The sequence below is a fragment of the Megascapheus bottae genome, chromosome 27 (genome assembly GCF_031878675.1).
Source record: "Megascapheus bottae isolate mThoBot1 chromosome 27, mThoBot2.hap1, whole genome shotgun sequence".
Lineage (NCBI taxonomy): Eukaryota > Metazoa > Chordata > Mammalia > Rodentia > Geomyidae > Megascapheus > Megascapheus bottae.
In genome coordinates this window covers 14,504,394-14,611,299 of record NC_143535.1, presented here as the reverse complement: position 1 = coordinate 14,611,299, position 106,906 = coordinate 14,504,394, and the positions used below count along the sequence as shown (strand labels likewise).

At 41.1% G+C, this 106,906-nt stretch overlaps 4 protein-coding genes across 7 annotated transcripts; 1 reads left to right on the top strand and 3 right to left on the bottom strand.

Moving 5' to 3' along the window:
- Window positions 1–25,082: 25,082 nt before the first annotated feature.
- Window positions 25,083–31,347, top strand: Acrv1 (acrosomal vesicle protein 1). Of its 2 annotated transcripts, none has more exons than XM_090319668.1 (4): window positions 25,083–25,217; window positions 28,154–28,753; window positions 29,935–30,054; window positions 30,928–31,347. In XM_090319668.1, the coding sequence occupies exons 1-4, from the start codon at window positions 25,166–25,168 to the stop codon at window positions 31,050–31,052; spliced, it is 897 nt and encodes a 298-aa protein (XP_090175794.1). In that variant the 5' UTR covers window positions 25,083–25,165; the 3' UTR covers window positions 31,053–31,347. The 2 variants fall into 2 exon arrangements, with proteins under 2 accessions (XP_090175794.1, XP_090175793.1); XM_090319667.1 differs by having other exon boundaries at window positions 28,154–28,786.
- Chek1 (checkpoint kinase 1) lies at window positions 27,618–48,413 on the bottom strand. The gene is made up of 14 exons (XM_090319665.1): window positions 48,360–48,413; window positions 47,810–47,893; window positions 46,657–46,880; window positions 44,965–45,029; window positions 44,813–44,882; window positions 44,122–44,310; window positions 43,397–43,501; window positions 40,737–40,832; window positions 38,776–38,884; window positions 38,142–38,319; window positions 37,768–37,899; window positions 36,540–36,641; window positions 34,113–34,231; window positions 27,618–28,821 (listed from the first exon to the last, which is right to left on the bottom strand). The coding sequence occupies exons 2-13, from the start codon at window positions 47,872–47,874 to the stop codon at window positions 34,136–34,138; spliced, it is 1,431 nt and encodes a 476-aa protein (XP_090175791.1). The 5' UTR covers window positions 47,875–47,893; window positions 48,360–48,413; the 3' UTR covers window positions 27,618–28,821; window positions 34,113–34,135.
- A 3,573-nt stretch (window positions 48,414–51,986) lies between these two features.
- On the bottom strand, window positions 51,987–74,101 carry Stt3a (STT3 oligosaccharyltransferase complex catalytic subunit A). 2 transcript variants are annotated; one of them, XM_090319663.1, is made up of 19 exons: window positions 74,016–74,101; window positions 73,294–73,489; window positions 71,232–71,358; window positions 70,484–70,544; window positions 67,445–67,566; window positions 66,374–66,519; window positions 64,796–64,886; window positions 64,222–64,328; window positions 63,906–64,070; window positions 62,502–62,682; window positions 61,601–61,756; window positions 60,735–60,826; window positions 58,766–58,921; window positions 58,334–58,522; window positions 56,958–57,074; window positions 56,754–56,856; window positions 54,247–54,435; window positions 53,224–53,339; window positions 51,987–52,558 (listed from the first exon to the last, which is right to left on the bottom strand). In XM_090319663.1, the coding sequence occupies exons 3-19, from the start codon at window positions 71,317–71,319 to the stop codon at window positions 52,520–52,522; spliced, it is 2,118 nt and encodes a 705-aa protein (XP_090175789.1). In that variant the 5' UTR covers window positions 71,320–71,358; window positions 73,294–73,489; window positions 74,016–74,101; the 3' UTR covers window positions 51,987–52,519. The 2 variants fall into 2 exon arrangements, with proteins under 2 accessions (XP_090175789.1, XP_090175790.1); XM_090319664.1 differs by lacking the exon at window positions 73,294–73,489 and having other exon boundaries at window positions 74,016–74,090.
- A 2,259-nt stretch (window positions 74,102–76,360) lies between these two features.
- On the bottom strand, window positions 76,361–93,812 carry Ei24 (EI24 autophagy associated transmembrane protein). 2 transcript variants are annotated; one of them, XM_090319661.1, is made up of 11 exons: window positions 93,672–93,812; window positions 89,206–89,315; window positions 84,393–84,538; window positions 83,873–83,933; window positions 82,608–82,674; window positions 82,017–82,141; window positions 81,607–81,726; window positions 81,002–81,113; window positions 80,215–80,326; window positions 79,443–79,517; window positions 76,361–77,677 (listed from the first exon to the last, which is right to left on the bottom strand). In XM_090319661.1, exons 2-11 carry the CDS (start codon window positions 89,245–89,247, stop codon window positions 77,515–77,517), a joined length of 1,023 nt encoding a protein of 340 aa, XP_090175787.1. In that variant the 5' UTR covers window positions 89,248–89,315; window positions 93,672–93,812; the 3' UTR covers window positions 76,361–77,514. The 2 variants fall into 2 exon arrangements, with proteins under 2 accessions (XP_090175787.1, XP_090175788.1); XM_090319662.1 differs by lacking the exon at window positions 93,672–93,812 and adding an exon at window positions 86,947–87,031 and having other exon boundaries at window positions 89,206–89,290.
- Window positions 93,813–106,906: the final 13,094 nt, after the last annotated feature.

Here is a 106,906-nt window from a genome sequence, read left to right as displayed (position 1 = left end):
GCAGAAAAGTCCCCATGAGACTCTTATCTCCAATTAACCTCTCAAAAACCGGAAGTGGTGCTGTGGTTCAAGGGGTAGAGCATTAGGGACAGCATCCAGGTTGTGAGTTCAAGGCCCCTCAATCAACAACAAGAACAACAACAAAAAAGAACGTATTATAGTGTGTGTGTGTGTGTGTGTGTGTGTGTGTGTGTGTGTGTGTGTGTGATAGCAGCTTTTGGTCCCATACAGGTGGTCCGACTACTTCTTCCTAAGCCACATCTATCAAGATTCCATCACCTGTGAGTTTTTCTAGTGGGGCAAATATACACATAGTAATGAGGCTGACATGCACAAAGAAACTGCTGAAAAGTTGCTGACTACCCAGGCTCTGGGGCCATCACCAGGATAAATAGGGAGCAATATCAGGTCTACTCTCAAGGACCAGGTAAAATGGGATGACAGGAGATTAAAATGCAGTGTGGGGGATGTAACAGGATGGACATGGAAGTGAGACTTGGGAGCACAGAGGGGAATCATGTAGATACAGACATTTCGAGAGTAGCTGAAAGAGGCCAACACAAGTTTGGTTGCCAATGGACAAGTTCAGTAGATATCAGCTGCCCGGAGGATCAGACATGCCATGTTTATAGACCCAAGAGTTCAGAGCTCTGAACAAGGAGTTCAGGAGACCCATGAAGGATCTGTAGGATGGTGGAAAATTGCTAGTAGGCATTCAATTCCATGCTTTATCATAGAATTCCCATAGAATGGGAAGGGTTGGGAGAGACTGAGAACGATGGGAGAGGTGACATTAAGGTGGATTCATAACTTAGGTGTTGAAGCAGTTCCACTTGCCTTCTAAAACTACCTAAACGTATTTCCTGATTTGTTTTATTAAAGAAGAATATTATAGACTCGTGTCTGTAGCCCTAACTCCTCAGTAGGCTAAGAGTTTAGGAGCAAGGTTTGAAGCCAGCCTGAGCAGGAAAGTCTGTGAGACTCCTATTTCCAACTAACTAGCAGAAAAACTGGAAATGACACTGTGGCTCGAGGTGGTAGAATGTTAACTGTGAGCAAAAAATACTCAGGGGACAAAAAACAGGTGCTGAGTTCATGCTCCTCAGCTGACCAAGAAGAGGGAGGGGGGGAGGGAGGGAGGGGGGAGGGGGAGAGAGAGGGAGAGAGGGGGGAGGAAGAAAGGAAGAAAGGAAAAAGAAAAAAAGATGTTTGGGAAAGATGACTCTTACACTTTTGATTATTTGATCTATTAGTACACAAAAGTACTGTGCTAATATCTGGTGGAATTCCTACTCTAGCCTTCAGCTAGATATCAGCTATGAGACCCAATGGTGTAGTAAGTCTTTGGGTCTCACTTCAGCTAAAGTCTCTGGTATCACACAGGACAGCTAAAGCTAACTCAAACTAAGAGATCCTTGGAGGTGGATTGATGCCATGGCAAAAGACATCCCTACAGCAGTGAGTGTGAGCAATTTCAGAAGCAGTGAAGCGTTCATCACCTTCGAAATTGCTCATGCACCTGATCTCCCCGTAGGAAGAATCAGACCCTGTGGAAAAGAAAAGCAGAAACAAGAGGTTACCGTGTGTGTGTGTGTGTGTGTGTGTGTGTGTGTGTGTGTGTGTGTGTCTGTCTGTCTGTCTGTCTGTCTGTCTGTCTGTCTCTGCACTTAAATGGAGATAACAGTGTCACAAAGTTTCCTTCCTGGATTGGCTTTGAACGGCAATCCTCAGAACTCAGACTCTGGCACAGGATGTTATTTCTTATAGCCAAGATATAAAATCCAACTCTAAGCAGACATGAACCAAAAACATATGAAGTGAAAGAATACTTCTAAAGCATAAGCTCTGACTCATATTCCTATGTCATACTTAGCAAAGTTCCTTCTCCCAGGACTCTTTAGACTTAGAAATATTCGTACTTGATGATGAGCAGAAGCTCCAGATAGGAAAACACCCAGATTAGAATGTGGTGGGAGGGGTGTGATGGAAGGGACATGGAAGTGAGCCTTGGGGTCACAGCAGCGAGTCATGTAGATACAGACATTTCCAGAGTAGTTGGAAAAGGCCCACACCAGTTTGATTGCTATAGGACATGTTGAGTCGATGTCAGCTTGAAGGAAGAGGAGAAATACCATGTTGATAGACCCAAGGGCTCAGAGCCTTGGAGCACTGAACAGCAAAGTTGTTGAGTTCAGGAGACCCAAGAAGATTCTGGACCACAGTGGAGAACCGCTAGCATGCATGCATTGCTTTTTGATCATAGAATTCTCCAATGAAGGTGACATTGTCACAAGACTCAAAGCCTCATGCCTTGTCCTGAATGGACTCATTTGCTATCTTACAGGAAGGCCTTAGGGTGAGTCCTGAAAGTGAAGTGGGAAATTCCACAGCTCTCACCAGAGCAATTGATGCACTTACAGGTGGAAGGAAATGCCAGATTCAAGTAGTCATACAAGATTCACCATCCTGCGCCAAGCATTCCTTCAATCCAGACTCACAGATCGAATTTTTGTAGGAATCACAATGATTACACCGGAGAGTGGAGGCTGCAAGAAAAAAAAACTGTGCTGAGAGGAGATAGGACTTAGTCCTGTCACTTCCCAAAGGACAGAGAAATGCCCAAGCTCCCTCCCAGTTTGGTGACACCAGAGCTTTGCCTTAGGGCTAAGCGCCCAGATACAATGACTAGAACAGCATACTGGGCTGGAGGAAGTAAGAAGGTGACCTCATTTTCTCCCAACAGTAGACAAGGGAAAAATTGGCTGGCAAGGCAAGGAGATGGGCCATTGTACACAGCCACGTTATTCTAGCTCACCCCAGAGATTGCATGCTGAATGGAGAGGACAGAACATTTCTTGGGTTATGAGATCTGGGGGTGTGTTCGGGGCGGACAATTCTCAGGCTGCTTAGGAGTCCCTGACTCCTCATTCCACAGAGAAATCGTGGTTTAAGGAGTATAAAAAGCATGCCTGATCCCAAGGGAGGCCAAGATAGGGGAAACACTGAGGAAAGTACCAAAATGGAAGACATCCGGTGACCAGGAATGGAGTCTTTCCATGTACGAAGTTAGATTCCATTCCTCAAAAGCCCAGGTGGAGTTCACAGACCCAAGGAAGTGGGGAAAATGCAACAGGATAAGCCAGTGCTCATACCCTGACCACCATCAACTACTACCCAAGGATTTACCAATTTGGATGTAGAGGAGAAAGACAGTCAGCTTTACCAGACTCTTCATGTCACTTCCGCTCAGTCCTGAAAGCAGGTGGTATCCCAGACCAGGAACAGTTGAGGTAGAAGCTGATGGAACTGGATAGCCACTGCTGGAACCTGCCCTGGTCTTTTAATAATAACACTCTGACCATGACATTTGTCAGTTGGCATGAGAAACCAGATGCAGATCTCAATCTCAGCACTTGCTTAGGTGGCAGTACTCCAGATCTCACTGCCAACGCCTATTTCTTATTTCTTTCTGCCCTCAGATTGCCTTGTTCTAGACAGCTCCAGATATAGACAACACAATGGGTTATCTCAGCATCAGAAAATCTGATATAGAGTACACCAAGTAGGTATTCACTGGTTCATGAGGCCTATGTGCTCCAAGAGAGAAATGCAAATCAATTCTATTCTCAAGGAAACAACGTGAAAGATCATGTGAGCATGGAGCATCGGTATCAGGAGCATCCCTGAGCTCTTTCTTGCTATCCTAGGGACTGCTAAATGAACTGTTAGGTTGGTCAGGTTCAAAAGAAGAAGACAGCTGGGTCAGGTGGCTCATGCCTATAATCTTAGCTACTCAAGAGGCTGAGATCTGAAAATCACAGTTCAAAGCCAGACAGGCCACTAAAGTCCATGAGAGTCTTATTTCCGATTAACCACCAGAAAACTGAAGTGGCCCTATGACTTAAGGAGTAGAGTGGTAGCCTTGAGCTGAAGAGCTCAGGGACAATGCTCAGGCCCAGAGTTCAGGCACCACAACTGAGAAAAAAATAATTGGAGGGGCTAGGAATTTGGCCTAGTGGTAGAGTGCTTGCCTAGCATACGTGAAGACCCGTGTTCAATTCCTCGGTACCACCTAGATAGGAAAAAAAAAGCCGGAAGTGGTTCTGTGGCTCAAGTGACAGAATGCTAGCCCTGAGAAAGCCCAAAGACAGTGCTTAGGCTCTGAGTACTGTCCCCAGGATTGGCAAAAAAAAAAAAATGGAGACAGCAGTGTTTTCAGTGACTTCAGATATCACTGAATACCAAGCAGGAATGGAGTTTATATCAACGGAGACATATATAGACCTGAAACCATAGAATCATTTACCATTTGTGCCTCTTTGCTGTATGAAAAATGGAAAAATGCTACAATGGGATGAGATTATTTTGCACTTGCAATCACCTGAATACACACTCTTGTTCCTGCTCCTTGCCAATCATGCATCCATTCTCAAAGAACTGAGAGCAAGCTCTGCCATTCTTCATCACTTTGCTGAAAGAATCTATGACTAGGTTGAGTGAGAGTCAGGAATGAATGAAGAGGTTCCATCTATCTATGCCCATCCTGGTATCTCGGTGGATTGTCAATAGCTTCAGTAATTGTCACTTACCATTCTTCCCTAGTTCTGTCAAACCCCGAAGTCACTTGTCTTGTCCTCTAGCTGCCCTGTATCTATGATTCTTAGTCATCTGAGAACTATATAGCCTGACACTTATCCCCTGATGACCTTAAAAAAAAGCTCCACATCCCAAATCTAATAAACCACTCGGGACAGTGTTTAGAACTTCCCTGGGTCTGGGTGTTCTTTGTAGTTATAGAACCATAAGAAGTGATGATGAACTTGTCTTTCTGAGGTGAAAGTGCTCCAGAGACATCACTAACACCTTACACCTCTAGGAAAATCAAGGTTAAAGTTAGTGGAAGTGGCAGACACTCAATAGGCCATATGAAAGGTCCAGGGTCCAAATGAAAAGATACCATGAGAATAGAGATATAGGAAGACAGATCCAGGATTGTACAAAGTATGTTTATTGAGGTCTTGGGGGACAGAAATAGATCCTGGATGAAAGCAAGATTGGAGAACCTCCGTACCCAAAGCCTGGGGGTAAGAACTGTTCCTTAGTTGGGTAAATGTGGGCTGTGCTCAACTGCCAAGTAGCTGCCTGCCCCTAAGATCTGTTACAAACAGTCCAGGCCTCAGAGGCCAGCATGCCATGCTCAGATGCTTATCTTAATTGTTTGTTCATGACCAGGTTAACTCGTCCTATGGATCACAAGACCTGGGCTCCACGTAACTCCATATCTCAGACCTATAGCTAAGACCAAGTGAGCGGTAGCCCTGTTCCTTCCCTCTAGAGACTCAGCTAGCCAAGCCTTCATCAGACCCCTGGCAGACCTCAGAAACACACTATTTGTGACTTGCCTGAGGATTTGATTGTTTTGAGTTGTGCCCTGGTGGCATAAGTGTGGTCATCAGGTCTGGAACTTGCTGGAACACCAGGGTCAGGAGTTACACTCCCGCACAGGGAGAGACCTGATTTCCTGAGCTACATTCAACCCACTGACATGGGGTCACTGCGGGTTGGAGATGCCATTGGGTTCATGCACATAGAAGCCCCATAAGCTCTCTTCATGCCAGCACAGCATACAGGATGGGAAGTGGGAATGGCATTGGGAAGTGGGGAGTCAGACAGGAGTCTTTTGATTCAGGAGACTCAGCTGGGTGTGCAGAGGATGATTTTCTGAAGGGAGGATCTGGCTCTGAAAGGAGATTGATCTAACCGGGCTGTGATTCAAGTCTGCACGGAGGTAAATAATCTGATTTCAGGCTGAGAGTTTAACCTAGTGGTAGAGTGCTTGCCTAGCATATATGAAGACTCAGGTTCGAGTCCTCAGTACCACACACATAGAAAAAAGCTGGAAGTGGGGCTGAGGTTCAAGTGGTAGAGCTCTAGCCTTGAGAAAGTCCAAGGACAGTGCTCAGGCCCTGAGCCCAAGCCTAAGACTGGCAAAAAAAAAAAAGTAAGAGATAAATCTCATTTCATTTTTGTCTGGTAAGCTTAAATCATCCACAGGCTGGAAGATTCTTAAACAACTCAGTGTGGCTCCTGGTCATAAATCCTCTCTGAGGGATGGAGTTGAAATTAACACCACAATGTTTTGCAATAAATATTTCCACCAGATAATCTTGTGTGAAAGACTGTCATGAAGATGAAGATGTAATAGACATATGCTTATGCATATGATGTGTATTTATTATGTATGCATGTGTCATTTCCCTGCCCATGGGAACTCGTTTACATATACCTATATATGAGTAATATATATATGTGTGTGTGAGTGGGTATCACACTGTATTTATCTAGGTATATGCCTAGACTAATTATACAATATGCCTATTGTAAATAATGCTACTGTTAGGTTTCAGGCCTGTCCATACTAAGCAATTTTGACACTTAGGAGTGTACACCCTGAAGTGGTACACTGGGTCATATGGTAGGTCTCCTTTCTTTCTTCCTTTCTTTCCTTTTCTTTTCTTTCTTCCCTCCCTCTCTCCCTCCTTCTCTGTCTCTTTCTTTCTCCCTCCCTCCTTCCTTCCTTCCTTCCTTCCTTCCTTCCTTCCTTCCTTCCTTCCTTCCTTCCTTCCTTCGGTCCTGGGGCTGAATTCAAGGCCTAGGTGCTGTCCCTAAGCTTCTCTGTGCTCAAGGCTACCACTCTACCACTTGAGTCACAGCGCCACTTACAGCTTTTTCTGGGTAGTTTATTGGAAATAAGACTCAGAGCCTTTCCTGCACTTGGCTGGCTTTGAACCTCAATCCACAAATCTCAGCCTCCTGAGTACCTAGGATTACCTATGTGAGCCATTAGCACCCAGTAATTTTTTTTGAAGTACCTCCAAAATGTTTTTCTTAGTGGCTGGACAGTATAGAAGAGGTGGGAAAGGGAAAGTCTGGGGACAAGCTGCACAGTTCCACGACATGACTCACTGCCCTATTTCATCCAGGTACACCCCACCTCTTACTACACCAATCACCTATGAACTTATGCATGGATGAATCCATTGATCCATTAACATCTCGTGAGCGAATTTCCTCCCAAAGACACTGCCAGCTAGGGAGCCCAGCTTCGTCCTATCAGCCTTCCTGGAGAACATCTCCCATCAAACACATGGACCCACAACAAGCCTCCCCCCCACCCGTGCTCCTAGATCTTCACAAACCTCTGCAGTGAAGCACACTCGACCACTGTGCTCACAAACCAGAACTTTCTCCTCATACGTTGCTGCCACATGGACTTCTAAAACAACAGGAAGTTTGGACTGAAATAAGTTGGAAATAGTGCATCCTTTCTAAAAACAGGCTTTACTTTCAGTATCATTCCCATCTTCTATGAGGCTGACAATTGTTTATCCCATATGATAAGAATATACTCATCATCTAATATTTTTAACAAATATATTTTATTTTTTGTGCTGGAACTAGGTACTTGAACTCAGGGCACTTGGCACTGTCCTTTAGTTGCTTGTTTTTATTTTTGTTTTTTTTCTTTAAAGATGGGGCTCTATCACTTGAACCAAAGCTCTACTTCTGGCTTTTTGGTGGTTAACTGGAGATAGGAGTTTCGCAGAGTGGATGGGAGTTTGGCCTAGAGGTAGAGTGCTTGCCCACCATGCACGAAGACCTAGGTTCAATTTCTCTGTACCACATACATCAAAAGTGCCAGAAGTGGTGCTGTGGCTCAAGTGGTAGAGCCTTGAAAGAGCCAAGGACAGGCCCTGAGTTCAATCCCCAGGTCTAGCAAAAAAAATTTAAAAAGTCTGACCGACTTTGCTCTCTGGGCTGGCTTCAATCCTGAGTCTTAGCTCTAAACCTCTTGAATAGCTGTGATTTATAGACATGAACTACTGGTGTCTGGCCTTGACCCCAATTCTTTTTTCCCCATCCTTGGGCTTGACCGCAGGGCCTGGGCACTATCTTTGCTCTTTCTCATTGCTAGCCCTCTACCACTTGAGCCACAACACCACTTTCAGCTTTTTCTGCAGTGATGAAAATAAAGAAAAGGAAAAAAGAACAGAAAAGAAAATGTAGTCTCTAAGGAGTCTGTTTGTGAATAGGAAAGGAAATCACTGCTTACAAATAAAGTGTCCAGTTTATCATACAAAAGACAATATGGTGGAATTTCTTTTGATCTAGCAAGAGTAAAATGCTCAGAAAAATAAGTCTTCACACACCAGATTAAACATGTAATAAATTTGTTGTCTATCAGCAATGTTATCATAAACAATTGATGGAAAATTTTCTTTTTTCTCTCAATTGTATTTTATTGTCAGGGTGATGCACAGAAGGGTTACAGTAACATTTGTCAAGTATGGAGGTCTTTCTGATTGCATGGATCTTGAAACACTAAACTAATACTTGTGATTTCTCTATCCTATTTTCATTCATGACAAGAAAGTCTTCCCGATGTCTTATTTTCATTTGTGATAATAAACAGCCACAGGAGTTCCAGGCCCTTAATGTAAAAAAAATTGCTCTTTCCATGGTAGCAGAAGTGGTGCTGTGGCTCAAGTGGTAGAGCACTAGCCTTGAGAAAGCCCAAGGACAGAGCTCAGGCCCTGTGTTTGAGCCCCAGGACTGGTGAAACAGAAAGGAAGAAAGGAAGGAAGGAAGGAAGGAAGGAGGGAGGGAGGGAGGGAGGGAGGGAGGGAGGGAGGGAAAGAGGAGAAGGAAGGAAGGAAGGGGGAGGATTTATATCTCCTTTGGAGTCTGCTTCCAACCTAAGGAGACTCATTTCTACTATCCATCTCACACTTCTCATGATCTTTTCCCAAGCAATGAATCCCTATGGCTTAAGTGCCTATTATGGTTTGGATATAAATTGCTCCTCCAAAAGCTCCTATGTTGAAGGCTTGATCCTCAGCTGGTAAAGCCAATCATTGAAAGGTGATTGGATAATGAGTACTCTGGCCTTACCAATGAATTATTTTATTGATCAACTGAAATTTTGATGATAATAGGAGGAGGTAGTGAAACTTTTCAGAGAAAACGTCAAAGGAAGTTATTGATTAGGGCTGAGTCTTTGGGGCCTATTTCTTGTGTTGGCCTGTGTCTACCTCTTTCTGGTTCCTGGCCATTAAAAGGTGAGTCACTTTGATCTGTCACATATTCTTGTTGCCATGATGTCATATCACATTACAGGCCTACAACAACAGTGCGAGTCACAGAATCCTATGAAATCATGAGCCAAAACAAATCTTTATTTTTCCTTCCCTTAAATTGCTTTTCTAAGTATTTGTCAAACAGTGAAAATTTAACCGGGTACTATAATCCTAGCTACTCAAGAGGCTGAAGATACCAGTTTGAAGCTAGTCTAGGAAGAAAAGTTCAGGAGTGTCTTATCTCCAATTAATGAGCAAAACGCTGTAAGCAGATATAGCTCAAGTGGTAGAGTGCCAGCCTTGAGCATGAAAGACAAACAAGAGTGCAAGGCTTTGCATTCAATCTCTGTACCAGCAACCCCCGCTCCCCGAGAAAAACCCAAAAACCTAACAATGAAACTCTAACAGTTTCTAAGATCATGTTGTGTGTGAATTCTAGTTATCTTGTTCATAACTTAATCTCCTCTTTATAGCGTATGATAATTTTTGTCCATTTCAAATTTTGAAATGGTCCATACTATATCATTTCTTATAAGTAATAAAACCACTGATTGAAACCAAGAATCAGCTCTGTTCATACTGATCATAGAAAAATGATAATCATAAGTGGGTTAGATGACCATATGTCAGGTTCCATGACACATTGATTTCTGATGCCTAGGAAAACCTACAGTTCTGAATAAAAATAAAATTTGAGGGAGATTCAGCTATGAGATGAGAAAGAAAGAAGGGAAGTAATGACGGCATCTGAAGTTAACTCAAAGACATCATCGGTGGTATATTGATGTCATTGCAAAAGTCCATGTCACAGCAGTAAGTGAGTATGAGTCCAGAACCATTGCCGCGCTCACTGTCTTTGCAATCTTTCACGCACTTGGCTTCTCCAACATAAGAATGAATCTCTGTGGAAAAGAAAAGCAGAAACAAGTTAGCGCGTGTGTGTGTGTGTGTGTGTGTGTGTGTGTGTGTGTGTGTGTGTGTATACTAGTCCTAGAACTCAGAGACTGGGTGCTGTCTCTGAACTTTTTGCTCAAGGCTAGTACTCTACCACTTGAAGCATAGTTCCACTTCTAGTGTGTGTGAGTGTGTGTGTGTGTGCGTGTGTATGTGTGTGTGTATGTTTAATTGGTGATAAAAGTCTCATGACCTCGGCTGGGAGTTTGGCCTAGTGGTAGAGTGCTTGCCTAGCATGTACGAAGACCCGGGTTTGATTCCTCGGTACCACGTACATAGAAAAAAGCTGGAAGTTGTGCTATGGTTCAAGTGGTAGAGCACTAGCCTTGAGAAAAGTCCAAGGACAGTCGTCAGGCCCCAAGCTCAAGCCCCAGGACTGGCCAAAAAAAAAAAAAAAAAAGTCTCACGACCTTCCCTTCTTCTTCCCTTCTTGGACTGGCTTTGAACTGCAGTCCTCAGATCTCAGACTCTTGAGCAGGCATTAGTTCTACTACCAGCTCCTGGCACCAGATGTTATGTTTTTACAGCAAAGATATAAGCTCAAATCTAAGTACAGAAATATACTAAGTGAAAGAATACTTGCTTCTAAAGTAGAAGTCTGGACTCATACTCGTAAGTCATACTTAGCAAAGTTCCTTCTCCAGGGAAGCTTTAGACTTAGCAGAAGTGAGCAGAAGTTCCAGATATGGAAACACCCAGCATTTCTTCCCTCTCAGGAAGACAGATACAAAAAATTTGCTGACAACCTGATGGCTTTCCAGGCTCTGGGGTAAGCCCCCAAGGTGGATGGAGAACAATATAAAGTCTGTTCTCAAAGTACTAGGGAATGTCAGATGGTTAAAAGCAATAGGATAGATTTAATGAGCTGGGCATGGGATGGATGCTTGGGGAGTAGAGGGAGGTTGTGTAGATGAAGAATATGATTGCCGGGAAGGTGACTAAGTTGAGACCAAGGTTTGATGAGTATTAGACAAATATAGCAAATTTCCGCTGGACAGAGAGTCAGAAATGATGTAGTTCTAGAAATTCAATAATTTAAAACATGGGGAGCTTGACCAGCAAGGATGCTGGAATTTAGGAGATGGATTAAAGTCATCAGTATAGTGGTGGGGGAATAGACCTAGTCCACTCAAAATACGCCTTAACTTTAGAATTCTCCCATCAGGTTTTAGAATTCTCTGATTTCCAATCCTATCACAGGGTCCAGGGGCTCATACCTGGATACTAACTGACAATTTACATACGGGCACTACATCTTAAGAAAATTTTATGAATAGAGATTTTCTTATGAAATTTTATGAATAGAGATTTCAAGGCACCACGGCAGGTGCCTATTTCTTAGCTATCCAGGAAGCTGAGATCTGGGTGAGGATTATGGTTCAAAACCAGCTGAGGAAGCAGACTCTCATCTCCAATTAATTATGGAAACAAAATTACAAAAAAACAGAAGTAGAGCTGTGGCTCAAATAGCAGAGCACTAGCCTTGAGCTGAAAAGCTCAATGACAGTGCCCTGGCCCTGAGTTCAAGCCGCAGGACCCACATATGTAGTAGGAATTTCCAGACTTCAACAGACCACTGGACATACTTGGAGTACGATGTGGCACGAAGAATCTACGGATCATGCAAAGTTCATCCGTTCCTGCATTGCACGTTTCTATCTTATGGTCACAGACAAGATCCACAAAGTGAGAACACTGTGTACACTGGAGAGCTGAGGCTGCAAGAAAAAAAAAGAAAGAAAGAAAACTCATGAGGAAAGCAGGGAACATTGGTGTCACTGCTCAAAGGGAGCAGACAGAATGCAAATTCCCTCACAACTTGGCCACAAAAAGGTTTTACCTTAGGACTATGCTCCAGTCAATGAAGTTTTACCACTTTATATTGAACAGGAAGAAGAAAGGGGATGGTTTAATTTCTATCCCACAGTAGACAAGGATAATAATTGACTGGAAAAGTAGGAAGACTAAGCCATTCTATGCAACCATATTGTCCATAGTTGATTTTCTAGCTGACTACAATAATAGGACGGAGAGCCCAGGGCATTTTCTAGGTTACCAGGAAATGGGGTGTCATCAAGGATGGGGGTAGTCTTGGGGTTGACTAAGAGCCCCTTGTTTCTTCATTCAGCAGGTAAGCCATTCATAGTAAAAGAAGTATATAAAGCTTAGAGGTCATATCAGACCTTCACCAGAGGACAGGACAGGAGGAGGTCAAGAACCCAGAAAAAAATAGGAAGTCATAAAGCCAGGGATGGAACCTCTCTATGTGTGAGACTGGACCTCATTCCTCAGAAGCCCAGCTGGAGCTCACAGACCTAAGGGAAGAGAGGAAACAAAGAGCTTGCTTGTCCCTATCCCAGGAACAAGTTTACACTTACACCTTTACTATCATCAAATCACTGCCCAGGGACATACCAGTTTCCATGCAGAGGATGAAGAAATGTATCTTCAGTAGATTTCCCATTTTCTTGGTCATATTCTTGCAACAGGTTGTATCAGAGACCAGGGAGTACTTAAACTGGATGACAGTGTAGCACTGACTGCTAAGATCAGCCTGTAATTACTTTAATTCACTCAGACACCACACTGGCCAGAAGCAATCCTAATATAAGCCTTTCTGACAATGGCAATACTCCAGATCTCTCTTTTGAGACACATTTATTCCTCCCACAGACTTCCTGTTCTAGCTTGCCCTAATAATACATTACATAATAGGTAATCTTGCCCTCTGAAAAATTTTAAGTACAACTTGCTGAGTGGCTAGCTCATTGAACCAAGGATGTATATGAGTTTTGGAAAAAATAGTGAATAATAAGAGATCACCTCAAAATCAAAGTCATAACCAAGGACCCTGTATATACAAGGCAAAGCCAGATCATCTTAATATAGCAGAGGTAAACTGGGCAGCTTTAAAGAAGGGAAGATAATATTCCTGAGATTTCAGTGGTAACTCGGCCAGGGGTGGAGATTGTTCCACAGAGCCATGTGATGTCCTTGGAAATCTACAGAATCTGTATAGCCTTTTCATGTAAATGGTGTGACAGTTAATCTCATGTGGTTACTGTATCTGACTGTTATCTGGTATATTGTATATGTGTTTATTTTTTTACTTGAAATAGAGAAGGGAAGGAGGGAAAACAAGATGATTGAGAGGGGTGGAGGAGGTAAAGGAGGACAAAAACATGAGAAGGGGTATCAATGTTCAAGAAGTAATGCACCTGCTACCTGACGAATGTAACTGTTACCCCTCTATACATTTTCCTAACAATAAAATTTTTTAAATAAAGAAAGAAATGGTGTGACACAGGGTGAATAAATACAGCAGTGGTACTCACTAGACACTTAAAAAGTGAAATATCTGTTGGATAGAGAATGGATAAACAATCTACAATATACCCATATACCCGAACACTACTCAAAAATAAAGAGAACTACCAATATAGTTCAACACCAACAAAAAAGTATCTGTAGCCTTTTGTACTTGAAATATACCATTCTGATATCAACTGAAAAAAAAACCTTGTTATTGTTCCTGCCACTTTCACATCTATTTTCAAATTTGAAGACATCTCTACTCCAGTCCAAACTTTGCCAGGAGTACGTGCTAACGAGCACTGGAAGACAGCAATGAGGCAAGAAACGCATACGTGGATACTACCCTGTGTCTCTGGGAGTCTCACAGCTTCTAGTTCCTTTATTCATCTCTCTCTCTGAATGGAATTGGGAATTTAGCTCTCAAGAAAAGATTTTCTAAGAAGATGCCCAAATATCACCCAGGAAGTGATGGCTGTCCCAAAAGATAACCAAATCTCATGGTAGAAACACCAGAAGTTGGGTGCCCATGGCTCGCATCTGTAACACTAGCCACTCATGAGTCTGCAATCTGAGAAAAGTGACTCCAAGAGAGCTGGAGCAGAAAAAAGTTTATGAGACTCTAATCTCTAATTAACCAAAAGTGGAAGCATGGCTCAAGTGGCAGAGTGTCATCCTTGAACAAAAAAAGTCAAGCAAGAGCCTGAGGCCCTGAGTTCTAGCCCCAATACTGCACAAAAACACCCACCAAACAACAACAAAAACAATAAACAAACAAAAAATACCGAAAGGCAATGCTTCTGTCTCAATTTTTAAATAACTGAATCTGAAGAATAAAATGCCAAATTATTCAGAAAATAGATCTACCAAACAATCTAAATATATCATTCCTTGGTATATGCCCAAATGAAAAAAAAAAAGTTGAAGCCAAAAGCCCAAGCCCTCAAGTTGATGCCAGTTTACAAATAAAAACAAGGTTTGGGGCCTTGTGTGTAGCCTAGTGGTAGCGTGCTTGCCTAACATGCATGAAGTCCTGGGTTCAATTCCTAGGTACCACATACACAGAAAAAGCCAAAAGTGGTTGCTGTGGTAGAGGGCTAGCCTTGAGGGAAGCCCAAAGACAGCACCCAGGCCCTGAGTTCAAGCCCCATGACTGGCCAAAAAAAATAAAGGAAGGTTAGGGAAAAGGAAATTTAGGGTTTATTCATTTGGCAGGCAGTCATAACTCAAATGTCAAAAGCTGCCATTCTGCTCCTCAGAAGAAAACGTCTTTTAAGAAGAGATTTTTTTTTTTTAGAGATTTTAAAAAGAGGCTTCAGGACTCTTTCTGAGGTCTGTAACCGAGGGCATGCCTGCAGGACAAAGGGCACAGATAGAGTACAGGTCTGGGTGCCCAGTCTTTGCTCCTAGTTAATTCATAAATCCCCAACACCAAGAAGAGCAGCTTTGAAGTTGCCTCTTACAAAAGCAACTTACATACAAGCGTGAGAATATTATATTGGGTTAAATATAACCATTAACAAAAGTTCAAATTATCAAGCTCCAAATCTCAGCCTCTTGAGTAGCTAGGATTACAGTTGTGAGCCACTGGCACCCAGCTTGTGTTTTGACTTCTAAGAATGGCCTAACAGCCCTTAGAGTGAGGGAGACTGCCCTAGCCGCATGTTCAAGGGCAGTAAGGTAAGTGGCCAAGAAACTGAAGAAAATACCCATAGGCCACGTGAAAGACATACTGTGTATCAAAACTTAAAACAGGGAGGTTCCTGTGGCAGCTGGCTCAGGAGAAGTGCTCCCATCCACTCCACATCACTCTGATTGTGGCCAACACTGAAGGAAGAGTTTTCAAGATGAAACAACAGGAAGTAGAGGCATGGCTCAAGCAGTGAGGGCCCAGCCTTCAGTGAAAAAAGCCAAATGAGATCAGGAGGCCCTAAATTCAAGGCTCACTACAAGCACAAGATGACATGACATAAGCATTGGTGGTGTTAATTGTCTTTCTTCTTATGTGACCAGTGATCCAAGGAATAGCTGCCTTGGTGTACGTGCAGAAAAACAGGTTCTGGGTTTCTTCTTGCAGAAAGCACTTGCCCACACAGTACCCAGTGTATGTGTAGAGAAGTTCATGTTCCTTCTGATCCACCCCCAGGGCAGCCCAGGCCCAGCTCTCTCACGTCCTTCGACTTGGCCAGAGTTGTGGCAACAGAATGCAGGGGCTTCTCAGAGACATGGTATTAAACATTATAAATGTCCCTTCTCCCTTTTAGCTTCTTGCAATCCTGGGGATTGAACCTCCAAGGCTTTGTGTGTAGTTGGCAAGGGCAACACTACTGGCCTACACCACCAGCCACCCCATCACTCCATCATTGATAAGATCCATACACCAACCCTGGTTATTAAGTTATCTCGAAGTATCTAAGTTCATCCAAGTCAAATCACTGGGGCTTTGTCACAGGCCCTAAAAGAACAGTTGACCCTCACTATGCACATTTTGTGTGAGCCTATGTATTCCATTATATATGTATGTTTATATGTCCATGTTTATATACATGCTTGTTGTATATTTATGATGAAAAGATGGAAGGAATATATCAAATTAGAACTGTGTTTCTCTTCAATGATTAGTGGGTTTTGTTTTTGTTTTTTGCCAGTCTTGGGTCCTGAGCACTGTCTTTGGGCTTTCTCAAGGCTAGAGCTCTACCACTTGAGCCACACCACTTCCAGCTTTTCTATGCATGTGGTACCTAGGAATTGATCCCGGGTCTTAGTGCATGTTCTCTACCACTAGGCCAAACTCCTGGCCCTAGTTTTTGCAATATGGTTTAGTTTTATACTTTTGCTTTTTGGTGCTGGTCCTGGGTTTGTACTCAGGCCCTAGCTTTTATGCTCAAAGCTAGCACTACCACTTGGGTCATAGCTCCACTTCTGGCTTTTTGGTGTTAGCTGGAGATAAAGTCCCAGTCTTTTTTGACTGGGCAGGCTTTGAACCATGATCTTCAGATCTTAGCCCCCTGAATAGGTAGGATTACAAGCATAAGCCCCTAGTGTCCAGCTGGGATTACATATGTATCTTTTTAAGACCGAATGGAATTGCACTGTAGGTCCATACTTTCTTATTTTTTTAAATTTATCTGTCAACCAACATTTGGACTGCTGTCATCTTCTAACTATTGTGAATAATGCTACTATGACCACAGAGGTACAAATATCTTTTTGAGATTCTGCTTCCAATCCTTTTTTTTTTTTTTTTTGCCAGTCCAGGGGCCTGAAATCAGGTCCGGAGCACTGTCCTTGGGCTTTCTCAAGGCCAGAGATCTACCACTTGAGCCACAGCACCATTTCTGGCTTTTTCTATGTATATGGTACTGAGGAATTGAACCCAGGTCTTTGTGCATGCTAGGCAAGCACTCTACCACTAAGCCAAACTCCTGGCCCCACTGCTTCCAATTCTTTCAGCTATTGAAGTAGGATTGCTGGGTTATATAGTAACTCAATCTTTTTTTTTTTGGCCAGTCGTGGGCTTGACCTCAGGGCCTGAGCACTGTCCTTGACTTTCTCAAGGCTAGAGCTCTACCACTTGAGCCTCAGCACCACTTCCGGCTTTTTTTTTCTATGTATGTGGTACCGAAGAATTGAACCTGGAACTTCGTGCATGCTAGGCAAGCACTCTACCACCAGGCCAAACTCCTGGCCCCAGTAACTCAATCTTAATGATCTCAGGAACCATACTCTTGTTTTGCAGAGCTGTTGAGTCACTTTCCACTCCCACCAGGAGTACATAGTGTTCCGACTTCTCCACATCCTCACCCACCCTTGTCTTCTTTGTAGTGGTCATTTAATGACTATCAGGTGATAACGGGGGGACTTGACCCAAACTGCCTTTCCTGTTATTTCCTAGCTTATCTCAAATTTAAATTTAAAAAATCTAGAAAAGAAATTTAAAGTTGGCCTTTAGGAAAAAAAATAAATACTAATGAGTTGGGAGAAAATTTGCTAGTATAGATCACAGAAATTAATTTATTTTGCTAGTTTTTTTCAACATAACTACTTTACTCAGTTTCAAATTATAAATGGGTTTTTATGCATTTGTAAAGATACTTTGCCTCAATGTAATCACATATGAAGTCAATGATGCTGTAACTAGCACTATTTACACTGTGTCAACTTCTTTTAAGGGAATTAAAACAAGCCCTGCTTGTTTTAAAAGAATATTAAATGTAAACACAGTACTAAATGGATATATACACTGCATGTTTTCATACATGGTACTTTTATGTATTATATTGGGTTATTGTTCTAGATTGGACTGTTAAATACTATATTTGAGGCTGGGTTGTCATTTTTATAACTGCCTGGGTATTTTATTGCCATTATTTATTACTTTTGATATACAGAATGAGCTGAATGCACTTATAGAGCAATAAGATAATGTATTTAATGTGCTCTGTTTTTAACTGAATAAGAACTGAAAGCATGAATCAAGAAAACTGATTAAAATGGTCAAAAAATGTAAATGGGGACTGGTCAAAAGTGATTCAAAAGAGTAAACCATAATGTACATTTTCCATTGCGGACTACAAAGATAAATATTATGAAATAAATTGGCAAGAAGGGGCTGGGAGTTTGGCCTAATGGTAGAGTGCTTGGCTAGCATGCACAGAGGCCTGGGTTCGATTCTTCAGTACCACATACATAGAAAAAAAAAAAGCCAGAAGTGGTGCTGAGGCTCAAGTGATAGAGCTCTAGCCTTGAGAAAATCCAAGGACAGGGCTCAGGCCCTGAGCTCAAGCCCAGGACTGGCAAAAAAAAAAAAAATATATATATATATATATATATATATATATAATTACTTAAATGAATAAATAAATTGGCAATGATAGACAAGAGAAGTGAGCAGAAGGAGCACACATATAAATATAGAAGAGGAAAAGCTGTCTAAATATACTTTGAGAAGGATAATAGAATGATGACACATTTGAACACACACAGTTCAAAAAAATTTACACTTTTTTTTTCTTTTACCATTCTTAGGTGCTGTCCCTGAGTTTCATTTTGCTCAAGGCTGGCACTCTACCACTTGAGCTACAGGACCACTTCTGGCTTTTTCTGAGTAGTTTATTAGAGATAAGAGTGACTTTCTAGCCTGGTCTGGCTTCAAACCCTGATCCTCAGATTTCAGCTTCCTGAGTAGCTAGGGTTATATGCATGAGTGACTAGCCCCAAACAGAATCTTTAAATTTTAGGTAGAAATGGAAAGAAATATCTCTTGGCCTAAAACAATTAACTCTGTTCTTTAAAATAACAGCAACAACAACAAAAAGACTCCCTTCATTCTTCCCAATTTTCTCAGATTGCCACACAAGTCACCATCTCCCACTGTGACTTCCATTTCAGCTCTCCAATAAAGCTGCTCTTTGATTTCTCCAGTAAAATCCTGGCCAATTTTGCCAGGTGTAATCTGTATCCCTTTAAGAGCTGAGCTACTTCGCCCTAACAGCAATCCAGCCACTCCCGGGGGAAGGGGGCCGAAGACCCCCGTGGGGAGAGCTTGTGTCCCCATCTCTGGGGTCAATACTGAGCAGGTGGAGGAACAGAGGTCCAATCCTGCACTGCCTGGGGTGGCACGGAGGAGGCTGGAGACTGATCTTGGGGGGTTGTTAGAAGATGCACTTGTGGCCGAGAAGAGGGAGGGACTGCCCCATGGTTTTGCGGGGCCAGGGGCTGGCCCCTTCTCCAGTTTCCCGAAAACGGGCGGCCATTGCGATTTGTTGCTGACTTGCAATCTTTAGCCCAGTGCTTCCCTTTACCACAGCGTGGACATGTGCCAGGTGATTTTTCTCTCTTTAACCTGGCCTGGCGTGGGCATTGCGTCATCCAATGTCCTATTTGTCCACAAGAAAAGCAACGCCCTGGGGGTCTAGCATCCCGAGAATGCCGCTGACCTCTGTATTTTAGAAATTCAGTAACAGTCTTTCCTTGAGGAGCGGCGGCTAAAGTAAGGCCTTGTACATGGGAGGGTCCAATATCAGCACACAGTGAAATAAAGTCCGTGATTCCTCCCTTATTCCTATGGGGTCTGATAGCCGCCTGACAGGCGGCGTTGGCATTTTCATAGGCTATGTGTCTAACTATAATCTTCCTTGCGTTCTCATCTTGTACTAGGCAGTCTGCAGTCTCCACTAATCGAGACAAAAATTCTAGATAAGGTTCATTCGGTCCCTGTTTAACTTCTACTAGATTTTTTGTACGATTGGAATTGCGTAACCTTTTCCAAGCCTCTCTCGCTGCAGCATTTATTTGCAAATAGGCCTCCTTTGCATAACCCAATTGATCTTCGGTGTTTTTATAGGTTCCCTCTCCTAACAACTGATCAACAGTGTAAGGCAGGTTCTTAGACCCATTTGTTTCAATTTTAGCCCGACACTGTGCAGTGAACTCTGTCTCCCATAATAAGTACTCTCCCGCACTAAGGCATGCTCTGGCAAGCCGCTTCCAGTCATTTGGGCATGCAATACCAGCACACGCGGCCTCCAATATTACTTGAGTAAAAGGGGCAGTTGGCCCATATTGGGAGCAGGCACTTTTTAAATCCTGTAATAGTTTAACAGGAACAGGTTGATGGTATACTTGTTCATCATGATCAACTAAACTAGGGAAGCATCGAGGCCCTGAAATATCTTCCCTCTCTCTAGCAGCCTGAGTCAGGTTTAATTGCGATGCACTGTGCCTGGTTGTGGTGCCTGTTAAAAGGGACTTGTTGCTAGGGCCTTTAGGCTTGCCTAAAGGTTGAAAAAGGGATTGAGGCCGTAAGGCTGCAGCCGGAGGCGGTGGGTGTGAGGGGTAAGGTTTAGAATCAGACATCATAGTGGCCTGAGGGTCATCTTTCTTTCCTACTTCTGGGGGGGCTCTCTGCTCCATCCCCATTTTCGATAGAAAATGTAGCATTTCTTCTAACTTCTTCTCTATCGTAGCCACCCGGCCCTCCATTGACTCATCATAACTTTCCTCCTTGGTATTCAAACCTGAATTCTGATACTCAGTATCTACTGGTTGTTGTTCCCTTTTCAAGATCTCACTTAGACTCTCTTGGGCTGCTGCATATGGCTCAGCCTCAGGTTTTTCAGAAGGGTCCTTTAACTCATAAAGTTCCCTTAATTCAAGATTAAGTTCAGCATTCTCATGTTGAGGATCTATGCATTCATTTACTAGATTCCATACATCAATAGCCTCTACTGGGGTCTTTTCGGGGCCATATACATTATAATATTCTTGAATTCTTTTTCCTATCTGCCGCCAGGTTTTTTGGAATTTCTCCTCTAAAAACCTCGGGCATGCCTCCTCGACAAACTGTAGGAAGCTCTGAAGCACCCCTTTTTCCACCCACGTTCCGTGGGCTTCAAGTAGGTCTGTTAAGATCGGTACAAATGACCTATGGCTATTAACTTGACCCATAATTTTTACTCCTGACTATACACTCTCTTAAGATCCTCTCTTAATAGTCCTACGATGTGTTACTCACCACAGCGGGGTCCTCCACCGTCGTCCCAGATTTTCAGGGTCCCTGTTCGGGCGCCAGATGCCGGGGCCTACCGGCAGCAAATTGGGGTTCCTGAAATAGGGGGCAGGGACTGGAAAAATTAGAAGAGAGACAAACACATCGGGTCCGGGAGGTCTGCAGCTCAGGCAAAAACTGCAGCCCCCATTTATTCTCAACTCAAAGTTTATATCCCTTCTTGAGACCAGGGCACTGCCAGGTGTTACATCCAGATGGTTAATCAGGGAACTGTTGGGGGTTACATTCATATGGTAAATCTCAGATCAATTGAACAGGAGAAGGCCAAAAAACAATAAGACAATCAAGCAATTATCTGATGCAAATCAAAGTACAGTTTGATTCCACTCTTGCTCCCGACACTTATACTCCTCTATTCCAACTCCTTGCTGGCATTCCCCTCTGAATTTTCCTCTGACTCATTAAATTCATCATTTCTAAAAGAAAACTCATCATACCTCTAAGCAATCTGCTCCCCTTACCACACCCCAGCCTAAATGTTTCTAATGGCCTTAGAGATAGAAATGTAGTTCTGCCTCTTCCATATCCAATCCAATTAACTAAGTGGGAAGATATGCCCTAAATATGGGTAGAATAAAGGGGAAAGGAAGAAACCAGCATTGTCTTTCTTTTTCTGGTCACTATGATGCAAGCTGCTCAGCTTACATCTGGAAAGAGTAAAAATATACGCATTAAGATAACCTTCACCTAGGAACAGAACGTGGTGTCTAAGATAAGATTTTGCAAGAAAACAAATGAGACAATGGGATGTGAACTGGCACTGGTGGTCTCTAACACTCAAAGATGAAAAGGTTGGCCTTCCTGGGTTGAGTGTCAGAAGAATTGCAGGCCTCTTGGCTTTCCCAGGAACTGCATCACTGTAAATATCATGTGCTTCCCAGACAGACTTCTGTGATGAGTTTTAGTATTGGGCTTTAGCTCCCTCCCCACATGAGGGTTCCATGCTAGACACACTACACACAGGTGCGTATAGTGAGGGTGGAATGGCGTTTTTCTCCTGCCATGGACTCTTGGAAATGACAGTGCTCTATTGAGATTCATCTTCTGGTGATCAGAGGGAGCCACTTGATCTTTTCTCCTTACACATCCCTTCCTCTTTCTCAATAAAACTCTTGGGTATCAAATACCATGGCATGTCTTAATTTATCTGTGGTTTCACAATTGTCATTCACAGGCTCATAGCCAGCTGACTGAAGCCTCTTGTTTGCCTCCTATAAAGGAAGCAGTTCTATTTCACATGCAGGACTCCTACCAACATCCAGAGGGATAACAACCTGACCAGAGAAATCAGGGTCTCATCTCCTGTTCACTGTGCCTATTTACCCATTTTGGATCTATGTCTTTTCTCCCTGTATCCCAACAGAGAGGCTTGATCACATTTTACTTTTTGGAGTTGGTGTTATGAAAGTAAATAGCTTTGTTTTTAATTGTCAGTCCTGGGGCTTAAACTCAGGGCCTGGGCACTGTCCCTGAGCTTCTTTTGTTCAAGACTAGGACTACTACTTGAGTCAGGCACCACTTCTGGCCTTTTCTGTTTATGTGGTAATGAGGAATTGAACCCACAGCTTCGTGCATGCTATTAGGCAAGCACTCAACCACTAAGTCACATTCCCAATACCCTTGTTTTATTTTTCAAAAGAATCAGTTCTATAAATTATGTTAAGTGAGATAAACCAGGCTCAGAGAGACAAATGGTGCATGTTCTCTCGGACATGCGGATATTAGATCTAAGATGCACTGGGATATGATAAATTATACAGGATTCTAGATACCTACACACAGTGAGACCAAAAGAGGATACTCGTAGGAGAAAAAGAGGCACAATGCCTAAGTGCCTCTTCTGTTATGTAAAATAATACACATATTGAAACAAATTCCAAGATATAGAAACAAGTTTTTATTTTTCTCTTTCTTTCTTTGCCAGTCCTGGGGCTTGAATTCAGGGCCTGAGCACTGTCCTTGGGCTTTCTCAAAGCTAGAGCTCTACCACTTGAGCCACAGCACCACTTCTGGCTTTTTCTATGTATGACACACTGAGAAATCAAACCCCGGTCTTCATGCATACTAAGCCAGCCACCAAATTGCCAGCCCTCCATTATTTAAAAAAAAAAAAAAGTTTTACTTTTTGATGATTTTTGTCCTCTTTGCCTATGTCTGGTGTATTCAAGTGCACAAGGTGTATTCAAGGGTTGAGGGGAGGGTGAACCATACAGCTCATGGGTGGAGATAGGAGGGAGGAACTGGGAGAAAATGAGGGAACAGAAGGCACTACACAAGAGGAAATATCCAACTCGGGCATGGTGGCTCATGCCTATAATCCTAGCTCCTCAGGAGGCTGAGATCTGAGGATTCCAGTTCAAAGCCAGCCCTGGCACTAAAGTTCGTAAGACTCTTATCTCCAATTAACCACTAGAAAACCGGAAGTGGAGCTGTGGCTCCAGGAGTAGGGCCATAGCCTTGAGCTGAAGAGCTTAGGGGCAGTGCCTAGGCATAGAGGTCAAGCCCCATGACTGACCGAAAAAAAAAAAAAGGAAATATTCTTATTACCTGACTCATCTGATTATAATGCCTCTGTACACAACCTCTATAATAACAATAATTTTAAAAATCCATTCTGATGGTACTTTCACCTTAACTCACACATTTGCACCCATTTTCTCAGCTCTGCTACCGTATTGGTAAAAGTTACAAATCAATCTTGAATACTTGTTTGTTAAACATGTCATTTGAAATATGATGTAAAAATTAATGTTAATAAATTCTTTAATAAAAAAGTTACAAATCAAAGACAGTTTTCAACCAGCCCTTGCTGATCCCTTCATTCTGCCCCTTTTCTTTTTTTTTCCCCCCAGTCCTGGGCCTTGAACTCAGGGCCTGAGCACTGTCCTTGGGATTTCTCAAGGCTAGAGCTCTACCACTTGAGGCACAGCATCATTTCTGGCTTTTTTCTATGTATGTGGTACTGAGGAATCAAATCCAGGTCTTTGTGCATGCTAGGCAAGCAAGCACTCTACCACTAAGCCAGACTACCAGCCCTCTGCCCCTTTCTGTGTCAATTCTTCTGTTACCCATCTGAACTTACCATCTAAATTTTCGCATGACCAATATAGGTCTTCATTTAAAAAAGATTATTCATATAAATGGGAGGGGTGGAGGAAAATTTAAAACGGAATTTGGGGCATCCAAGTTTTATCAACAGCAGAGACAATTCAAAGCTTAACAGGGGGAAGAGAAATTGTTACTATAGCTTAGTTGAATGTCAGAATCACGGGCCAGTTTGGTCTAGTGGTAGAGTGTTTGCCTAGCATGCATGAAGACCCGGGTCCAATTTCTCAGTACCACATACATAGAAAAAGCTGAAAGTGGTGCTGTGGCTCAGTGGTAGAGCTCTAGCCTTGAAAAAGTCCAAGGCACTGAATTCAAGCCCCAGAACTGGTACCAAAAAAAAAAAGAAAAGAAAAAAAAGTCAGAGTTACAGGAGAAAGGACACCTCACAGAAACTTCGTAGGGTAAAATCCCAACCTGTGTGGAAAGAATGAAATAGGAATAGGAGCAATGGGAGAGGGAAAAAGAAGCATGGAAGGGGTGACCTTGACCAAGATCCATTATTTCATAAGCTGACAAACTGAATTGAAAGCCCTTTTGTACAAGTATATACAACCTACTAGTATTTTAACAAATACTCATTTTAAAGTGAATAATCTCCTGCCCCATCACCATATACCTAATCTTGTATTAGCTAAACTCAATCTGCCAACCATTCAGGCGATCAGACTTCCAGGATACAGATTGTGGCAGTGGAAAGCTTGTTTAGAAAGCCAAGCAGAAAATAACCAGTCTATCACTATCAAGAATATTCCATAAAATGATGCCCTCAACTTTGCTACCGAGAACATAGGTTTTGGGGTAATTATCTTAAGATAAATGAAGTAGTCCCAAACACATTCTCCTACATACAGAAAAGTATTCTTAGCCTTCACTAGTGGCATCCACCATGGGTTGTTAAAGGCCAATCTGCCTGAACAGGCCTCATTAGGACCTCAGAGTACAACCCATTGTGAGGAAATATGGGCCCATGTTTCTCAAGTTCTAGAATTCCCAGAGGCTCTGATTCAACACTGGGAGCTTCTGCTCAGTTTCTTCCCAGCTCTTGGGTGCTCCACATTAGAGATCCTTCTTTTCCTAAATCCAGATGAACGAGTTAATCTTACTAATAAGTCTTTATCTGCTTGGATCTGCCAGAGGTGAGTCTTCTTTCTAGACATCTAGACTCTCAGATGATAGCAGAAGGGTTCCTTTAAGATGTTCCTGCACTTGAAGGATGAAGATTATAGTTTTTCTGTGGTAGAGCAAAATAAGCCAAGATGATTCATTACCAAAAACAACCGAACAGTAAGGCAAGCTCAAAGACACAAATAGCATGTTTTCTTTCATATGCAAATGCTAGACCTAAAATATAAATGGATATGATAAATTATACAGGATTTGAGGCATTCACATACAGTGAGACCAAAGACACAATGCCTATATGCATCTGATCCTATTAAATAATACTTATCAAATGAACTCCGGGAAATGTAGACAAGGTTTTTCTTTCTTTGCTGCTGTTTTTGTTTTCTTTTTGTCTTTGAGGGGGTAGGTTTGGGGCACAGAAATGGAGAGACAAAAGATGAACAAATGCAGCAGTGGCACTCACTAGACACTATGTTAAAAATGAACTAAATAAGTTGTGGGTGGGGATGGGACGGAAAACCTAGAAAAGAATGAGGGAAGGGGTGACATTGTCCAAAAAGAAATAGTTCAGGTAACTGAAACCCCCCTGTACATCAACTTTATAATAACTACACACACACACACACACACACACACATATATTAAATAACTGAACAAGACCAATTCAGAGAGCTCCTGAACAAGCTGGTTTCTCCAAGTTATGGCTTCATAGTCAGAGGTCCCTGTGATCTAGCATATTCTAATTTCAGCCACTTAACTCTGAAAGCTTAAGGTAGGAGGATAGGACCAGGGAGTCAGTGTTTATCTCCACCAGCTGAATAAAAGGGATCTTTGGGTAGTTAATGTGACAAGAAAAGATAGAAGCAGATGAGACTCGCCTCACAGTACAAAGACCTGATAAACTTGTCCTTCATGGCTGTGCTCAATCAATTTTCTATATGTTCCCTTTTGGGATTCCCTATTCATGGAGAATTGTGTTCCCTCAGGCCTCCTATAAGAGAGACGTTATGAGCTCTGAGCTACTTGTAAATGGTGAATTGGTGTGTTTGGTAGTGTTGGCTTTCAGGGGTTCTGCTTTTGTTAAAATCTTCAAAATGTTGACTCAGGGGGCCAAGAGATTGGCCTAGTGGTAGATTGCCTGCCTAACATGCACAAAGACCCAGGTTCAATTCCTCAGTACAACATACACAGAAAAAAGCTGGAAGTGGTGCTGGGGGGCTCAAGTGGGCTCTAACCTTGAGAAAACTCAAGGACAGTGCTCAGGCCCGGAGCCCGAGCCCAGAGCTGGCAAAATAAAAATAAAAGTCATAAAGAATGTATGATAGTCTTTAGTGAGATAGATTAAAGGGAGACTACTAGCCAGAGAAGAATACTCATATAATTATGTAAGTTCTAATGGAAGGCAGAGCGGAAAGAAATCAAAAATTAAGTGAGCACCTAGGCCATGACAAGGGATCTCACAATTTGCTTTACTGAAACCATGAAGTGTTGTATAAATAGTATGTCAGAAGAAACCTTAATTCAGAGATACATAACAGCAATTTTTATTTTTTTTTTAAGACCAGAAAGTCAAAGCCTGGGTGCTGTCCCTGAATTATTATTATTCTTCTCCCCTCCCCCCCCAACCCTATCAAGGCTAGTGTTCTACCACTTGCACCACAGCTCCACTTCCAGCCATTTTGGTGCTGAACTGGAGATACAAGTCTCATGAACTTTCTAGCCAACGCTGACTTAAAACTGCAATTCTCTGATCTCAGCAACCTGAGTTGCTAGGATTTCAAGTGAGCCACCATCATGGCTCATATGATTTTTTTTTAACTTACTAATAGCAACTCTATTAAGTCCCCAAACCAATGTTTAGAGTGTAGAAAAGAACATGACCTTACCAAATAAAGGTGACTTAATCCTCTGTAATTTACCCATCGTTTAGTACAAAGATTAAAATTGCCTACCGATTGTCCATTTTTTTTGTGTAAAGCCCTGAATTACACACTTACACACTTACTCTTACACACAGACACACACACACAGACACACACACACAGACACAGAGCCACCCTCAGTTTAACTGAGATTATGTAGCTACTATAAACTGTTTTCTCTCTCTTGTTCTACATTCTTCTTGCCTTCTACCCATAAGGAAACTGGAGGAAAGGTTGATGACAGATTTCTGATGGCATAACTGAGGGTTCATTTATTCTTTTTTTTTTTTTTTTTTTGCCAGTCCTGGGCTTGAGCTCAGGGCCTGAGCACTGTCCTTGGACTTTCTCAAGGCTAGAGCTCTACCACTTGAGCCTCAGCACCACTTCTGGCTTTTTTCTATGTATGTGGTACCGAGGAATCGAACCCGGGTCTTCATGCATGCTAGGCAAGCACTTGTAACCACTAGGCCAAACTCCCAGCCCAAAGTCTTTCATTTTTTTGTTGTTGTTGTTGTTTTTTGCCAGTCCTGGGCTTGGGCTCAGGGCTTGAACACTGTCCTTGGACTTTCTCAAGGCTAGCACTCTACCAGTTGAGCCTCAGCACCACTTCCGGCTTTTTGCTATGTATGTGGTACTGAGGAGTCGAACCCGGGTCTTTGTGCATGCTAGGCAAGCACTCTACCACTAGGCCAAACTCCCGGCTCCTTTATTCTTGATGCTGGCTTTTTCAGAGAGATACATTCATGTCCCTCAGGTGCTTTTGGTGTATAGGTAACTGAATCCCCTTGTGAAGTTTTAATATTCTGTATCTTAAAATTCTTCTCTTCAATCCCAGATGTAATCTCCCATTTTTTATATCTTCCCTGAGCTCTTCGCCTAGCATTTGTGTTATTTTTCAAATGCCTGCTCTAGACCCCCAAGAAACCCAGGAGTCCACATTAACTCACTTCAGGTTGAAAGAATTAAGTGAAAGTAGTCTTCACCTCATTCTTTCTCACCATCACCATCTCTCTCCTTCATCGCAGGAGCATCAGGCAAGCCTGATGAGTCTCTTGGCTCTATGGCTCACCAAGCTTCAATTCAGCAGCTCTCAAGTGAGTACTTCTCACTTGGAAACCCTTCACACATTGATGCTTTATATGAGACTTCTGGCAAGAATGCTTTGAGTGAGCATGGCTCCACTGAGCATGCTACAATCGAGCACGGTTCAACCGAGCACGCTACAATCGAGCACAGTTCAACCGAGCACGCTACAATGGAACACGCATCTACCGAGCATGTTTCAAGTGAGCATGCTTCAGGTGAACAGCCTTCAGGTGATAAGTCTTCAGTCGAACATATTTCAAGTGACCAGTCTTCAGGTGAACATGTTGTAAGTGACCAGTCTTCAGGTGAACACGCTATAAGTGACCAGTCTTCAAGTGACCAATCTTCGGGTGAACATTCTTCAGAACAATCTTTAGGTGAACAATCTTCAGTTGAACAGGTTACAGGAGAAAAGGTTACAGGTGAACAGTCTGCAGGTGAACAGTCTTCGAGTGAACAGTCTTTGAACGACAAGTCTTCGGGTGAACAGCTTTTGAATGAGCAGCCTTCAAGTACACCACTTGCAAGCACTTCTTCAGGTGAGCCGCGGAAGTACCAGTCACTGACTTCAGGTAGGAAGCGGCGAACACACCAGGAACATCTAATTCTAGAAAAGAATTTAATTTTAGAATTATTAACATGTCACACATAACTCTCCAGGTTTCTTCACAATAGTACCATGTTTCAGGGGGCCGTAAAGACTACATAATTTAGAGACGCTATTTTAAGTGACACAGATTCAGAATGCCAGTAGCTCCCTTCAATTCCACTCTCCATAAAAAAAATATCTATATCTATCTATCTATCTATCTATCTATCTATCTATCTGTCTGTCTGTCTGTCTGTCTGTCTGGATATAAATACACAGCTTCCCTAGAAGTAGTGGGTTAATACAAGTGCAGAGTTTTGGAGACAAAAATAAGGCATGAAATACATGCAGACTCTTTTGCCTGCTATATTCAGTTATCAGAACTATTGTGATCCTGTGACTTCCTCAAAAGGGGCTGAGTAAGGGAGGAAAATAAAACCCAGAGTTTGATGTCACAAGCTATTATCGGATGTAAATACTTCCTATTTCACTATTATTCTAAATGTTCAAATGTGAGAGAGAATACTATCACTATGTCTATCACATATTTAGAAAATAGAACACCTTGGATTCAAATTTGGGTCTGTCTAAAGCATGTACTCTTTTTGTCACCACCACCCACCACTACTCTTATGTTTCCTGACAAGGGATTAGCACTACAGATAGTAAAACAGCAATATGAAGAATGCTATCAGTGACTTTCAATAAGGTCAAGTTGAAATTGGAAACTAATTCACATATTCAGCATGTGTTAGATAGAACATAGCATAACATACTTAACCATCAAATTTGACCCCAAGTATTTTTGTCTGATGGGATTGTGAGAATATGATAGGAAATAGGAAAGGGAACCCATTTTAGGACACTTGGCTTCTATGGAGTAATATATGCAGAAGGATATCTACTCTTTAATAGTGTAGGAAGCCAACAGAGACAAGAACTAGAATAAATGTTAATATTAGATAAATTTGGAATTCAGCAACAATGAATTACTAAAGCATAAGAAGTATGGTCTGTCAGACAGACAGCCTTCAGATGCCCCAACAAGAACTATGCAGTCTATTTACTAAGCATCACCACTTCCCAAGAGTTTCCATATGGAATTTCAGCAGTGTTCTCTTGAAATTTCAGGCACAGCATTAAACTGCCATACATGTGCTTATATGAACGATCAAGGAAAATGTCTTCGTGGAGAGGGAGCCTGTACTACTCAGAATTCCCAGCAGTGCATGTTAAAGAAGATCTATGAAGGTATGTAAGAATTTCCTGGGGCAATCTTTGCCAGAGAACACATCAAATAACTTCTAAGTACTTATAAGCAATTGGGGAGGATAAAAGAACTTGGAGATTCGGAACCTCATTCTTTCAAAGATTAATGAACATAATTCGAAGTGGGTGCCAGTAGCTTATACCTGTAATCCTACTCAAGTGCATAAGCTCTGAGGATCACAGTTCAAAACCAGCTTGGGCAGGAAAGACTCTAATCTCCAATTAACCACCAGAGTCAGAAGTAATGCTGTGGCTCAATTGGTAGTGTTAGCCTTGAGTAAAAGCTCAGGGACAGCACCCAGGACTTGAGTCAAGCCCTAGGACTGACATGCATGACTGCATGCACACACACAAGAATACAATCCCAGTTCCTGATGGGAGTGGTAGAGGGCCTTCCAGCAGGCCTTAAGACTTCTATAAAGTAAGGAAACTTGCCTCTGTGAGCTAAGTGATAGTGATTCATGCCTGCAGTCCAAGTAGAAATATCAGGCTGAAATCTGAGGATCAAAGTTTGTGAGACTCTTACTCCAATTAACCACCAAACAGAGCCAGACATAGAGCTGTGGCTCAAGTGGCAGAGCTCCAGACTTAAGAAAAAAAACTAAAGGACATTACCCAGGAACGGAGTTCAAGCCTCAGTACCAGCACACATGCACAATCAATAACAATAAAAATAAATGAAGAGAAGTGGCAAGGGAAAGGGAAAGTTCTTGGAGAGGGCAGACAGAATGAGAATAGAAAATAATACAGACATGGAAATCTTCTCCATCCTTGCCTGGGCTTACTGTGGACCAAAAATAATGGCTGGAGGAAGAAGTTTTCTGCTAACTCTAGGTCTGTCTCTGCTCCTTTCAGGTGGAAAACTCCAATTCATGGTTCAGGGGTGTGAGAACATGTGCCCATCTATGAACCTTTTTTCCCATGGAACAAGGATGCAAATTATATGTTGTCGGAACCAACCTTTCTGCAACAAGATTTAGAAGCCTGTGCCCTGATTCTTGCTCTGACTCAGGCAGCAAAAAGCCTCCATCACTGTAGACAGCTCAACTTATATTGAGCTTCTATAGCCAACTATATCTGGCTCTGTCTGAGCATTAGACAGGATGCTCAAATATTTTCCTTCTCCTATTAGCCATTCTCTACCCCTCCTCCCTACCCTCAGTCTTCCTCCCTTTTCTTCCCTCCCACCCTCTTCTCTCTTCTCACCTTTCTTTTCTCCCTCCCTCTCTCCTCTTAAAGATTCTTTTCATCAATAAATTCCTCATGGTTAATGAACACAAGCTTCAGACAAAGTTCTTTTCTCATCAGTCCGATTGCAGTCAGCCCTGTTTCCTTCTGCTCTCACTACAGTGAACGATTTCTATAACCACTGCATAATCATGAAAATGAAGGATCTTGCTAGGCGTGGTGGCTCACAACTATAATCCTAGCTACTCAGGAGGCTGAGATCTGATGATTGCAGTTCAAAGCTATCAAAACTAGTCTGGGCACTAAAGAACAAGACTCTTTTCTCCAATTAATCACTAGAAAAACGGAAAGTGGGGCTAGGGCTCAAGGGGTAGGGCGGTAGCCTTGACTGAAGAGCTCAGGGACAATGTCCAGGACCAGGAGTAGGGTGGGTAGCCTTGAGCTGAAGAGTTCAGGGACACTTCCCAGGCCCAGAGTTCAAGCCCCATGACATCCCCCCCCCCAAAAAAAAAGAAAGGAAGAAAAAAAGAAAATGACATCTCTTCCAGGACAGACATAATAAAGAGGAATGCAAAGCCGGTATCAGTCTTACATGGTGTCAATCTACATTGTAGTATATTGTACTCAACACTTACAAGAGTTCTGTCTTCAATAGTCTACTAGGATAATAAAAATCATTCCTTTTTATTTGTCATATAAATAAGTGTAAATATGTGTTACTGAACATAATGGGGACCGTAGAATACTGAAATGTGCTGTGGCTCAAGTGGTCGAGTACGAGCCTTGAGTACAAAGAGGCTTAAGGACAGTGCCCAGGCCCTGAGTATAAGCCCCAGGACTGGCTAAATAATTACAAAAAAGTGGGTGCTGGTGGCTCATGCCTTTAATCCTATTTACTCAGGAGGCCAAGATCTGAGGATCAAAGTTCAAATACAGGAAAGTCTGTGACAACTTTATCTCTAAAAAACCAGAAATGAAGCTAAGGCTCAAAATGTAGAGCATGCCCTTTAGCAAATAAAGCTTAGGACAGTATCCGGGCCCTAAGTTCAAACTCCAGAACTGATGTCATAAACAAAAACAAAAAACTTATAACCTGAATTCAACAATGTATTTAAAAAATCATAACCATGATCAAGTTGCTTTCAATCCAGAGATGAAAGAACAGTTCAACACACACAAACTTATTAAAATCAATCTCAATAAATATAGAAAAAGCCCTTGATAAAAGTTCAACATCCTTTCATTTGATCAGTCTTGAATAAACTAGGAATAGAGGGAAAATATCAATCTTAGTATAAGGGCTTACATGACAAATTTTTAGTCATCATCATAAATGAGTAAAGACTGAAGCCATTTCAACAGTTTCCACTCCACTCACTCTTATTCAGTATAGTTAGAAATCTTAGCCAAAGCAAGAATTCAAGAGAAATAAAGGAGATATAAATAGGAAGAAGTCAAATTACCCTCATTTGCAGATGCTACAATCCTAAAGGACCATGAAGACTGTATCAGAAAAAGTATGATAAACACTTTTGACAATTATGTTCTCTATGGTTGGAAGGATACTTACATGTGTGCATGCTTATCTTTTTAGGTATAAGATTCTGAGTGAGGGGCTGGGAGTTTGGCCTAGTGGTTAAAGTGCTTGCCTAGCAGGCATGAAGACCTGGGTTCGATTCTTCGCTACCACATACATAGAAAAGAAGCCGGAAGTGGTGCTGAGGCTCAAGTGGTAGAGCTCTAGCCTTGAGAAAGTCCAAGGACAGGGCTCAGGCCCTGAGCTCAAGCCCAGGACTGGCAAAAAAAAAAAAAGATTCTGAGTGAGAGAAAATCTACCATTATCCATTGACCCTGTTTACTTCCCTTTCATTATGATCTCAATCATATACATATATAATATATATATACTCATATACATATATGTATATGAGTATGTATATATGTATGTATATATATGTATATGTGTGTGTATATATCTATACACACACACACACACACACATTTTCTTTTCTATTTTTTTTAGTGTAAGTCTGGCAGGAATCAGACCTATTCCTATGGTAGCTTCCTTACTCCCCTCTCCCCTTTCATTCCTTAAATACCTAGAAGTTTAATCACCAATAAGATCACAAAGCTAGATATTCATTTTCAAAATAACATTTATTTCTATAGTAAAGAATTAAAATATGGCTGTGAAAGTAGAACATATAGAAAAACAAGATGTGCAACAGTAACTTTTAGAGTAAAGTCAGTCAGTTAAGCCCTAACTCAGCTTCTTGAGGGATCAATCAATAATTTAGTCAAAAAGAAAAATATCTACTTTTAATTTTAATCATTCTAATAGCTTTATATTACTGGTCAGATGCTTAAGTACAGGGCTTGCTTTAGCAGCACATTTACTAAAACAAAATATAGCACAAAGTTTGGGATACATTCTTTTAAGGTTGCCTCACGTCACAAACTGAAACTCCATTATCCAAAAGTCACAGAGACTAAGTCTTTGATAATTTATCCTTATAATTAAATCAGAATGAAAAAAAAAATAGGTACTTTTTGGGTGAAACAAACTATAAAAGTGGGATATTATGCTGTCACAAAAGCTGGTAAAATCAAATAGGTACCTGATGATAGATACCTGAGTTTCAACCAGATGGGTTTCAAATTCAGACACTAAACACAGCTGAAGAAATATCTATTGAATTTGATCTATTATTATAGATATTATTTATATGCAAAATGTACAAATAGTTGAGTTCTGGGCAGCTGGAAGAACTCTTCAGGAACTGTTTGCAGTTCGTATAATAGAATGATCTTCTCTAGGAAGAATAATGTCAACATAGCAGTACTATATTCACCAGGAATCCCCACAGCAAATGGATCACGTGACAGGAAACCAAACCTTCTGGCTGCTCACAACATCACTCAGCTTCCCTTTTATCTTCAGGAAATGTCTCTTGAACTCCAATCCATCACCCTATATTAGGATATTAAAACAGGTGTCAAAAAACAAAGCTCATTTTTTTTTCTTTACTAGTACATAGGAATAAAGTTCCCAGATATGTCCAGCTATAATTCTTTTGGTATTTCTGGCATTTGAACTTCAGGCTATAGGCAGGCACTCTACTACTGGCCAGTCTTGGGGCATATGCACAGGACCTGGGCTCTATCTTGAGCTTCTCTTACTCAAAGGTAGTACTCTACCACTTGAACCATAGGTACCATTTCCAGGTTTTTCTGAGTAATTTATTCAACATAAGAGTCTCATAGACTATCCTCCCTGGACTAGCTTTGAATTGCAATCCTCATATCTTAGTCCCCTCAATAGCTAGGACTATAGGCATGACACACCAGCATCCAGCTAATACTTTGAGACAGTTTTACTATGCAGTTCATCTGGCCTCAAACTTGAAGCCTTGTTGTCTCTACCTCTTTTTTTTTTTTTTTTTTTTGCCAGTCCTGGACTTTCTCAAGGCTAGAGCTCTACCACTTGAGCCTCAGCACCACTTCCGGCTTTTTTCTATGTATGCGGTACCATTGTTTTAAATAAGCGGTGGGGAAAGGGGGTTATAATCAGAAAATAAGCTACAAAACTACATTCAAGTCTTGCCACAATACCATGGCAACAAAGCCAAAAGATTCAGTTATGAGAAATATTTCATTACAGTAGGATCTTTCATAATTTAATCCCATACCAGCACCTGCAAAGCAATACTGTTACAAATACTCAACAATGTAACTAACCCTTCAACATTCTGTAGAGCCACACATACAATTTCTCAGAGAATAGAGAAAACATTGTTTAGTCTTAAATAGCACAAATTTTAAAACTAAAAATAACCAGAAATGTGAAGAAAAATCTATGGGAATATTAACCAGGAAATTACTGTAAACTAAAGGGTCATTATAATGCACAAACATCTTATGAATCTTACTTTTTATTTCAAAAACATACATTTACATGAACCAAGACAGGCACAGTGGCACAGTTATCTAGGAGATGAAAATTGAGAGGATTGTGGTTTCAGGCCAGCATGGACAGAAAGTCAACAAGACCATGCCTAGACAAAAAAGCTGGTACAGTGGTACATGCCTGTCATCTCAGCTGCACAGGAGCAAGAGCCTAAGTAAAAATAAATCCTGATCCAAGGCTACCCAGTCAAAACACAAAAAGCAAAACATGAAATCCTACCATGAAAATAACTACATCAAAAAGGGCTGGAAGTGGCGCTGTGGCTCAAATGGTAGAGCGATAGTCTGAAGCTCAAGACCTCAGGGACAGTGCCTAGGCCCACACCACCACTACCACCACCACCACCGAAAAAGGCTGGGGGCTTAAGCACTGGCTCAAGTACAAGACCCTGAGTTCAAGCCCCAATATTGTATAGTAAAAAATTAAACAATGTCTAATATTAGAACAAAGACCCTGAGTTCAAGCCCCAATATTGTATAGTAAAAAATTAACAATGTCTAATATTAGAACAATAATACACTTTAACAAAATTGCACCCCTTGCACTCTGGGACCACAACTATGTTTTACTTGAACATAACGTATAACAGTCAATCTGAGAACCAAGTCAGCACTAAGTGAGTAGCAGACAAGTACTAATATAATGGAAATCTATGCATAAGATTGTTATGCTGGACAGAGGATAAATCTTGGGTAGATAGAGTACAGGAGTAAGAGTTCATCATGCCACCATAATAAAATTAAAACTAATGAATAGTCAATTTCTGGAACTTTAATATCCTTAGACTATAGATGACCTCATTGAAACTACACAAAATCAAAGTGCAGATGGAGAACTCTATACAAAACATAATGACATTTTTTGGGGCCGGGAGTTTGGCCTAGTGGTTAAAGTGCTTGCCTAGCATGCATGAAGACCCGGGTTCGATTCCTCGGTACCACATACATAGAAAAAAAGCCAGAAGTGGTGCTGAGGCTCAAGTGGTAGAGCTCTAGCCTTGAGAAAGTCCAAGGACAGTGTTCAGGCCCTGAGCTCAAGCACAGGACTGGCAAAAAAACAAACAACAAAAAAAAATAATGACATTTTAAAAACCTAGTTGGAAGCATGGCTCAAGTGCTAAAGCATCGGCTATGCAAGTATGAAGCACAGATACCAAATGGCAATAAGTCCCAGTGATTGTATTTAGAGATTACCTTCTTGAACACTTGTTTGTTAAACTTGTCATTTGAAATATGATGCAAAAATCAATGTTAATAAATTCTTTAATAAAAAAAATCAAAGAGCCTATGTAAAAAGAATATTTTTAAAATACCTTAGAAAGCCGGAAGTCAACCAATATCTTCTCATCCATTTCTACCAAATTTATTTTGAAAATCAGTTTATTGTTTCTTCTATCAGTTGTTGATACAGTAACCTATGGTAATAAAAATAAGGTCAAGCTACATTAGTGAGCAAAAATATTCTAAACAAAATTTGTACCTCAGGTTAATATTTCTTAAATAAGATTTTATAGAATACTTCAATAATTTATTTCAAGTTGACTGAAAATCATATTTAAAGTGCATATGCAGCCCAAATTAATCTGTAAGAATATGAATTCTGTGGAAGAGAACCAATGAGACATGGGATGATAAAGATAACAGTAATGATAAAGGGACATCTCTGATCACAAAGCACTGGGCAATTAGACCAACATGTTAAATTGATATCAAGGATGGAGGCCAGCCATGTGCCAGAAAGTCCATGAGATGCTCATCTCTGATTAACCATCAAAAAAGCAGCAAGTGGAGCTGCTCATCTCCATCAAAAAGCAGCAAGGAATTATTGCTCAAGTGGTAGAATATTATCTTTGAGCACCAAAGCTGAACAAAGCACCCAGGCTCTCAGTTCAAATCCTAGGACCAGCAACAAAAGATCAATCCAATTTACTGAAAGATCAAACGTTGCATGTGGCTATGAGGCTTGTTTAGTTTCTTTCAGTACATTATAATCCCCAGTATTTGTTTTTCAAGACATTAACATTTTTAAAAAGCCTAACGTCAGATTAGAATGTATTTAACTATACTATAGTAATAGAAACAATAAAAATTATTAAGTAGGATCAGGAGGTGAACCCCAGTACTGGTATAAAAGCAAACAAACTGCAGCCAGTTTTTGAAAAAATATTATTTCTTCAGAGCATCTTATTTAGCTGGGTACCAGTGGCTCAAGCCAAGAATTCTAGCTACTCAGAGGCTGAGATCTGAGGCTTGTGTTTCAAAACCAGTCAATTTACAGGGTAGTCTGTAAGACTCTTATCTCCAATTAACTAACCAAAAATCAGAAGTGGAGCTGTGGTTTAAGTGGTAGAGTGCAAAACTTAAGCAAAAAGCTAAGAGACTGTGATCAAGTCAGGAGTTCAAGTCCAAGTATCAGCACAAAAAAAATAAGTACCTCATCTTATTTCTTATTCATTGCTAGTTTTTATTCAAATATTTAAATATTCTTCATAGTAGCATAATTTTCTTCATAAAGACAAAATGAAAATCAATGAAACATACCTGGTTCGTACAACTCTTCTTCCAATGATAGCCCAATTTCTCACAAGTCTCTTTCAAGCACTGATAAGATTTGTCTGCATCCAATTTGGTAAAGAATCGTGTCATTCTTTTCACCAAGCGCTGCCAGGGGTTCTAAAGTCAAACAAGAAAGCTAAATGAATCCACTGTGACTAAAACCAGTCATGTTATCACTATTTACTCTAGAATCCCTTTGTTGTGACTTAGTATAATTTTTCATCAAGGCTTCTCCTTATCTAAAAATTAAAAATGTATGCAAGTATTAATGCTGTATGCCTAGTTTCCACATAAAGATAAGAAAAAGACTTAAAATAATAAAAACCAATCATTATTATTTTAGAAAATTAAAGTGTTACCTGTGAGGATCCTGGGGTACCAAGTAACTGACTATTCAGAAGCATATGATCTGGACATGCAGGCTGGGAGAAACTAATCCCTTGTACCAATTTATCGATGTACGAGGGACTGGAATCCCATAAGGAAAGACCTGTCCGTGGTTCTGGCTGGGAACTAGAATACTTCACATTTTCTTCACTGAAACATTAAGAAAAGGAAAAAGAGGGTTTAAAATATGTGTTTACATGTTTGGCTTCATTTTTTAAAGATTATTTTTAAGTAGTTGTGTCAGTTTCATATCTTGATCAATGTTACCCTTTCCGTTGTTCTGCCCAACCTTTACCAACCTCACGCATCCTCTCAACTAACCTGATTGCATTATCACCCTATGTACATTAATTTTCAACTATTCACTTTTGTTTTTTGAGGCAAAGCCTTGAGCTCACAATTCTCTCACATTGGCCTCCTAAATGGTTGTAGCTAGAGACATACACCCTGAAAATATATCATTAAGTAAAGCCAATTGGACCTTTCTTACATCACACAATCATTTTCAGTGATGAAACTGTGTTCATTATTAAGAAAAATAGATAGTATGTTAGAATTTATGAGGAATGTTACATTCAATAACTATTTCACCTTTATCAGTCTTACCTAGAAGCATTGTTTACTGGTGAGAAGTCCAAATTAGAGTGAATGTGCTTGGAAAATCCACTAGGGGACTCTGGTACACCACCTGATGTGACTCGGGGCCTCTTTGCCCCTGAAAAACAAAACAAATACAAACTTCTTATGCAGATGTTTTGACTAACTGCTGGCAACTTGAATTCATAAAACCACATTTAAATCTAAGTATTAAACATGCAGTAGTTATAGAAGACAAAGAATGGCTCATTGTACATAATTGTACAAGAAATGTGGTCAAATAATAAAGGTTCATCAATTATAATTTCTCAAATTTGTTAATTATTTCATAAATCATGACTTGTATGGTCCAAGTGTAGGACTATAAATCTAAGGCCACAATTTTGTATGTCGGTTTGTGTGTGCTTGGATGAGTATGGGTGTGTGGGCTTGAACTCAAGAACTGGTCCCTATCCCTGAACTTTTGTGATCAAGGCTAACACTACACTTGAGCCACAGCTCCACTTCTGGATTTGTGTGTGTACGTATGTAAGAATGTAAATATATAAGAATGTAAATATATGTGTGTGTTAGAGATAAAGAGCGTCACAGACTTTTCCCTTTGTCTGCTCAGATCTGAGCCTCCTGGCTAGCCAGGAATATAGGCATAAAGCCGCTACCACAATTTTAATGTCAGTTGTGGGGCTTGAACTCAGAGCCTGAGCACCGTCCTTGGACTTTTTCTCAAGGCTAGAGCTCTACCACTTGAGCCACAACACAACATTCAGCTTTTTTCTATGTATGTGGTACCAAGGAATCGAACCCGGGTCTTCAAGCATGCTAGGCAGGCACTCTATCACTAGGCCAAACCCCCAGCCCCTTATTTTATAATAAGGGTATATTTTATAATAACAAAATGTTATTCTATAAAGACAAAGATCTAACTAAATGACCAGCGCTATTTTTGTCTTAATGTCAGTACTTCTTCCCTCATCTTACTTTGTACATACTTCCAATCTCATTGGGGAATAGAAACAAGCAGAACAGAGCTTTGCAAGTTCCCACCATCGTCTCCATCCACAATCTCTATTGTGTACTCTATGACTATGAATACATTGCTCTACATATAAATCAACTCTGCTACTGTCTAGCAATTCTTCTCTTTCTCTGCCTTCACTAGTGTTCCTTTCTCTACTAGAACATTGCATCAACAGAAATGAGGGTAAAGTAGATAAAAAAAAAAATTGGACAGAAGCCGGGCACCAGTGTCTCATACCTGTAATCCTAGCTACTCAGAAGACTGAGATCTGAGGATCACAATTTGAAGCCAGCCGAGGTAGGAAAGTCTATGAGACAATTTTCTTCAACAAACTACTCAGTAAAAGCCAGTAGTGGGGTTATAGCAGTATCCTTGAGCAAAATGAAGCTCAGGGACAGAGCTAACGTCTTGAATTCAAGTGCCAGGACTGGCTCAAAAAAAAGGGGGGGGGGGTCGGGGAGAGGAGGTTATCGAGTTTTTTCCAGTAAGCGTGATGTACAAAAATAGGGCAAGTAGAAAATGAAAAATGTGCCAAGCTGGTGGTTCATGCCTGTAATCCTAGCTAGTCAGGAGGCTGAGATCTGAGGATTGACATTCAAAAGCAACTCAGGCAGGAGAGCCCATGAGATTATCTTCAATCAACCATTAAAAAAGCTGTAAGTGGAGATGTGGTTTAAGAGGCAAAGCCCTATCCTCTTTGAGCACGAAAGCTTAGGAACAGTGCTTAGACCTTGAATTAGGTTCAAGTCCCAAGGGTGGCACAAAAAAAAGAAAAAAGAAGAATGCAAAGAACTCATTCACTATGACTGATCTTAAAATTTTAGATAGGTAAAAATGGAACTAATGGATGTAGTTATTAATAAAATCATTTTTTTCCTACCAGAAATTATACTTCCCATGAAGACAAAGACCAAATATCTAGAGAAAATGCTTTTGTTTTTAAGAATATTACCTTTCTTAAGTGACTTGTTGTACCATCTATCTTTTTTGATATCCTGGATGGTAATTCTTGCTGTTGGATTCTCCACTAGGATTTTATGAAGCAGAGCTGAAAATGAAATGTAAGACAACATTTATAAAACAGTAAGCTACTTAGAAAAGTCTATAGCTTATAGTAAGGAATACATTCTGCGTGCGTGTGTGTGTGTGTGTGTGTGTGTGTGTGTGTGTGTGTGTGTGTGTGTGTTGGTAGTGGTGGTGGGTGAGGCTTGGATCAAGGCTCTACCACTTTGAGCTACAGCACCAATTGGGGTTTTCTGATAGTTAACTGGAGATTAAGTCTTAGGGCTGACTCTGAATCAAGATCTTCAGATCTTAGCCTCCTGTGATTAGCTTGGGTTACAGGCATAAGCCACCAACATCCAGCTAAAATGGATTCTTTTTTGGCCTAAGTCAATGGATGATTTCCAGAGAAGGGAAAGAATAATGTTACCACATTGTTTAATTTCATGCAATTTTTCATTGCTGCTGTCTATACTTTCAATTAAAAAATGCAGGCTAAGCATGATGGCCCACACTTTTAATCTCAGTACGTAGGAAGCAAAAACAGAAAAGTTAGTTTGCAGTTTGAATTATATAGCAAGTTCAATTCCTGTCTGGGACACATAGTAAGACTCTCTCAAAACACAAGTTAAAAATGTCATGCTTTCCCCCAATACCAAAATTATTTTCTAATGGATCAAAAATTAAATTTAAAAATGAAGCCACAAAGAAAAAGGAACCCCACTGCACTGCTGGTGGAACTGTAAGCAAGTTCAGCCACTCTGGAAAGCAGTGTGGAGGTTTCCTAAAGAACTGAAAATAGACCTTCCCTACAATCTCGCCATACCACTCCTGGGCATCTATCCTGAACATCACAACCCAGGATATGATAAGGACACCTGCTCAGCTATGCTCATCTCTGCACTATTCACAATAGTGCAGATGAATGGATAAAAAATGTGTTATATATAGACAACGGAATTCTACATAGCCAACAGGCAAGATAAAATAATGGCATCTGAAAGGAAGTGGATGAATTTAGAGCAAATCATGTTGAGTGAGACAAGTCAAGATCAAAGGAAGAAAAGGCGCATGGTATCCTTAATATGTGGCTATTAGATCCAAACAGTACAAGAGCGAGGACTCAACATTTGCATACCCAATGCTATGGACATGGTATTGGAAATATAAACACAACTACATAGACATAAAAATTTATGACTCTATACACATAATGTTTTATTACATACATTAATATGTATCTATGACATACAACCCCTCAGCCTAATTTTAATTATGTTCAAAAATCCAAGTGCCAGTGATTGTATATAGATTCCTTTCCTGAATACTTGTTAAACATGTCATTTGAAATATGATGTAAAAATCAATGTTAATAAACTCTAATAAAAAAATGAAGCCACAATAACACACATTAAAACATAGGGAAATTACCCTCCTCCCCCACCAGTCCTGGGGCCTGAACTCAAGGCCTGAGCACTGTCCTTGGGCTTTTTCAAGGCTAGCACTCTATCACGTGAGCCACAGCACTACTTCCGTCCTTTTCTATGTATACGGTACCAAGAAATTGAACCCAGGGCTCCAGGCATGCTAGGTAAGCACTCTAACACTAGGCCATGCTCCCAGACAGGAAAAATTTTTTTATGTATAATATTAAGAAGTAGAAAACAGAATAATGTAGTCAGAAACCCAAAATGACAAGATTATTAATTTGAGAATTTCTAACAAAATGAAAATAAATTATTCATTTTGGAAAATGTTTTGTAACAAACACAAAGGTCAAAGGATACAAAGCCCTCAAAGAAAAACATACATTTCCTTTCTGAAATTAAGAAAAACTAGCCAAAAAAGGAAAAAAAAAAAAAAAAACAGGTAAGCAACTTCATTAGTATTAAGTTTTAAGTAAAAAAACAAACAACAACAAAAAAACAGTACCACTTAATGCCTAGGAGACAGTTTAAAATATTTTTTTTCAAATGTAAACGGATAGATTCATGAAATAGTACACATTTTTAGAACTCAATGTAGTAAGGTATGTCATAATACTTAACTATATATATCTTTTATCCTACAGTCTTGCTTCTGAAGACCCAGATTAATGGATGCCTATCAAGACTCTTTTCTAAATGAAAATCTGGGGGAAAAAAATCTAAATCTCCAACAGAATGAACTTGAAAAGGCATAGTTACAAGGCAGATGATGCCATTAAAAACAATAGATATCTATCATTAAAGAGATAGGAAAATGGTCACAGCTCATTAAAGTAAATATACATGTAGGTTATAAAATACATGCAGTAAGGTTAAGTATTTTTCTAAAACACATGCACTTACAAATAATACATATTGAACAACATTTGTTATATGGACTTAAAACAGTATAGCAAAGCATATCTGAATATTCTTAAAAGACTATTATTTTTGAATGCTGGAATTATGAGGTCATTTTCTTAATTTTTATTTACATTTTTAAAAAATGTAGGTGCAAAGACCATAAGTTACTTTTGTAATTACCTAAAAATTAAAACAGAAAAGGAATTTAAGAAAAAAATGAAATAGCAAAAGGCTTCATTATCCATGACACTAATCATTTCAATAAAGATAACTCAGTTACCCAGAGGAGCAGAATCGATTTTTTTCCAAGGGTTGAGGTATGTTTTTTTTTCTTTCCAATCAGAATATTCCTGACAACTGTCACTGGGCTGGTCCCATGGCAATTCTGAAAATGAAACAAGTTATAGTTCTCTAAGTGTTCGTGTAAATATACAGTAAAGACCCAGGAAAAATAATCATACAGATCCATAAAATGTTGCCTGCAATGAAATTCAATATGGTTTTTCCAATGAAGAAGCTTACATTTCACAGAACCTTAGTAGCAATTCCCAAAACAGATGATTCACTCCTCACCCTACTGTTTCTAAAGTGTTTCCTTGGAGTCCTGAGGAGCAATCAGTGGTAGCTCAGTGGCAGAGAGTTTGCCTAATTAGGTCCAAGAAGATGGGAATCCTCAAAGATAGGATCTGTTCCCTAATGAAAAAAACACTATAGAGAACTTGCTTCTACTGACTTTGCTCTATGTCATGTGAGGGACCCATGAATAATGCCTTCTGCAGCCAGGAAGAAAGTATTCATAGAACATGACCGTTATTGTACCTTCATCCCAGATTCCCACATCCAGATAAATCTATTGCTTATAAACCACTCAGTCTGTGATATTTTGTTATAGCCGCTCAAGGTAATTAAGATACTAAGCAAATACTATTACACAAGTATGGATTTCTTTTGATGTAGTAAGTCTAACTTTTCTTAGAAGTTTAGCAATAATTAAATAGCGCTTACCTCCAGCCAACATTGCAGTGAGTACTATTCCACAGGACCAAACATCAACTGGTTCTGCATGAAATTCTTTTCTCTTCAGAAGTTCTGGAGCAACATAAGGTAAAGTACCACACATCTTGGTCAATAAACGCTCACGATTATTATGCCGAAATACTGTGGCCAAGCCAAAGTCAGAGATTTTGAGGTTATCTAACAAAAACAAAACAAAAAACAAAAAGAAGACATAATACTGGGTAAAAAGAGATTTTCAAATATATACTTACAAGGTTGTTTTATTGGAAATATTAATGGTGATACTGAGGTTTGAAGAAATTCTCAACCTGAAAATGACCAAAATTAATAAAGAGAAAACAGTAACTGGGTGCTGGTGGCTCATATCTAGAAGCCTAGCCACTCAAGAGACTGAAATCTGAGGACTGTAATTCAAAGCCAACTGGGATTAAAAAAACAGACTCATCTCCAGTTAGCCAGCAAAAAGACATCAGTGAAGGTGGTAGATTATTAGTCTTGAGCAAAAAAGCCAATGAGACTGTGAGCTCACGCCCTAGCAGTGGCAAGTAACAACAACAATTAAAAACAGTTTTTCAGATCTGACCCTGCCCTAGCCATCTAAATTCTTTCCTTCAATAGATACTGCTGACTATGTGTGTCTGTATAGAAACGTAGCAATGACGAAACGCGAAAAATTTACCCCTTTCATCCAAGAGGAGATTTTCTGGTTTAATATCTCTATGAGTTATTCCAATACCATGTAGATAAACCTAAAGAGAAAGTAGAGAGGCTAAGATTTGGCAATTTGCTTTATTCATACTAATTTTAAGAAAAAGAGGTAAAAGTACCTACCACCCCTTCCATGAGCTGATGGAAGAACCTCTGAGCATCTTGTTCGGGCATGCCTATGTCTGGCTCTACAGGAATTTTGAAAGTTAGCTTACTGGAAAAATATAATCAACCATAGCTTCTTAATTTACATTTATGATGGTAATTGTACAACATGTTATACTAATAAAAGAATCCACTAATTTAATAACTCATATTTTCCTGTCAAATAGGCTTAAGAAAGATCATGGGAAAATTCTTAATAAGAAACTACCAACAAACTACCAAGAATGTAAGGCCTACTTTGTAAGTTCTTGTTTTACACTTAAGACAATGTTGACTTACTAAACCTTCTCTCAAATGCTACACTACTATGTTTCTCAATCTTAAAATATAATTGCCAATGAGGAAGTCTAGGATAATTTAAGCCAACTTCACTACTTAGCAGAATGACTTCATTTCAAAACAAAGCCATGCCTGTAACATTCCTTTAAGTTTTATTAAGAAATGTTATGTCAGTTACTTTTTTGTGCCAGTCCTGGTACTTAAACTCAGGGCCTGTGGTTCTGTCCCTGAGCATTTTTGTTCAAGGCTAGCATTCTACTGCTTGAGCCACAGCTCTACTTCTGACTTTTCTGGTAGTTACTTTGGAGGTAAGAATTTCCTGCCCAGGCTAGCTTCAAACTGCTATCCTCAGATCTCAGTCTCCTGAGTATCTATGCATTACAGGCATTGAGTCACTACTGCCTGGCTTATCAGTTACTTTTCAATCTTAAATTAACTCTTGATCCATTTAACCTCTCAACTATCTCCTGAAATTCATATTAGATTCTAATAGTATTTAATATTAATAAAAATAGAAGTTTTTAACACTTAAAGTTAGGCATGATGATACACATTTGCTCAGTGGTAATCCAGAAATCAGGTGGCTATGGCTAATGAATTGTGAGTTTGAGTTCAGTCTAAGCTACACAGGAAAACTTTGTCTTAAAACAACTTTTGGACTGAAAGCATGGCTCAAATGTTAAACTGCATAGCCATCAAGTACAAGGGTCTGAGTTCAAACACCGGTACTATAATAATATTAGCAATAACAACAATAATAATGTTATGCTAATATTGCTCAAATGTTTTTAATACATTATCATGAAACTGGTTTGACATTCTTAAATGTCATAAAACTGTAATCTGGAGCAGGGCGCGGTGGCTTTATGACTGCAATCCTAGCTAATCAGCAGGCAGAGATCTGAGGATCCCAGTTCAAAGCCAGCCTGGGTACTAAAGTCCATGAGACTCTTATCTCCAATTAACCACTAGGAAATGGGAAGTGGCACTGTGGCTCCAGGGGTAGGGCGGTAGCCCTGAGCTGAAGAGCTCAGGGACAGTGCCCAAGCCCAGAGTTCAAGTCCCATGACCTCCCCACCCCTCCCCCACACACTCACACAAAAACTGTAATCTGGAACAAAATCATTTAAATTATACGCAACTTGAGAAAAGTTTTCTTTAAAGGGACTTTCTTTCACACCAGTTCTAGATGCAAAAGCAAAGATAAAGAGTTAAGTTACCACAATTTCACTGTCATCTAAGTAATTCTAAACTGACCATCTAGCTACCTAAGATTGAAAATACAAACTCAGAGACTTTAGTTTAGTAAAAAATTTGCTTGGAAGATTTAAATATTTTATATATTATTTAAATTTTACGTTTTCTCCATACCTATTCTATCAAAAAGCTCTCCGCCACTACAGTACTCCAAAAATAGATACTGGATATTGCCTTCTCTCCGGTGACCGTAGAATTTTACAACATTTTCATGGTTTAACATTTTATTAATGCAGATCTCTTTCTTAATGTTTTCTGGGCAGTCTATGGCCCGCTTCATGTCTACAATCTTCACTGCAACTGCTTCTTCAGTTACTCTATTCACAGCAAGCTGAACTCTACAAAAAGGAAGAGTTATAATATTACAACATGTAAATTCTACTTCTTTTAACACTTCAAGTGATTAGTGATGCATACTTATGCTCCCAGCTTTGAAAGATTAATGGTGCTCCTCTACAATTGCCAGCATTCAATCAGGAAGTAAGATGACATGAGGCAGTAAGCTTACAAAGTGATAAGCTATCAAAAACAAACCAACAAAACAAAACAAACCTTAAAAGGCTTAATGTTGACAGATCCCAAACTATTTTGCTATTTTCTCAGTCAAGAAGAAACCAGGAAATGATTTGTCAGGTTCTGAACTATTTTTTTCTCAAGTGTTAAATGCTATACCAAAAATTTTTAAAGGCATTACCCTATACAATTAAATCACTTATCTCTGACAAGAGATTCCACTAGTGTGTATGCACATTATATACACACACGTTCTACTCATTTAATAGCATCACCTAATATTTACTAATTTCATGTTACAGATGTGTGGGTGAATTACTAAGTACTATGAGTATAAGGTGTCATTTTTCATCTATAAGGAAATAGAATCACACTGTAATATTAGTAACCTTGTCAAGGTTTACAAAACATGAGCCAGTAAGGAAAAAACAAGGTAGTGTTTTTCCAGAATCTGTTCTTTTAATCACTATAAAATATAATAATCACTATAAAATGTGCTAGAAAAAGAGATATTTGGCTTTTCTTTTTTTTTTTTACAAAAAGAAAACAACACAAGAGTGGAGGAGGGGTAATAAAAGTATGAATCCTTAATGTAGGACGGTGTAACTTCACATGTCAGTTTCCAAGTGCAAATATCTCTTCCTTACGTTGCCACTACATCAGAATATACAAGGACAAAACAGTAAATACATACTGAGGCAGTGGGCTCGAAAAGCAAGCGTGAAGGCAGGATAAAATCAAGACTCAAACTTACTCTCCATAGGCACCTTCTCCCAGAGTTTGCACCAAGTCCCAGTCTTCCACAAAGGGCACTGCCATGACTCCACCAATCAGCCCGCTGTAAAAAGGCAGCAACCCAGGAAAGGAGGAGTCTAAGCGCCCACCGCCTGTAAAGCCTCCACGCCAGGGCCCTCCCGGGAGTCTCCAAGCTGTGCAGGTTCCCACTCACTTCCCCAACACGTCTTCCGGAGGGCTCCGGGGAACTCGTAAAGCTCGCGGGGCTGGAATCAGAGTTCCTGAGGCCTCCGCGGCCCCTCCTTCCACCCCTCCGGCTCGAGGAACCGGGGCGGGGCCGAGCGGCCCCGAGAACCACGAGAACCGGCCGAAGCCCCGAAAAACCCCGCCGCCTAACCCCGGGTGGTGGTCAGCCGCGGGGCTCTGCGCCCCCTCCCGCCACACCCTCCCTCCCCGAAACCGCCCCTCCGCCGGCCCCCCCGGCCCCCTCCGCCCCCACGCGGACGCTCCCCGCGTGCCCTTGCCCGCGAAGCCAGTCTTTTAACCAATGCGCGGCCCTCCATCCTCACCACACTCGTCCCGGGCCTGCCACCACGTCAACCCAGAGGCGGCGTTTTTCCCGCCAAAACCCACTTGCGTCGCGCTGTCGCAAACGTGCCCTCTTGCCGTAAAGCAGGGCGGTGAGGACGGCCGCGCCGCCGACCCGACTCCTCCGCCGGCGGCCGTGCCGGCTGCGGACCCGGAGGGAGCGGACCCGGAGGGAGCGGACCCGTGGCCGAGCAGACGCCTCCACCCGAGCTCGCGCGCCGCCGGGGGCCGCGGCTTGGCTCCTGGCTGCCTGGGACCTGGCCCAGCTGCGGCCTCTCCCGACGGGCGGAGCACGGCCGCCGCCTGGCACCCCGTCAAGTTCGGAGGGCTACCCGCGGCGCCGGAGCCAAGAAGCTCGTGACAGCTGTCGGGGATACTGGCAAAGGCCCGGCCGCACAGTCAGGGGAGGTCCGGGGACTTTTTCAAGTTCCAAGGCCCGCCTGGGTACACCGTTTTGCCTCGTCCACAGACTCCCACACTGCTTCAGATTAATCCTGCAGGAGAGCATTCCCCTAGTGCAGCTCACTAGCTTCCTCGTGCTCCGTTCTTGCGTGGTACTGCACTGCTGTGACTATAAACCCTGTGTCTAGTAAGGACGAGAACGCAGACGTGCAGGTAGAGGCCAAGTAATTTCATAATGCGAGTTTTAAACGAAGCAACTTAAACGAAATGGATGTGACGATTAGTAAATGTGGGGAAACAGCTAAGACTGAGAACTTGAGCCATACCTAGCATGGTCCCCATTAGAATTCTTCCATCTCAAAACTCACCTAGTTACTGTGGTATCATTTAGTAATAAAGTATGTAACAGGCACAAACAGCTGTCTGAAGAAGATAGGAACAAAAGTCAAGACTGAAATGTCTACAAATGTTTACATACGAAGTTTCCAACAATGACATCCGTTTAGGATTTGTGTAAAAAGATTTTCTAAACAATTTATTTTCTACTTTCCTGGGTGCTGAAAAAAAATATGAAGGGTTTGCACAGTTCCTAGATATATACATGTATATGAATATAGTCTCCTCCTCTTTCTGAAATGTTTTATGCCAGTCCTGGGGCTTTTTCACCACTTGAGCCATAGCTCCACTTCTGGCTTTTCTGGTGTTTAATTGCAGGTTAGCCTAATGGACATTTTCTCCAGAGATGGCTTTCCCAGGTCCCAGGCCCTAAGTTCAAACCCCAGTACTGGCAGAAAGAAAGAAAGAGAGAGGAGGGGAAAGGAGGGAGAGAGGGAGAGAGGGGGAGAGAGAGAAAAAGAAAGAAGGACGAGGAGGGGCCCGGGAGTTTGGCCTAGTGGTTAAAGTGCTTGCCTAGCATGCACGAAGACCCGGGTTCAATTCCTTGGTACCACCATAGAAAAAAGCCGGAAGTGGTGCTGAGGCTCAAGTGGTAGAGCTCTAGCCTTGAGAAAGTCCAAGGACAGTGCTCAAGCCCAGGACTGGCAAAAAAAAAAAAGAAGGAAGAGGGGGAGAAAGAGAGGAGGAAAGAGAAAGAGGGAGGAAAGGCAGGACTAAGGGAGGAAGGAAGGAGTAGTAAATATGGGAATATTAGGAATACTGATTCAGAAAAATTCGACATCCAAACTGTACCTATCAGAAAGACAAGAGACGGTTGGAATGGGGGAGTGATCCACTTATTCATAACTGAAGAATTTGACTTGCACATCAGAATACACATACTCAAAAGGAACATTGAGGAAATTTCAAAACATTATACATAGAGGTCTGGAGGAGGGAATAGACAACAACCAGAACCACATTCTTTAATGTTTAGAAGATAGGAAATTCAATAGGTCAGTGCTCTCACAATCCTAAGGGAAAACAGTCTGGAATCCAAGTACATTTATCAATTATGTGTAACAGTATAAAATCTACACAAGGGCAGAGAGTGTGGCCTAGCATGTACGAAGTCCTGAGCTCAATTCCTCAGTACCACATACACAGAAAACACCACAAGTAGAGCTGTGGCTCCAGTGGCAGAAAACTAGCCTTGAGAAAGTGACAGTGCCCAGGCCCTGAATTCAATCTCCAGGACTGGCCAAAACAAACAAAAAAATAGAAGGTATTTAGAGGTGACAAAACAAGATGTTAAAGGATTAACAAATAATCAAAAGGCACCGGGGTTCGATTCCTCAGTACCACATATACAGAAAAAGTTGGAGGTGTTGCTGTGGCTCAAGTGGTAGAGTTCTAGCCTTGAGAAAGTCTAAGAACAGTGCTCATGCCCTGAGTTCAAGCCCCAGGGCTGGCAAAAAAAAAAAAAAGTTATGCATTAATAGTATATAATACACACTTTAGTTGAGAATAGCTAGAAGGTAATTATGAAATATAACTAGGATCAGAGCTGTAATAGAAGATAGTTTAAATGCATGACCAAGAATGAAAAATGGTGAAAATGCGCTAAACCCTGTTTCCATACCAAAGGTCAACAATTATGCCTAACATTGAAACACCAAAGCATAGTAAAGTCAAGTCATTTTAATGATATGGAGGGTAATATGAGAAGCAGCAGAGTTGAAAGTAGTTTTATCTGAGAAGAAAGGAAAACTGTATTGTTGCTGTTTAGAATGGGTTTTTTCATATAAAATGTACTGTAAGAGTGAAAATGGAACTAGATTTTTTTAAAGATAGCTTCATGTAGAGCTACAAAGTAACAAATTCCAAAGAGAATTATATAACAAAGGGTAATCTCATTGGTACTATAGAGGAAGCTTATTAATGATCTCTAGTGTTAATTGCACTGATCTCAGAATAACTTTCACTGAGGGAAAATTCTGTATATAAATCAAATAATGTATTTACATAGAGGAAAACAAATCTATTAAATCTAAAATGTCAACCACAATTGAAGTACATCTTACATAAATTGGCTTGGAAGGGAAAACCCTTAGGTATACCCAAGCATGCCCAAATATATCCATTATGAATACCATTTCGGCTTATTTAAAAGCCATACAATTCTCCCTGTTTTCTTAGGTAGGTTTAACTAAACAGGTACCGTACATTTTTTAAGAGTTAAGGTTTATATACACCAGTGGTTTCTCTTTCTTCTTGCAGTCAGGTTGGCAGTGCTCAAGGTGACAGTTAATATCAATGCTTCCCCTTTTCTAATTTGCTTATTTGGCAAGGCCTTCAAAATGAGGCAATCAAACTAGGAGAGGTAATGTAAAAACAACAGAGAGCCTGAGACTACGAAAAAGAAGCTCCCTTTGAATAACCAAGTTTTTGAGCAGTTTAAAGCCAATAAGCAAAAAGCCAGCTATTGAGAATATTAAAAAGCAAAATTTCAAATTAATATGTATAATTCTATTTAAGCTGAGTCAGTAACATCTACTGACCGCCAAGTTCTATGTACAATATGAGGAGTTTCTTCCACCCAACTGATAATTTCACTGTCTGTCTTCAAAATTGCTGGCTTAGTAACACTTGGTTTTATTCGTCCTCTTAAAAACTTACCCTCATTTTTTCCAAAGAGCTCTGGTGAGATCAGGTCTGGCTAGCTTTTTTCTGTCCTATAAAGTCAAAGAGCCACTAAAGAACAAGAGACACTGAGAAGAAAAACATAATAGTAAGGAAACTAACTCTCCTGCCCAGAAATAGCACTCCTCTGGTCCCACGAACATTTATTCATCATTCAATAAAAATTTATTAAGCACCCACTATGTGCAAGCATTGTGCTGGGTGCTACAATACAGAAAGTATGACAAAGTTGTTTATATACGTAGAGTCAGAGCTAGTCCTTGATAGTTTTCCTGATGTAAGAAAAATTTCCCTATTTGGCTCATTTAAGGAGCTAAAGGCATTGAGAAGGTATGCTGCATGTCCTGCATGTCCTTCTATTAGCCTAGCATAAATGTTTCCTTTCCTTAAATTAGCCATAAGTCAAAACAAATAAGGCACATTTAAAAAAAAAAAATCCCCCCTTTAATTGACCAAAGTAAAGCCACGACATTTCATTTGGTAACTTGCTCAGAATTATAAAAATCATTCCATTTGGCCCAGCCCATACTGTCCAGGGCAAAACTTCCAGACAATTCTAATCCCATTCGGCTCTGTTCTTATAAACTGCATATAAAAAAAATCTTCAATGTCCTAAATATGACGTGCTCAGTACGAAGCATATCAGAACTGGATGTGACATTTATGTCCTTGACAAGCCTCGGTTATCCAGGTCCTTTACCTGCAACATAAACATGTCAGTTTAGTATTTATCAGACCAACATTGGAGAACTCTTCTATTGTAATGGGTTCATGCAGACTATGAGGCTTAACATTAGTTTCTGTTGCCTGGTTGGGTATTGTGAATAAATGAGCATGAATCAGAGACTAGCTACTCTATTACCCTTCTGGAATGAATTACCTCTGTGAGGAGCAGTGAAAATAATCTAGCTTTCACTTGAATCAGTTCTCAATATTTTGTTTTTGAGAGTCTCACTGTGAGCCTAGAACTTGAAATCCTCCTGCCTTTGCCTTCCCATGTTGAGGATGCAGCTGTGCACTACACCATATCCATCTTCTCTTACATAATCCATCCCTATACGGTAAGTTCTTCAGAAGGAAAGAAGGATATAGTTCAGAAAGACAAACTTTCTCTTCCCCCTCAAGCCTGATAATCACTATATACTGAAGTCGCAGCTACAAAAGGATTACTGCAATAACTGCCAAAATGACAACCAACTAAGAGGCCCTTATGACAATCTAAATGGAAAATAAAATTTAAAAGTGAGTTGCAAGCTACTTCCCAATGTCATTAGAAATTCCCCTATTTGAAAAATACATTTATTAAGTACTGGTACTGATAGGCGAACATGTGACTTCTTTGTGAGACATATAACATCTACTCACCTTATATATCCTCACCAACCAATGTTCTGTAGTGTATGCTTCTTCCAGGACATCAAGCTCAAAGTCTTTATTCCCAATCTCAGCATTTCGAACACGGTCAAAGCCTGGTGGACGCTCTAAAGGGGAAAAAAGAAAAGAAACTCTTTCCACAATGCGCATTTCTTAAAGAGACAATAAGAAAATATAAAATATCATCTACTATTTGAGTCATTATTATCCAGCTTGTGGTTTAATTAGAGTCTGGGGAAAAAAAAAAAAAAGGCATGAAGTAATAAGAACAAACCAAGTGCTTCCCTAACTGAAGTTCTGTCTAAAATAATACTTGGCAGAGTTATCTTTTCTAAGAGAAAGGAACTGACAGTCCTTTAAAGAATGTCACCTAGAGGGCCTCTGTAATACATTAGAAACCCTTCCATGCATCAGAGAAGCTGAAGTACTACATTACTTCAAAAACTCTCCCTAATGGGGCCGGGAGTTTGGCCTAGTGGTTAAAGTGCTTGCCTAGCATGCATGAAGACCTGGGTTCGATTCCTTGGTACCACATACATAGAAAAAAGCTGGAAGTGGTGCTGAGGCTCAAGTGGTAGAGCTCTAGCCTTGAGAAAGTCCAAGGACAGTGCTCAGGCCCTGAGCTCAAGCCCAGAACTGGCAGAAAAAAAAAAAAAAACAAAAAAAAAAACTCTCCCTAACACAGAACCATGAGAGTGAAAGCCAAAGTGAAGACTTAACCTGATTCAATCCCCTTTGTCCCTCTTTTCTCCTTTCTTCACTACAACCTTCTATACTGAGACACAAAATAAGATAGTATTTCAAAGAACCTGGAGCCAGATTGCCTGAGTTTGAATCCTGACTCTACCACTGGTCAATTTCTTCACAAATAATATTATAAAGTACATTAATTCTTTCTTTTAAGTTGCTGTAAGTTAAATGAGTTAACAAAACTAAGACAGTTAAAGCAGTCCCTGGGAAACAGTATCAACTGTCACAGTTATTACTGTGTTGTAAAAGTTATAAAATACTCACTGGCTTCTGTGTAGACCTGACCAAAGCGGTAGTAACACATCTTGTACATGAGGCAGTTAAGCAGTACTGGAGACCCCTCTCGGTCCACACGAAATTCTCCAGTTGGAGTATAATAGTCATTCTCCTTGATGTGTTTGCCTGTATCTGTGCTCCCTCCAATCCGGACCATCCAAAGAAATTTGTTGATATCTAGAGGAAAAAAAGAAAAGCAAAATGTATAAGAAAGGTTACTGGAGCAAAATAATCTGAGGAAAAGGTCAGTACTTCCAAGAAAATTTCCCATATTTTTTTTTTCTAATTGGGACTAACACTAATTAACTGTTAATAAAAGACTGTATTACAGAGAAAACAGTCTGAATAAAAGATTTTTTTCTCAATAAAAACTTGCCTTAGGAATTATCAGACTCCTAGCTGGGAATGATGGTGCATGCTCAGTAAAGCAGAGGCAAGGCAGGAGGGTTACAAGTTTAAGACCAGCTCAAGCAAAAGTAGGATTGACACACGATTTTGAAAGCACTATCTAAATTTAACCAAAAGTTGTAAATTATACTCATGAGGTGATAGAGGGAATAGTGAAACAATGAGCAAAACTCCTAGAGTTTATCTCAAACTGATCAGTACTAAATAATAAAATATACCAATTATTTTAAAATATGAGGGGTTATAGCTTAGTAGTGAAATACTTAGAGCCCTTAGATCAAAATCAGTACCATCAAAAAAAGAAATACTAGAAGTTTTAGAAGTAAGTACTAAGTACCAGAAGATAAACTGAAGAAATTACTGCTAAAATGTAAAGGGACTTTACAGTCAGGCAAAGAAGATTACCTTTTTTTTTTTAAATCGGTTGTAGGGCTTGAACTTTGGGCCTGGGTATTGTCCCTAAGCTCTTCAGCTCAAGGCTACCACCCTATCCCTTGAGCCACAGGGCCACTTCTGGTTTTCTGGTAGTTAATTTGAGATGTCTCCACTGTTGTGCTGGGGTTGGCCTTGAACCTCGATCCTCAGATCTCAGCCTTCTGAGTAGCTAGGATTACAGGTATGAGCCCCCATGCACAGCAAGATTACCATCTTTTATTATAAACCTTCAGAACTGTTGGACTCTTAAAAATATATAGGTATTGCTTTAATTTTGTACAAACTATTTTTTAAGGCAATAATAAAATTCTATTTGGATGTTTCTTCTAACATTATCTTTTTGCCAATAATCATAGAGCACATGGTAACATATGCTCTTTATACACTCAGTGTTCTGCTATATCCACAGGGGATTGGTTCTAAGACACCACCCACAGACACCAAAATCTACAGATGCTCAAGTACCTTTAAATAAAATGGAGCTATATTTGAACATTTGTAATTTGCATCTTCCTATATTTTAGAACATCTTTAGATAACCTATAATTTAAGGTAAATGCTATGAAAAGTTTTGATAATGTACTACACTTAGGTGATAATGAGAAGGAAAAAATTTACATGTTTAATACTGGCAACATTTTCCCAGGAGTAGTTTCAGTCCACAGTTGGTTGTATCCACAGATTCAAATCCATGGACAGAGATATGACTGCATATATGTACATACACATACACAAACTATATGCATTCAGATGGTAGATTATATGACTGGAATCCAGTAAACAATACTAATTCTTAAGTTCACTTTCCTAAGCCTTAGATTCTGTGCTTTACTACTTGTGGAACTACCACGTCATTAAGACTATCATTTTGTTAACCACTGTGAAAATTATTTGTCTGCTGGGCCCTTGTGGCTCATGCCTATAATCCTAGCTACTCAGGAGGCTGAGATCTGAGGACAGAGGTTCAAAGCCAGCCTGCGCACAAAACCTGTCAGACTCTTATCTCCAATTAACCACCAGAAAACTACAAGTGGCATTGTGACTCAAGTGGTAGAGCACTATCCTTGAGCTGAAACGCTCAGGAACAGCAACTAGGCCCAGAGTTCAAGCCCCATAATTGACTCAAAAACAACAACAAAAAACCTACTGTTGCCTCATTTCATGCAAAAACAAAATATCAAAACCTCAGGCTACAAATACTTAGGAGCTTCCCAAATAAGAATAATATATATAACTTCTAGCTGGCGTAGTGGCTCACACCTGTAATCCTAGCTACTCAGGAAGCTGAGATCTGAGCATCAAGGTTCAAAGCCAGCCTGGGCACAAAAGAACCTGAGACTGTTATCTCAAATTAACCTCTAGAAAATGGGAAGTGGGGCTTGGCTTAAGGGTAGAGCAGTAGCCTAGAACTGAAGAGCTCAGAGACAACGCCCAGGCCCAAGGGTAGGACACTAGCCTTGAGTTGAAGAGCTCGGGGACAGCGTCCAGGATGAGTTCAAGTCCCATGACCCACCAAAAAAAAAAAAAAAAAAAAAAAAAAAAAAAAAAAAAGAATATAACTTCTTAAGATTAAAGGCCAGAAAAATAGGAAACTCATTTAGTTTGCTCACAGCCTATGCCCTAAAGCTAGAAATAAATTAGGAATATATTACCATCTGAAGAATATCCAGTAAGGCCTCCAAAAATAACTAGCACATAGCTGACATCAAGTTCCCTCATGATCTCATAGGCTTTTTCTTCTGTGGATGCCATTGCCTAGAAAAATAAGCAGACATGTCTCAAAGTACAATCTCAAATCCTATGTCCTCTCGCTAGACCTTACATTACCAAATACTCTGAGAATTCCTCCACCTTACCTGCCCTACTCGAGAAATATGGGTATTATTCCATGTATTATTGTCCACTAAAATCGTCCGATTTGCCATAGCTGTAATCTGGTAGCCATAGTCCCACCAAGACATGACTTTTGCATCCTGAAACAAAAATAAAAAATGATCAACACTCTTCTAACTGCCTCTAAAATTAACTATAAGAGGAATGGATGAGAATCTTTGATCTTTTAGGAAGCCCTGGATAATAGATTTATTCACCAAGTGAGAAAGGTACTCACATCTAACAAGAAAATAATTTCTTTTTAAACTGGAGGAGCTAGATTTGATATTTTTGGGTTTAGATAAGAAGCAATTTTTATCTGAATCTTTTTTTTTATCTTTAACTAGTTGTACAAAGGGTTTTAATTCAACATGCCAATTTTGAGTAAAGAAAAAAAAATAAAAGCTACTCCACCATTTGTAATCATACAGAAAATTACAGCACAAGTCATACAATCTAAATATTTTAATCCCTCTCCTTTTATATCAAGAACAGTCATAAAAACTGTACAGACAATAAACTACAACATTAAAATGAAATATCCTTATGTAAGCAACATAAGCTAATTAAAAACAAAACAAGTAATTATTACACTTTCCAAGTGCAAGGCCCTGAATTCAAACTCTAGTAGCACAGTGGGGGGGGGGGGTGAGGGGGCGAGTGAGTACAATCATTGCTCATATATCATTGTTCACTTATTGTGGCTTCATTGTACACTGGGTTTTAAAAAAATACAATTAGGTGATAACAATTAAAAGATTTATGTATGTTCCCTTCTGTTTTCTAATTTTCCTCTAATGAATATATATTATTTGTATCTTTTTTCTTCTTTTATAACTGAGATGATCTCAGATGAAAACCACCATCAAATACCACCACCAATGCAAATGCCTAAACAAAACCTAAATACTTCACTAAGAATCCCTGCTGAAGAAATCTCAAAACTGAACAAAAGCTGGTTCTTTAAAGCTCATTTAAAAACTAGGTCCCTGGGCTGGGAGTTTGGCCTAGTGGTTAAAGTGCTTGCCTAGCATGCATGAAGACCCGGGTTCGATTCCTCGGTACCACATACATAGAAAAAAGTCGGAAGTGGTGCTGAGGCTCAAGTGGTAGAGCTCTAGCCTTGAGAAAGTCCAAGGACAGTGCTCAGGCCCTGAGCTCAAGCCCAGGACTGGCAAAAAAAAAAAAAAAAAAAAAAAAACTAGGTCCCTAAAATACCAATTTCTCAGGCTAGGGTTACAGATCAAGTGGTAGAGTGCCTGCCTAGCAAGTATTACCACTAAAAATAGTAAGAAAATAAAATTTCAATTTTCTTATCCATCTGAAAGCTACATGGAAACCCTCTACTCTCAAATTTTACCTCTGGAGTATTATGACGAAGCCAGTAATAAGCTTCTCGGAAGTCATCAAAAATAATCCTACTGCCATCGCCACCACGAGCAGACAGTACAATGGAGGGAGAAGAGTAGGCCTCACTGGTCACCCAGGTTGAATGGAAAGTGTAGGTGATGAGAAAGAAAGCCATGACCAGTATCATACCACTTGCCACCTAAAAAAGGAAGAATTGGGTAGTAAACCATACTAAATTTGTGTAACATAGGACAGCTTCTTATTGTCAATAACACAAACTGGATCAGTCAGTCAATCAGAGGCTACATATTTAACATCAATGACCACTTATAACACCACTCTATTTTTCACACACACACACACACACACACACACACATATGCATATATGCACACATATTCCCTAGAGTTCTCAAAGACTATTAGGGTTGCTTAGTTCTCACTTCATTCTTAATAGGGTAGGTAGAATCCTGTTGCTTCTTGCTCTTCTTGTCTGGGCGACTGATGTCCAGATTCTTCATATATGTGGAAAGCACCTGGGAGACTCCAATGCCAGAAAGAATGCACATAACAGGTGCCAGCACTAGCATTAAACGCACCTAAAAGAGACAGGAATCATGATCAGTGTTTAACAAATTACAGATTTATTAATGGACTATGATATCAAACTAGCCTTTCAGACATGATTTTTCTATGAAGGCAGAACAGAAAAATATTTAGCATGGTTATAGCATATATGTCTTAAAATTTGTTGCATTTTACATGTGTACATATGTATGTGTGTCCAAAGTAACAAAGCAAAATATTATTTCTTGGCCATGTGGGGTGGCAGATGCCTGTAATCTTAGCACATGGAAGGCTAAAGCAGAAAGACCTGAAGACTGAGCCAAATGTGTGCTATATAAGGGCTCCCTTGCAGTACACAATGATACTGTCTCAAAATAAAAATTAATATACATATATACATATATGCACATTAATGTACACACATACACATTTATATTTATGGGAAGGAGCTGTCTCCAATGAGTTAAGATCTTCCTGTGTGGTCTAAGCTAACCTCAAACTGGAGATCCTCCTTTCCTCTACCACCCCAAGTGCTGGGATTAAAGGAATGATCTGACCTACCAGACAAAAATGTATTTCTTAATAGTGGCTTAGAATCAAAATAATACAAGACTATCTTATTGCATTATATATACGTCTCTCTTAACAATGTAGCAATTTACTCCTGGGCCTTAAGAAAAAATTAAAAATCACCTCTTCCTCTGGGAGGAAGTACTGAGAGTTGAACTCAAAAACCCACTGCTTGCTAGGCAGGCAGTCATGGCACCTGAGCCATGCCTTCAGTTTCTTTTTCTTGGGCTGATTTCAAGTTGTGATTCTTACCAGGCGCCAGTGGCTCACATCTATAATCCTAGTTACTCACAAGGCTGAGATTTTAGAATCATGGTTCAACGCCTAGTCAGAATAGACAAATTCAGAGCCTTTTATCTCCAATTAACCAACAAAAAGCCAGAAATTGAGTCATAATTCAAGTAATAGAGTGCCAGTCATCATCAAAAAAGTCAAAAGTGGGGCCGCGAGTTTGGCTTAGTGGTAGGGTGCTTGCCTAGCATGCACGAAGACCCGGGTTCAATTCCTCGGTACCACATACATAGAAAAAAGCCAGAAGGCTGGGAGTTTGGCCTAGTGGTTAAAGTGCTTGCCTAGCATGCACGAAGACCCGGGTTTGATTCCTTGGTACCACATACATAGAAAAAAGCCAGAAGTGGTGCTGAGGCTCAAGTGGTAGAGCTCTAGCCTTGAGAAAGTCCAAGGACAGTGCTCAGGCCCTGAGCTCAAGCCCAGGACTGGCAAAAAAAAAAAAAAAAAAAGCCAGAAGTGGTGCTGAGACTCAAGTGGTAGAGTGCTAGCCTTGAGAAAGTCCAAGGACAGTGCTCAGGCCCTGAGTTCAAGGCCCAGGACTGGCAAAAAAAAAAAAGTCAAAAGCACCAGGCACATCACACCTGTATAATCTTAGCTACTCAGGAGTCTGAGATGTGAAGATCACAGATGGAAATCCACCAGGGCAGAAGCCAGCCCATAAGACTTTTATCTGCAATTTACCACTCAAAAACCAGAAGTGGTGATATCAAGTGGTAGAATACTAGGACTGAGCACAAAGAGGCTCCAGGAAAGTGTCCAGGCCCTAGTTCAAGTCTCCTGCCTTCTTCCCATCCCCCCAAAAAGTCAATAGCATAAGACCTGAGTTCAAGTACCAGTATTGGCACAGAAAACAATAGTAAGCAGCTTTACAAATCTAAGTAATCAGAAGAAAACACCAAATCATCTTTCCAGACAGAAACCAAGAAAAAGGGCACCTCAAAACGAGAGGTGGAAAGTTTTGTCAAGACGGAGAACATTCCTCACCATTACAGCTGAAAAGTACATGCTGGTCACACCATACATGATGATAAAAATCCGGGCATCAGACAAGTTGCTAAAGCAGTAATAGAGGCCAACTACAAAAGAAGAAAGGAGAAGTAAGCAGCAGAGCTCAGTAGACCCCTACAACCTACAATGGAGTCTCTTAATTATATGACTGATGGCTTCACATATTTAACGCAACAATTCCACTTCGTAGAATTTATCCTAAAACAATTGAAGAAATGTGCAAAAATGCTTACTGCAGTGTTCTTTATACCAATAAAAATAAAAATAAACAGGGGCCGGGAGTTTGGCCTAGTGGTACAGTGCTTGCCTAGCATGCATGAAGAACCAGGTTCAATTCCTTGGTACCACATACATAGACAAGACCAGATGTGGAAGAGCTCTAGCCTTGAGAAAGCCCAGGGCAATGCTCAGGCTCTGAGTTCAAGCCCCAGGACTGGCAAAAAAAAAACCCCAAAAAGTAAATGTCCAGCAAAGGAACTACTTATTATATGTTTTAAATGTAAGACATTAACTAAGATAATGCTGCATGAGGTTACAAAGCACTTGCCTTCTTTATACATGTGGATAGCAAAAAAAAATTGAATAATCTTATATATTTCTATAAAATACTAAAGAACAAGGAATTTTCCTATTCTTCTTTTGTTCCTTCCTTAAACAGTGCTGAGGGGGCTGGGAACAAAGCCAATTTCTATACTGCCTCCGACACAAAAAATATGCTTAGCCACTTTCTGTCCTACATAGCAAGAGCAGGCAAACAAAAACAAAGATGAAGGTAGTTGACATGTGGAATCAAAGGGTGTTTCTTACACAGAAGGCCTCTTCAGAACACAAGGCAAACAGACCTGGAAACATGAACACGAGGAGCTGTAGATCAAAATAATAGGAGGACCAGGTTGTAGGCTGATGTTCAGACACAGAAGCAATGATGGGGATGTTGTTCTTTGCATAAGAAGGATCCAACAGTGAGTAGAAACGCCCCGTCCAGGGAGATATTTTTCCTGGCAATTAAGAGGCAACATATATTTCACATATATTCCCAATACAAGCATGTTATCTTAACTAATCACAACAATCCATTTTAGTAAGCTTCCCAGAAATCAAAATAACTTGCTTGCTTCAGTGGCAACAATTCTTAGATTCACTCCTTTCCTTTTAAACTTGGGAGTACTTTTGTCAACTTAGCCAGAATAGAACTGGAATATACATACACTCGAAATAGAGGTTGAAAAACTTTCTGGAAAGGTTTTCGGTCTAATTTTGTTGAGTAAAAGCCAATTTTGGACTTTAAGTAGTCTTGCTTTAAATTAAGCAGTACATTATTTCTACACAAAACCAAATTAGTCTCTGAGAAAAGGAAGTAAATAAAATGAAGAAGGCCCAGATAAACTACAAACGGCCATGATTTAGTTCCTACAGAATTAAACTAGTGTCATGACCTAACATACAATAGGTACTGAAGGATTTCTATAATCCATTATGTAGGAAAGGGAAAAAAAAATTAAAAGATTATCAAAGTAAGACAGTACTTTCATGGGGTATGACTTAAGAATAGCTCTAATATGCATTCTGCTATGCTGAATCTAAACTGTGGTCTGACAAGCAGATAAAGTATATTTTAAAAAGAAAGATTTCAGTGATTGAAATAAAAAGAGAAATTGAAGGAAATACAGAATATTCTGTGCCCAGGAAATATTGATTACATCCATTCTGTATTTAATACTAAGAGCGGTGATTGTTCTCTACCTGTCAGCATCAGGAGAGCTCCCACGGTGAGTAAGACAAAGCCTACCAAAGAGATAACACTCCTGAAAAGAACTTCAAATTGCTGTGGATTCAACTTGCTACGCAGGTAATCCACAAAAGCATGGATCTGGCAGAGACCAAAGACTCCAAAGGCTGCCATGTGCTCTGATGACAGGACAGGCTGTAGAGAGTAAAAAAAAAAAAAATTATTATGTATAGTAATACTTTAAGAAATAAAACATAGTGAGTTTATCTCAGATCTGCATTACCCTGATCTAGTGCAGATCAGGATGTCACATGAGCTCTGAGGTTCCTGAAGGAATCAGGAGCAATACAGAATACCTGGAATAATCCCCTATCCCCCACCAAAGCATAGCATATTCCACCATAATCATCACATCTCTGCCTTTTGGTAAGGATATTCATTAGATTTGACTGCAATTTCCACCACATTCCATACACTGAATTCTTATCACTGAAGCCTAATCTTACAAACCATTTGCTACTCCATGTTTCAAGCACTCTGGATCTCTTCTAACACGTAAACAAGATATTCTCCACTCTGGAAAATGCAGTCAATGGAACTGAGTGTTACAACAGGTTGCTGAGCCTACGCCCCAGGTTTCTGACTGGGTAGTTCTGTGATAGAGATCTACAATCTGTATTTCTAACAAGTTCCCAGACAATGCATGTCTACAAACTACTTTTCAAAACCACTACACTGTAACAAAGGTTACAGACAGCTGTATGTATTTCTCTCCTCCTAACAAGACTTAGACTAAGAAATATTTTCACTCTACATTTCCCAGTGGTTAGCAATTATATATAATCAGCAAAGAAATAATTACATACAGTAGAATCTCTGAAAACTCTTATTTTATCAGAATTTTTTAATGAGATACCAAACACACCATATGATTCTCTGACTTAATAGTTGTCTGCTTAAAAGATTTGTGGTCTGCTTTCTGAAGAACTTCCACACTGGCCCCACTAAGAAGATCAGGATTTACTGTCATTGAATGGCATCACTAGCATTTTTAAAGGACTAGAAATTATAATACTTTTTGTAAAATTATGTTGTTAAATCCTCAACTCGGCTCAGTATCAATTCCTGAGTAACTGGGACAACAGGTGTGTGCCACCACATCCAGCCAAATATCCTCTCCACCCCTCTAACCTAAGCCATTTAGGTAAGAGCCATTAAATTCAAACAACTTCAAGTAAATAGTAACACATTCCCAGAAGCACATTATAACAACCAGTGACTGTACTGCTGCTTCTGTTGACATAAGCAGTCCAGGATCAAAGATCTAAGTCTTATTCTTCTAATAGGAATCTAAGGTAAATCAATCTAGTCAAACAAAAGTATAAGAAACTGAAAACCCTATGAAGTCTAGGGCTCACCTGAAAACCCACAAAGGAGATCTGCATGGAAAGAATGGTGCCCAGGCAGTAAACAGTGCAATAGGCCACATAGATGCGATGGGAAAAACGGCCTGTTAGCATAAGCACCAGGACATGGAGAGGGATCAAATTTATCAGGAACACATAACCTCCCCATGAAGAGACCTATAAGAGGGAAGAAAAAAAAATTTTTTTCACCGAGGTGAAGCTTAGTGGTAAATTAATTGCCTAACATACATGAGACCCTGGGCTCTAGGCAAAGTACTAGGGGGGGAAAATTGGGAGAGGGAGGGAATACACACACAAATATAATTACCATGTAGAAATATGCAAGGGCACACTTGGCAGCCCAATAGATGGAACCAGTCTTCACTGCCTTGATCCACATGTAATAGGTGAGTAGCATACAAAAGATGGCAATCCCTGCCAGGGGTGTAAGGGGGGAAGACCAAAAAATAAGAAGAGAGCATGTTAGCATAATGGTTAATAACATTATTCTGGAACCGACTGCTCGGATATATATCTCAGCTCAACAGTATCTGCTTCATAAAACCAATGTGGAAACAACTGTAATTAATGTACATCAAGCAGTTGGAACACTACCTAGCCTACAGTAAGCATTCAGTGACAAACTTAATAGCAAAAAGGCCCTGAGTTCAAGTTCTATCCAGTACGAGCAAACACACAAAACTCTCACTGCACTTCTAGAAGAGATAACAGAAGTTGAATAGAACTTCTGTGAAAACTCTTCCTGCCCATTTCTATTTGACTCATCAGGTACCATTTTTATTATTGCTAAGGATTACTATTATTGCCAAATACTACTGCACTTTATGAAATTCCATTAAATAATAAAATAAACACATTTCCCTCAGCAACTTAAATCATACCTTCATTATCATATGATCCAGCTACAGATCGAGAAATATATCCAGGAACTACAGCAATCATGGCAGCAGCAAGAAGCCCAGCCCCTGCATCCTGTAGAAGAAGAGCAGTACTAAGGAATTAACCCCAAAACACTGGAAGAACAGAATACCTTCTAGCCTGATCTATTCATAATGGGTCCAAAGAGAGTCCAACAACTTCCCAGGTAGATGTGAGAAATGCTTACAGAAAAAAAGCTGGAAATTTCACAACCAAATCCCAATCATGACACTAAATCATTAAACCTATACTGATTACACATACACTTAGGATAGACAAATAATGCGAGCTTCCAGGAATGGGTGTTCATGCCCACAATCCTAGCAGGTTGATGCACAAACTCAAAGCTAGGCTGAACTACATCCTGAGATCCTGGTTGAAACAGAGAGAGACAGACAGACAGACAGACAGACAGACAGACACACACACACACACACACACACACACACACAAACACACACACACACACACACAAACACACACACACACACAGGCTGAAAACATCAGTCGGCCCTAAAAAATAGACGGTTCTGTCTACAAAAATCCCCAGTCTTAGCTCTTTCCTTGAACACTGATATGCAGCACAAGAACACTAGTAACGCCTCTAAAAATGAAACATATCAAATGAAGAAAAAAATTATTATCTAAGTTAAAAAGCTAACAAAGAAAGAGCTGGGCATTACCTAAGTGCTTAGGTAATCTTTGAGCTCAGCAAAGAAACAAAATAGAATCCAGAGCCCCAAAACCAAAAGACTTATTATGTAGGTACTTGGGAGGCTGTGGCAGACCGGGGCTATATGGCAAGTGACAGACCAACTAGGATGCCCTCTCCACTACCCACCCCCTGCCACACACACACACACACACACACACACACACACACACACACACACACACACACACACACACACGAGCTTGTCTACTGACAAAGAGTTAAATTTAGGGTAACAAGAAAGAGAACAAAACCTTTTCCAAATTAAACACAGACTTTCCAAACACTCCTACTAGTTGGTCCTGTCTTCTATATTTTGCTAACACCACAGCCAAGATGCAACATAGATTTCAGGAAACTAGGATCAACAAAGCTGAAACCTGGCCAGAGGAAAAAGCATTATCAAGTCAATTACAATGAGTGGCTTAGGAATTTTGAATGTTAAAAAAAAATGACTAAAACAAGTGATTCTTTTCTGTAGGAGAAGACTACTTTGGAAAGTGTCATGAAGGTTTCCCCCTTTTCCTTATATTAGTGAGGGCTTCAAAATCTAAACCTCCTATTTTGAATTTTAAGTGATTTTTTCTTTACAAAGAAATTAACATTTTACTTTTCAAATACCTTTCATAAAACAGTGGTTAGTGATTTTAACAAGAGCATACATTCTAGGGAGGAGGGAGAGAATGCACAATTAATTCAGCCCCGTAGGTGCTGTCATTAGACTCAGCAAACAGCCCTTCCAAGACTCTCAGTCCCCCACCCTCCAGCATATACTAGCAAGGTTCTGTGACACTCATTCCCAAGCTTCTTGTCACCCTAAGTCCTTCACCTTGAGTTCTTTGGTAAGGTGGTATGTGACAATGGTAGTAAAGGAGGAGAAAAGAGGAGCCAGGAACACGCAAACATTCCGGATGTCAATAGTGATGTGGAAAAAATGAAGCACATGGTAGATTGCAGCAGAGGTGATCATTAGGCCTGAAACAGGAACAAGAAATGCATTAGGCTGCCCTGTAAAGACAAAGAACTTGAGAAAAAGGGCCAATCCAAGTATCCATGAAGTGACCACGAGGTTTTAACAAATCACCAGATAAATTCTAACTCAACAAACGTAGTTGGTCATCTTTTTTTTTTTTGGCCAGTCATGGGGCTTGAACTCAGGATCTAAAGCACTGTCCTTGGGCTTAGTGCTCTACTACTTGAAAAGCAGCACCACTTCAGGATTTTTCTGTGTAAGTAGTACCCAGGTCTTCGTTCACACTAGGCAAGCACCCCTATCACTAGGTCAAAACCCCAGCCCCATCAGTCATCTTCTTAACATCTCTCCTGGCAATTTAATCCCAAGTCCAGAATGTATAAAAACCCACCCATCTCACTCTTCCATACACGTTCACCTGTCTTATATAAGACATACTTTGGAAATTATAATCAGGATAAAATTACTAGTGTTACAAAATAAAACTATTAAAACTATTCTATATTATTTTTTCATATATTTTTATTGTAATTAATAGAAGGGTTACATTATATTCACCAGAGAGAAGGTGCATTACTTCACAAACATTGATACCCTTTCTCATGTTTTGGTCCCCATTTCCCTCTCCTCACCCCCGCCCCTCATCTTGTTTTCCCCCCTTCCCTATCCAATTTCAAATAACCAAATACGCATATATACATCAGATAACAAGGTGAAATACTGTAACAATATGAGATAACCAAGGGACAGCAAAAGAGATGAGAGATAACATAGTACATTAAGGACAACAATCACTCATTATATGGCTTTTGTTTCTAAATCCTGGAGGTCCTTTCATTTAGTGTCATTCGATATGGCCTTATGTATCTAGGTATTCTATATCATTTAAATATCATATTTATTTTTCTTTAATCCTTTTCTCCTCACCTGGATATATTGTTCCTCCAATAATTCGTCCCAATGGATACCAGGCCCTATCATCAAACCAGTTATGGAATTTATAAAACCCCTCCTCGGCCAGGAACCGGGTAGTCCGATAATTAAAATACCTAGAGGAAGAAAGAAAATAACTGTCTCTTCTTCCTAGTTACTTTTACTACTGTGTAGTGAATACCACTCCTCATTTAGAAACTTAGCATTACTTGAATAAAAGTAAGTTAGGCACCAGAAATTATTCCTTGTGTTAGGACAATAATGTACATCTCCTACTTATTTCTACTTTGTGCTTGACTCAATGAAAACATTGTTTTTCTCATAAAGAAGTGAATGGTATCTTAATATTACTAGAAAGCACTCAAGAGTGATATTTGACCAGGCTGGGATGTGGCAGGCAAAAGAACCAGGGGAAAAAAAAAAATTCAAGAAATCAAAAGATACAGACCACTAAAATGTTCAAGTATACTCCAGTAGCTTTTGGGTCTTTTCAAGTGACAGAAATACATTTTTTTAAATTCTATACTACTTTCAAGAACACATGGATAACACCAATTACTGAACATCCTAACAATACTGGTAAAAAAAAAAAAAAACATATGCAGGATGTAAAATATTCAACCCACACTATACCAAAAACTTGATGAGTCAGGCTGGGAATATGTTTTAGTGGTAGAGTACTTGCCTAGCATGTATGAAGCTCTGGGTTCAATTCATCAGTACCACATAAACAGAAATAGCTCAAGTGATAGAGAGCTAGCTCTCAGGCTCAGAAACAGAGCACAAGCCCTGAAGTCAAACCCCAGGACTGGCAAAAATAGAAAATAAAAACTTAATGAGACTTAAAACTTGTAACAAGTCCTGCACACATTATTTCAAAGAATTTACCTACATTATAGCATAAAATTATAGATTACACAAACAATATTTGACATGAATGCTTAGAGCCACTTGTTCTAGGTACATAAGCAATGTAAGTCCTTGTTTCTCAGTTAAAAAGAAACGGGGAGGGGGAAGGCAAAAACAAAGCAATAAGTATATCGATGTCAAACGAGGATGGTTTAATTAGCTCATATATTCATAACTAACTGTCCTCCCCACCTTTCTCCCTAACCCTGTTTTCTCCTTGGTCAGTCAAAAGTTTTGGTAGCTGAAGTAAGGAGAAGCAGCAGATGGCAGAAATCTCTACTCATCACAAATGAGTGTTATTTTGAGAACTGCCAAGAGATAGAAGGGATAAGGAAAAAGGGTAGTCAACATGTGTAAAAATTGTGTCCTATCAGGACATGGCATGGTGAGCACAGGCCTGACTGGGCTTATGCTCTGGTGCCTATTTCTTATTCTGAAAAAGGAAAAGATAAGTCACATAATCTCTACAGTCCCTTCCAGTTCTATGATTATACAACAAATACCTTTGGTATCTCAGTATTTCTCATCTAGAGTCTAAGAAAGAATCCCTAAAGGGTCTGATAAAAAAAAAGGGGGTCGGGGGATCGGATGTGGATCAAATGGCAGTACACTTGCCACAGCGTGCATGAAGCCATGGGTTCAATTTTTTTTTTAAAAAAAAAAAAAAAAAGGAGGAAGAGATTAGACAAGCAAAGGAGAGACAGAGAGTGAGAAAGAAGAGGTAGGAAAGGGAAGGAGAGGGTAAGAGAGGGAGGGAGGGAGGGAGGGGGGGAGGGAGGGAGGGAAAATAGGGAGGGAAGGGAGGGAGATGCATAATACCTCAACATTCTTTAAATTATGTACATAAAGCCAGGCAGTAGTTCATGCCTATAATCTTATTCTCGTGTCTAAGATCTAAAGATTGGAGTTAGAAGCCAGCCCAAGCTGAAAAAGTATGTGAGAGTCTCTATCTCCAATAAACTACTCCGAAGTGCAAGGCTACTTTTTATAGTACAATAGGCTAGATACAGTAGCTCAAGGCTATAATCTCAGGTATTCGGAGACAGGAATTAGAAAGATCATATTCAAAACCAGCTCAGGCCTAAAGTTAGCAAAACCATCAACTCAACAACAACAAAAAATGTTACATCTAGCTCAATCCTGTCATTTCAGCTAAACCAGAGGAATACATAGGTAGACCTAGTAGGCCCAGGCCAACCTAACAAAAGATATGCAAGACCCTATGTGAAAAAATAAGCATAAAGGGTTGTGCAGCTATAACTCAAGTGGTAGAGTGCCTGCCAATTAAGAACAAGGCCTTGAGTTCAAACCATAGGATAACCAAAAGTTTTTAAAAGATACAAGTTAAGAATTTCTGAGCCAAGGAGCCAGAAATTTGACCTAGTGGTAGAGTGCTTGCCTAGCATGTGCAAAGACCTGGGTTTGATTCCTCAGTATCACATACATAGAAAAGCCAGAAGTGGTGCTGTGGCTCAAGTTGTAGAATACTAGCCTTGAGGGATATAGTGCTTAAGTCCTGGGTTCAGTCCCCAGGACTAGCCAAAAAAAAAAAGAAAAAGAAGCTCTGAGTCAGGAGCTGGTGGCTCATGCCTATAATTACAGCTACTCATAAGACTGAGATCTGGGGATTGCAGTTCAAAGCCAGTCTTGGCACAAAAGTCTGTGAGATTCTTTTTCTTTTTTGCCAGTCCAGGGCTTGAACTCAGGGCCTGAACACTGTCCTTGGGCTTTCTCCAGGCTAGAGCGCTACTACTTAATAATAGCAACAATAAATTTTTTAAAAAGGCCAGGCAGTGATGGTTCATGCCTGTAGGAGGCATGGTTTAAGGAGACTCTTATACCCATTGACCACAAAATGCCAGAAGTGGAGCAGGAGGCTCAAATGGTAAAGCAAAAGGTCTCAGGGATTGTGCTCTGGCCCCAAGTTCAAGCCCCAATACCAACACACACATACACACACACACACACACACACACACACACACACACACACACACACACACATAAATTACAGCAAAAAAAAAATTAACAAAGCTATTTTTTAACTGAATTTTCTTAAAGACATGAAATAAATCCAGAAATAAGGCGAGCTTAACCTAATACCAGACCAAGCAAAGGTACTCACGGATCAAACTCATGGATAACACTTTCAAATCTCAGGACAGCAAAGAGACGAGTGGAAAAAGCTGCAAAAACCAAAGAATGAACACTTTAGTGATAATGTACCATGAAAGAACCATAGAACAGTAAATAGCCTTATAGACCAAAATGAATTCTCCAACATAGGGGTCTCAGGAAACAGTAAATAAAGTCTTTATCTAGCTCCCTGGACATACAGGAAACAAAGACAGGAAACAGTGGCATCTATACTTCCAACTAAACAGCACATACATACAGCCTCTAAGATCACATTTACTTATACTGAGCGTAGGTTATCTTTTACATGGACTGACCACATACACACTAACCATAATCTTGGACCAAATTAAGAGGTATGTCAATCTGTATTAATGAAAAGCTAAAAAAAACAAAAACAAAACAGTAAATTCTCAAGAGAATTTCAAAAATACTAATGTTAAAAAGTCATGTACGAAGTTGAATTGTCCTTTATAAAATGTAGTGTCCAGTGGTCCTCTTTCTCTTTCAGCTTTGTGAGGAAACAGAACTGGTACAGCACACTTCCTATTTCCCCCATATGCTCACCAGCCTTGATTCTTACATCCCTTTATGTCTTTTGCTTTCACAAAACTACAGTGAAGAATAACAACATGCTAAAATAAGGCAGTTTTAGAAAAGCATTTTCTGTTCTTTTCAAGGGTTTTTTTTTTTTTCCTCTTTCTGTCCCCAAAGGAAATGATCCAGGGAATACTCACATAACACAGCAGCCATTGACAGAATGAGAAGTTTTAGAAGTGTGTCCTGCTTCTCATAGGACAGCCGCAAAAATCCAAGTTTAGTCATCTTGACATCAATGGGTCGTACCAGATAATACTTAAATAACTAGAACACACAAGTTAAGACTATAAGATATTGAATACCCTCAATGTACTTTAATTAACTTTCAATTTTTTACATCGAGAAAGAATCTTAATATAAAAATGAGTTACTGAAAACACTAGAGTAACACTAAGACTCAAGCTTTGCCAGAATTAAAGCAAGGAAGCAGACATCAGGTCTACAAATTAGGACTAAAAAAATAGTAACCAAAATTTAGTACCAAACATGCTGCAACCTCCAGTCCTGGGAGACTAGTGCAGAAGGATTACAAGTTCTAGGTCAGCTTGGTCATTTTGGTGTGAGACGATGACTCAAAAATTTTTCAAAGAGGCTGGAAAAAGTCAGATGCCAGTGGCTCAGGAGACTGAGAGCTGTGGAAACAGGTACAAAAGCCAACCCAGGCAGACTCTTTAGTCCAATTGACCAGCAAAAAGCCAAATTTGGAGGTGTGGTTCAAGCACAGAGAACCAGCCAGAAGCAAAAAAGGGAAATGAGAGCTCAAGCCCCAGTATTGGCACAAAACCGGGGATGTGGCAATACAACTTAGCAGCATTGTCTAGCACACAAGATGCACTCAGTTTTATACCCCACCAACACATTTTAAAAAAGAAAGAAAATGCCACTTAGAATTCTTTCCTTCACAACTTCTAAGTAGATTAAAAAAAAAAAAAACAGCAAAATTATCAAGCAATAGGAGTAAAGCAGAAACATAAAAGTTTCCACATGGTGGAGGGAAGAAATGCAAAAATCAGTAAGATGGCAAACAACAAAAAATATAAAAGAAATGAAGAAAGAGTTTTGGAATAGGCAAGAATGTATAAAAAACAAATAGGGAAATGAACATTAAGCACATAAGTGAAAATAGAAAGAGGAAAAATAGAAATCATGACTGAATCCACTAATTTCCAGCTCTAAACTGAAGTTTCAACTGATTGCCTACAAGCTTCTTTCTGTTCCAAATTCCAGTGGAAGTTGTTATGAAGTAAAATGCATGAGCAGTCACCAATTCAGGTGCAACTGTGCACTGATGAAGAAAGATTCACATACAGAAACTACTGTACTTTAAATTCATAATTCACACCATAACTGCTTCTCAGATCAAAGCAGATTTCAAGGCAAAATATCTTCATAACCCTTCTAACTTAAATGATTCCATGACCCAGAGACAATCCATGGCACCAGATGACAATCTGAAGGGAAAAGAAAACGTTTCCTACTGAAGCAGAAAAAAAAAAATCAGAGGAAAAACAAAAAACTAGATTAAAATGTCCAAGGAAGTCGTTTGTGCACAGTTCTGAATGGTGTTCATTTGATGAACAAAGAGTTACAAGTACTAATTCACCACAGCAGCTCTTGGTTGAAGGACAAAGGGATAAAGGGCAAAAGCTATGTTAAAATTATTCAAAACAATTATGAAATAAATTAAAAGGAAAAAATAAATTATAAGAGCCAGGACTGTTCTTCATTGTTTTCCTACTCTTACTGAAATGAGAGGGAGAAAGTAACATTGAACTTGGTGGAACAATCAATCATACATTCCTCATTCTAACACCATGAAGTCTAACTGGCCCAGAAGACATTTTTAGATGTGTGCATCTAATTACAATCCCAAAGGGAAGCCTTATCTTACACTGAAGACCTGAGACACCAAAAGCCAGTCCTCACTTGGGTTTGCAGCTCCTTTTTTTTCTAGAATGACTTGAAATAGAAACAAATTTAACACCACTGAGTTTGGTCTGATCCACACCCCTCACTTGAAGAGTAAGTTGAGAAACAGGTATGAAGGATCTGGACTTGAAACCTGAGTAAAGGAGGTGGTAACATAATCTGATTGGGTTTTTATGTCTTGGGTCCTTTTCTCCCTCCGCCAAAGCAAATAAGGGCAAAGACCACTTTCTTTCAAATGTCAGCATCAAACCGAATGACAGTGGCTCACACCTGTAGGTGTGGAGCTACTCAGGAGGCTGAGATCCCAGGATCCAGGTCCAAAGCCTGTTCGGATCCAGTAAGACCTTTTATCTCCACTCAGACACCAAAAAGCCAGAAGTGAAGTTGTGGTTCAAATGGTAGAGCGTCCGCTGTGAGTGAAGAAGCTCTGAGACAGCGCCTAGGACCCGAGTTCAAACCCCAGTACCTGCACACACAAATTAAAAAAAAAAAAAAGTTCAGCATCCGCTTTTCCCCATCAACTGCGTCCCGCAGGCACTGCCATCCTGTCCCACCCTGGCTCCCGAAGCCGCCCGTTTTCCCGCACATTTCTACACCCTCTCCCACGGTTCCGTCCCGTTACCCCCCCCCCACCCCGCGACCCACGTCGGGTCTCGCCTCAGGTCCCATCCCTTCTCCTTCCCTGCCCACCCCCAGAGCTGAACACCTCGGACCCCACCCGCCGCGGGACCCCCACCTCCAGCCCGACCTCAGCAAGGGAGGTTGCTTCCGGAGCCAACTCGTCCCAGGACCCCTACGCGGCTCCCGGCACAGCTCCGCCGACCCTCCCAGCCGTCCTCCCATTCCGGGAGGTCCCCCACACCACACCCCACGCCCCCTTCCGCCGCACAGCCCCGCGCTCTGCACCCCACCGCCTCTCACAACCCTGCCTCCTGCGCTTCGTTCAGACCGGCCATACTCTTCAATTGCACTTGACGTTACGGCCTCCTCACCTGGCCGCTGTTCCTGAAGAATCCGCTCCTCTCGCTCGGCCATCCGTTCAGATGGCGCACCCAACCCTGCCAACGGCCGAGTCCCACCTCCCAGGTCGTTCCACATTGGTTGGTTCTGAGCCAAGACGACACTTCCGGAGAGCGATAGGATTACGGTGCTGTCTGTCAAGTTGGCAGTCGTGAACACAGAACGATCCCACTTTTTAATTGGTCATTACTGCTATCACTTAAGAGCTTAGGGGCGGGACTACGCGCTCTCAGGGAGCTGCCATAGGTGGGTGCGTGAGACCGAAGAGCGCGGAAAGAACGTGCTCCGAGGAGTTCGGTTGAGCGCAGATGAGTGACGTGTCGGTCTGCAGACCCGGAAGGAGACGCGACAGGAAGGCGGGGCTAGTGTACCCTATTAGACACGTGACCGGGAGCGGAACCCACTCGGAGAAACTGACCCAACGTACAAATCCCTAACTGCGCGTACTGGAGACTGCTCGTGGGCGAGTTTCTAAGGTACAAGGGACGTTTATGTGAAGGTTAGAGGAGGAGGGAAGGATGTCCTGCCTGTTCTTAGTGAGAATTCATACACTTCCTAGTCCCATCTCGCTCAGTATTTGTCTAATTTGCTCAAGAAATCTTTTTTTAAAAAAGATAATTACTGTAAAGGAATCCCTGACAGATTTCACGAGGCGTTTTAGGTAATCCGTGGCTTTGTGGAAGCGTGCCTAGGCCTCAAAGGGTTGTGAGGGTTGTGCTGGAAGAACCTGCATTGCATGGCAAGGAGCTGCCCCGCCCTGCTTTGCCAGAGCTGGGCGCCTGGAATCCTAACTACTCATTAGGTTGACAGCGGATAATCTAGGTTCAAAGCCAGCCCGGGCAGGAAGGTCTGTGAGACTTTTATGACTCCTGCTGTCGTCTCCAGCTACCTGGAAGGCTGAGGCCAGCAAACAACAAGTTGGAGACTAGCCTGACAACTTAGAGACCCTGTCATGAAACATAGAAGGGCTGTGTTGTAGCTCAAGAATAGAGCACTTGAATAGCAAACACAAGAGCCCAATCTCCAGTATAAGGGGAGACTATGTGGCCTCATTCCTAAAACTTGGAAAGCTGAGCTTAAATATGGTATTCGCTCTTCAGTTCCAAGCTGACTATACTGAGGTGTTCTTCAAATCATCCCCATAACAACCAGAAAGTTGTTCTCTATGGTACTATCAAAAGATAAGAGGCACTAGGGTACAGTGGCACACATGTAATGGAGGCTAACCAGAGAACATAGCAGGCTCCTGCCTCAACCAAAAGACATTGTCATCTAGCACTTACAAATGCTGATAGTTTATTTCTTAATATTGTTTTATTTTAGTAGTACTAGAGTTGAACTCAGCTCCATACTCCGCTTGCCTGTTCACCTGATGCTCTATCACTGGAGCCACACTGCCACCCTTTTTTGCTGATTATTTTGGAAATGGAGTCTCCCAGACTTCTCTGCTCAGGTGGCCTTGAACCTTGATCCATCTTTTATCCTCCCAAATGGCCAGGATTATAGGTATGAACCACCAGCACCTGGTTCTGGCTCAAATCTAAAAGATAGCCGTGAGTGAGTGAGTGAGTGTGTGTGTGTGTCTGTCTGTCTATATGTGCCAGTAGTGAAACTTGAACTCATAATTTTGTAAGGCTGGTAGCTTGTAGCTCTACCATTTGAGCTACACTTCCACTTCTGGCTTTTTGATGCTTAATTGGAGATGGTCTCTTGGATTTGAGTGCCCAAGCTGTATTTAAACCTTGATCCTGACAGTCTCCTGAGTAGCTAGCACACCAGTGTGAGCCATCCACTCCCGCCCCCACATCCAAGATGTCCACTATTAAAAACATCCCCAAGCTGGGCATGTGTAATCTCAGCACTCAGAAGGTGGAGGCTTGGAAATTGTAAATTCAAGGGTAGCCTGAGAAAAACATAGCAAGTTCTAGGCCTATGAGACCTTATCTCAGAAAATAAATATAAATCCTTACCCTGTCATCTACATAAACATTCCAAATTAGTATGAAAAAGTTCCTAGTAATAATTTTAAATTCCTATTTTGTTTTAGAAATAGGAAAGGTAGAAATGTAGAACCTGCTAAAACTTTGTTTTAGGAAATGAGGAAGAGATGGTGAAAGTGACTGGAATACTTATAAACATGTAGGAATGAAACAGTGAAATCCCCTCATGTATAACTAACCTAAACTTAAAAATAAATGAAAGGTTTCTGTAAACCATGTCTTATCTCTTCCTTAGACGTAATAATATGCTCAATACACTGCAAATTTGATCTTCCTCCCTAAATACAAAGCGGATGTACATACACACTTTAAAAGAATTCAGCAATCCCAGTCTTTTATAATATATATATGAGCATAATCATGTACCAAAAACATTCTCACCTAACTTTTCCCAGAGTACATCTCTCAAAATTATCTCAAAATTATAATCCAAGACAAAGTCTTGTGTTCTATGAATACATAAATCTTGGTCATGATTTGCAAATTCAACCATTACACACTTGTGGGAAACCAGCTCACATTTAATTGTGACATTTTAAAATTGTACAAGTTTTTGACATCTGCCCTCCCACCCCATATTTAGTCTTCTAAAATGACAGGAAAACATCACCAGTCACAGGCTTAATGGGTTTAATAAGTTTACCTCTTCAGTTCCTATTTGCAGCACCCATAATCCTTTGAAATACCAGTCCAAACTGGCAGTGGCCAACAGTAAATTTCCATTCTCCAGAGGAAAGTTCAGTTTCTCTGAGCATTCTGTGTTGCAGTGGCACTTGTCCAGATTGGTACCTCCCCATAGTTGGGGAACTTTAAATGTACCAATGAAAAAAAAAAGCTTTTTCCCCTTCAAGGGGAAAAAAGAAAGGTATTCCTCAAAACAGCTAATCTGGCTATGAGGTCTTTCCTTCTCTCCCATCTCTTCAGGCTCTTTTATTTTTTTCTTTCTCTTTTTTTGCAGTAGAGCAAGAGAGACCAAAACCTAACCTGAGTTACAAGAAACAAGACAGTGATGGCTATAAAGGAAGTATCCAGGAGCAACTGAGATGCTCCTACATCTCCCACATCCAATGTATGTGCTTCACAGAAAAACAAAAATAACAAATCCACAAAATACAACAGCTAGAATTACAAAACCCATTCATCCAAGGGTGCTAGAAGACCAGAAGGAGAGGTGGGAGGGTAAATGGCACAGACAGGAAAATGAAGTATTCAAATCGTCCAGGCACGGGGGCTGGCAAATGCTAGAAAATAGCTGTGGTCCTTTCAGACTCACATGGTGGTAAAAATCCACATACTAATGTCTGCCTTATGTGCACCAGAGACAAAAATTCAAACTCCACAAACAGAAGAGACTATGCAGAGGGCCCTTGGCAGAATGGGTCCTGCCTTCCCTGGCAGGGGGAGGAGAACAGAGAAAGAGCTGCCACAGCTTTCATCCAATCCCACCCATCCCTTCTGAACAGCAGGCGACTCAGTAGCCTGCAGCAGCCTTCAATTTGGCAGGAGATGGATGTGGTGAAGGAAACTTCTCTGCAGAGGTTGAGCTGCTCAGGGCAGATTGCAGGTAGACTGTCTTGTGGAAGAGTCTGTTGCTTAAGAAGACCACCAAAGAGAAGAGGCGCAACTGGAAAAGGCTAAGGGCAAGAGAACCAATTGTTAGCACCCCTACTGATCGTACTGTTTCTATTATGTCACGGCTTATTTGACAACATTACATTTATAACTATGCTGGGAAAAAGGAACTGAAATTTAATAAGCAATTTAATAAGCAAGCCAGATAGCAGACTTCCAGGAAATGGACTGAACAGGCAACTAACGAATGACCTGAAAACATGATTTAACTCGGGGTGAGGCACTTGCCTGGCACCCACAAAATCCTGGGCCCAATCCCAAAGCAAGAAGAAAAATGGCTCTTAGTTCTATCACTTCCATGAACATAATGAAATCAAATTCTAAGGTGTCTGTAGATCTTATATACCCATTTTATTTTTTTCCATAGTTCTGGTACTGGGGATGAAAAAGACTCCATGGTCTGGTATGAGGGCTTGAACTCAGGACCATACACTTTCCAGACAAGTACTCTACCGTTTGAGGCATTCCCTTGCCTTTTTGGTCACATTATTTTTCAAGCAGGGTCTTGTATTTATGTCTAGACCAGTCTGGACCACAATCCTATTTGTTTCCCATGTAGGTAGGATGACAGGCGTGCACCACCAAGCCCTCATTTGTAATGGCTAAGACCCAGTGGGACCGGAGGTACAATGTGAGCCAGTGACCAAGCTTTTCTTTTTGAGATGGTTAGCTAAGGTTTATAGGCGTAAACCACCAGCACCCAGCTATCCAGTGAATAAGTATTAAGAATATGTCTTAAGAGTACATATAATGAGGGCTGGGAGTTCAGCCTAGTGGTAGAGTGCTTGCCTAACATGCACGAAGGCCCAGGTTCAATTCCTCGGTACTATATACATAGAAAAAAGCCAGAAATGGTGCTTAAGTGGTAGAACTCTAGCCTTGAGAAAGTCCAAGGACAGTGCTCAGGCCCTGAGCACAAGCCCAGGACTAGCAAAAAAACAAACAAATCAATCCAAGAACATGTATAATGAGGGGCCGGGAGTTTGGCCTAGTGTTAAGAGTGCTTGTTTAGCATGTACGAAAACCCAGGTTCCATTCCTTGGACCACATAAATAGAAAAGGCCAGAAATGGTGCTGTAGCTCGTGGTAGAGCTCTAGCCTTGAGAAAAAGCCCAAGGACAGCACTTAGGGCCTGAGTTCAAGCTCCAGGATAGCAAAAAAGAAAGAAAGAAAAGAAAGAAAGAAAGAAAGAAAGAAAGAAAGAGAGAGAGAGAAAGAGAGAAAGAAAGAAAAGAAAGAAAACTGTATAATGATGCACACCTGTAATCCCAGCATTAAGGCCAAGGCTCCCCAATAAGGAGGGAAACGTGTGTGTAATAGTTTATTGATATATACTAATTAAATTGAACATTTATTCAAAAACTTTGTGATATGTCCTAGAAGTATCTCTTTATAACATTTTTTTCTGCAATGTAAGCAATTACTTAAAAAATAAAACCACATGAGCGGGCACAGTGGCTCATGCCTATAATCCTAGCTACTTAGGAAGCTGAGATCTGAGGATCACGGTTCAAAGCCAACCTGGGCACTAAAGTCTATGAGACTAATCCAATTAACCATCAGAAAATGGGTAGTAATACTGTGGCTCAAGGAGTAGGGCAGAAGTCTTGAGCTGAAGAGCTCAGGGGCAATGCCCAGGTCCAGAGTTCAAGTCCCACAACTGACAAGAAAAAAAAAAAAAACAACCCACAACCACACACACATAGAAGTTATAGTGCTGTGGTCCTCTTTTACAGAGGAAGAACTTCATGGCTGACTGATACTTACTATGCTTTTCCAGGAGTCTTTGCTTCATTGGCGCTGATAATGAATAAAGGAAAGAGGATAGAGAAGAGGCAGCCACTGTTTAAAAAAAGAAAAGAAAAACAATTATATTCCTATCAACTATAACTTTCAAGAAGATATTAGAAGCCCAAAGTTCTTTTGCCTACAGTGCAAACACTATTATTTGATGAAATCTTAAAATAATATGCACTTGGATTTGAACTCAGGGCCTTCTACTTGCTAGACAGTTGTAATACTTGAGCCATTTATCTGGTCCACAAACCCAGCTTTTGAAAAGGACAGAGGAGGGGATGGGAGCATGGCCTGGCGGTAGAGTACTTGCCTAACATGCACTAAACCCTGGGTTCATTCCTCAGTGCCACATAATCAAAAAAAGCCAGAAGTGGTACTGTGGCTCAAGTGGTAGACCTCTAGCCTCGAGGAAAGCCCAAGGACAGTGCTCAGGCTCTGAGTTCAGTTCCCAGGACTAGGGGGGAAATAAAGGTCAGAAGACTTTCCTAAGCACTGAGTACATTTAGCATTGCTCCAGCAGGCAACATAGAAGGAAGAACATGGAATGCGGAAGGTCAGGCAGACTCGACTTTAAAGTTAACCAATGTCAAAGACCATTAAAAAGAAAAGCCTTTACATGTCATGTCTGCTAATAGACAAGTAATAATAGAATAATTGGCATAGAACCAAGCAAATTAAAGATGCTTGCTCTCTGACATTTTATTTTTACTAGACTCTTTAAAAATCTCTCTAGCTAGGTTACCTAATAATGTATGAGGACTGCATTGCTGTGAGGAAAGCCAAGGGCAAACCAAATCCAAAGTAGTAAGGCCAGTTTCGTTCTATGTTTGACAATCGCTGATGCATTTCAATTCCTAAAATAAAGCCAGTACAATTAGTCTACAAATTTTATTTTAGTCAAGTGACTTAATCACAGAAGATAAATTATCTGAGGCTTAAGTACATTCTGCCACTGAGGACTACAACATGTTAAATAGAATTGTGTAAATCTGATATAAAGTTTCCATGCAAAGCTTTCATCTCAATTTCAAGTTTAACAGGCTAAGTAAATTATGAATTTTAGCACCAATACCCTTGTCAGGATTAGTCTAGAAAATAAAAAGAATGTGTTCCTACAGAAATTAGTTAACTTGTTTCAATCGCCCAGGCCACATAAATATGACAACAAATTTTCAAATGGTTGTAGAAAGGGATTACAATGTATCTATTTAGATTTCTGGATCACTCCTATCATCCTCTACATCCCCTCTGCTCCTTATCAATGTCTAAATATACTGTCATCTATTTAATTTCCCCCCAAAAATTTATGCTTATTTATCCTATCACTGACAAAACTACCTTACGACTCAGACACATTAAACAATTTCATATAACCGTTTCCCCCCATGTCATAGTTAAGAGTTATATTCACTAAGCCAAATGTAAGTTTCCCCGTGCCAACAAAGCTACATCTTTTAAAAGATGATTTGCCAAGCATTTGAAATTTTCCAAACTGTGTCCTCAACATTGAGTTCTTTAAATGGACTTACCTTTATTGAACCAACGATATTCAAAGCAGTACAGTGAGTAGAGAAGGGACATATGCAGCAGACTAACCAGCTGACCAACAAGATGGATGGGAAAGAGACTCACAAACATCCCCTAAAAAACAAATATAGTAAATCTTAATCCCATGCTCCAGAGACCTAGCACACTAATTCATGCAGACCTCAACTCATTACTGCCTGTACAGACGGCTTCTGAGTTATTTCTTGAATTTCTAAATTGGAAGAGTGGAAAATACTTAGGGTCATGAAAAAGAGCAGATTAATTCATGCTTTATAAGTTTAATTCCTGAAATGTTTCTGTAGAAAAAACATCATTACTTGCCACAAGGCATAAATGTAAATTCCTGTGTTTGTGAGGCTCCCTGTAGCTGAGTTTTGTTTGTCAATAGTGGGGCTTGAACTCTGGGCCTGGGCGCTGTCCCTGGCTCTACCCCTTGAGCCACAGCCCCACTTCCAGTTTTCTAGTGATTAATTGGAAATAAGAGTCTCACGGTCTTAATTGCCCAGGCTGGCTTTGAACCACTGGTTCCTGGCTTTGAGTTTTTTGTTTTTTTAATTTCCCCACAAGTTCAGAGAACCAGCCTCACCTGGATAAGGAAGAGAGCCTGCAGCAAAAGGTTGAAGAGCATATCAGCAATGATTTTGCTGACACTAGGGAATGGATGAGGCTTCCTCCCTGATACCTCAAATGCCAGGTCAGCTATATCCTGAAATAGAGAAAGTAGGGCAAATATCCATCAATATCCCCCAAATCTAAGGCCACTGGTCTGCTACTAAAACCATCAACTAAGAAAATCCCCCATCTAGCAATAAGATGCTTCAGTGATTGCAGATAATAATCCCATTATATTAAAGCACAAGATCACCCACTGGCTGCTTCAGCCAAGAAGTTAAGCATGAGATATAACAGGGCCCTTTGTGGCCACTAAGTTCACAGGCTGAAACTTGCCAACCAACTATGTTCTAGGACCCAGACTCCATTCTGCCCTGGACCTACTTGAAACCAAATGGCATTCACAACTTTGCTAAGCACAAACAGGGGGAGCACCCAAAGAGCACTGAAGATCGATGTGAGGAAGAACTCCAGCCATGACCAAACATCTCCATGTAGTGATGGATCACCTAAGGAAAGGAAACAAGAGTTCTTAATTTAGGCAAATGGTAAACCAGAAGACTAAATACAGAACTTCTATTTGTAACTATACTTTTTCCCCCTACATAACTTTCTTGCCAGTGTTTATTACTCCTAGTTTCCAACAAGGCTTTGTTCAGACACACCACAATTCCAGAATAACTACGTGTGCTGGTTACTTGGAACCTGCTTCCAAGGTGGCTGTCCCCATGATTATTACTGCACAATTAGCAGGAAACCACTTGGGTTTAAATCCCAGCTCTGTCATTTACTAATGGTTTAACCATGGTAACAAATTTCCATTTCCTCATGCACAACATGGGTATAACAAGAATGTCTATCAAAGGGCTATTGAGAAATCTTTTTGAAAATTCCTGATACACAAGAAATATTCAATAAAGTGATAATCTCCCATCCCAGTCCCCAGAAGTTGGTAAGGAGCTAGTATGTACTTACCAATAATTCGGGCTGTTACTGACTGAAGCACGGGGATAAAGACTCGATAAAACAAGAGAAGACTGAACTAAAGGGGGAAAAAGCAAGATAAATGTCAAAAACTTTTTTAGCACGAGTTTGGCCTAGTGGCAGAGTGCTTGCCTAGCATGCATGAATACCCGGGTTCGATTTTTCAGTACCACATACACAGACAAGCCGGAAGTGGTGCTGTGGCTCAAGTGGTAGAGCACTGACCTTGAGGAAAGCCAAGGACAGTGCTCAGGCCCTGAGTTCAGTCCCCAGGACTGGAAATAAAAAAATAAATGCTTAAATGGAAATATAAACCTAATTATATAGACATAAACACCTATGACTCTATAATGTTTTATTCTATAAATTAATGTTTCTATGACATACAAACTCTTAGCCTAATTTGGATTAAGTTCTAAAAACTAAGTTCCAGTGATTATATAGAGATTCCCTTCTTGAATACTTGCTTGTTAAACTTATCATTTGAAATATGATGTAAAAATCAATGTTAATAAATTCTTTAATAAAAAAAATTAGTTAATTAAAAAAAAAAACCTTTAGGCATATGTGCCACAGTAGTCATGCTCCTAGCCCCCATATCTACTTCATTTTCCCAGTACTCCAGCCACATGGTGCAAACCTGACACTATCAAACAGTGAAATTTGCAGAGCTTAGGACATTTCAATAGTGTTCAAGCAAAAATATCATCAACTAAATGTATAACATTTACCAATTAAATCCTAAATCTGAAAACATCTGTGAAATGTTTAGATTAAAACAAATTGAATGACACTGATCCCAAATCAAAGGAAATATTTGCCTATTTTTCAAAGGACCCAAACTAGTTCTAATTAATTGTGGATAACCTCTCTTCTGAAGAAGTTTCCAGAATGACCAATTCTAGTCAACCACTATGACTCTTATCTAACTATATCTGACTTGTCTTTTGATCCCTATAAATCTTACAACCAAATGTCTAGCATGTACTAAGAAGAATTGCTATTTACAGTAATGCTAAAACCTATGACTGACTGATAGGTCATTTAAAAAAAAAAACTGGTAATGTCTATTCAGGACCAGCCCTAAAAGTACTGTTTATATATACATGTTCTTTCTTGAGTGGGAATAAAATCACTAGAGATGCACAGAGCCTGAGTTGTAATCTTAAGCATACATATAAAAAGCTAAAAGCTGTCTTTATAGCAACACTCTGAAGACACTTAAGGCAACTAGAATTTGACAGGAAAGAACTCACCCAGAACACTCCGCCATTCCAAGCGCAACACTGGAAAATTCTACTAACAATGCGTGGCTCACTGAAAAAGACCATATGCATTTAGCAGATCAGAAATATAGAGTATTTCCTCTCCATTTTATAACTTTATTGATACCACATTATTTGAATATTTAACGTTCTCCCAATGTTCTAATTCAATGAGAAAAGGCTAAAAATGTTTGATTCAGCATTTTCTTTCTGCAATTGGAGGCTGATGATTAAAAGTAAAAAGCTAGAGCTGGAATTCTATCAGATAAATCCACATAGGCTTTACTACAAATACTCATCATCTTTTCTGGTTCTCTGCATTCTCATTTTTTTTTCTTAATTCTGAACATTATAGCATGATAAGCAAGGGTCTTAGGTTACAGCAATGTGTTTGGGAAATCAATAACATTTTTGTAAGAAAACAACAACAATGTAGAGAATTTACACTAAGGACCAGTTACCTCCTGCGTCCTTCCTGGGGAATTGGCTGCCTTGGGACTGCACTCCTTACCTCTCTTGCTTCCGCTCTATGCTCTGGGCTCTCCTCTGGGCCAGGACACTACTTGCCCTTCTTCGCCGCTGTTCCTCTCTCTTTTGCTGGATTCGAGCATCTAGCTTTGAGATGGTACAAATGCCCCAGATGGAGTCTTTGATTCCCTATAAACAAGGATTTGGGGTTTTTTGCTTATTTTTTCTTCCTGGTCAAGGATATTTTTGAAGAACAAAGATTAGAGACTTTCCAAAGTTATGCACAAGAAAATGAAGCAACAGTGGAAACCATAGTATTGTTCTCAAGAGCTTAAGAAGCCTTTTGGTTTTCCCCCCAAAATGTGATCAAAATCTGGGCTTCACACATTCTAAGCAAGCGTTCTATCACAGAGCTATACCCTGAGCCTTTCATTTTTATTATTTGCTTATTTATTTTTATGTACTAAAATGCTCAAGTCCTAGTGTTTGAACTCAGGGGATGGACACTCTCCCTGAGTTTGGTTTTTTTTTTTTTGCCAGTCCTGGGCTTGAGCTCAGGGCCTGAGCACTGTCCTTGGGTTTTCTCAAGGCTAGAGCTCTACCACTTGAGCCTCAGCACCACTTCTGGCTTTTTCTATGTATGTGGTACCAAGGAATTGAACCCAGGTCTTCATGCATGCTAGGCAAGCACTTTAACCACTAGGCCAAACTCCCGGCCCTCCCCGAGTTTTTTTTTTTTCTAGCATTCTACTACTTGAGCCACAGCTCTACTTCCTGGGTTTTTTTTTTGTGGTTCACTGGAGATTAACCGCCAAGAAGTCTCATGGGTTTTCCTGCTCAGGCTGGCTTCCAACCATGATCCATAACTCCTGAGTAGCTAGTATTACATGCATAAGCCACTGGTGCCCAGCCAATTTTTTGCTTAATTTTAAAATTATTTCTACAAAAATTTATTCCTAATTTACAGACAAGTTGCAGACAAGTTGCATGTATAATGGAGAAATTCCAAATATCTTTCATCCAGATTCATCAGTTTAATATCTTGTCACACTAAAGTTTTTTTCTAAATTGTTTGAGTAGGTTACTTGTTTTGTTTTTCAGTTCATATGTCCTAAGAATAATTTTTTACATAACCATGGATAATTATCAGTTCAAGGAATTTAACACTAAAATACTTTGCAGTCCTCATTTCAATTTCTCTACTTGTTGCAGTCATGCCTGCTGTGGCATTTTATCCAGAATTACTCCATAAGAGATGTAGTGAGCATGTTAGACAGTAGTTAGTATTCACAGAAGTAAGAGTGTGTACTCCAGGTATATCACATCAAGAAGTACATCATAAGGCGTGTGTGATGGTATACTATAATCCTCACACTAGAGAAACTGATGCAGAAGAATCCTAACTTTAAGAATAATCTGACCTACACAGTGGAACCCTGTCTCAAAAAAACCTAAATAAATAAAAAACCAAGCTGGACACAGTGGCTCACAACTGTAATCCTAGCTACTCAGGAGACTGAGAACTCAGGATCATGGTTCGAAGCCAGCCCAGGCAAAAATAGTCCGCGAGACAATCACAGAAGAAGCTAGAAGTGGTGCTGTAGCTCAAGAGGTAGAGTGCCAGCCTTGAGCAAAAGGAACTCAGGGTCAGTACCCAAGCTCAGAGTACAAGCCCCAGGACTAGGATAAAAATAAATAAAAATAAAAGCTAGGCACTGGGCTGGGAGATTGGCCTAGTGGTGGAGTGCTTGCCTAGCATGCACGGAAGACCCGGGTTCAATTCCTCAGTACCCCACATACATAGCAAAAAGCCGGAAGTGGTGCTGAGGCTCAAGTGGTAGAGTGCTAGCCTTGAGAAAGTCCAAGGACAGTGCTCAAGCCCTGAGCCCAAGCCCAGGACTGGCAAAAAAAAAAAAAAAAAGCTAGGCATTGTAGCTCACACCTTTAATCCTTGTTACTCAAGGGGCTGAGATCTGAGGATTGTAGTTCAAAGCCAGCCTGGTCAGGAAAATCTGCTGAAACTCTCATCTCCAAATAACCACAAGTGAAAACCAAAAGTGATGCTGTGGCTCAAAGTGGTAGAGCACTAGTCTTGAGCAGAAAAGCTCAGAGACAGTGCCTAGGTCCTGAGTTCAGGTCCCAGGATCTGCATGTGCACACACATGTGAGCAGACACAAGCACTCACAACAGTGGCACACACAGAAGCCATCTGTTGCACTTGCAACGATGTTGGTTTTACATGCCCAGCCAATGTCTATCCAGCTTCTGCCAATTTCTTTCCCTATGGCAACTAATAAGTAACATGAAATCATACAAATATCCTGCCCACCACATTTTAAGTTCGCCTTTCAAGATTTAGAATTCCTTTTGAAAATTCCTGCCTGAGTCAATCTTGAATAACATGGTCACACAAATTAGTCTCTTTCCCTTTAGTCTTCTAAATCAATTAAATATGTAGCTACAGTGGCATCCTATACTACTAAGCCTAGAGATACAGGATTAATAAAACACTGATCTCTAAAAAGGATTAAAGCTAGACCAAGGTAGGAGAAAGACACAAAGAAATAATTACTGAGCTGGGCACGGTGGTGCACACCTGTAATCCCAGCATTCCTGAGGCTGAGGCAAAGGCTGAAGAGGAGAGGGCAAGTTTGAGGTCAGCCTGCACTATGTACCAGATCCTGTCAAGGAAAGAAACAAAGGAAGGGAACAAAGGAAGGAGGGAAGGAGGGAAAAAGGGAAGGAAGAAGGGAAGGAGAGAGGGAGGGAGGGAAGAAAATACTGTAAAGAGACAGTATTATTTTGAGATGTGTCATTCTAGGATAAGAGAACTCCATATAAGATAAAAAAAAGCTACATGGTAGTATAACTGGAAAACAGAATGTGCTTAATGGATATATGATGGGGAAGAATGGTTTAGTCTATAAAGACAGTGGCAATGGCCACTTGCCAACCATATTTAAAGAACTCCAAGTTACTACTGGAGCTGCAAACACTAGAATTATTTGTCACATGCACAATTCAAGGAATTGCACTTGCCTATCTATCTGATCAGTCACTCACCCATCTACCCAACTAACCTCATATTGACTAACGTTCAGTGAACTAAACATTAATCAGATGGAAGTACTCAATAAACTTACAACTGGACAAAGACCCAAAGAAACCGCATTACAGTTTAATAAGTGCCACAACAAATTTATATCCAAAGCAGTAGTCAGTTCATGAAAGGCAAAGCATGGCCAAAAAAGGAATAGCCAAACTAGATTTAAGGATGGATTTCTCACTGCCTGCTATTAGCCAAATAAATTCTGAAGTAATAGCCAAGAAAGCTGGGCAAGGTGCCTTACACCTATAGCTTCAGCTACTTAGAAGGCAGCAATCAGAGAGAGTTCCCATTCAAAGCAAATCCAGGAAAAAAAGTTAAAGACTCCTTCTCAATCAACAAGTCAGGTGTAGTGATACATACCTGACATCCTAGCATTTGACAGCCTTAGGCAAAAAGCAAAACTTATCCAGAAAAATAAATGAAAATTAATGAAAAGGGCTGGAGGTTTGGTTCAAATGATTGTGAGGTTCTCTAATAAGCCCATGACCATGAGTTCAAACTCTAGTACCACCAACAAAAGAAAAAGAAGGAAAGCAGTAATAGCTTAGAACACAGAGAAGGGCCACATTAATATTTGGCCCACTGAGTAGAGCACAAAATAGCAGTGTGCAATTGACCTGTTTTGTCAGTAATTTCATCTTAATTTTTACTTTATTTTATTTTTTGCCAGTCCTGGGCTTGAGCTCAGGGCCTGAGCACTGTCCTTGGACTTTCTCAAGACTAGAGCTCTACCACTTGAGCCTCAGCACCACTTCCAGCTTTTTTCTATGTATGTGGTACCAAGGAATCAAACCCGGGTCTTTGTGCATGTTAGGCAAGCTTTCTACCACTAGGCCAAAATCCTGGCCCTCGACTTTATTTTCGGTTTGGTTTGGTTCAATTTGTGGTAAGGTCTCTCTACACAGTTGAGGCTGACCCTACTCTCACTATACATGATCCATGCTAGCCCTGAACTTCTGATTCTCCTATCTCCAGCCTCTATGCTGGGATATAGGAATGTATCACCATGCCCACCTCAAAACAAAAAAGTAAATTTAAAAATAGATTTAAAAAAAAAAAAAGATAGTGGGTCGGAGTGGCTCACACCTGTAATCCTAGCTACTAAGAAGGCTGAGATCTGAGAGTCTTGGTTCAAAGCCAGCCTGGGCACGGGCACTAAAGTCTGTGAGACTCTTATCTCCAATTAACCACCAGAAAACAGGAAGTGGTTCTATGGCTCAAGGAGTAAGGCAGTAGCCTTGAGCTGAAGAGCTCAGCGACAGGGCCCAGGCCTAGAGTCCAAGCCCCACAATGGACCAAAAAAAAAAAAAAAAAAAAAAAAAGGGTGGGCTCTGGAGTGGAGTCAAGTGACCAGGATCTCAATATTGGATACTATAAATAGATATTCCAAGCTCCTAATAGATACAGGATAATTCCCATCTCCTGAGTACTATGAGAACTAAAATGTAAAGAACAATATGATTTAAAAAATTCCAAAGATTCCTGAAGAACTTCCTAATTAGTTCCTTCAGCAGAAAGGTCAAGAAGGCTTGAACTAGCAACTTGTGCTTATACCTGGCTTTTTCACTCAAGGCTGGACTTTTAGTCTTTTGCTGGTTTACTGGAGATAAGAGTCCCATGTACTTTTCTGCATGGGCTGGCTTCCAACTTCAACCATCCCATCTCAGCCTCCTGATATCTAGGATTGTAGGTGTGAACCATTAGAGCCCAGTAAGAAATAAATTTCTGTAAACAAATTATACTCACCCTGCCAAGGTCCTGGAGAAAGGTTTTGACACTGTCAGCCATCTCCTCACAACCCAGACTATCAGCTACACAGACAGAGAAGAACCTCAAAATCTCTCATCATGAAGGACCTGAAAACAGATGGGAGAATAATGGAAGAAAATATTATTTTAATGTTGTCACTTCCAACACATTTCAAATGATGCCACATGCATATACTTCTAATTGGAGAGCAATTAGCTTCTAAAACACAATGAAATGGATAAAGCTATCCCTGTACCTGCTCAAACATAAAAGCCTCGAGTTTTTGCTTGTTTTTGTTGTTTTCCTAATGTGGGATTGGAACTCAGATCCTGGAACTCACCCTGAACTTTCTTGTTCACAGCTGGTGCCCTACCTGAGCCAAACCTCCAGCCTAGCATTTTGTTGGTTAACTAAAAATGAAGTCTTACACACTTTACTGCCCCAGATGGCTTCAAACCACAATCCTCTAGGTCTCAGCCTCCTAAGTAGCTACCATTATAGGTGTGGGACATGGGGGACTAGCTTTCTGTTTTAAGACAATTTTGCTATGTTGCTCAGGCTGGTCTTCAAAGCTCCTAAAACTCATCTGATCCTCCTGCCTCAGTCTCCTGGAAAACCTGGAGAAGGGCTAAGTCTATAGGAACATTTACCTGGCATTGAGTTTTGTTTTTTTTCATTGTTTTTTACAACCATTCACCACTTTCACTTATTATGCTCTTGGACTAGTGGTTCCCTCTGTGCTTTGACACCCCTAACTAGCCCTCACACAGTCCAAGTACTTTGAGGATCTGAGACAGATGATTTCAATATTCTCTTTAAGCACATTTTATGCTTACCTATATATACTCAAACATTTGAATGAAAATATAAGAGCAAGATAAAAGTTCTTCAAAAGCTATTTAATATGCACTCAGTCACTCACTTATTGTCAGTACTGCAGCCTCAGGGCCTCTTGCTCTCACTTGGCTTCTTCACTCAAGTCTGGTACCCTACCAACAACTTTTTGCCAATTATTAAAGATAAGAGTTTTTGGGGGGCCGGAAGTTTGGCCTAGTAGTAGCGTGCTTGCCTAGCATGCACGAATTCCTGTGTTAAATTCCTCGGTTCTGGGACCAGGAGCATGACTTAGTGGTAAATTACTTGCCTGGCATGCATGAAGCCATGGGTTAGATTCCTTGGCACCATATAACACTGAAAAAGTCAGAAGTGGTGCAGCAACTTAAGTGGTAGAGCACTAGCCTTGAGGAAAGCCCAAGGACAGTGACCAGGCCCTGAGTTCAAGTTCCAGGACTAGCAAAAAACAAAAAAATTCCTTGATACCACATACATAGAAAAGCCAGAAGTGGTACCATGGCTTCAGCAGTAGAGCGCTAGCCTTGAGGAAAACCCAAAGCCCGTGTTCAGACTGAGTTCAAGCCCCAGAACCAGCAAAAAAATAAAAATAAGAGTCTCTTGGATTTGTCTGCCCAGATGGCTCTGAGCCTTGATCCTCAGATCTCAGCCTCCTGATTGGCTAAGAGTTGACAAAATAATGAATTTTAAAGTAGGCCAAGGCTGGAAACATAACTCAATGTAGAGTCCATATTTAGTATGCATAAGGCCCTAAGGTTGATAGCCTCTGTAAGGAAGCAGAAGAGGATGCAAACACACACAAACAGTAAGCCTCTTCCAGAAAGGTTTAAATACATAAGTTGTTTTTGTACTGGGAGAGGGAGAGATTTACTAGGTTTCAGCTCAAATTTTGTGCTTGCTAGGAAGGCACTCTCACTGCTTGAACCTCACCTCCAGCCCTTTTCTGCTCTAGTTAATCTTTTGTCTTTTGCCTAGACTGGTCTGGATCTCAATAGATTGATTCTTTTTTTTTTTTCTTTTCCTTTTTTTTTGGCCAGTCTTAGAGCTTGAACTCACAGCCTCAGCACTATCCTTGGGCTTTCTCAAGCTAAAGCTCTACCACTTGAGCCACAGCACCATTTATGGCCTTTTCTATCTATTTGGTATCAAGGAATCGAACCTAGGACTTCATACATGCTAGGCAAGCACTCTACCACTAGGCCAAACTCCTGGCCCAACAGATGGGTTCTACTAAGCTTAGTTACAGGTTGAAATAGGGTAGTCTTTGAAACTTTTCTATATGGGCTGGCTCCAAACCACAATTCACAGCTTTCAAAACAGGATTTTCTCAAATTTTTATTTCTCATATAAATGGGAAATCTAGACTCTGTTGAAAGTTCAAGTGTATTAGCTGGGCCCATTGGCTCTTGCCTGTAATCCTAGCTACTCAGGAGGCTGATATCTGAAGATCAAGGTTCAAAGCCAGCACGGGCACAAAAGGACCTGAGACCCTTATCTCCAATTAACCTCTAGAAAATAGCAAGTGGGGCTTGGCTTAAGGGTAGGGTGGTAGCCTAGAGCTGAGGAGCTCAGGGACAGCACCCAGGCCCAGGAGTAGGTTGGTAGCCTTAAGCTGAAGAGCCCAGGCCGAGTTCAAGCCCTGTAACCCACAAAAAAAAAAAAAAAGAAAAAAGAAAAAGAAAGAAAGAAAGTTCAGTGTATTAATCTTTCTAAAATACTAGTCTCATTTAATTCCTTTAAATTGAATGTCAGTGGCTCTCATGCCAATAATCCTAGCTTCTCAGAAGGCTGAGATCTGAGGCTCACAATCTGAAGCCAGTCAGGGCAAGAAAGTCTGTGAGCTGCTTATCTCCAATTAACCACCCAAAAGTGGCAAGTGGAGCTGTAGCTCCAAAGGTTGAGTGCCAGCTTTGAGCAGAAAAACTTAAGAGACAGCATCTAGATTCTGAGTTCAAGTCCCAGTGCTAACACACAAACACCTAATAGGTGAATAAAAAAATCCACTTTGCAGGTATTTTTCAAGAACTAAACTTCAAGTTGCTTATTACCTTAATGTAATGACAACCTTATAGGCAGTTTGTATAAACCTCAAACTTCAAAACATAATCACACTTCCTCTGACCTTTAACCAAAGAGCACCTCCATGCCCAAATAGAAGAATGCCACTCCAAACTGGAAGAGCAGGGAATGCAGGAGACTGAAGGCAACCTGCCCAACACCCTATGTACCAACTGCTCTATGGGTCAAATCCCATCCAGTTGTGTTCACTTCAGGTACAGCAGTTCCATGTTAAGAAACATCTGTTAAGACTCCCACTCTTGCCTCCTAAAATAACACCCACTCTTGCTTCCTAAAAACAAACATGTCAGTTATGATAATCATGAGGACAGGTACAGACACTGCTCTGAAGGTTGCATTGAAGGCAGCACAGAGACAGAATGTTAAGTGTCCTATGAGAAGCAAGGGACTAGTTTCAAGGACTATGGTTATCACAGTTTTTTGTTTGTTTAATAAAACCAGTTACTTGATAATGTACAAATTAGGGCACTAAAATTTTTCACTTTTGAATACAGAATGCCTAACGGACTAAAAACAAAAACTTTGACAACTCTGTATAGATACAATCCCACTAAATAAGAGATAGCTTGGAGATGTGAGGAAACCCATTGATCTGGATCTCACTGGGCACTGACAGGGGCCTGACATGTCTGTCCCTTGTCCATACCACCTGCAGGGCACCTACTGACCAACAGTAGCCTTGGAAAGACAAGTCACTTTAATTTTATACTAAGATCTTAACACCTTCTTGCTGGAATATTTACCACTAATTACTACCCAGTTTGACAAACAATAATGGGGACTTGGATTAAAAACAACTTGCCACAATTTGAGACCACGCAGTCAATGCCATAAACAGATCCATCCACCGAGGGAACTTTCAGAAACATCTGATTCACAACATTGTACCGGTTGAAAAACTTCACAGCCTCGAGCTTTCATTTCTAAACCCCTAAGACCAGGTCTTGGAAAGCAGGAACCCGACCTATGCCCCATGCAGGGGCGGAGCTGGTCATCAACCTCCCTCCTCACCTGGGTTCCACCGACTGCCTCCCGGTGTCCGGGCTCAACCCGGACCGGTCTCCCCCGTCGCTCTCGGGCAATGGGCTGAACATTGGTCTCCCTCCCCAACGACAGCGGCGCACGAGGTGCGGACCTTGCTCACCTCGGGTCACAGGGGCGGCTAAAGATAGCCGGGCCGCGCCGCAACGCACCTGAGAGGGAAGAGGCTGCCCCTCCCGCCACGGTCCCGGCCCGGCTCCCCGGCCCGGCTCCCCGCCCAGGACCCTTTCCCGTCACGGCTTCCCGGCTCGGCTCCCCGGGTCTCTCGGTCCGGACCCCTTCCTCCGGCCCCGGGTCTCCCCGCCCAGAGCCCCTTCCCGTCACGGTCCCCCAGCCCTCCCCGCGCAGGAGGCACGGTCCTCCGCGGAAATCTCACAGACCCCACTCCCCGGCCCTGCCTGTCCTCGCGCGCCCCCGCGGCCCCCCACCGCCACCCAGGATCCACGACGCTACCGCCCCGAGGCCCCGCTCACCGCACCCCCCAAACCTACCCCCGCAGCCCCGCCGCCGCGGATCCGGCCCCGGCGTTCGTCCACCTCGGGGATCCCGCTCGGCTCCCCTCCGCGCCCGGCCGGCCGCCCGCTCCGCCGGGGCGCTCCCAGGCCCGGGGCCGCTGAGCCCGCACTGGGCATGCCCGGGCCGCACGGGGGCCGCTGGGAAGTCAGGCGGGCACTCAGCCGAGCCGCCAGCAGGGGCGGGGCCGGATGGAAGGAGGCGGAGTCCGGCGGAGGGGTGGAGCCTGTAGGCCAGAACAGGGCCGGGGAATCTGGGAAATGTAGTTGGCGCTGGGGGAGCGGAGAGGGAGGTTCGGCTCCCGGCTGCGCCTGGTGGCGGCGCTGACTGCATTTCCTTCCTCCTCTTTTGCTTCGGGATAATCAATTTCTGGTCATGCTCTTTGCTTTCCCCCTACTTACCGCCCAACGAAGCTGGTCTTCCTAACGTCTCATGAGGCCTAGTAACAGGAGAACAGTAAAATAGGAAATCGCTTTGATTATTTAGTCTTTTGTAATTAACAACTACTAAGCAATGCTGAGTTTAGGTTGTTTGACTCAAAAGGATTCAGAATCGGATATACTGCCATCCAATTGGGCTATACCAGGTGAGTGTTCTAATGACAAAAAAAAAAAAAAAAGTGGATAATCCTAGTTATTTAGGAGGCTGAGATAAGAGGAGCAAAGTTCAAAGCCCGCCCCAGGGCAGGAAAGTATGAGATTCTTATTTCCAATTAGCCACCCAAAAGCAGAAATGGAGGTGTAGTCCAAGTGGTACAGCCCAGCCTTGAGTAGAGATTTCTATATCCCTCTGCACCCATCCAGTTGTATTGAAGAGAAGGCCATTTCTTGACATGAAACACTTAAAAGAAAGCAAAATTTTACCTCTACCCTGAAATAACAGATTAGCATAAGATACAAAAAAAAATGGGGGCTATGAGTGTGGCCTACTGGTAGAGTAGTGCCTGCCTAGTATGTTTGAAGCCCTGGGTTCAGTTCCTCCTTACCACTACACAGAAAAAGCCAAAAGTGGTGCTATGGCTTAAGTGATAGACTACTAACCTTGAGAAAACCCAAGGACAGTGCTCAGGACCCACAAAAAACAACAACAAAAAACATCTTTATGTCAAAGGGGGATAGTGAAAAGACAATAACTATTTGCATATTCATGCAAACTATCTTAAATGTTTGTACATATTTGTCAATTTTCCATTATTGAGGTTATTTTCCTTCTAGCTATAGAGAGACGACTCCTTGCTTTCAGGAAGAAAAGGAAGGGTAAGAACACCTTTCTCATTTGCTGGTACTAGATCTTGAACTCTGGACCCTCCCATTCTCAAGTGTTGTTCTACTACTTAAATCACAGCTCAGTTCCCTTTTCTTCTTTCTCTCCTTCCTTCCTTCCTCCTCCCCTCCCCCCTTCCTTTCTTTCCTGGAACCTTGATCCTCAGATCTCAGCCTCTTGAGTAGCTAAGGTGTAAGCCACCAGCACCTGGCTTCTAACTCTCTAGTTTACTGATTCACTGAATCTGCATTTCCTAGCTTCCATACTATTCTTTCAAACAGAAATGATTATAATTTACTAAATATCTGCTATGTTCCAGGACTTCCACATTTGTTATTTCACAACTTTTTAAAAATTGCTAGCTGGGTGTGGTGGCTCACACCTGTAATCCTAGCTACTCAGGAGGCTGAAATCTGAGGATCAAGGTTCATTCAAAGCCAGCCCAGGCACAAAAGAACCAGACTCTTATCTCCAATTAACCTCTAGAAAATGCAAAGTGGGGCTTGGTTCAAGGGTAGGGCAGTAGCCTAGAGCTGAAGAGCTCAGGGACAACACCCAGGCCCAGGGGTCGGGTGGTAGCCTTGAGACTAAGAGCTCAGAGACAGCGCTCTAGCCAGGCCAAGTTCAAGACCCATGACCCACAAAAAAGATCTGGTAATAGAATATTAGGCAGATAGAATCTTAAAGACAAAAACTTCAATGGTATGTACCAGGCACAGAAACAAGGACAATATAGTTACAAATGCAACCCTTTTCTCCCACATCTAATCAAGTAATTTTGATTCCACAACCTGAAAAGAAAATAAGAAGCCAGACACTGGTGAGTCACACCTGTAATCCTAGTCTGGAGGATCTTGGTTGAAAGTCAGCCCAGACAAAAAAGAGACTTTAACTCCAATAGAGATGCAAACTCTGGACTGGAGATGTAACTCGCAGTCACATGTTGAGCAAGAAAGCTGACCAGTGGGCTGAGAGTTTGGCCTAGCATGCAGTAAGACCCAGTTTCAATTCCTCGGTGCCATGTACATAGAAAAGCTGGAAGTGGTGTTACAGTTCAAGTGGCAGAAAGCTAGCCTTGAGCAAAGTCCAAAGACAACGCTCAGACCCTGAGTTCAAGACTTGGAAAAAAAGAAAAGAAAAAAAGAAAGCTGACCAAGAGCTCAAGATCCCCAATTCAAGCCCTGGTAGCCAAGAAAATAAAATAAATGCAAGTAAAAAAGAAATCTCAAACTCATTCCATGTTTTGCCGTTAAGTAATTTTTATAAAGATCTGGAACTTTCCATATATTCTAAAGCTTGCCTGAAACTTAAGAACCTCCTGCTTTACCCACTCTTGCAAGGGTTAGGAGCCAACAACTTATTTCCCACCATTCCCTTTTCTCCTAAGTTATTGAAAGTCTCCCTGCTTCTAGCAAAACTTTTAGTGTACTTTTTGCCAGTCCCAGAGTTTGAACTCAGGGCCTTTTCTCAAGGCTAGAGCTCTACCACTTGAGCCACAGCACCATGTCCAGCTTTTTCTATTTTTTATATGGTACCAAAGAATTGAACTTTTTGCTCAAGGCTAGTGCTCTACCACTTGAGCCACAGTGCCACTTCCAGCACTAGTACCAGTTCCTGTGGTACTATTCTCCTGGCATCTCCTTTACTTCCCTCTGCCTCTTCCTCCCTCACACTTACCTTTTGAGCAAGTTCTGTTCTACTCTGTTGTTTTTGTTTTTGAGTACTCTACCCACTCTACTCACCCTCCACAACTTCCCCATTCTTCCTTTGAACTGCAAAGGAAGAATAGAATGCAAAGGAACATGGAATGTTCATGGAATGTTATGTATTAAAGCAGTAATCCAACAGTCAATCAATCTGTTACTTACTTGTGATGGTCAGCTTTAAACTCTTCATGAACTGGGACTATGGATACACAGTACCACTTCTGGCCACAATCAACTTTACAAGACTTAAGATAGTCTTAAAAAGTCAGCCCCTCCCTATCTCTCCCAAACCCCTCCTACCACTATGACCACCATTGGAAGATAGATAAGGGCTTATCTCAACTTCTCTTTTCATGAAAAATCACAAGTTCTTAAGAGCTGCTCACAAAAAGCATATCAAGGACGGGAGTTTGGCCTAGTGGTTAACGTGCCTGCCGAGCATGCACGAAGACCCGGGTTCGATTCCTTGGTACCACATACATAGAAAAAAGCCGGAAGTGGTGCTGTGGCTCAAATGGTAGAGCTCTAGCCTTGAGAAAGTCCAAGGACAGTGCTCAAGCCCTGAGCTCAAGCCCAGGACTGGAAAAAAAAAAAAAAAAGCATATCAAGGCATCTCATTAGAAAAAAAAAAAGAAAGAAAAGAAAAAAGAAAAAGCTGGGCACAAAATGACCTGAGATTCTTATCTCCAGTTAACCTCTAGAAAACAGGAAGTGGGGCTTGGCTCAAGGGTAGGGTGGTAGCCTTAAGCTGAAGATCTCAGGGACAATGCCCAAGCCCAGGGGTAGGGTGGTAGCCTTGAGGCCAAGAACTCGGGGACAGCGCCCAGGTGGAGTTCAAGGCCCATAACCCACAAAAAAAGATGGACAAGAGGCCCTGGGTTCAATATTTTGGTTACCACATACACAGAAAAACCTGGAAGAAATGCTGTTGCTCAAGTGGTAGAGCACTAACCTTGAGAAAACTCAAGGACAGTGCCCAGGTCCTGAGTTCAAGCCCCAGGACTGGCAATAAATAAATAAATAAATGCTTATTCCTTACATCTTTTTTCATGTCTCATCCTATGAAAACTGCTTATTCCTTACATCCTTTTTCATGTCTCATCCTATGAAAACTACTATTTTTTCTTCTAGGAAGAGAGGTTTAGATAGGTCATACTAAATCTCTTAATCCTCAACACCTGGAGGTAGGTATGGTGGGAGTGGAGCTTAACTGTTTTCTTAAGTGCTTCCTGGACCTTTTGATATATGGTGAAAATATATGACTTCCCAGCCTTCTCATCTATCTTTTCTGTCTCATTCTGTTTTTGTTTTGTCTTTTGCCAGTTCTGGGGCCTGAGCACTAGCCTTGAGCTTTCTCAAGGCTAGTGCTCTACCACTTGAGCCATAGCACCACTTCCAGCTTTTTTCTACACATGTGGTACTGAGGAATCGAACCCTGGTACTCATGCATCCTAGGCAAGCTCTCTACCACTAGGCCAAGCTCTCTGCCCCCTTTCCTGTCTTATTCTGAACACCAAAGACGCAAACCAACTTACCAGCCATAGATTGGGAATTTCCACAATACTGTTTTCGACAATGGCTCAAAGAACTCAAGAGAATCCTTCTTGTGTCTATTGGCTTATGATAAAAGGTACACCTTAATGTCGCTGCCCGCGGCAACGACACGTCACTTCGGAGTAGTACTGGGAATGATCACAGACTCAAATTGCTACAAGCAGAAGTCGTTTATTTCTCTCTTCTGTCTCTGCTTCTCTCCTGTCTCCTCTCCCTTCTCCGTCTTTTCTCCCTTCTTCATCTTCCCTCTCTTCTCCGTCTTCTCTCTGTTCTCTCTCTCTCTCCTCCCCGCAAGCCCCACACTATTTATATCCTTAAGCAGCCAATCACAGTAAACGTCATCTGCAAAGCAGCAAACAAACCTGGAAGAAATCTAGCAATCCACTCTATTCACAAGCATGGAAAAAACAAATCAACGAATGCAAAGAAACTTCCTGGTCAACAAGTACTGACTCATTAGCAAGCTGCCAGGTGCCAACTAATAATCTTACTTCCTCAGGAGACTGAAAGCAATGGTCTCCAACATCTCCCCCTTTTTTATTTTAGGAAAGAAAGAAAGACCTAGGATATGTGGGGCTACCATCATATCAGATCGACTGTGCCTGTCTTAGGTGTCTCCAAGCTCGTTAGTCTTCTTACCCGTCATGGGATCACCAAGTACTCTTTACTTGGCTCCTGTCTTAGGTTGATAGGCTAACACCTGGGACTTACCCGTCTCTGACTACCAGCCGTCCATTTAAGCAAGCCAGACCTGAGGAAAGGCACCTGTTTCCATGGCAGCAAACACCTGTCATATCAGCATTCGCTGTCTACATTGACTTTGCATTATTTTACACAAGCAATATAGGCCTATTACAATTATAACACATAAAAACAAACCCAAGCCAATCAATCCTGCCCACCTTTGACCAAATCCCAAAACAGTCTCAAATAAACATGACCAATCACCCAAGGTTGGAATATCAATATGTGTCCAATTATTTGTGTACGTAGAGAGGCCATCAAGTTATCAACTTGAGCATTTTATGTTATGTCCAAGTTCAAACTCCGGAACAGGCAGCTACACAAGAGGTGCTCATCACCTGCCCCAGAATATTCAATTGTTCTTGCAATAAATCAACTCGTTGATCAAGCATAACAATTCCAGTTCTCAGTTGGATTTTGATAAAAGATGACTGAGCCACAAAATTAGCTCATGAAGATCCTTGACATCCAGTTCAGGAGGGTGGCCAAGGTTGTTCAGGTTCCCAGCAGCATGGTATTCATTCCAGGAACTGTACTCATACTAAGTAGAAGGGCCTTCATCTTCACCGACATGCTTCTGAGGAGCCTCCACCGTCTGATGTATCAGTCTCTCCAGCACCCAAACAGGACTGTCAGCATCCTGTGGAAAAACACAAACACTTCCTCGCCCCCACATGAGAACAGGGTCTGGTCCTTTCTAGTTTCCAGAAAAACTATCTTTCCACAATACTAAAGATTTATGACTTCTAGAAGGATTAAAATGTCTATCTCCTGCAGAACGTGGCAATTTGAATTTTTTGTGGCTTAATACATGTATCCATAATTTGATATCACAAATAAAGAATGGAAGAACCTGATTGTACCTTTTCCTCAGCTATATGAAGTCCATGACTCTTTAACATATCTGACATCAGGCCAAAAATTTGTAAAAGTAAATTTAAATTGGGGTGTGCTAATAAAACATCATCCATATAATGTATTACCATTACGTCAGGATAGCTTTCTCTAAGGGGCTTAAAGGCTGCATCAACATACACCTGACAAATTGTAGGGCTGTTAGCCATACCCTGAGGTAGGCCTCAAACACTGGAAAACCCCACCCATCCCTCATTTCTAGCGCTTCCACTCTTTTAGCTAACTTGCTGACAGATCAGAGGAGGCAGGCTGTTGGCTCCTCCCACTGAGGCACAGACTGCTGAACTACGGGCCGTGGCCCCCTCATCGTGCAATTCCTCCCCCAAGCACAGGCTTTCAAAATCACTACCACTTAATTCTTCCTTTTCCTGTTTACTAGATTCTCTCTCATCTATCTCTCCAAGCGTCTCTGCGCTTCTTTCCACCTGTTGTTTAACTCTTTGTTTGGATGAAAGTAAGCACTCCTGGATAAGTTGCCACATAGGAAATGTTCCTCGCGGGAGGTCTCCCTGTCTTAGCACTTTTCCTAAATCTAATTTATGTAAATCCCACTGTGCTACATTAAGAAGTCCTTCATTCAACCCAGGGACTTACTTTCGCTATGGCATCCACATAAGCCTTAACCGTGGATTCCTTTACAACAGTACCGTTAACTTTAAGTAAGTCTCCTATGACTCTAACCATCTGGTCCTTGGAGACTTCTGAACCCATTATTCACATTTAACAACTGCACAAACCTTTTCTTTGACTACAACATCCGGTTTTTGGAATCTCCTGAACCCACTATTCCCGGTTCTTTACCGAACCCCTTATTCCCGGTTCTTTGCCGAACCCCTTATTCCTGGTTCTTTACCGAACCCCTTATTGCCTCGCCCTTTCCGCTCTGGCCAGAGACTTCCGTGAGGTTCCTCAGTTTCCCCACTGTGCCGAAGTGCGCTTCGGAGGTGGACTGGGAATGATTGTTGCCTCGCCCCCTGCGAGGTTCCTCAGTACTTACCCACTGTGCTAAAAAAACCATCCCCGTACGGGCCACCACTTGTCGATACCCGCGGCAACGACATGTCACTTCGGAGTAGTACTGGGAATGATCACTGACTCAAATCGCTGCAAGCAGAGGTCGTTTATTTCTCTCTTCTTTCTCCTCTGCCTCTCTCCTGTCTCCTCTCCCTTCTCCGTCTTTTCTCCCTTCTTCATCTTCCCTCTCATCTCCATCTTCTCTCTGTTCTCTCTCTCTCTCCTCCCCGAAAACCCCACACTATTTATATCCTTAAGCAGCCAATCACAGTAAAGGTCATCTGCAAAGCAGCAAACAAACCTGGAAGAAATCTAGCGATCCACTCTATTCACAAGCACGGAAAAAACAAATCAACGAATGCAAAGAAACTTCTTGGTCAACAAGTACTGACTCATTAGCGAGCTGCCAGGTGCCAACTTATAATCTTACTTACTCAGGAGGCTGAAAGCAATGGTCTCCAACACCTTAATAACAAACAAATGAAAGAAATGCATACCACCTCTAGGACTCCACCTATTGGCACACAGATGTATCAGCCACTTAGAAGCTCTCCAAACCATGTCATTTAGGGACTTTTCATTATGTGGGGATAGTCGATTAAATCACTGATCATAAGTAATTAACTCAATCCTGGGACAAAGAGTAATGTTGGGTTGAAAAGTTCCAGCCCTGTAATCATGACTTGTCTTTCTGGAGTAATCCCAGAAAGACAACGTTTCTTGTTATGTTAAATTTATTAAGCCTCCTTTCTTCTCTTCTCCCCCCCCCTCTTCCTTTTCTTTCTTTTGACAGAGTCAAACTTGTTATCCTCCTATCTCAGTTTGTACTATGATTTCAGGCAGTTTGCTGCATGTGCACGCGCCAGTTGGAGCTCAGGTTCTTAAACTCTGACTCAGCTTTTCATTCAATGCCTGGGGCTAAACCACTTGAGCCAAGTCTTTTCTAGCTTCTTGATAGTTAACTAGAAATAAAAGTCTCAAGCCAAGGTGCAAGTGGCTCATGCCTGTAATCCTAGCTACTCAGGAGGCTGAGATCTGAGGATTGAGGTTCAAAGCCAGCCTAGGCACTAAAGTCCATGTGACTCTTATCTCCAATTAACCATCAGAAAAGCAGAAGTGGGGCTGTGGCTCAAGAGGTAGGGCAATAGCCTTGAGCTGAAGAGCGCAGGGACAGTACCCAGGCCCAGAGTTCAAGTCCCATGACTGACAACAAAAGAAAGAAAGAGAAAAGTCAAGGACTTTTGTCTTCCATAGCTGGATTCCAGTGAATTATGACTCTCAGATCTCAGCATCCTGAATAGCTAGGATCATAGGTATGAGCCAGTAGCACTCACCAGGACCTGCCTAAACTACACTGTGTGTGTATGTGTGTGTACTCAGGGCTTAAGCACTGTCCCTGAGCTGTTTTGTTCAAGGCTAGAACCCTACCACTTCATGCACAGCTCCACTTTCAGCTTTTTAGTGATTAATCGGAGATAAGAGTCTCAGGGACTTATCTAAATCCTCTGATCTCAGCATCCTGAGTAGCTAGGATTGCCGGTGTGAGCCACAGGCTTCAGACTTTTTTTTTTTTTTCAATGGTGGTTTTGTTTTTTCTTTTTTTTTATTATTAAATTTTTTTTTATTGTAATTAGTAAAAGGGTTACATGATATTTGCCAGATAGAAGGTGCATTAATTCACATACATTGATACCCTTTCACATGTCTTGGTACCCATTTCCCTCCCCCCCCCACACCCCCCACCCGGGCTTCAGACTTTTTTAAATACTTCTTTTAAAAACACTAGTGTCAAAGTCAGACAAATGCTCTTTCATTGAGCTACATGCCCAGCTCTTACTGATAAGGGGAAATGTAAAGGAAACGGAAAAAATTGGAGATGGTACTGTAACCATCCCTCCAGCTAATATTCTACCCACTCTAAAGATTAACGTAGGCTTCATTATTCTAGCCTAAGGAGGGTTAAAGAATAGTTTCTAAAAAAAAAAAAAAAAAAAACAGGCCTTACAATCCAGGTCTCTAGATGCATGCCTTAGAGGTCTAATGTGATTCAGTAAATGCACCCTCCCCCACACCCTGGGAAACAAACTCTGCTAGATGTGGGGAGGGGCTTAAGCTCTAAACGCACAAAAACTTGTGCTGGGGTAAAAAAAAAAATCCTTGTCATTTTCCCCATAGAGAAGACACACTTTCAGTACTTTCATTTCCTCTCCTATCACTTTCACTATATCCATGTATTGCTTGAATTATTTTGCTGGACTCACACTGGGAGCTATTAGCTACACTGACTTTTAGGTAACATTTGCCAGCCCTATATTTTTAGAAAGTACTAGAAGAGAGGAGTTTGAAGATCACACACACACACACACACACACACACACACACACACACACACACACACAGAGTAAATGTTTAAAGAGGTAGAAAAGCTAATTACTGGATTTGAATATTGTGTATGTGCTTACATAAATATCACACTGTACTGGGCAGATATGTATAGTTATTTTGTCCATTTAAAATAAAAAGAAAAATATAAAACTTGTTTTGGATTTTGGAACTGTGATCTTTTTTATTCTTTTTAAGTTGACATTGAAATCATTTATATTTTAGTAAAACAAAGGTAGGGTGCTAGAAACAAACAAACTAACTAATTAACAAAAAATGCCACAGTACAGTCTAAGGTAGTCAGTGTAGGAAGGAATACCACAGAACACCAGAAGGAGAAAAGCAGGATCTCTTAACAAGATAATCAGCTGAAAATAGGCTGAGCATACTTTGCATTTTGTCAGTTTCCTTGTGAGACAAAGAGCACAGATGTATTCCTTATTTACATAGTAACAGAATCGTCACAATGTAATATCTATTTGGACCCCACACTAGGCAAAACAATGTACTTGAACCAGTGCCAGGTGCTTCTCTTTCTAGGTTTAAAGAAAAGACGACTTAAGTAGAGACAGTAAGATTTGGTCCAAGGTCCAGCCTGGAGACTTCAGAGCTAAAATAGATTTTCCCCTCCAACTGCTTCTGGACTGAGATCCCTTGTGTCTTCATTGATGTGTTTTCTTTACCCTAGCAGCAATAATGGTGTCCCTTCTCTTTGGGTAGATGGGATCTGCCTATGGGAATGCACCACTCTTTCTAGTAACCATGGGAACCTTATTGGCATGGCAACTTCAGCAGCCCAGAGAAAGACAGCCAGGGGGGTGGAAGGGAGGAGAGCAGTGGGAAATACTGTAGTCTTGGGGAAGAGAGGTGATGTCGTTTTTCATCCTGCTGAGAGAAAAAGGAGGAGGGAAGGCAGCCAGCTGAACCTTTAGCTCTTTGGTTGGCACAAACAGAGAAGTCCTGCAAGACTTGAAACCTCCTTAACCCAGTCCAAAGGACACTGGAGCAGGGCTATAAGCCAATCTGGGCACAGAGATAAGAACCTATCAAGGTGTTTAGGTTTTTACTTTTGTTTATCTGTCTGTGTTTCAGCTCAGCAGCACCTGGTCTAGAGGCTAAAAGAATGTGAAAGCTCTTACCTCATAGGAGCAAAGTCTGACACTAAATATGGATTACAGGCAAAATACCACTCTGAGCTCTTGGGAAAACTCTGGGAACCAGAACTTGGTGAAGTGCTAGAGTCATGATAAGATACTAACTTTTCGTAGTTTTCTTTTGTCATGCTTAAGAATCAAACCCAGGACATCATGCATGTTAGGCAAAGACTCTACCACTAAGTCACATTCCCAGCCCTATTTCATACTTTTTTGTGTGTGGGGCTCATAGGGCTTGTACTCAGCTGTCCCTGAGCTCTTCAGCTCAAGGCTACCACCCTACCCTTGAGCCAAGCCCACTTCCCATTTTCTAGAGGTTAATTGGAGATAAGTCTCAGGTCCTTTTGTGCCCAGACTGGCTTTGAACCTTGATCCTCAGATCTCAGCCTCCTGAGTAGCTAGGTTACAGATGTGAGCCACCGCACCCAGTTATTTCATACTTTTATTGCCAAATAGAAGGCACCTTTTATAAGAGATGTCTTGCAATGAGAAAATTTCCAGTTAAAATCTCCAGCACTTAAAGCAAGAAATAAACCTTTGCAATAAGTTTAAGAATGGCTGAGGCAGGCTGGGAGTTTGGCCTAGTGGTAGAGTGCTTGCGTAGCATGCACAAAGACCTGGTTCGATTCCTCAGTACCACATGTACAGGAAAAAAAATGCTGAAAGTGGTGCTGTGTGGCTCAAGTGGCAGAGCTCTAGCCTCAAGAAAGTCCAAGGACAGTGCTCAAACCCCGAGTTCATGCCTCAAGACTGACAAAAAAAAAAAATTGGGCCTGGAGTTTAGCCTAGCATGCATGAGGACCAGGGTTCAATTCCTTGGTACCACATACATAGAAGAAAGCCAGAGGTGGTGCTGAGGCTCAAGTGGTAGAGCTCTAGCCTTGAGAAAGTCCAAGGACAGTGCTCAGGCCCTGAGTTCATGGCCCAGGACTGGAAAAAAAATGGATAAATCGTTTGCTTTTTACTTTAAATAGAGAACTGCTTTCTAAAACTAAAACACCTTGATTTGTCCACCAATAAAATCTCAGTTTATACTAATTTTTGATCGGTCCTATTGAGAAGTGTAATAATCCATCAGTGTGAATAAATGGGAAGTGAAGGGGAGAAAAAAAGAATGGCTGAGGCTGGCTAGTAATGTGGGTTAGTGGTAAAGTACATGCATGAAGCCCTGGGTTTGATTCCTCAGTACCACCTGAACAGAAAAGGCTGGAAGTGGTGCTGTGACACAAATGATAGAAGCACAGGGACAGTGTCCAGGCTCTCAGTTCAAGCTCTAGGACTGGGGGGAAGGGAGGAGATCGGTATGAAATACACTGAAGATGCATTTCATCTCAGACAAAAGAAAACTATGGAAAGATAATATCTTATCATGACTCTAGCACTTTACCAAGCTCAAGGACAGTGCCCAGGCCTGAGGTTCAAGCCCCAGGACTGGCAAAAAAAAAAAAAAAGAAAGAAAGAAAGAAAAAGAAAAGGCTGAGTATAAAGATTACTTTAAAAAGTAAGCATTTAAGCTATAGTACATAAGAAAGAAAACTTACTTGGTGTTACTGAAGCAGGGCCTCCCCATACTTCTTTGTGTATGTGTGTGTGTGGGGGAGCAGTTCATGGGGCTTGAACTCAGCCTGGGCACTGTCCCTGAGCTCTTCAGCTCTACCCTTGAGCTAAGCCCCATATCCCGTTTTCTAGGGGTTAATTGGAGATAAGCATCTTGGGTCCTTTTGTGCCCAGGCTGGTTTTGAACCTTGAGCCACAGATCTCAGCCTCTTGAGGAGCTAGGATTACAGGCATGAGCCACCATGCCCTGCTTCTGCCACTTTACTTCTTGAGCCAAACCTCCAGTATGACATTTTGCTGAGTAATTGAAGATAAAACTTCACAGACCTTTTCTTCCTAGTCTAGCTTCAATTTGTGGTCCTCATAGCTTAGCCTTTTGAGTAGCTAGGATTAAAGATGTGAGTCACCCCTTCCTGGCCTGCATTGACATTTTAAAAATGGTACTTTTAAAAAATGTTTCGAGACAGGATTTGACCTTGAACTGTACTGGGTTTTTTTTGTTTTGTTTTGTTTTTTGTTTTTGCCAGTCCTGGGCTTAAGCTCAGGGCCTGAGCACTGTCCTTGGATTTTTCTCAAGGCTAGAGCTCTACCACTTGAGCCTCAGCACCACTTCTGGCTTTTTCTAAGTATGGGGTACCAAAGAATCGAACCTGGGTCTTTGTGCATGCTAGGCAAGCACTCTACCACTAGGCCAAACTCCTGGCCCAAACTGTACTGGTTTTGAACTCAACAGCCTCCTGGCTTCATCTTCTCAAATGCTGAGATTGCAGATTTGTGCCCTTCCACCAGGCAAAAATATCATCTGTATTGTGATGTGATCATATACCATACAATTTACCCTTTGGAGTATGAGAGTACTGACGTTTCAACTTAGGACCTGCTAGGCAAAGACTCTACCACTCCAGCCACACCTCCAGCTAAATT

Coding starts and splice junctions, on each gene's coding strand:
- Acrv1 (XM_090319667.1), top strand. CDS start 25,166: ATGAACGAGTTAATCTTACTAATAAGTCTTTATCTGCTTGGATCTGCC. Junction 28,787..29,934: donor GTACCAGTCACTGACTTCAG/GTAGGAAGCGGC, acceptor TTGAAATTTCAG/GCACAGCATTAAACTGCCAT. Junction 30,055..30,927: donor GTTAAAGAAGATCTATGAAG/GTATGTAAGAAT, acceptor TGCTCCTTTCAG/GTGGAAAACTCCAATTCATG.
- Chek1 (XM_090319665.1), bottom strand. CDS start 47,874: ATGGCAGTGCCCTTTGTGGAAGACTGGGACTTGGTGCAAACTCTGGGA. Junction 46,881..47,809: donor GGAGAAGGTGCCTATGGAGA/GTAAGTTTGAGT, acceptor TCCTTTTTGTAG/AGTTCAGCTTGCTGTGAATA. Junction 43,502..44,121: donor CACTGCAATGTTGGCTGGAG/GTAAGCGCTATT, acceptor TTTCATTTTCAG/AATTGCCATGGGACCAGCCC.
- Stt3a (XM_090319663.1), bottom strand. CDS start 71,319: ATGACTAAACTTGGATTTTTGCGGCTGTCCTATGAGAAGCAGGACACA. Junction 56,857..56,957: donor ATATTTCTCGAGTAGGGCAG/GTAAGGTGGAGG, acceptor TTATTTTTCTAG/GCAATGGCATCCACAGAAGA. Junction 52,559..53,223: donor GGTTGGTGAGGATATATAAG/GTGAGTAGATGT, acceptor TTTATGTTGCAG/GTAAAGGACCTGGATAACCG.
- Ei24 (XM_090319661.1), bottom strand. CDS start 89,247: ATGGCTGACAGTGTCAAAACCTTTCTCCAGGACCTTGGCAGG. Junction 83,934..84,392: donor ATAGAGCGGAAGCAAGAGAG/GTAAGGAGTGCA, acceptor GGTCTTTTTCAG/TGAGCCACGCATTGTTAGTA. Junction 79,518..80,214: donor CAGTCCTCATACATTATTAG/GTAACCTAGCTA, acceptor TTTTTTAAACAG/TGGCTGCCTCTTCTCTATCC.